This window comes from Aythya ferina, assembly GCF_964211825.1.
Source record: "Aythya ferina genome assembly, chromosome: 13".
Classification (NCBI taxonomy): Eukaryota; Metazoa; Chordata; class Aves; order Anseriformes; family Anatidae; genus Aythya; species Aythya ferina.
In genome coordinates this window covers 2,213,581-2,340,382 of record NC_140311.1, presented here as the reverse complement: position 1 = coordinate 2,340,382, position 126,802 = coordinate 2,213,581, and the positions used below count along the sequence as shown (strand labels likewise).

At 43.0% G+C, this 126,802-nt stretch overlaps 1 protein-coding gene and 2 long non-coding RNA genes across 4 annotated transcripts; 2 read left to right on the top strand and 1 right to left on the bottom strand.

The window, feature by feature from the left end:
- The first annotated feature begins 25,817 nt into the window (after window positions 1-25,817).
- On the top strand, window positions 25,818-32,392 carry LOC311443749. The gene is made up of 3 exons (XR_014697446.1): window positions 25,818-25,981; window positions 32,022-32,124; window positions 32,365-32,392. It is a non-coding gene; the product is annotated as an uncharacterized lncRNA (long non-coding RNA).
- A 7,507-nt stretch (window positions 32,393-39,899) lies between these two features.
- POU3F4 (POU class 3 homeobox 4) lies at window positions 39,900-41,227 on the bottom strand (the record flags this gene model as incomplete). Its single annotated transcript, XM_084535114.1, has 1 exon — window positions 39,900-41,227. The coding sequence occupies one exon, from the start codon at window positions 41,225-41,227 to the stop codon at window positions 40,040-40,042; it is 1,188 nt and encodes a 395-aa protein (XP_084391240.1). The 3' UTR covers window positions 39,900-40,039.
- A 21,863-nt stretch (window positions 41,228-63,090) lies between these two features.
- LOC311443968 lies at window positions 63,091-124,304 on the top strand. 2 transcript variants are annotated; one of them, XR_014697594.1, is made up of 7 exons: window positions 63,091-63,828; window positions 66,925-67,062; window positions 88,982-89,113; window positions 92,958-93,033; window positions 94,757-94,846; window positions 120,875-121,105; window positions 124,173-124,304. It is a non-coding gene; the product is annotated as an uncharacterized lncRNA (long non-coding RNA). The 2 variants fall into 2 exon arrangements; XR_014697595.1 differs by lacking the exons at window positions 88,982-89,113; window positions 92,958-93,033; window positions 94,757-94,846; window positions 120,875-121,105; window positions 124,173-124,304 and adding an exon at window positions 67,439-68,735.
- Window positions 124,305-126,802: the final 2,498 nt, after the last annotated feature.

The window sequence follows — 126,802 nt, the reverse complement described above, 5'->3', positions numbered from 1 at the left end:
AGTGTTGATACATCACTACTAGGTGGCAGCACACTTCGCTATGTAGCTAATCCCATCACAGGATGAGTATGAGATAAGTCAATGTAATTGCACTGAAGTGCAATACGTGGCTTTAAAATAAGGTATTTGGTAAGTAGTGCTGCAGTCTTGTTTTTCAGTTACCATATTGGTCCAAATACGGATAAAGGATTTTTCTAAAATTGCTTGAAGTAAATCCATCTCCCAGCTCCTGCACTTTTTAAAGGCTCCTTTAGGCCTTTCTGGGGGCAGGAGTCACCTGGCCCTTGGCATCGCCTGCTGGGGAAGGAGCCCTGAGATAACTGCTGAGCAGTCTGGCAAACGCAAAATGCTCCAGATTTTGTGATGCTTTCATTAGTAAGTCGATAACTGAAGTAGGAAGGGGGAAGCAGGAGCTAAATGAGGACCAAGTGCTTTGTGGCAGGGGGTTGTTGCCTTTCCCCAAGCAGCCAGAAGTCTGCCATAGGGTGGCCATGCCCGGGGGGCTGCCAAAGCTGCTACAGGGGCTGGTGGAGGGCTGAAGCCACTGGTGGTGCCTGGAGGGGTGGTGGAAGCCACAGGGGAGGCAGCAAGAAACAGGTTTGCAGAGGAGGGTGGCTTGCTGCGTTTGGTGTTGGTAGTGGCGAGATTGGACTAAAAACTTCCAAAAAACTACCAACAACCCCAAGCTCTCAAGTAGTGCATTCTTTGTATGGTTGAGACTGACTGCTGCTGGGAAAAGAGGCAAGGTAAGGATTAAAAAAACAAACAAACAAAAAAACCTCAGGTGCCAGTGAGGAGATTTAGGAACAAGACTAAATAGCATATGTTCTGTATTGCTGTGCTTTCTTGCAAATCTTGGCTGCAGAAGAGCTCAGTTTTGCCTGTGATTCATCTCTGAAGCTTTATGAGGTACCTTCCCACTTTCTTTTGTGTTTTAACAGAAAACGTTAAAAAATGTGTTTTGTGAGCATTTTTATGTTCACCTTAAAATAGGTGCGTGCTTTAGCTGAGCAACTTTCCTCAGGCAGCCACTGAATCAAGCTGCCATCGCTGACGGCACAGTGTGGTGCTGTGCTGGAGGTGACAGCAATGGGCAGCGTGGCCAGGGAGGGCCTAGGCTGGGTTCAGGGATCCCTGCCCTTGAACCACAGGTGAACCACCTTGATCCCAGCACCTAGAAACACAAGTGGGTGAAGAGGAGGACAGTAGTTTGCCTTCCCTCACGTGTAACTCACACGTAACATGCTTTTGCGATGTAAGCACCACACGGCGGTGCCCCAGGACCGAGGGGCTCCCAGTACCCGGAGCTGGGGCTGTGGCGGCCGGGAGATGGCGGCAGCCCCGCGCGGCATGGCCTGGGCTGGGGGCACGGAGCGGGGGGGGGGTGCGGCCCCACGAGGGTTTATTTTATATCAGAAGCTCCCACTTCTGATCCAGAGGAGCAAAAATATAAAAATCCACAAAATAGAGGTCAAATCGCTTCGTTTAGTGAACTGTTCAAAGCTTTTGGGTTCTGCTTTGGCAGAACTGGCTTAGAAGCGTACTTAGGTGCCTGTAACACAACTTTTTTGATTATTTTTCTATTTTGATATTTTGATTAGGGAATTTTTTTTTATAGTTTCCTATTTTGATTAGGGAACTTACTGCAATTTGAATATTCCGTGACTCTGCAGGATTCAGCATCGGGGTAGATTCTACTGTAGAAAAGTTCTTACTAAATCTTGCTGACAACAAGACAACACTTGAGGGATAAGACAACTCCTCAGGAATAAAAATTATTTAAGAGCTTTTTAAGAGTTGAGGAAGCGTGCTGGCTGGTTTGCTGAATGGGTTGAATGGGCTGGCACTGACCTGTGCCACTATGTCCTGGAAGGGCCAGCGTAGGGAGAAGCCGTAGTAATCCTCTGGGTGAGGTTTCTCGCAGGTTCACGTCATTTCTTATACCTGAATTTACATTTATTTGTAGCAGAGGCTGCCTCTGTGTGCCACTTGTGCCCCAGTAAAACAAGTGCTTTCCTCGCAGGTCGGTGAGGGGCACAGAACCGTCGCATAGCGTTAATAATCGGCCTCAGGTAACGAACTCCCCCTGCACCGAGCTGGGAACGCATCCTTCGGCTGTCTGCTTAATTTTCTGCGTCTCACGGAAAATGATCAAATTTGGAAACAGCTGAAAGAATTCATTTAAATGCATTGGGAATGGTTGTCAGTGATGGAACGTACTACCAGAACGGCAAATCTGAGGAAATTAGTAACATAACCGAAAGTTCCTAGCAAACTACTGAGAGAGGCAATGTAAACTTGGTTTCAAATTAATTACCACAAATAAACATTTGAAATGCTACAGGCCAAATTAATATTTCAGAATTCTTCGCTATTTATTACTGTGCTTAATTTTCTTACTTAAACATATTTTGGGCCTTGGGCTGTTAAGAATTTAATTTTTGAGGTAGTTTAATGAATTATAAAACATGCTTTAAACAGAAATGAGTAACTAATAAATGCCAAAAGTGATTAATTTTCTGAAACGTGGAAAGTCCTTTGTATTTAATTAAAAAAAAAAAAAAATATTGCCCTAAATTATTGGAAAGTGAAGAGAAAGAAAACAGAGTGGATCAATGGAAGTTTTGATTAGCTTACCGAAGGATGAGCGGCTCAGCTTTTGGGCCACGGCAATGAGTCCCAACCAGGTGGTGGGGCCTGGAAGGTGGTTCGCCTTACAGGGCTTTGCACATATTCGTAGCTTAATGGTAAGGGATTTTAAAGATATTTTGTTGCTACTAAGGGCTGTTGCTGCTGATCATACCATCACAAGAGTTGCCGCAGCTGCTTTTAGGAGAATGCTCACTTTTCACAACTGTTGCTTTAGAAACGCTTGTAAAATGCTCACTGGTTGAACGTGACCTTTGTTAGCAGCGAAATTTCAGTGTTAAATTACTTCCTAATTCTATTAGCTTGATACGTAACTAGCTTTTGAGTGTGTTTTATGGCTGCTGTTGGGAACTGTTCTATTATCTGTACAACTCTGATGTTGTACAAGCTGAGTGAAAAGCAAAGTCTACGGGAAGGCTGCTTTTGGAGTGGGTTTATGCAGGAAGGAGGCACTGCCAGTATTGGTGTCATTTAACTATAGGTATGAATTGATTTAGCTAGGTGATACCCAGACATTTTAGCCTTTGCATGTTAACAAGCAGTATGTCACTAATGTCTTGCACACAGCTTTAAAAAATAAAAATCAAAGCACTCTTAAATGGTGAACTGGCCAGGAAGAGCTGCTGTGTGCTTCGAGCTGTGGTGTCCTCGCAGGATCTGGGTGCTGAAGGGGGCAGGTTTCTCTTTACAGGAATTTGCGGACCCACCTGGCTCCAGGCTGTGAAAGAAAAGAGATATCAGTCTTTTCTAAGGATGTTAACACTTGGGTAGGTATGTGTCCATGATTTCATGGCATTTGTGGATCCCTGGGGGGTGTGTGATGTGCAACCCTCCCGCTTGGGTACCACCACGATGGATGAGGGCCACCCCAGGGCAACCCAGATTCTGCTTTTTTCCCTTCAACCTTACCAAGGGTGCAGATCTTGATGCTCGGATGCCTGTGGTGACAGCCGCTGCCTCAGCCCTGTTCGATGCAGCAGCCCCTGGGAAGGTCTTGTGGGGGCTGGCAGTGCCTGGGGGCGAGCGACTTTGGCTGAAGGCGGGGAAGGCCTTGACGGTGAAGCCTTTCTTCAGCGAGATGATCTCCAGGCAGGGAGGGGAGATGCTGGCCCTCACTGTCCCCGGGCTGTCCTCGGGGACTGCAGCAGGGGGCTGGCAGGTGACTGGAGGCCCCTTGGCTTCATTGCAGGGTGAGAGCAGCTGAGGGGAGCGGCTTGCACGCTGCTGAACATGCCCCCACTGTGGGCTTTGCTGCGTGGGGGGGGATGCCGGCTGGCCCCACTGCGGCGTTGTTTTTATTTCTAAAGAAAATGCAGGATTTGGCTCCGCAGGACTCCAAGCAGCTGCTGAGGCTGGTGCAGGCGAGGTCCTGGCTGCAGCCGCAGTGACGGGTGCCTTTTTTTGCTCGAAGATGAAGAGCAGCGGCTGCTGCCAACCAGCATTGGGCCGGGCTGCTGGTGGGCTCGATGGCCCCGGCTCCCGTGCGTTCACCACCAAGGGCTTGGGTTTGCAGCTGGAGCCTGTGGGCTGCCCCCGGGGCTGGGAGGGGGCGACTGTTGTGGCAGGGGCTGCTCGGCCAGCCGGGGGCCTTGTTGTGTGCTTCTGGTGCTGGAAGATGGAAATTTGGCACGTTACTGACTAGCCCCATGCTGCTCACGTTGCCCCTTGTCCCTCCTGTGGATGCAGGGACCTGCTCCAGTCCCTGCAGGCCCCGCACGTTGTCAGACGCGAGCCTCGAGCGTACTCACGTGTAAGTCTGATGGCTTCGATCTGGGCTTTGACCCTGGTCGGCACGGCTTGGAAAACTTCAGGGGAAAATTCATCCGTGGCTGTTGCATTGGCTTGGACATCTTGGTATCTGAAATTCAAACAGGAGAGAGGGGAGCATGGAGAGAAAAAGCTTTGCCTTGTACACGTGATGATCAGGCCTAGGCATTTTGGGGCGATGAAACGTTCCTTGCTGCTTTTAAAATCAATGAGATGAAATGGCGTTCTCACTGAATTTTTCTAATATGCTCTATCTAAATAAGTGGCAAGTCATACACTGCTAATGACAGTAATGCTTGTATGGTATTTTAAATAAAAGTAAACACTTAAACACGTCGTTGGATTAAAATTGCATTTTTGGTTAAATAAAGGTTGTCATGCTCTTCCACTCCAAGCCGTGTTTCATTTAACCTGTGATAGAAACACCCAGGGTATAGCCCCGACAGAGCGCAGTTGTGCTTTGAGGAGCATCACGCAACAGTTCTTTCCACCAGTCTGGAGAAAGATGCGGCATGGGGGAAGACCCCCACCTCCTGCAGGACCATGGACAGGTGAGTGGGTGCCCGCGTCCATCCTGCCTCACCTCGGGGTCACGCTGCTGCTGGGACGCTCCTCTGCCCTGCGTCGGGGCTGGCGTCACTGCTTTCTTTGCTATTTTCTTCTCTCAGCCCCAAACTCGTTGGGCATATCCTTTAGATGAGGCAGAAGAAAGCAATACAGAAGTAGGCACAACCTTGTTCTGAATCCCAGCCAGCTGGGTGCATGGCAGCTCTTAGGACCACAGTTTACCCAATCTAGACTTGACGTAACTAAATTTTTCCTGGGCTACTTCAAAGACAAATTATTTTGTATGCACATATTCTTCTGACCATTTAGTTTGTTTCACTTAAAAGTGAAAAGATTAGAATGGAGAGGTTTTCCTAGTTTAAGTTTCCTAGTTTACGTTTGAATGTGGGGCTTGTGGAATGCTTAAAATTATATGAACCTCATCTTGACGTGGGGATTTATGTGTATGGCTTCCTGCACGTTGAGATGAGAATACCTATCATTAATTTTTGTGGCTTGAAACCAAGCTTGATTTAGATGCTTTCTTCCCAAGGGAAGAGACATTTTATAAAATCACCACAGTGGTAATTGTTTTGAGTTCAGAGTGAACTAACTTAAACTTCACATGAATCAATTGTGTACTGTAAATGATTTATGCCCTAGTACATGCCTTCAAATGTCCTTACAAATTATATGGAGCTAAGAATAGGATGATTTGCTGCCAGTGACGCTTTGTGGTACATTCAGCAAAAGTGTTTGCTTGCAGATCTTGTTATAGGAATATCCTGATAATCAGTGGGGTCGATGAAACAAACTCCTTCCGAATGTTCCCTTTCTTGAGTGAGCAGAAATACACACGTGTACATATACAAACCCAGCATCTCTCCTACAAGGCATTACCTTGTTAAGGGGGCATTGGTTTTACATGGTACAGACGCTATTCCTTCTCAGCAGAAGAGAAAATACTTTGAGAACAATAAACGTAGATGCTCAACGAGGCTAGAGGTCTGACAAAGGTATCCTTGCTAACAGTTTTCCAAAGGTGTGAGCATCGGGGGGAGATAATTATTATTCGGGATGCAAAGATAAAAAGCTGCATGCAATTTAGTACTCGGATGACACTAGCAAAGGGAAATTTAATTTAGAAGATCAAACAAAATTTCTTAATGTCTTGGAAGATAAAGCTGAGAGGAGAAGAAAAAGGTATCATCAGGAAAGAAACACTAGAAAATGCAGTGCAAAAATATATTTCAGTATATCTAACTGTGAAGTCTTGCATTTCTTGGCAAATTTCTATAATCTGCTGTATTTTTTCCCATACTTTACCTGTTTTCTATAAATCCTAGTTTAAAAAGTCCTTTTATTCTCTGGGTTTTGAAATTTCCTAAATTCTTTTTACTTTGAAATTATTTTGCTTCGGAGCCTTTAGAATGCTTGAATCGATTTCTGTTTCTTTTCTTATTAATGAAACCATTCATCCAAGAAAACTTTGGAGAAGAGAGATCTAATTTACAGACCTACCCTAGTGAAAAGAAATAAGGTGAACAATCAGCTGGACCATCCAAGGGATTATTACTATTTCAACGTAAGCTGTTTAAGAAAATGTCTGTGGGGAAATATCTGGAAATGTAATAACTTAATCCTAAATATCATGAAAACAAAGCAAATAACAGTATATTGCAGAGACTGAGAACATGGGCAGAGACAGCTGCTGATCAGGGAGGTTTGTTTTAGGCAGCCAGGAAGTTTTTGTTGTGCTGCAGTCTGTCCACGAAGAAAAGGCTGTCCTGAAACTTGCCATGATGGCATGCGGTTCGCTGTCTTACAGGTGAAAAGCTCTTTCAAATGTAAAAATACCAAGGATCCTGCATGCCCCTCTTTGTTGGTACATTACCTGCCATTTTAGAAGTGTGAACATTGATATTGGGTTGTATTACGTTAAGTATGTCAATGAGCATAATCTGTTAAAGCTGATTTAAAGTTGTTGTTGTTTAAATATTTTTTTTTAATTATATTTTTTTTACCTTTAAGCAGCTGCTTTCCTCCTCCCTTTTCTTAGCTGTGCCAAAAATGACTTCTTTTTGTAGCCAGCCAGGGGAGTACAGGAGGTAATTTTGGGGACTGAAGTGGAGATGGATGGATGCAGCCACAGAGTGACAGCCACCGAGTCCAGTCATGTTCACTGAGTTTTTGCCAGCATATAGAGGTGGCAAAAGCCCAGCCAGACACTTCCTTTGTCAGAGCTTCACCACTGATCAACAGAAGAGCCCTGGCAGCAAGACTTGCTGTAGCATTGTGCGCTACCGATCGCACATCTCCGCTAACTTAATCCCAGCGTGGTTTCCACCACGCACAGCCAGAGGAATTCTGGCCTTGGTTTCACCTGTGCCTTGTGTTGGGTCAAAGCGATGCTGCAGCTCCCTGCAGCCTCCTCCGGCAGCCACGTGGAGACGTGGACAGCCCAGTCCTGCCAGGGAAGGAGCTGAGCCAGCCGGGGGCAATCGGTCATTCTTGTAGAGATGGCAGGAAAATGTGTGCTCTGCCCATTGCCAGGCCCTGCACAGCAATTATTCATGCTGGAGACCCAATGCTAGGAAACATGGGCTCAGTGAGGGGGAATGTCTAGTGCTGGTAGGACGAGATCATTGTGCTGCAGCTTGAATGAAAGGCTTATTTTTTTCATAACAAAGATAAGACAGGCCATGAAAGACACTTGTTTTCCACGAAGGAGGAAAGCGTTATCCCGCTTAAATGATTTAGACAGACTTTATTTTCTAGGAAAGCCATGAGTCTCTTCATGGATCGTTGTCTCCAGACTGAGCTGCTGCTCAGTGAGACCTTTCGTCTATGGAAAAGTGAGCGAGTGGCGAGAGCTGAGCTGTGACCTTCCACCACTGTAAGTCAGGAACCATAGAAATGTTTGTCAACGCTTTGAAAAGAAATGGTTGCATTTGAGATGCTTTCCTCAGAAAAAAAACTTAATGTGGAGCTACAGTGAGGCCAGATTGTAGGACAGATCTGCTGGTACGCATAGATCTCTTGGAAGTAAGTAGTGTTAGCTCAGTTTTGGGGATCATATAAGGAAAATATTCAAAGCACCATTTTAATTTTTAACTTGGGTGTTACCATACACTGAACCATGTGCTAACATCAGTGAGCAGTGGATGTTTCTGGCGCATGAGATTCCACCTAGACATTTGCAATACTTCATAATTACTGTTTTGCCCCAAACCTGTTTTTTCTCCCTTTTTTTTCCCTAAAGTGGAACTCCATCTCAAAGCCCTGTGTCACAACCTGCCCCCCCACTCCCCAAGTGCTTGCAGGTACTTACTGTCCTTGTGGGGGTCCCTCCTGCAGCACTGCCCGCACACAGGTGTCTGTGACATCCTTGCTGCAGGAGGTGACATCATAAGGAAGGCAGCACGGGGCTCCTGGGCATGTTGGGGGGAGTCAAACATATTTAGAGACAAAACTGCATTAAAATAAATTCTATAATGCAGTATTTCGCTAACAAGTGGAATATTTAATTTGGCAAGATTAACTTACAAAGTTTGTTTATTCGTTTGACATCAATACGGAGAACGTGAGAAGATAACCACTTTGCTTCATTGTGACTTAATGTCAGGCTTTCAATTTCTACCGATTAATTCATATTTGTGTTGCATTGAAAGAAATGAATGAAGGGGAGATGGGCTTTGGTGTGCTAGGCCTGGCGTGGTGCTGCGGTCCCACTGCTGCCAGGCATGCCAAGCAGCTCTGCTTGGGCATCCCCTGCGCTGGGACTGAGGCAATTTGTATGCGAGGCTGCAGCCAGGGAAAGCGTTGAACAGTTGCTCATGGGATGTCTGAGAAATGGCTTTTTAGGAAAATCAGTATGAAAATGCAGGAGACGTGCTGTCATATACAGAAGGTTCTTTTCTGTGCGAGATAATGTGATTTTTTTCAGAAATGACTGGGCCTGCTTAGAAATTGCCTTGTTGGGATTTGTAGGGTAGAATATCATTTTCTCGTGTTTCATTCACACATCCATGATGTTAATGTCTCCTAAATAATCACATCGATATTAGCAAGTTGGCAAATAATGACACAAAGCCCATGTGGTTACTCTCTACCTTTATGTAAGGCAGCATTCAGAGGAAAATGAGCTGTGCCATCTTCATGTTGTTTTAAAATAGGATGTGACGTGAGCAGAGTGGGGTTTTCGATCAAAGTCTTGTGCCTGACTTGTGGTCAGATCTGCTCGTCCATGGCACAGGCAGCTACACTTCCTCCAGTGTTGTCCACACAGGGAACACAACTAGAGGCTTCTGGTAGTCAAGCAGCTCGAATCCACGTGGGTAACATCGATCCCTCCCAACAAATATCAAGCTGGAGGGGATTACCTGCAGGTTATCTGCCCAGTGTTTGCTGTTGTATGCAAATTGTATGTACCATGTACAAAGCTGCATGTGGTTAACACTTCACATCACAGCACCAAAAAAAAATCATTCACAGAGTCGGGTTGTTTGTTTTATTCAGACACTGTTGGAATTAGGTGGTGTCTCCTCAGAATTTCCCAGTGGGTGGTGGTTCTGGGAGAAAGCAGCAATAAAACAAAACGTGCTAAAGTTACCGTCCTTCTCCTGGCTGTTGCTGCCAGTGAGCATATCACACGTGGTGAGTTGTGTTTGTTCACTTGTGAAGAGCAGCTCTGGGGTGGGTGCAGGAGGAAGGAGCGTCCGACCAACGCACTGACTGTTTTGGTGCAGACTCCCTCTTGTTGCGAGTTTTCAGGACTCCCGCTTTCGCACCCTGGTTTCCTTTTTCATTAGTTGTAATGATCTTCAATTTCAGAAAATAGAAGTCTATTAGGAATATAATAAGGTACTGAGACCTAGGCTGTCATGGGTTTAAAATTCAAGCGATTATTTTCCTTCTGTTATACAAAGAAAATTGCAAAGTATATCTAGGAATGCATGTGTATTATGGGACCGCAATGGCATCCAGGAGGCTCCCAGTACACTATTTTCATTTAAAGAGCATGGTGACTGCTGAGGTATGTGCCTCAAGACAATTTAATACATCTCTTTTCACCATTAGCCATCAGGTATTTGACAGTTGCAAAATGTTTACCACAACTGCAAAAGCACAGACTCTAAACAAGTCTGCGATGACGATGAGCCTAACGAGACTCATGGATCAAAACCTCCATTGCCTGCTGCTAGGGAGGGAATTTCTACAGCAGGGGGAGTTTGTGCTTCAGACACGGCAGCAGTGACCATCCTCGAACAGCGTGGAGCCTGTGCAGCAGGTAATGGGTCTGCGGGCAGGCACCGATGCTGTCCCCTTTCCCCAGAATGCCTCCTTTTCTACCTCCAGTGACCTTTAACGAGCAACTTTACAAGAATTTCCAGTACAATTTTGTCCACCTGTTTCTCTTGTTTCTCTCTCTCTCTCTTTTTTTTTTTTTTTTTAAACAATCAGAATTTTTGGTTGGTTAAGACATTGCTGTTTATGAAAATGTGTTTGTTGTTGTTGCAGGAAAAGAGGATAGCTTTCTCTATATATTTGCATTGAAATACATTATGTCAAAGTCTTAGTACTATGTTGCATACTTGAAACTACATCTTTGGTGTTTCTTAGGATATTGCAATTTTCCAGACTGTTTTCAATGCTAATTTGAGTGTTGTGAATGAGGATGACTTTTCTGAAGAAACTACTTTCTCCATGGCGGAGCTTGATTGGTATTTTTAAAACTTTCCGTACCTTTTACTTAAAATCCTTATGTTGATTTGCTTTCTGATGAAAGAACATCATGATCAGCTTTAGAGGAAAACAAAACAAGCAAATGAAATTATTGTTCTTTTGCATAGCACACCGGGTCTACATCAGCTGCTTACCTGTTTGTTAATGGAAAGGGGACAAAGTCTGCTTGATGGCTTATACGACATCTTCGGAGGTGGAGGTTTCGCAAAGAGAAGGCTGGTCTTGATCAGTGACTTTGGCGGCAACTCACCAAAAATTGAATCTAGATCTAGAAAAGAGTCACAGTTTGAGAAGAGGAAACATCTGTTTCTTTTACAGTTGCATCTTGACTGCCATTTTATAGCATACATCTCAATTTGAGAGACATATTATTGATGTTATTTATTAGAGAAATTTCAATGCAGCATTTAAAATGGATTTGAAAGCTCCAGAGAAATAGAGAAGAAACTTATCCAATAGCAGAGGCGCTGCTCTGAGGGCTGAGTCTGTCCTGAGATGGCCACTGGGCTAGCCCCCAGACACACGTGGCTGTGCTCTCACTCTTGGAAGTTCAGTTGCAAAATTGAAGCAAAAATGACTGCTCCAAGGATTAGAAACAAAGAGCAAAACAGAACTGATCAGTGGCCCTTTCTGTAGTGTATCTCTTCTGTCATCTCCTCTGACATTTTTTTTCACCATAGGTTTTCCCGATAATTCAGCTGAGAGAGGTGTTTGGTTGGGTGTGGTGGCTTCAGAGTGGGGAAGGGGAGAAAACTCATACAGGGAAATTTGGAACGGCGTCACCTTATTTACATTAATTTCTCTGCTTCCATGCTTCAAGTTGTATTTCCTAATTACATTATTTTCTGAACTATTAGAATGGTAATAAAAAGTAGGTTATTAACAAAGCTAAAGTGGAAAAACGCCAAGTTTATATAAAATTTCAGCATTGCTGCCAAAATAAATTCAGAAGGTTCTTATTTGTGTTGTCTTGAGTCAGTTTACCCCCAAGGTAACTGCAGCCCAGGGGGAGAAGATGCTGGGATTTGTATTGTATTGGGTAATTGTAAAATAAAATAAAATGGGGAAAGGAGGTGGCATTTTATACAGATGATTGTAGGAGGAAATGTGTATGCACAACATATTCTGTTTTACATGGTCCAAACCTATATTGTGTTCACAGAGCTTTGCAACAGTTATTCTGGTCTCTGAGAAAGTCAGGATTCTTCCTATTTCTAAGATTAATATTTTTTTTAAATCAAGACTATAGTATGTTAGAGATTTAATGTATTACATGATTTTTTTCCTGTGGTTCCCTGCTGTGTGCTTAGCCCTTCAGAAGAATCTCCCTCAGCTGTGGGAGGTGAATTGCTGCCTGTGTCTAAGCAGTCTGGTTCCTTCTTTGTGCTTCTATCTGCTTCTTCCTTTGCTGCTTTGTCCGGGTTCTCATTGTCTGGGTCCCATTCATAAACCTCCTCATAATATCTGAGGAAAAAAAAAAAAAAAAAAAAAGAAGTGGACTGTAACTTGGCTCTTGGGCTCAGAAGAGTTATGTTGTGGGGTTTTTTTGGCCTTTAAGGTCCCTTCCAACCCAAGCCATTCTAGGATTCTCTGATTCAGTTTGTTAACAGAACAGTAGGAAGGACCTAGCAGACAGGCACGCAGCCTCAGATGTACAAAAAGCTATCGAATGTCTTCCAAAACTCTCACACATCTCTTTTGGTAAGATAACAGCGTATTGTAAGTCTTTTTTGGACCTGACCAAAGCCCATTAGCATTGTCTTGGCCTTTCATGTCTCCATCTCCTCCCTTTACTGGGGAAATATAATAATACTGCTGTATGCAAATATAAATTGTTTATTTTCTATTGGAGTTAATTTACTGGAAGACTAGGCACAGCATGTGAACATACCTATTTTCTTTCATTCCTGTTAGAAAAATCAAGTTTTAATTTCCTAAATGAAAACTTTGATCTATAAGCACTCCTAGCAAATCGAGTGAGGAAGGTTTTGCCATTCTGTGACTTACTTTTCAGGGATCTCCATCATAAAGGTGCTGTTCTTTGGTCAACAAAATTCATTCCTGTGAGCAGACTTGCAACCAAGGGCTGTGCAACTGGCATGTGCAGCATTATTGCATCATTACATGATAAAGCATTGATTTAACGACATCACGTGTAACTTTTCTGGGTTTTAGGCAGCTGGGATAGCAGGAGAGCCAGGAAAGTGGAAGGCAGCCCTGTGGCAGCAGCCACATTGCTCTGCTGTGTGGTACCTGGAGTGTAGGCATTGCTTGTTCTTATTGCACCCTTGTCTCAGAGGTGCGAGAACTTCAGGTTGAATGAGGTATTTGTGTTAGAGGTGGTGTATTGTTTTATGCCCCAGATGGGGCAGAGGACTGAAAGGATGAAAATTTGGTAATTTGATGGCATCATTTTGAAGTGGTTTGAGTGTATGTAAGTCTAGTTAGCAAGACTGATACATCAGTGGTTATGACACTGTAATAGGTCTCTTGTTGCTGGGTGTTTTTTAAAGTTCTTAAAAAAATAAAATAAATAAAATAACAATTCTCTGATGGCAGCATTGTGACTCATTGAATGAAAGGACATGGGAGCAGCTAGATGCACCCGAAACCTCCCAGCTCCCTCCTGCCCCTTCCTCCCACCCCCAGCTTGCCACCCAAGTGTTCACAGCATCACCTTCAGACAGGCTAAGCCCAACTGATGCAGGTCAGACACAAAAAATACACATATCTATGTACTTACTGGCAGCCTTTCTTTTAATGTCAAACCTCCTAAATCAGGTGTTCATATCTGGCCTCTGATATAGCTACAAACATTTCTCTTTAGACGTAATTTATTGCAAGAGGTGATTATATTCAGAAAACACAAACGGTAAGGGAAGAAATATTTAAAGGATAATCCTTGAAACCTTGGACCCCGTCACTGCATCACGGAGCAGATTAGCTCATTTATTTTTATTGTACAGTGCAATGAGCAATATTCATGCTGAAAAGCAAACGAGATTTGGAGACTGACTCCTTCTGAGTAACTGTAAATTTTGTTAACAACACAGATTTAAATAATGGCTTTTCCTGTAGTTTTTATCCTGTTTGTGTCCCTCTTTGCTTGCCCAAATCTGTACATCATTCATTTGATCACTTGTTCAAAATTGATTAAAACTGATTGCTGTTGCTTTCCCACGTAGACTGAATTTTCTGGATCACCTCCTTCATTTTACTCCTTGGACAACTCATGCCCTGTCCTGCCTGGGTGGTGGGATGCTCTGGCTGCAACGTGTGGAGCACAAAGTATAGGCTGGGGAAGCAGCTATGAGGACTGCTGGGGCCAGGGACCTGAACAAGCGTGGGGGCTCCTCCAGAGCCGCCTGCCCTCTGGTTTGGCCACATGCATAGCCCTGCGGCAGCCTGGCACCCTCCCTTATCAACAGGTAGCACGCAGGTTATGAATGTGAAAATGGTCAGTGGTAATAGTTGCTGAGGCATTCATTGATATGTAGTTGTTGTTTTGGGGAGGAAGAGTGTTACTTTGTCCATGGGAAAGTCTCGTTAATACAAATAGGCATTTGTATTGGAGGTGGGAAGCCAGCGTGCAAATGCACGTGAGCCCATCAGCATCTCAACCTTTTGGACAGTATTTAGCTACTGAAGATATTAGAATTAATAACTAGTTTGTAGGAAAACTTTGGTAACATCTACTTAATTATTTATTTAAAGTTTTTGGTAATAACTACTTATTTATTTACTTACTGAAGTTCCTTTCTCAAAGGCTACACAAGACTGTGAAGTTCAGAGCTCATGGGAGCTAAAGGGTCTCCCTCCTTCAAAGCATTGCTTCTGCTTCAGGTTCACCCTCCATAAATCTACATTTCCAAAGGGAAACATTCAGATGTCTCCTTCTTTAGGTGGGTGTCTCCCTGCAACAAATATTGCACTTGACTGGGGAGACTCACGCTTTTGAACAGCTATTTGCTGCTTTTCTGGTTTCTTGTTTATGAGGAAAACATAAAAACACATTCTGCACTTAAAGCCATTCTGGTAACACTTTAAATTCTATGCTTAAGGATTCATTTAATTAAAGATTGACTATGGCATAAAGTGTAGGTTAATTAAATACCAATCAATTCGTGTATAAAATAAATATAAAAGGGCCTTGACTCAGAACATAAAATGAGTTTCCAAGAAGAGATACCCCTCTTCCATGCTGTGCAGCTGAAGAATGAGTTCCCACTCTATTTGCGTGTCAAAATACTAAAGTACCTGTGTAAAACCTCTGTTGGTGGAAATAAAGTTCTGATTTGATGTGTTCAGAAGAGATTCACAGAAACTTTTGCATTGACCACTGGGATTTCAATCAGGTCATCACCATTACTTCGTTATGGTATAATTGCACAAAACTCTAATTTAGGAAATAGTAACTCTGAAGTGCTGTAGTTAATTTTTTCCAAATATTTTTGACAAAGTCCCTAATCAAATCTTGTAGAATCAGTACTGTGAGGGACATTAAATGAAGCCACCTTCTACAAAACTAATGGAAAGAGATGGCTTCTCATGAAACAAGTAGTTAAACTGCTGGAGGCTTTATCGTAGGCTGTTGCGTATGCTGAAATTTAGGAGGGCTCCAGGGAAGAGAGGAGTTTTGGAGGTCTGGAAGAGGAGCCCTATGTGGGAGAAGCCCTGTGTGGTTGTCCCAGCCCTGTGTTCCTCCCCAGGCTCCTGAGGATGTTCCAGGGCTCGGTGGGACCTCGGTCTGACCTTCTGCAGCTGGTCTTGCAGGGTACGGCTGGCTCTGTTTCACTGGTGGTGGCAGTGAATGTCTGGATGTTAATGCTAACATTTCAGAAAGATGCCTGAAGTTCCTGCTTGTGAAGGTTACACAGTGAATCAGGGCAGAGTTTCTGTTCTGACTGGATCTACTTCTTCAGAGGACTTCATAAGAATGATTTTAGGGGCTCGTTGCTCTCTGTGATACTTCAGCAGTGTTTACATGGTGAAAAATAAAGTTAGCCTACTTCAGAGTAGTGCTATAAAAGTTTAAAGTTCTTCAGAACTCTTTTTGTTGGACGTTCTTATGTTTAGGCTAATAAAAAAGGAGTCTAAACACACCGGTTTATTCAGGAGAAAAATTATTAACATAATTTTGAAATGTTTTTAAGTACGTGGTTCTATTAAAAACACCGTTGTTCTCTTATTTCCCATAAACGCCCTTATATCAAAGCTTTCCCCATTGAGAGGTGTCCATCTCCTCCTTTCAAAAGCTCTCTTACATTGCTGCAGCGCTGTCCCTCCCAGGAGCTTGAGGCACCTGGTCCGTGTCACAGGACTTACTAGAAGTATTTTTCCAGTTTTGCAGAAGGAGAAACGGGAGCCAAAGCCAATCTCAACTCTTGTATTTGCTCCCTCCTCCTCCTCTTTCATTCTGTCTTTATGCCCTGGCTCCGAGCTGGCTGAGGACGGGAGCGAGGTGCCTTGTGAGCCCTGGGTCGGAGCCAGCCAAGTGAAAAGCCCGCGGAGGTGAAGTTCTCCAAGCCCAAAGACCCTGTTGCTTCCCGCTGGTATCGTGCCTGCCACGTGCATACAAGGTATGAGTTGCAGAACTCAAGTTGCAAGTTAATTGTTCTTGCTGCTGAAAGGCCTAGGTTAGTTGCTGTCATTACACTAATTTTTATACTGTCTGAGTGACCTTCATATCATATTAACGATTTTATATTATGTTAGCAAATTGCTCAGTGAGAGCTGCTAGTCTGATTGCATTCTGAAGGTCATTAATATGATATGAAAATCTTATTGTATTCTCTGCTTTCATATTTTATTAGTGATATGGAAAGCAATAAGGCGGCTGATTTTTGCTGGGAGGTTCCCCGGGGAAACGGGCTCTACAGCAGTGGTGTCCCACATTGGCTCCTAATCCAATCTCAACGGGAAGTTCAATTTCCTCATCATTAATTATTTAGCTGTATTTAACTGCTGTAAATTCTCAGATTAATTTTTTTTAACTGTTGGGTTTGATGACCTCTAAAGACATTGGCATTAAGCAGTGCAATATGAAATATAGTTGCTTAATGCAAATAAAAGCTAACTCTTCCACGAGGATTTGTGTGAAGGCATAATAACGGCAAATTTAATTTTTCCGCTATAACAGCGAAGGCTTATTGTATTACCACCTTTGGTGCAGTTCAGTATCACAAAATGAAGGATGAAGGCAATCGTGGCTGTGCCATTCCCTGAAGGTGAACCAGGCCAGGACTGGGGTGGGTGCAGGATGCTGGAGCCGTCCCGTGGGTGCGCTGCTGACCACCAGGCAGATTTTTCCTTCCATGAACTTCCCAGTGCATTCGACTGCCAATCGACTGTGCTGGTACAGGGGAGAGTTAACATAAGTCAGGGCTCAGTTTGGGTTCCTAAAAAATTTTATTTCTCAACTAATGGAGGGCAATAAAGTTCTAATGAGTGTGCAGCGATAGGTTAAAATGTTATCAGTCACCTAAAGCAGCCAAATGTGAAGGCAATAACCTTTGGGCAATTTTTGTCTATTTAAATCCGATGGAGCTTTAATCCTGAAGAAAGTTAGAAACAATGAAGACTTAATAGAAAAGAAAGGTCATCACTTGCGAAGACAAATGATTTTCTGAGTTAACAACGCACTATATTAAAATGACTTCAGCCGAAAGGATGACTTTGTTATTAAGCAGCAACAGTTATGTGCTTTATGCCTTAACAGCCTCGTGGCCCCTTAACTCACCCTTAAAATGACACATAACAGTGATTTATCGGATGTTACCAACAGCGATATTGAGTTAAAGGTAGCACTTGCCCTCCTGCGCAGACACCTTCCCCTCCTGGACGCGCTGCTGTTCGTGTCGCTGTTCTCATCCCTGGGAGACTCAGCAGCAGCGTTTGGCAGAGAACAGGGAAGGATTCATAAAGTTTCCTTACCGAGAAAAAGGCACCATAGAACCAATTTATTTTATTTTTTTTTCTACCTAGCCCATTTTAATGATTGGTTTCACGCTTTGCCCTGCCACGATATGAGGCCACTTTGTGTTCCTTGGCTTCAGTGATGCAATGGCTGCAGCACAGGTGAGATGTAACCTCAGGTCCTGGGGATGCACTTCCAAAACTAATTTATATTTGGTTTGATTGGTAGGAAGTGCATGCAGGAGAGTTAGGGTGGAGGTTCCTGCAGCCTGGGGGAAATCCCATTGGGTTTCTCCAGGGCTCTGCACAGCTTGGGGGCACAGCAAAAAATAAAAATAAAAAAAAAATGCATTATAAGCTCACTGGATTTCTGTGCTGAGGGATGTGGCCTGAATTTATAGCAAGTGGTACTGTGCAGTGACAACTGGCCTGCCTGGAGTACTGAAAGGTAAAACCTAAACCAAACCTTGGGGCTCGATGAAAGTTTGAACAAGCAGTGAGTCATAAAGCTCTAAACCCAACCTAAATATCGTTACATACAGCTGATGCAGAGCTTGTGCATCGTGCACACGTCCACAGAGACCAGATTTAACAAGCATTATTAACGTGATTATTATTTTATTGCTGCAGTGGTGGCGGCCGTGCTGCAGGTGGCGATGCTGCACCGGGGCTGTGCAACCCTGGGTAACATCAAGGCTGGTGTGGGACACGAGCAAAGTTCTCCAGCCTCTCTTGGACATGAGCAAGTCCTCCGGCCTCTGTGCAGGAGAGAGGACCACATCTGGCATGACACTGGTTAACACTGTCTGAGACAACGGCCTGAAAGCACCGAAGGTAAGGCCCTGTGGACTAAGCTATATTTCATCACAACCAGAGCCCTTTAACCAGCAAACTTGTTCTGGGAAAGTTTCCAATTCAGACAATCTCTTGCGTTGTGGGGTGTGGGATCTCTCATGCTAGGAGCATCAAAGGAGTCTCAGGAGATGTTTGAAAAGAGGACAGGAGCCTGGGAGGGAGACTTCAAAATGCTGGCGAGTGTACAAATAAAATACACTTCGGTCTTAAATTAATGTAAAATATTATGAAACTGTCTCTCAGAGATTATTCCCAATGTGGAGTTTAAATACAAACATGCAAACAAAAGGAAAAAAGCTGGCCGGTGTCCACAAAGAACAAGTGGCCTGGTTCCTAACCTCTGAATGACGACAATTCTCCAAAAAATCACCTCTTTGGGAAGATTCCACTTCACAGGTTTTTATCTGTTTTGTCAGTTAAAGAAAAAAAAAAAAAAAAAAAAAAGCACTGCTTTGAAGCATCACAGGTATCTGAGAAAAACAAGAACTTGTCCTTTGACCTAGAACATGCAAGAGGGGCTTTGTTTAAAAAGTTTGTTTTTCCTTCCAGAAATTGGACAAGTGTATGTTGCCAAGAATGGTCAGCTGGAGATAAATCATGCCTGAAAGATGCTCAAAAACCTGTTTTGGAGGACCTTGGGTGTGCTTGGCTCATTCTGCAGAAGGTGAGCATCTCCAGGAGGGCTTTCCTCTTGCTGGCACAAATCAGCGTGCCTGGCTCTGATGCTGGAGGTGATGCTTCCCCTGGTATGGCTGTGCCAGCTCTGCCCAGGCTACCTCTGCTCTCTGGATCCACTCTGCTTTCTTGGCAGTTGCTGCTTCACACTCATTGTGAGTAGCAAAACTGAACCCTAAAAGCAGTTTCTCCCCGGCCAGGTCGGAGTGCAAAGTTGGGGCTGTGTCTGTCAGGGAGCAAATAAAAAAGGTAAAGCAAAAGGACAAAAAAAAAAAAAAAGACAGACCTGAGCAGAAAAGACATTAAGAGAAAAGATAATAATAATAATGACAAAATGTAATTAATTGGCTGCTAATGAATTTTATAAGCACCATAAAATTGCCATAGCAGCCTAATTGCCTTGCCAGCAGCCAATGAGGACACAAAGTGCTGTAATCCCCTTTATTTCGGCGTGGGAGGCAGCGATGAAGGGAGGTGTGCTGGGGTGCCAGGGGCTGCGCGGGCAGCTGCTGCCGACCCAGCTGCAGGTGGCACAGAGGTGGCCCGCAGCTGCCTGTCCGGCTGCCCCCAGTTGATTTCCAGTGCGCTATAATTCTGGAAGAAATGTGGAGAAGTTGTGGTTTTACTGCAGCTGCTTTCACACTTTCCTTCGAACCCTCCAACCTCGTATTGCCTTCCTGAAATAATTTCTTAACATAACGGCAGCACAGATTTTTTTGCACTTGCCTACTCTTCATAATAACCACACACTTAGAGTCCTCAGTGACTCGGGATGCAGAGATAACAGTTCCCAAAGCTGCAGGAGCATCTGTTCCTCTCTGCTGCTTGAATTCCTTCGGAAGAGCACCAAACAGGGAGGTGCTCGGTGACGGCGGGGTTCAGGTGGAGCTGCCCGCTGTGGGCTCTGCGTGGCCAAGCCCTGTGCTGCTCTTCGGGCGGCGCCACAGTCTCGCCTGAAGCAGTTCTTGAAGGAGCTGGTGCTTTTAATGTTTTATCATTATCATCCAGCGAGGAAACTAAGCAGCAGGACTGCTAGTATAAGACTGGAAGGTATCCACCAGCTGTGCTCAGCAGTGAAAATTTTATCAGTGATTTTCTTTTTCTTTTCTTTCCTTTTTTTTTTTTTTTCCTTTCTCCTTTTTTTTTTTTTTTTTTAGTGTTGTATCTCTGGCAAAACACTTCTGAAGCCCTTTGTTAAGGGAGACAGGACATTTAGGAACACTCCAAATGTTTAAAGGCATCAACAAACAGTGACCCATCACTGCCCTGTGCAGCTGCAGCCCGTAATCACCTTCCTCATGGATGGAAACCCTTTGCTCCAGCCACCTACAATGTGTTTCTTACTTTGTGATTGCTTATGTGCACAGAACAATAGGGAAAAGTGGTTTTACTGACTGTAGGGGAAGGTGGACTGTTTCTCCTGTGCTGTTTTTGGCAGTGCTACCACACTTGCCATCGGTTCTGTAACAAGCCATTTGGAATTGTCCCTGCAAAGCCCTCTCATTGAGGGATGGGAAAAAGGCTTCCGCTGTGTGCTGGCTCTCTTTTCAGGAGTTAGTCCTTTCTTTCATAAAAATGGTAATCGAGTGAGATGACATCATCATTTGCCATAATCTTATCGCTAGACAACATTTCACCTCATCCCATAATTTCTGAAGACAAAAACAAATTGCCGTCAATATGGGTTCTGTATGGTACAGCAAAAATTCTTCAGCTATTATTGCACAGAGTTTTGCTGCTGACTTTTCTGTCTTTAAATATTCATATTTCTTCCATTCATAACAAAATGTTCTTTCAGCATGCATCTTTGTCAGGAAGATGATGAGGACCAACTAAAAGCATCTAAACATAACCAAAAAAGGGGAAAAATACACCAAGTGAGCAAACATAACGCTCTTCCTGCTTCATTAGAATTTAATGAAGAAATACTCAGAGCCCAACAGGGCAATCCTAATTCATTATGTCTTTTGAATTCTCATTAAGCATATGTACGGTGACTTCTAGAACACGGCTCGCTTTAAGCTCTGTTGTCCGTTGCGCTTAAATGCTGATAATAGGAGAAAGCCATGCAGGTTTTATTTCTGTAATTAATTGTCACTGTTTGGTTCCTGGCTAGTTTCCAGCGCTGCTCCGGTGGTGGCTGAATCAGAATCTGTGCCCGGGACAGGTTAGGGCTGCTCTGGCGATGCTCTGAGAAGAGGATGGGCCCCATCGCGCATCCCCACGCCTGCACAAGGCTGTCCTCTCCCCAGCCCAAGGAATCACCTCGGATCCGGAGGGCTCTGCTGCTTCATTATGTGGGGAAAAGCTCATTGTTTATGTAAATGGTGTAAATTAAAGGAATGGTTTGGGCCCAGTATCTGGATGCTTACAGGAGTCTGGTGCTGTCCAGGAGGCATAATGCTTTGCGCAGCTTTCCACCACTCTCGGGTGAACACTTCTAAAGGAGGCATGTGCCATAAAACATGATATTACTAAATGTTTCTGACTTATTATTTAGCTTCAGGCAACGTTTAAAAGCTGCTTAATCACTCGCAGCTATATTTTAGTTGTATTATTGTAAGTGGCAAAGGCGATACTCATTCCTATATTTCTTTGCAATTATTAACATTCTCATTTTTTACCTTTATTAGTCAAAGTGGTTAGTAGCTCTGAAACAAGGAATCTTGAGGGGTGTCACAGTCGAGAAGGGCTGGTTCTGTTACAGCTGCTCTCCAGAGATCTTTTTTCCCCTGCTCCTTGCATTCTGGCTCTGTCAGCATGTGAGGAACCTGTTACAAACCTTTTGCCTGTAGGCTGCTGTGCAGTGGATGCCAGCCCCAGCCACATCCCCAATGCTGCTGTGATGGTGACCTCACGTCGCAGGGACACAAATGCTTCTGGCTTGACCTTCCCAAGCACACGTGCCAGCCAACCCCTGCTTCACTTAGCACAGGTGAGATAGCACTTGATAACATCCTAATGTCTTGGTGAAACTCTGCCCAGAGGGTTTCCCGGTTTGGGAGAGGGCGGGTGGCGGGGCTGGGGTGGAGGTGCAGGAGTGGGGATGCCGTGGCTTATCATAGAAAAGCCTTTTGGATATCTGAAGAGATCTCTCTTCAGGTTCCTCACAAATTTTCTCAGCAGATTTCTTCCTGATAATCTCACGTATCCTAATTCCCTTAGGAAGATGATGGCAGCCCCCAGAAGCTCTGACTGTATCCTTTACAAGCGAACTTGAAGTCAGCTAATATTTTCGCAGTGGTGATAGCCGTCGAAACAAAGCGCTCTTTGGTGCATGTAAAGTAATCTGCGTATCCAATCTGAAATCTGTGTGAGTAATTAGAAAGTTGATCCCAAGCCGAAGTTAATGGGTGTCTCTCGATCAGCCTCAGCGGCTCTCCCCCCACTCCCCACCACGACGGCACCGCAGGGGAGAGCCCCCCGGGGTGGCGGAGCCGTGTGCCCACGTGGTGCCCGGCACTGCCCGGGTGTCACCCTCAGCTTAATGCACTTTCCTGCTCCAAACCGCATCTGCGTTCCCAAGACATGCGTATTTTCTCGGGTTTTTATTGCTTCATATTGGATTTTATTTTCCTTATAGAGGTGAAAATAAATGTAGTAAATCTCTCTATAAAAGCAGAGCGTATTTGTTGGTGTCTTTTAACCTATTGGCTGCTCTAGAAATGCCCTTAGCACACATTCTTGCTCCCCGATGCCTCTGCACAGTGAAGCATTAGAAATTACTCATTATTTGTGTCATTCCAGTGACAAATCTCCACTATAATCAGTTTTTATCCTTTTAAAACAAAATAACTTTTATTAATTCCCTGAATTAATAATCGAAGGCTTGACTTTCAAGGGGGGGAGGTGTTTGTTGTGATTAATAGCATGCATTCACTGTGCTTCACCTAACTTTGCTAAATCTTAGCAATGGTGTGGGGTCAGTTTCACTGTTATTAATAGTAATGATAATTATATCTCTTGGAAGCTGTCAGAAAAGTATCTTTTGTACAAGTCAGAGCAGTGTAAACAGACTGTACAGGCAGGCACTACCCTTTCCATCAATAGGTAAACAATCTTTGTTAAGCTCATCTTGATAGTCTTATTTTGTTGCCACATTTTAATTACTCATCCTGTCTGTTTATATTCCGTTGCGTTTTGCTGAAGATACAAGCTTTAAAAATCATTGGTATTTAGGAAAATCCAAAGCTGGGGTGATGCATGCTCAGGTGCTAATTTATTTACATCAATTAATTTCAGGCCCCTGATGTAAACCAATTAGTATTCAACACTTAATGGAGTCATTATCTGTCAGATTAGCTTTTAGAAATGCTTGTCACTGCTACAGGACCAGGCAGCAGAACTTTGCTAATAAAACTAGCAGAATTAATGGAGTGAACAGCATAGATAATGACTTAATGTGGAACATACAGTATAGAAAAGAGACTGAACAACTGTCTTCAAGAAATGAAGATATCATTGAGCTAGCTACTTTATTCCAAAAATGAGCTTAGGCAGTGCTCTTCAGAAACATCAAAGGTGTCTGGCTAAGCTTTTGCAAAGTTATGTTTCTTAATAAATAATTTTCAACCTTCGTGCCCTCACAAACGAACAACCTGCCTCTGGAGCTCGATGTGGCATGCAGATAAGTGCTTCAGATGGCACCACCCCCCGGTAACTGGAAGCTGTTACGCCCAAAGCACGGAGTCCCTGGCAGGGACAACATCCACGTTACTGAGCGGCTTCCGTGGTGTCACCTCGCAGCAGCGCGGGTGCTGCCTCTCTGGGCGAGACCTGCTTTGTGCAACGCACTTATCGCCCAGCCTCAGGGCTGTGGGACACTGCAGAATAAATGATATTTGAGAAAGCCATCCACAAGATTATATTCTATAGGGAAGCAAGACTGACATCGGACCCACAGTAATCTGGTGAGATCTGCAAGGAGCAATAAACCTCCAAAAAGCTTTGCTACGGCTATGTAGGTTTTCAGAAGCTTTCCTCACGGGCGGAAGATGACTGTATTTGTGTGTCGTCTCGTTCTCCTAAGCTGTTACCTCTTTTGTGTTTCACCGAGGAAACCTTTGCAAATCCTTTCTTTGTGTTTTTTAGCCAGCCTGGTTATTCCCACACGTCAGTGACAGAACAAAACGTGCTCCGTGTCAGACGTTGTCCTCACTTGGGGGACAATCACACAACTGGATTCCAATACAAGCTTTTTGGAGAAGAATGCAAGTGCTGTTGAAAATCATACATAGGGTATTTGCGTAGTGATTCCCATGACTTATGCTTTACCAGGAGCCATGGCACATACTGGTACGTGAGCTGGTGATAAGGGTGACCTCGCTGGCTGAGGAGACAGTTCTACACCTTCGCTCTCAAGTGTCCTGCTTTCGGGGATACAGACTGGTGTGGGGACCCTGTGGCCAGTTTCTTGTCTTTGGGAGGCAAATCTTCTATAACTGAGCTCCATCGTTTCACTTCCAAGGAGGCTTATGACTGGTAAGAATTTCTAAAATGATTTTATTTAATTAGTCTCTTGTTTAACAATGAAATTCAGGGAATGTGAAAGGCAGTGCATGTGAAGGCATTGCAAGACATTTTCTGAAGCTAACACATAATTATGTATGTGCCATGTAACATGTGGAACTCCTTGCCCCAAGAGGTCAGCAGGGTTTAGGCTGTGGGAGAAGTCAAAGAAAGACTGGGCATAGATTTAAGTCATGAATATGTTCTAAACTGCATGGGAAATTCCTCCAGAGTAGAGATATTTATGGCTGCATTTGAAGAAAAGTCACTATAGCTGACTGTGTAAGCTGAGGTGACAACGTATGTATTCCCCAGTGCCTTTGCTTTCAGATGTTTCCTTGTCACAGTACCAAAATTTGAATTCCACCATACAATAAGAAGGAATAAAGATATTACTGTGTTATTTACTTTTCTTAGTATAGCTTATAGTCTCTTGCCAGTTTTCTTCCTGTGCTGCTCACTTGAGCCTGAATGATCTCTTGTTCTTGTCAAGCAACCAGATTAGTTTTTACAGTTTTAGGTTATGCACCATTTAGGTAACACTATGGGATAGCTGTCTTCGACCTCAGAGATGATGCCATGTCAGATATTTTTAAGTCTCCCTCCTTGAAGAAACTGCACCTTATATATGTAGCCTATCACTGTATGGATGTTGTAGGTGAGCGCTGATGGCCATATGTAAGTAATTAACTGCTGACTATCTTTTTGTCTGCATTGGCCCTCCTGGTTCTCAATCCTGATTTTACACACACACACACAGGGACTCAGTTCATGGGGCAAAATCAACATGTACGTTTGGTTTTCCTCATGGCACATGGTTGGTGAGGTATAGGTGACCGTGCAGCTCCCCCTCCAGAAGAATTGCCTTGCTTCAGCTCTGCTGCTCAAGAAATTTGCTCTCCTGCAGCCCCTAACGTTTCCCTCTAGGAGTGTCCTTGGGAGAAGGGAGAGGGTTTTTTTTTTTTTTTTTTTTCCCCCTCCATCTTTTGGTGATGTTAAACTTTCCCTAATTTTCAATATTTAAGAACAAACAAAACAACAACAAAAGCACTTGGTGAAAGATGGATATAAGGTAGCCTTTCCCTATCTATCACATCCATCCCCCACAAAGCCGTGAACAGTTGCTATACGAGCACCCACGTGACAGAGGTTTCAGAAATATCAGTGACAGAGAATATTTGCAGATTTATTTTTTCAGTAATTGCAGCAGAAAATCCTTGGCTGTGTGACTTTCTCGTTCAGCTGCTTATCTACATGATCCCTGGAGTGGGAGAACTTGGACCACAAGGAGCGAGGCGTGTTGGCAGCCAGCCTCCAGGAGGTACCAATGGCAAAAGGGGGAAGTCCTGGGCATTTTGGTAAAGAGGGCAGGAGTTTTGAGGGTGGAGGGCTGAAAGCCAGAGAATCTGTATTGCTTTTGTGAGCAAGATAGAGGCATGAGAAACAATCTGATTTCATGGATTTCTAGCTCAGCTGAACTCCATTTTAATATCTGTAAAGAAATTCAAACCCAGATTAACCTCAATGAGACTCAGATTTCATTGTGAACATTTTTTACAGCTGTTCAGAGTTTTCTGGTGTTCCAAAGAACAATTAATTCTGGTATTAATAATTTGTTTCTTCAAAAGTATATCCATATGGCTATCAAGACAGTTTATATTTCCATAATTGAAATCATATATGACTGCTGCAGGATCCTTGAAAGGGTTTTGGAGATTTTGTTTTGTGTATTTTGTTTCCCTACTACATTACTTAGCCTTTATTTGTCAGTCTAAGTAGTTGCTGGTCATACTTTGTAGCTGGTGATACGACCCTGCTGCTGTGCTTTGTGAACGCACAATACGAGATGTCGCGATTCAGATCCTGCTTTGTGGTCCTACCTACTGGAGATGCCCCCTTTGAAAGGAGAGGAAATTGCTTTTGGATAACATCGCTATCCCGTCACAGCTGGTATTGGCTGGTGCAGATACGTGTTTACATTTTGCTTTGAAAATGTAAACACTAATTAAGCATTAATGTTAATGGGTCCTGGTTCTGGCAGGCTGGAGGCAGGGCGCTGCTTCTGGCACTGCCCTGGCTGCAGTCCATGTCACCCCACTCGCTATCTGTGTTTCCTGGCACAAAATAAGGATAATTATTTATCCCTTTCCAAAGAGGGAGGGAAAAGGACACCGGGGAGGGTCATGTAAGGACAAAATATTGTGTTGCTGTGAATAAAACTGAAACACCAGCCCCATGAAAGAGGTGGGAGCGGTCTGTTGTCCCCAGGTTCCCGAGCAGAGGGGCCAGGATGCGAGCCCTGAGCCCCTGGAGCGAGGCAGCGCTCAGAGAGAAAAAATCCTTTGCCTTTCCTGCTCTCGCTTCCTCCACCCAAACTCAGCTTTCCTGTGCAGTTACTGTGAAAAACTCTATAGAAGGCCATAGTGTGAGTATAAGAGGCATTGAGCAGTTTTTGGCATTGTGGAAGCAAACCAGCATCCAGTCCTGCTGCGGCGTAGCCAGTCCAGATTTCAGTTTTAATTTTCTCTATAAAAGACTTTGTTTTCTATGCGCCTAATGTGTTCCCTTTCCATGTAGCACCGCGGAGTGAAATGGTCACCGTGGTGCCGCCGCTGTTGTCTGGTCCTGGCATGGTTTTAGCCATGGCCGATTCAGGTCTGTGCTGGCAGATTTTACATTTTCCTTTGGATGGCTTCGGCACGCCTGCGAGAAGCGAACAGCAGCTATTCTAATTAGGCGAGCGTAATTTCTCACAAACGGGTCCTTTCCCTTTGTGAGCCCATAGATCTGCAAAAAAAGCATAAAAGAGCACTGATTGTCTCCTCCTTTCAGCCCTTCCACTGATGAGGAGTGTTGCTACACCTAATAAATTAAAGGACACAAAGTTAATGAATTTTTCATTCGAACTCACAGCTAGGTATGGATTAGCGAGGCTGACGTTACTGAAGAGCTCAGAATTAGGAAGGGTCTTACAGGGACGTTTTCCTCCTTACTGAAATCTTTTCATTCACCTTTTCAAGCATTATCTTGCTCTGTAGAAAGAGTTCTTTTCACAACATATAGCCTGTGGGGTCTGCTTTCTGTCCGCAGCATAAATGTGATCATTCATTTTGTTTGTCTAATGGATAAAAATAAAGGGCAACGTGAATGACATTCAGACAGCCCCTCTACTGAAAGAGAAGGGATTCAGATGATCTGGAGCAGTGCTCTGGAACAGACCTTCATTAAGCATAAATGGTCCCAGTTCCTGTAAGTTCCAGTTTACACCATTTACACCAGCAGAATATCTACTTTCCTCCCCCTTGAGGAGCGATGTGAGCTGCAGAAGGCTTGGGCTTAGATATAAAACTACAATCAATTAATTAAAAAATAATAATAATGTCCAAGGACCTATGCTATTTAGAATTATTTTCCTCAATTTCAAAGGATGGTGGCAGCTTTCCATGTGCAAACTGAGTTCTGTCTGAAGCTTCTGCTTCCCAACGTGGCTTCAGTGCGAACCAGCACATGCTGCTTCCCTACGAACAGCTGCATTCCGAACCATTTTGCATCCCTATTTTTGGGGTACAAATTATGTCCTTTGGTTTTAATACTTGCTCGCCTTTTGATGCTCTGTAATAGTTTCTTTAAAAGGGTGAATCAAAACAAAACAAAAGCATGGGATACACTATCTGATCTGACGAAATAACTAGCTTTAGTGGCGAGGGAGAAAGTTCCCTCTAGCAGACATGATGCCAAGGGGAATGCATTTCCTGCAGGCTGTTGGAGAAACACAGAAATTGCAGTACATGGGACAGAGGAGACTGATAAAGCCAAGGTTTGCTGTGTGCTTATCCTCTCAAAGGGCTGGGGAACTCGTGTTTCAGGCAGGAATTCGCTTTTACTCTCTGGCTTGTAATGCCCCTCGTGGCGTTACACAAATAAGAGCCTGAGGGCTTAAAAGATGCAATCCCCAACCCTCACTCTGCTTCCCATGGTCCCAGAGCAGAACTCCAGTAATTTGTACTAGAAACCTTCAAGTCCCCAAATTTGGGTGCAGAAATTAAATTAGGAAAGGATTAAAAAAAAAAAAAAAAAAGAAAAAGAAAAAATAAAGAAATCTAATTGTAAATTATGTATCAGAGATTAAGATTTCTGTGCTTGTAGATGTGGTTACCTTTTCATTTTAGATTTTTTTTTTCCTGATGTGAGAAGAAAGTTATTGCGATCTGTTGATAGGCATCAGCACATCAGCATGGGCTGGGAGTGATATTCCAGTGTGTGCTTCTCTTGTTAAAATATTTTCCAAGTGCTGCTGGTTTCCTCTTTTCCAAAGATGACTGCTCTTGCTGAGCATCCCTGTGGGTTTTTTTCTGATTTTTTTTTTTTTTAAATGAATATAACTTTGTGGATCAGACAGAATTTCAGTGTATACGTTTGTGTTATGGCACTCACTAATCTGCCTAGGCTGATTTGCAACTCAAATACTAAGAAAATATAATTATGAATGTACTTCTTAATGGAACCAAAACAGATTTCAGAGGATATATTCACAGACAGCCAACAGTTTTGCATCGTAAATGTGCTGTGTTTCTTCTTATTTTCTCTATTCATTATTACACTTGCAAACAATTCATTATTGATAATTAATATTAATTTCATACACTTAATTGACAGTATTACCAGGGGGTGAGTAGATCAGCTTCCCAGTATTAAATAATTTTTACCAATTTGTACTGCTCAGCTTGCTGCTTTGCTGATTTCCCAGTTGCTTCATCTCTTCTGCATCTACAGGCAGACACAGGGGGAATCAGAGCAGTTCAAAATCAATAGATCAGCAGCGAGAGCAAGAGAAATATGCGCGTTTGCTGTGTGACCATGCGTCTCCGACGGAAGAGCTCTGAGACTCGGAATATTTGATCACACATCCACGTGATCCATCTTGCCACTGGAACACCAGATGTTTGCACAATATATTGCTCAGATGCATTGCATAGATGTTAAGCACCGTTAAGAAAGTACAATTTTTGTCTAATCATAAGCTTGTCTGCTCAGTTCGGCAGCTCTTCGTTTTAGGACCCCGCTGTATTCTCTTTATTGCTTTGATTCATGCCAGTATATTTGCAGATTTGCTATGGGAACGCGTTACGTTAATGCTTTCAGCCTCGAAAAGGATGGCAAAAATTAATGGTCAGCCTGCATTTCTCTGTGGAAGGAGCTCAGAGACCCTAAAACATGTTTTCAGAAAAAAATATTTGTTCTATACAACTGAGCCCAAATACTCTCCTTTGAGCATAGGAAGGAGTGGTAATTTTGCTTGTTTTCAACAAACCATTTGGACAAACTCCGACTTTGGGATTTTATTTTCCCTTTTAAAATTCTCACTGCCCTCCCGCAACATCCCCTGCCCCAATTAAAGGTTTTCCTCACTTTTATTTCTTGTGGGGAGGCTGCCCTCTGGGAAACCTCCCACCTCGAGGGCTGTGGTGCTCCTGTTTTCCTCCCTCTCGGTCCCCTCTTCCTCCTCGCTGGGTTTGGCAGAGCCCAAGGCATTTCTGCTGCCCCAAAGGGCAATCGGGGCTTGTCATCACGGGGCTGGGCTGCCACCCACGGAGCCGCTGCACCGGGGAACCTGGCCTTAATTGGAAATTTCACGACATTTCAACACAGTAGGCAAACGCCGGGTGCGGGCCAAGAAATAACGTTGAATTCCTGCGACCGGGTTTACACGGCTGTGAAGTCTTGGGGGACTGACTTTCTCAGGACGTCTGGTTTTCATAAAGCACTCGTGACGTAAGGCTTGCGATGGCCCGTTTCGGCACGCGCCTTTCCTCGCACAGCCGCCTCATTCCATGCCCTCTGCTCCTGCATCTCGATACCTCAGTCCTTGCTGGGGCTGGCAGAGGGCTTAGCTTTAAATCAGGCATTTCTGTGTAAGTAATGCTAACCCTGCTGTTGTGCCGACACTATTTTTTTAATCCCCTGCCGTATAGAATACTTTATGCGCATAGTTTTTTAATACTCTATTATAAAACAAATAAAAAAGCGTTAGTGCTCCAGCAGAACGTAGAACAAATAGCAATGGCCTCATTATATTTGATGTCTTGTTTCTACTCCTTTCGTGTACTTGTAATAACTGCTACTTAAATGACCTGTTGTTTTCATTACCAATTATGAGATCAAAAGTGATTTTAAAATGGAAAAATAGTTCAATTTTCCTGAGCAATCTCTTTGAGGTAATACTAGGACATAATCCATTTACTGATTTTGCATGTTTTATTTTCATGGCTGCTTTTGAACAGAAACTACTTCAGGGAAGTTCATGCTTTGAGGAGCTCAGGAGAGCACGAGATATTTTTTTCAGTATTTTGCTTCCTGGATGATATCTTCATCATTTACAACTGGCAAAAAAAGACATTGTTTTTATTCTTTTCCCAGGAGAGTTTATGTGCAAATACAGCAATACACGGTGACAGAAGTTTTATAAGGTGTGGGATGAGACCTTAAGAGGTTGCTCGGATCGCCAGGTCCTTAGGCAGCATGACCCTACCATTCTGCGTGCTTCATCTTTAGGGAGGAGGTGTCGGGGTTGGATCCCGTTCAGTGAAACACTGTTTTTCAAGGTTTTACCATTTCTTAATGCACTCAAACTTTTCTTGTAAGTTCATTGACCACAATATACCTGTCCTTAAAGAATTCAGCAGGATCACCACTGTGAAAGCTGAACATTAGCGAGAGATTTACTAAGCATGATGCCCAGCAAGTAAAAAGTTGAATTCTAGAGGAAAGGACGCTTGCATTTGTATGATTTTTGTCTATGTATGGTTTCGATACACGGAGAGCTGGTATAAACTAGCATGATTGGGTTCATATTGGTGGTTGCCTTAAACAATACCACTACTTGGAGTTTTTCAAGACCCACAGCTTGGTGGGTAAACCCCTTCCCCTTCATCCTATATGTGGGTTCAGGGCACCACTGGGGTGGTTGTTATTTGTTCTGTAACACATCCAAATGTTGGTAAGCCTATTTGACTGAGGATTAGCAGTAGGTGTTCTTCATTTGTTTTCTCAGTCACCAGGCACACTGTGCAGTTTCTGAAGGGTTAGTTAAGCAGAATACTGCTTTCCCTTTTGGGGACCATCCTAAAAATGTCTTTGTGTAACTTATTGGCCAACTGTCTTTTCATTTGACAACCCCCTGTTGGTCTCTTTTGCCCTTTACTCTGCTGCTCTTCTACGCGTCCACAGTCCCCCACGGCTCGCTCTGCAGTTTGGTGTGGTTCCTTTCCTCCCAGCTTTGGTTATTTCAGACTTGAATTTGTTCACTGCTAGCTCACTCCCATTCTGACTGCACTTTTTCCACGTTTCCATCACCTTTCCAGGAACCGTCCATCACTGGGAAGTCTGCAGTCACCAAGGAGCACCAATCCAGCACTCTTGGTGCAACCAAGGACCCGGGACCTTATCACACAGAGTGAAATTAAGGTGTGATATATTTAGAACAGATACAAAGAAAAGAAAAAACAAACAAACAAACAAACAAACAAAAAACAACCACACATGTAGTGTGTAATTGGCTTGTAAACCCTGCTGTTGTGTAGAAGCAAAATGGATGTCCTGCAGTGGTCTGAGCAGGCTGTGGGGACAGGAGCGGTGTCCCTCCTCTGTGTCAGGAGTCTCCAAAAAGGTTGGGTTTTATTTTTATTTTTTTCTTCCACATTTTAGCTTAAAAACTCTGAGAGCAGAAGGAAACTTGAAGTCTCTGATTGGGTTTCTGCTGGAGCATGTGCATGTGGAGATGTAGATGTAGATGCCGGGTGAGATGGGTCACTGGGATGTTGTGCAGGACCATTTGTCGGTGGTGGCGTCGTCTGTGTCACGTTGGTGGCATCATCTGTGTCACGTTGGTGGTGTCATCTCTTCCTTTCTGGCTGCTTCAAAGGAGAGAATTAACACCGTGCTGTTGTTGTGGTCTCGTTACAAATTTTGCCTTGAGAATGGCTTCATGCTTTGCCATTTTCTGTTCTCGTTACAGTGTTTGTTATGAGAATGAGATATCATAATTTTAATGCCCAGTATAGCCTGTGAAAGACTATAAACATTTAATAGACTCATAAACATAGACTTTAACCTTTTCAATATTCGGCGGTCTGATTGGCCCCTGCTGCACTGCATCCCCACAGGTTACTGCTGCGAGCACGAGGGATGGCCACGGCGAGTGAATCAAGCAGCAGAAACCCCGGAAAGGTCAGAGCGGCGCAGTTTACTATTATCTTCCTTAGGATATATGAGGCGTTACAACCCTGATACCGCGTTTCTGGGGCTTGGGCTGGGGCAAGAGGGAGAAATGGCCTGCCGTAAATCTGTTCCGAGGACAATCGGCGTAGCATGGCTGGAGGCGAGCACCTCCTGAACCCATCTCCCGACTGGCCGGGCTGGTGCCTGCCCTCCTCGCCCCGCTTCCCCGCTGGTCCCACGGCAAGATTGTGACTTCAGACATGGTGTTACTGGAAACAATCTGACATTTGTGGGCGGCACAGTGAGCAGCTACGACATAGCAGGCAACACAGCCTTTAGTTTTTAGTCTGCCTTTAGGATGACTGCAACAGGCGCTCTCTTTTGCAGAGTTGGGCTTAAATTGCTTTCCGTGCACTTGCATGTTTCTGTGAGAAACCATTTGCAGTCACATGAGCGTGCATATTCACTTCTCACCAGATCCCGTTACAGACAGATTTACTTAGGCTGTTCTATAGCCTTACCATCGTATGGACGCTATGTAGTAGTATAACTTATGCCACTACTTTTTCAATTAAAAAGTTACCATGGCTGTATAATTTGGGGTACGTAGTGTTCTCTCTCTGCTGTGGCTATGAGAAAGTTTGGATGCCTGAGCAGGGCAGGGTTTGGGAGCTGGGTTCGTATTTGCGAGGTGCCGTGTTGGTCCTGTGTCCTTGTTGGGTTGCTGCAGGAGTACCCGCGGAGCTGGTGAAAAGCAGATCTGTACAGCAGGATTCACCCCTGCAAAATCTGCATTCGGACTGAACTCCCACTGCTGGGTTGTTTCCTTCCTGAGATGCCATATCAAAGGTAATAAAGTTTTAAATCAATAGAGTCTAAACATATGCAGAGCTATAATCTTCCTGTAGGTTTAGTAATCCCCCATGACATTTACAGGACAGTTTCTGCAAGCTGGAAATTCTAGCACTGAATTAGCATTTCTTAGCTCTGAAAGACCGGCTGTGTTCGTACAATGTGTGCGAAGCCAGGAGCAGCAAAGTATAACAAACTAACGTTTCAACGGCATTTGTAATTCTGTGATAGCAGCTCCATTTTCGGGAGCCAGAAAAAAAGCTAGTGGCTAACTTTCCCCACCTGCAAGTGTGTTTTTTGTCGGGATTTTGACTTTACTCCTTCCCCCCCCCCAGCCCAGCATGGAGCCTTGCAGAAGCCCCGTGCCACGAAAGCCCCAGGTTTGCCACAGCAATTGCACAGAATTTGTGCTGCGGAGCCTGACTCCCAGCACCTGCTGGGAGGCTTTCAATCTGGTTTAACTAGATCACAAGTTCCTAACTGTAGATATATGTAACAGAGGCTAATCCCATAATCTGGACAGAGCTACAAACCCTGAATGGGGAGGCCTGCCCCACGGCTCGTGTTACCTCCGCGTGCACTCCAGCTGACACGGCAGGAAGAGTTCAGGCATTGCCATCCGCCCCACTGCACTTTATGGTTAATCAGATCCGCAGGCTGATTTGTATTTATTTATTTATTCGTCTTCCCAAAGCCAGCAGATGAATATGCAAAACAAAACTTCATGCCTCGGCCAAGAAGGAAAAGAGCTTCAGCACAAAAATGGCGCTTCTACGCTGGGTAAATATTATTTGTACTCGAGGTGCAGAGTCAAGGACTGGCATCGTTTAAAAAGAAAAATCCATGGGCGAAAGAATGGAGTCACGTTTTTGGTCCTTTAATAGTAACCAACAGTGGCGAGAGAGGCTGCTGCCTGCCTTCGAACAATCACTGCTAGAAATATTCATGTTTTTAAAAATCCTTTTGCAGAAGCAGACTTCTCAGTGCCGTTTCAATGCTGCTCCGTGCCGCCACTTTCTGGCATCAAATTGATCAGGGAGAGCGCGAGGCTGCGGAGCCAGAACCCAGCAATCGATAATACAGTCAAATGTGAACTGGCAGATATGATATTTACCATTAGCTTTTTAACTTCTTGTTGGCAGGCTCTTATCAGTGACGCTGTCTTCCCCCCATGCTCTCCCAGGATTTAGCGCCAGGTTACCGCTGTAACTGAGGACCTGGTCCTACCCACGGCCAGCAGCCGGCAACATCACCTGCAGGTCACAGCTACAAGCACGTCTAAATCAAGGTACCATTCACATCACCACCATGTAAGAGGGTAGCTTGCCCTGCTTTCCAAAATCTTCAAAACTCACCCCAAAACCCATTTGAATCCGCTGTTGGAATAGAAGTCTTGCTTTCTTTTCATCATATTAAACCAAAAGTTATTTACTTTGGCCCTCTCCGTATCTTACAGTGTTAACAAAAGTAGATGCTTATTGCTTTAATAATGGTTCCGATTTGGAAATTATTTACCATTTATACTTTGTACATTGTAATTGCTTTTGATTCTTCAGAATATATATAATGGAAACCAGCTGAAAGACTATGGTTTAAAAATGGGCTCTTGCACATTTGAAGTAAATTTTATCCTGCAATCAGTCATAAAGATCTTAACTGCAGCTATCACATATCCTAAATATGTAATTGCTGTGGAGCCTTTCTGGTCTATTGGTTACAGGACAGGTTTAGGAAAAGGGGAAAGCAAGTGCAAACGTGGGCCTGACCTCTGCTTTCAGGGGTACTTGGCTGGATCGCTCACCTGCCTAGGATCTTGTTTTCTAGGACGGGGTCTTGGAGTTGGGTTGCTGCCCGGCTGCTGGGGAAGGATTTGGGTTTGAACTGTGCCTCCATCTGGGTGCGGGGCTGCCCTAAAAACCAGCCGTGTTTTGGCATGCCCGTACAGGACCCAGTGTGGCCAGCTGTTGTGGTCTGCTCTGCCTGAAGCTATAAAATTACTGCTTAAAAACAAAGAAGGAAAAACTCCAACTACTTTCTTTTGAAGGATTTTGAAAGCCTCTTGGTCAAGTGCAGTCTAGGTATGGATTTACTGGTCCCTAAGCTGCATGCATGGTGTTAAAGACTGCTATGAGGTGAGCTTGCTTTTAGTAGTTTTGCCTTCAGGTGAACACCCTTGTATCATCCTGGTCTTCTCTAAAGGGGAGGAGAGCTTGAGAATTTTTGAAAATTAAATACGAAGGAAGCCTCTGGTTCTCTTCTGTTGGAGTAACTTAAAAGGCAAAGGAGATTCAGCCTCAAAATTTGTTAAAGATGCTTAACACCCTCCACCGAAATCACAAGAGCCGTGCAATTCATTGCTACCAGAGAAATGCATTCCTCCAGCCCTTTCTTCGTGCAGGAGCGTGTGAGGTGTCTCAGTACGGAATCAGGATCTCCATTAGTGTGGATGGCTGCAGGCACGTGCCATAAATCCTGGCCGTGCCAGGGCTGTGCCAGGGGCACGCCACGACCAAGGGCCTGGAGGGGAGCTGGCCGAGGAGCTGCTGTAAGCCCAGGGCTTCCCAGCCAGAGCTGGGCTCCAGCGGTGGTGGGCAGCTTCCCAAAGCCTGGATGGGCTCGTTCTGGATTTGCTCTATCATAACTAAGACCTAATTTGGAACCCGTCCTTCTCATGATTATTCCCCTGGGCTTCCTTCCGCCCCCTCTCGCTTTATTTATTTATTTTGAATAATTTCCTGAATTCAGAAGAATTCCTGGTCCTTGAGAGCGAAGCCAAGGCTTCTTCCGCTCCCGGTGCCTTGGGTGCTGTGCCTTGGGTGCTGTGCCTTGGGTGCTGTGCCTTGGGTGCTGTGCCTTGGGTGCTGTGCGGGGGGCAGCACCCCCAGGCCTCCCGCGCACATGGCGTGCGGTGGGCAGCGAAGACAACAGTGATCTGTACTTAACATTAGGTGGCACAAAAGAGTTTCCTTTTGCTCGCAGGAATACTGAAGTGCGGGGGAATAATGAAGGGAGAATTTCCTTTTCTTCGTTTCAATGCCGTTCTCCTTCCCGATTTTTCTGGCTTTCGAGTGGTCTTTGGAGCACTTCTTCTGCTGATAAACTTTATTTCTTCGTTCCTCGCGTCTCTTTTGTCTCTTGATGCAATTTGTTGAAAAATATCACCAAAAAAAAAAAAAAACCCGAGCTTGCTGTAGTTGTATTTACAGACCGACCAAACGGCTCTGAAATCGGCTAATTTCAGAGAAATGCTGGCTGTCCGAGCCCACGCTGGCTGTAAGGGCTTTACCTCTGAGGACCCTGGATGCCCAGAGCCGTGTAGGCGCTGCGGCCGTGTTTTAGGGGAGATTTTCCTCCTCTCCGTGGCGCTTGCAGCCGGTGGCGCTGAGCTGGCGGTGCGGCACCCGCTGCTCGGGGCTCGTTTGTTTTGTTTCTGGAGCCGGCTGAGGAACGGGGTGCTGGGGGGCTGCTATTTCCTTCTCCTCCCGTTTTAACCCTTTTTGCCCTAGCTGCAGCTTGGCGTCCCAGGCAGGGACGAGCAGCAGCAGCATCCCCTCGCGGAGCGGAGCGCAGCACGGCCAAAAGGTGCCCTCCGGCAGCACCGGGGCCGGCTTGGAGCAGCCACAACCTCCGGGGGCTGCCCGCGGCCCCACCGCCCCCCGAGCCCCCCCAGCGGTGCCGGCTGCGGCGCTCGCCCGGCCCCGCTGCTCGGGGCCGAACCCCAAAGCGCGGCCCCATTGTTCGGGGCCCCGCTGCCCCTCCTCGGGGGGAGCTGTGCCGGGGGCGGCCCCCCCGGGCATTGTGCGCCCTGCCCCGGCCGGGCCGTGCCGCTCATTGTTCCTCCGGGCCGCCCGGGGGGGGCCGGGGGCGCAGCAGCCGCGGCCCCGCCGTAACCCGCCCCCGGCGGCGGGGGGGCGAGGAACAAAAGGCAAAAGTCCCCCCCCGAGCCCCGCCGAGGGATGGCGAGGAGCGGGGGGGGGGGGTCCCCAGGGGGGTCCCCCGGCCCCGGCAGGTGCGGGGAGGGGCAGGGGGATCCGGGGGGGTGGGGGGAGGGCGAGGCCGGAGCGACCCCCGCCGCCCCCCGGCGCTCAAACAAGGCGGCACGAAGCTGTCTGATCGGCTTTTGTAAAAATGTTTATTTAAACCTTTTTTTTTTTTTTTTCTTTCTTTTTTCTTTTTTTTTTCCTTAATTTTTTGTTTTACAACAATAAAATATTGCGTCGATATAAACCCCTTGACTGAAACTGGTCGACCACCAAACGTTACAGCGACTCCGTGATTTTTTTTAGTGTTCCGTGATTTTTTTCCGACACCCACTTATTATTTTTTTTTCTTTCTGAAACGTTTTTTTTCTTTTTTTTTTTTTTTTAAACATAATGCGGAATTTATTGAAAATAAATAATTGTTGGCAACTGCAATAGGCAATTTTGGATAAAATAGTTGAAAAAAGCAACCTTTAATGAAAATAGCGTTTATTATACATCAGTTACTAAATGAATAAACTAAATGATCTTTCTTTAAATTAATAACTTCCAAAAAACGTTTAATATACAAAACTGTACAGTTATAAAGTTGGCAGAAATAGGCAGGTCCTCAGTGTCGAGTTGTTTTTTTTTTTTCTTTCTTTCATTTTTTCCTTTTTTTTCTTTTTTTTTTTTTTTTTTTATAGCGCTTACTGAAAAATACTTGAAAAATATAAATGTCGAAAGGAAAAATCTGACAGCCGGGGAAGGGGAATGGGGGCTATGTGAGGGAGGGGGGCCCGGCCCGGCCCGGCAGCCCCCGGCCGGGCGAGGCGCGCAGGCCCCGCGCAGCGCAGCGCAGCCCCGCGGAGCCGCTGCGCGGGGCCCGGCCCGGCCGTGCCCGTGGCGCGGAGCGCTGCGCACCCGGGATAGGGGGGAGGAAGGACGGGGGGGGGGACGGGGGACGGGTACAGCTCCGCGCTTCCCTGTGCCGAAAAAAAAAACGGGTTAGGTCGTTAGCGTCGACTTTTGCTTTGTTCGTTCGTTTTTCTCCCTGTTCTCTCTTTCTAGGTATATTTCTGAAAGCTCTCCAGCAAATCCAGCAGCTCCCTGTGACGCGGAAACAAGCTCAGCGTGAACCGAATGCGGGCGGTTTCTGTCCCCCTCCCTCCCTCCCTCCCTCCTCCCCCCCGAAATCGATGAGACACCTCATTCCTCTCCACTACCGAAACAAAATACAGAGAAACTGATTTCCGAAGCCGAAGCGCAGAATTACGAAGGTGTTTTACTACAGACCTCTCAGCCTGGCGCCGCTCAAAAAAGCCCAGCTCATCTTCGGAGAGAAAAGGACCGGCCAATGCCGCGATTTTGTTTGTGCTGCTTTAATTTCGGCTCCCTCGGAAATTACCGTTAGCATCGTTTTGTTTGGTTTAATTTTGTTTTGTTTTGTTTTGTTTTGTTCCCTGGGAGAAAAGGGGGGGGGGGGGGGGGGGGAGGGAGGCGGGATGGCGACCCGCCCGTCTGGTGGTGCTCGGAGGTCCTCGGGAAGGCAGGGAAGGAAGAGCTGCACCCAACGAGCCCCGTCTCGGGGCTCCGAGGGGCTCCGCGGGCGCGGAGGCGATGTCCTTACCCCCGGGGCGCCGAGGGGAGCCCCCGGCTGCCGGGGGGGGGCCCGGGCACGGGCACGGGGGGGGAGGAAGGGCCGCGGCCGCCCTGCCCCGTCCCGTCCCCGCCCGGTGACATTGGCAGCGCGCGGGGAAGGGAGGAAGGTTGGGCTGCTCGATCCGATAGAAATTAGGTCACAAATATTGTGTACAGTTTGTAGTAAAACACCTCAGACATTTAAAAACGCTATAGAAGTCTTTAAAAATGCAAAACTAGTCTATTGTAAAACAGATTCACCTGAAATACAGCTGATATAACCAAGGCGCTGGAAGGTTATTCATAGGCACACATCTGTCTTTCCTTTTTTCGTCGTCGGGTTTTCGCTTTTTTTTTTTTTTTTTTTTCCTCCGGTTTTCGCGTTCTTTTCCTTTCCGTTTGCAGTTCGTTGTTTTTTTTTTTGTTTGTTTGTTTGTTTGTTTTTAATTATTATTTATTTATTTTTCCCCCTTCGTCCCGTGTTCCCCTTCGTCCCGGCGGGGACCGAGAGCGAGCCTTGTCCGCGGGTCCCCGCCGCGGCTCCGGCCCGCGGGGGGCGAGGAGGGGAGGGACGGAGCGAGGAGGGCAGGAGGGGTGGGGGGAAGGCAGGGGGAGCAGGAGGGGGGCCGCAGGGCAGCGGGGGCCGCTGCCGGCTCCCCCCGGCGTGCACAGGTCCGAGCCCGCGGGGCCGCCGCCCGGCTAAGCCCCGGTCAGAGGTCGTGGCAGGCCGTGTCCGTTTTGACGCCGTGCGAGTAGACGTCGTGCTGCTGCTGCTGCTGCTGCTGCTGCTCGCCCGGCGGCGTCATGCGCTTCTCCTTCTGCCGCCGGTTGCAGAACCAGACCCGCACCACCTCCTTCTCCAGCTGCAGGCTGTCGGCCAGCGAGGAGATCTCCTGGGCGGCCGGCTTGGGGCACTTGAGGAAGTGCGTCTCCAGCACGCCCTTGACACTCACCTCGATGGAGGTGCGCTTCTTCCTCTTCCTGCCCTGCGCCGCGATCTTGTCGATGCTGGTGGGGCTGCCGGTGGAGGAGTCGGCCTCCTCCAGCCACTTGTTCAGCAGCGGCTTCAGCTTGCACATGTTCTTGAAGCTGAGCTGCAGGGCCTCGAAGCGGCAGATGGTGGTCTGCGAGAAGACGTTGCCGTACAGCGTCCCCAGCGCCAGCCCCACGTCGGCCTGGGTGAAGCCCAGCTTGATGCGGCGCTGCTTGAACTGCTTGGCGAACTGCTCCAGCTCGTCCGACGTCGGCGTCTCCTCGTCCGAGTGGTCCTGGCAGTGGTGCCCGCCCAGCTCGCCGTGCTCGCCGCCGTCGCGCAGCCCCGGGTGCAAGCCCTGCGCGGCGGCGGCTGCGGCGGCGGCGGCGGCGGCGGCCGCAGCGGCGGCGGCGGCGGCGGCGGCGGGCGGCGGGGTGAGGCCGCCGTGCTCCAGCATGCCGCCCACCGCGAAGCCGGCCTGCGGGTAGGCGCCCAGGGGCTGCGCGGCGGGGGCCAGCGCGGCGCTGTGCGCGGGGCTGGCCCCCCAGGCGCCGGGGTGCGTGGCGTGGGGCGAGTGGTGCGCGACGTGGGGCGAGCGGTGGTGCGCCACGGCGCCCAGCTGCAGGTCCTCGCGGCCCGGCTTCACGTCGGGCTGCTCCAGGGGGCCGCCGGCCAGCGCGGCGGCGGGCCAGGCCCCGGCGTCTCCCAGGCCCGTCACCCAGTGGTGCCCCAGCGGGTGCCCCCCGCCGCCGCCGCCGCCGCCGCCGCCGCCGCCGCCGCCGCCGGGGACGCCCTGCAGGTACTCGCCCTGCAGCAGCTTCTGCGGGCCGCGGAACGCGCCGCCCTGCTGCATGCCCGCGCCGTCGGCGGGGCCGAGCGCGCCGGCGCCCAGCAGGCTGTAGGGGTTGGAGGCGGCTGTGGCCATGGCCGCCGCGCAGCCCCACGAGTTATACTGAGCCGCCGCCGCCGCCGCAGCCTTTGACATCCACCGGCACGGCGGCCCGGGCAGCGGCCGCGCCGCGACTGGCGGCCGCGCCGCCCAATGGGGGCGCGCCGCCGCCGGGCCCGCGCGGCGCGGGCCAATGGGTGCGCTGAAGGGGCGGGGCGAGGCGCCGAAGGGCGGGGCGAAGGGGGAGCCGCGCGGGCCGCGGCCAGGAAGTGAATCACTCCGCCGTGCTGCGGGGGGCGGCCGCGGCGCGGCCCCGCCGCTTAACTCCTTCCGCGCTGCGCCCCGCGGGCGGGCTGGAAGGGGGGGGGGGGTGGAAGGGGGGAGCCGGGCGGGGGGGGGTGGGCGCGGGGCACGGCTTAAATGCGGAGCCATTAGCGCCCGGCAGCGCGGCGCACAGGTTAAGCGGCGGCAGCACGGCGGGACCACCCCGGAGAAGCCCGGCCCCGTGCCCCCCGTACCCCCCCACACCCCCCTCCCAACCCCTCCGGTGCCCGCCCCGTGCCCGCTCCGTGCCCGCCCCGCGCTGCCCCCGGGCCTCCCCGCGCCCCCCTCCCCGGCCCGTGCGCTCCCGGGGAGCGCAAACAACGAAAAAAGCCCCAAATCGCCCCAAAAGGCGCTGCCCCAGCGCTGCGGCCGGGAAACTCCGCGCCCCCTGCCCAACCCCGGGGCCGCCGGGGGGCACCGAGCCCCGCTGCACCCCCCCCACCCCCCGGCCCCGCACCTCGGGCCGGCTCCGAAGTTAGCGGCTGCCCTCTCCCTGCATAATTGCGGAGGTAGCCTGGCTGCGTAATTGTGTTTGCACTTGCAGAGGGCTGCATCGGAGTTCCCTTATTGGTTTGAAATTCCATTAAATATATTGCAAGAGCTCCTAGGTTAAGCTTGATTTAAATTTGCATACATTTTCATATATTTAGCAGAAATAAAAGAAGGCTTGCAGCTAGCCGAAAGTCATTAAGGCATTAGTTTCTCTGGGAAGACAGATCTGAAGAAAAAAAAAAAAAAAAAAAAAAAAAAAGTCAAGAAAATAGCTAGACCCAAGGTGAGCGCTCCTCCGTTTCCTCCGCAGCCGGGCACCGCCGCTCCCGGCCCCGCAGCGGGCAGCGAGCCCCGGGGCTCGGGCACGCCGCGGCCGGGGCAGCTCCGGGGCCGGGGGGGGGGGCTCCGGGGCCGGGGGTGGGCTCCGGGACTCGGGGGAGGGGGTCCGGGGTCGGGGGGGGTTCTCCGCCGCCGCTCCCGAGCCGCCCGCTGCCGGCCGCGTCCCCTCGGCGGGCCCGGGGCGGCTCGGAGAAAAGTTTGCAGGTAGCCGGGAGGCGCTCGGCGAGCTGCGGGAGGGGTCAGCCGGGAGGTCAGGGGTGACAAATGGCCCTGCGAGAGGGGCTCCGAGCCCAGCCCGGCCGAGCCCGGCCCGCCGGAGGCGCTGGGCACACCGGGGAGGGCACCCACGGAGCTGTATGGGCGCTCCGCGGCTTTCTGTTCGCTTCTTCTATTTTTTTATTTTTTTTTTCCATCCCTCCCCCCCCCCCCCGCCCTCTCTCCGCCCGCACGAGCTTCGCAAAATAAATATCACCGGAGCCCGCGGAAAAAAAAAAAAAAAAAAAAAAAAGGAAAGAAAGGAAAGGAAAGAAAAAAAATCCAGGCTGTATAAAAACGTAACTAAATTATTTAAAATTAATTTGCACTTGAACTTGCGAAACAATTTTTCAAATCCCGTTGCCCGTGGAAAGAGCTGCGCAGAGCCGCCGCTCGGTCCCGGCGGTGCCTGGCAGGGCACGGAGCCGCAGGGCTCGCTGTACCGGGGCAAGGCAGCGCTCCGCTCCCGGCCGAGGGGCTCGCACCTCGCCCGTGGGCGAGCCCGCCGTATTTTAAAGTGTTTTTATCTGCATATAGTTAAATCTTCTTGCTGTTCTAACTAATCTGCTGGAGAGGGTTTCTTTAGCTCTTTCCTGTCAGTCTAACTTCCCAAGTGTAACAGATGCCGCTCTCAAGCGGTCCTTTCTGCTGCTTTTCTTTATTCAGCCTCGCATATTTCTCCCCATGATCTGGGTTTCCATAGAGAGAGGAATAAAAGGGGGACCATGGCCACAAATCCCCTGCCCCATGCAGAATAAAAGAGCCTTATTCAATAGACGACCCCGTCTGGACATGGGAGAAAAATAAGTACATGCAAAGCTACTGTTGCAAGAATTTGTAACTTATTTTTCATAGACTGAAACCCATTAAAGTAAAAAAAGTTTCGGGGTCCGGACCGTGCTCCGCAGCCCTTTGGCTCCGGGTGCCTTCGCGCTCGGGGGACCCACGTTTCCCCGGCGGGCGCCTTGCCTTCCTACCTACTTTTTCTGCTAAATCTTTGGCACGAAAAAAGATCACACAATAGCTGAAGGCAGCCTACCGTCTTGGGGCAGCTAGAAGTCGCTATAGAGAAAACCCGGCTTTGAAGTGGAGGAGCTGTAATTGTGTCGAGTCCCCTCGCCCGGCGGAGGCACCGCGAGCGGCTCGGGGCAGCCGGGGGCCGGGCGCAGCCTCCCCCCTTTCCCTCTTCCCCTTTTTTCCCCTTCCTTCTCCCTTTTTTTTTTTTTCCCCGTCCCCTTTTTCCCCGTGGTGGGCACCGGGCTGGCGGCGGCGGCACCTCCGAGCGCAGCCCGCGGGGCGGCGGCAGCGCCGGCCCCGGCTGCGGAGGGGGAAGGAAGGCGGGGAGGGGGGGGTCCCCGGTGCCCCCCGCACCCAGCCCCGTTACGAGCCCCGGCCCGGGGGTGCCTGGTCCCAGCCGGCTCCGTAGGTGCCTGTCTCGGGGTAGGGAGCTCGGGGGGAGCGAGCCGAGAAGCGCCGGGAACGGTTTCATCGGGGCTGGGGGTATTATATTTTGGAGAGTTTTCTCATTGTTCGTCTGCGGGAGGGAAAAAAAAAAAAAAAAAAAAAGAAAAAAAAAAACTGGCCAGAAAGGGGTTCGTTTTGATTGTGTTTAATACGGCATGAAGCTCGGAGCGGTAAGCTGTGCCTCGGTGTCATGACCTCTATATTGAAAACTTCACCTTCAACACAAGTTCACTTCGGAGACAGGACGAGTTAGATTGCGCTTGGTGGGAACAAGTGCAAATTTAAAAACAGAGTCAATCATAACGGGGGTGGGGGCTGGGAAAGGGCAATTTAACCGTTTCTGGAGCCAGGAGTTAAGGTTTGCATTGTGTACGCCGAGGCGCTGATACTAACGCTGAAACCCAGCCCCGCATCGCTCAGCAAGCAGAGCTGGGAAACAGGCTCCTGGATCTCCGGAGATGCTTTGTGAAAGCCTAGCCTGCGTGGGGGAAGGTTAGGAGGAAAAGAGGAATTTACAGAGTATTAGCAGAAATTAGCCAATGCCGACACAAGCTCAATTAGTTCTTTTTTTTTTTTTTTTTTTTTGGGTCTCTGTTGGCTGTTCTCGAACGTGAGTAAATGCCGTGCAGGGAGAGGGAGAGCCCCAGCACACTGCCATCTCAGAGCCGCAGCCAGGAGATGGACTGACAGATTGCAAATTAAAAGAGTCCCAATGTCAGAACGACCGCAGCCCCCGGCGCGCAGAGCCCGGTAGCGCTAAGCCCGGCACGGAGCGAGCGGGGCTGCGGCGGGGCCGGTCCTGCGCCGGAGCTGGGCTAGGCAGGGACAATAAAGCCAGGCACGGGCAGAGAAAATCGCAAGGTAAATTGCATTCGTGTTCTAACTGCTGCGGTTTCCAAATCGTTGTGTGCACCTCCTCGCTGCTCTGCTCGATTCGCCATTTATGAGTATTATATTATTTTTTTTTTTTTTCCACGCTGTTAATGTCTGAAAAATGTACTTGCTGGGGAGAAAAAGATGTCGTTCGTTTGTGCGCTACCACGTCACGGGCAGGTCACTGCTCTCTCTGTAGCTCGGCGGATGCGTGGCAGGTACCGGAGCGAACATTTGGTTGGTTTGCTGCCGAGAGCAAAAAATATTCCGGGAAGTCTCTCCAAAGCGCACTTAAAAAAAAAAAAAAAAAAAAAAAAAAAAAAAAAGATGATTATTATTTAACCGTGGGACAGGTCCGTCTTGCCGTGCCTTAAATCCAGGCGGTGAAACGTCGGGGGTGGCTGCAGAGCAGGGCGCGGAGCGGCTCGGCGGCTCTCGGGGCACCTCAGGGGTGCTGGGTCCGCGCAGCACCCTGGGGCGCCCCCCTGTGCGCTGGGACCTTCCCCGCGGAGCCGCCCCACGCGCGGGGCTCGGGAATAATCCAAACACAGGTCCCGAGCGTGCGGGATCCTGCTCAGACACATCTAAAGGAAGGGGACTGGGTTTGAAACCGCGCCGAATGGCGTGCTGCTTAACCTCTGGTGGCTAACGAGACACCGAAGACAAATCGCTCTGTTCCTAGGCTGACAAATACCTGCCTTGCTGTTTGTTAGTTTGCTGAATAATTTCAACGTGCCTATGATTTTTTTTTTTTTTTTTAAAACTGTACGGTTTTTTCCAGCTTTATCAGTCAGCGTGCGAATTGCTCGGTGATGCCCGTGATCCTGCAGAGGGACCTGCAGGTCCCTTGCACTCCGAGGTGCCTCGTCCTTCCTAGGGTCACGTTCAGAAAGACGCCCGTGGTGCCGCTAATTCTTTGTTTTCCCGCAGATGAAATGGTTTTGGGTTGGCGGAAACTTTGCTCCCTGCTTCACTCGCGCTGTTACAAATCGAAGCCGTTACAAAAGCCGAACTTTCAGGCCAGGCTGGGCTGCTGAGGGATGCTTCTTCCTTCGGGAACAGCTCTCGGGGGACGAGAAAGCGCTGAGGGACACGAGGCAGCTCAGCCTCTGCTCGGACACCGGCACGGGGCCGGGGCAGGTGAATGCCTGGCGCACCCCGGTGCCGGCCGGCTGCGGGAGGCGCAACTTGCGCCCGGCTGCGCGCAGGGCACACAAAGGCTCTGCCCGGTCCCCCCCGGCCCTGCGGGCCCTGCCGCCGCCCCCTGCCGCCCCCCGGCCCCCAGGGGTCGAGCCCCGTCCCCAGGCTGTGCCCTGCCTCGGCCCCGCGGAGGGGGGGGGGGCGGCTTCCCCCAGCCGCCCTCCTCTCCCCGCTTCGCCTGGCATCTCCTGGCACCTCTTTTTATTATTTATTTATTTATTTATTTATTTATTTATTTATTTATTTATTTATTTATTCTTCCAGGAGCAGCCTGCTTAAAGGCGCTGGAGGCTTCGCCGCCCCCTTCCCCCGTTTCCGCCCCTCGCCTTCCCGCGGGCAGGGGGCGCGGGGGGGGGGGGGTGGCAGCGGGGCTGTGCGGGCCCTAAACCCGTGTCCCAGTGCCCGGGACGGGCCGAGACACGCGTGGGAGAACAGCCATCAGACGGGAGCCGCAGCCCCCCCGGCTCTGCCTGCCCGGCAGGAATAAACACAAATAAATCAAAGCGGCGGGGCCCGGCCTCCCCGGGGCGGGCGGAGGCTGCCCGGTGACCTCCGCTACCCGCAACGGGGCAGAGGGGCCGGGGATGCTCTCCCCGCAAACTTTTTCTGAAATCGTTAAGATTTTGGTTTCTCTGCGCTGCGGGCGGCTGAGGGCATCCCCTGGGGACGGGGCGGGAGGGCGGAGGGGAGCGGCGCCGCGCCGAGCCCCTCGGATTTGGGGTTATTTCGCCTTTCAGCATGGAGATGCTGCGGGGAGGTCTGAGCCATCCCGCTCACGCTGGGGGTGCGGAAACCACGGGGAGCAACCGGCTCTAGGCCCTTCGTGCAGCCCTGGAAACGCGGCCTCGCCGGGGAGGCTGCACCGGGAGGAGGCAGAGCCACCGGGGGAGGCTGCACCGGGAGCCTCCGGGGGCGGGGGTCCGGCCCCTGATCCCGCAGCTCCGCGGCTGTTTGCTGCCGGCCTCCCCGAGTGGCACCTTCACGTGCTCGGCTTCTTCTGCCAAGTGCCTAGAAATTACTAGTAGTGGCTAAGTAAATTGCAAGTAAACCTAGTGAATTAGGATGATTCTCTATCGGTTTAATTTATGTTTTATAGTTAGTTTAGCCTTCTGATTTGATTGCCTTAGTAATGTGAATTGCCTACAGCTGCTGATGATACAGCTTTAATTCTGTTTTAAAGGTCATGTAAACATGTGCCTGTAGCATAAGGAATGCAAATTCAATTCCCTTTTAATGCTTCCTCGCATTCACTTCACAGCCTTCACCTCGAAAATTAACAGGATTTAATATAAAACTCTTTTAATGTTATGATTTCATTAAAAGCCCCCTCCCGCCTGCCCCGCCGCCTCCCACCGGGGCGGGGGGTCCCTGGGTCCTCCTGGGGCAAGGTGGGAGCGCCTCTGCGCCCCCGGGCCGAGCCGTGCCAAGCCGTGCCGAGCCGTGCCGAGCCGTGCCGAGCCGCCAGCTCTGCCCGGAGCTTGGTTGAGCTGCAGGTGGGCACGGCGACACCGCGACCCGGTGCCACGAAGGAGCGGGGCCGCCGTGCAGGTGTGTGCGCGGGGCCAGCCCGAGGTGCGGCCGCTCCTCCGGGTTCATCGCTAAGCACAGCCAGCACCGGGATCACGACGGATCGCCTCGTCCTCCTGTACTTCAGGGGAATAAAAAAAAAAAAAAAAAAAAGGCAGTATTTCCCCCAAATCCCTCCTCCCCGTTTCTTTTCGAAAGGTTTTAAGTGAAGTTGCTGGGAAGTTTGCTCGGGGAAGCCTTTGAAACGACCGGCCCCAAGGAGCGGGGGCAGCCGCTCGGAAACGGGAGCTCCCCGGCCCCGCACGGCTGCCCCGGCCCGCACCGAGCCCGGAGCCCTCGGGGGGGACCGGCCGGGGCCCCTCGGGCCGTCTCGGTGCCCGAGGAGCCGGGGGCAGGCGGGGGGGCTCTGCCTGGGGCCGCTCCCCCTCCGCAGAGGGTGTCCCGGGTTCCCCCCGGACCCCCCCGGTGGCAGCGAGGGGTCCCCGCGGCCCGGGGCCCCTCTCCGTTCGGGGAGCGAGCGATTTCTGCGAAATCTGAATACTTGGAGGAACAGCTCATTGGTGATTCTGTTAATGTTGCACACCTCATTAAATAGCCCCAAACAGAAGGAGGTTTAAATGACTTTATTGAATTAAAAATAGCATAGAAAATCACCTACGGTCCTTTCATCAAATAATTAATGTAAACTATATACATATAGCGAGAGGTTCCTTTTAACAAATCTGTTCGTAAAATGCGCAGGGGTTTACTTAATGGCTGAAATAACTCAGAGCAGCACAACTCGCCCGAAACAGTGAGCCGCACTCGCGCACTTCCTAATATGTTCTTGTGTGTTTCCCTGAGTGTTTTTCTTCCTTATCTTTTTTATATCTGAAGTTCTATTCCCCTCCTCTACTCCATGTATTTGATCATTTTTTCAAGTCCCTTGGCTGAACCAATCTCTTTTCATGCAGAGGATAAAAAGAGAAAAACTTCAAAGTAGGTTCAGGTAATTAACAGCTGAGGGGAATATAATCTAAACCATAGGCCCTGCTTTGCACCCAGGTCTGCTTTCAGAGCCAGCCGGCAAGGGAGTGCCTATTCCCTATAGCATCCAAATCTGCTTCCTCTGAACAGCTTTGCCAGGCCTCCAGTTATCACATCTGCATTTCAAACACCATGTCTCTGGCATTAATTATTAATTAGCCTACAGTCACCCCAGAGGATTTAAGTTCCAGCCTGCACATACTTATTCATTGACCTCTATCTTAGTTTTTGTTGGAAAAAACCCACTAGAATGCTTAATAATTTCCTTTCTCTCAGACCCTCTGTTCTAGTTTCATGGAGGGGAAACAGTATATTTTCAGAGATGGAAAATCACAGGGTTGTCTAGAAATTTGTTTAGAGCAAAACGCTATGTCAAGAGTTTGAACAAACCATTTCAAAAGATTTAGCAGGAATTTGGTGTAAGTATTTTTACCTTTGACAAATGAATTTATGGATTTCCCAGAACTGAGAGGCGGTGGATACAAATACGATGCGCTTTAGCTCTGTGCAGGGTATTGCTCGGTGTGCACTTTAAAAATACAAACTGGATTTAATTACTGGGTAGCACACTTATATGATCAAACTAATGCAAACGTTTATTTGAAAGCTCTGGGGTTACACTGCTGTTGACACTAGTAAGAATGAAAAAATGCCGTTGCAAGGCACATTAGTACTTGGGCATTAAATATGCACTCCATCCTCAGGAATATGCAGCCGAAGAAGTATGTTTTATAACTATTTTGCATCGTTCCCAAGGTAGTTTGGAGGATCCTCTTTAGCCAGCAGAATAACTGCGTGTCATGCTACTGCTTTCCTGAGCACTGTACTTCTTGACATTAAGCTTCCAGAGTTAAACATTTGGAGTAATCAGGTAGGAACCAGGTTATGTGTTTTTCTCTTCTTCGCAATGCTACCTGAAATTTAAAGTGATTGTTAGAGTTTCACTGGGCTGCATACTGGATATTGCCTTTTGTTAACGTATTTTAATATTACAGTGTCCCAAACCTCTGAGTGAGCCCTATTTTATGGAATTATCCATGGATAAACTTCCTTAAATATTACCAGGATTTCTCATTTTTATATGTGGAACTGTCTCAAATAATTACTGAAACATAAAATATTCCTACACTTTGTTTCCTAAAGAAGTGTTTGCTCTGTAAATCACAAGGTCAGACTGGTTAACTTATATGCCAGCCTAGAATTGATTTTTGAAAGCATTTAATCTACGCCTAAGACTCTTTTGAGTTTCTGTTTAGTGAATGCTATGGAAAAGAGGCTTGATGTACAACCATGCATGGGTGAACTGCTGGACTATCTCAGTAAACACAAATGCATTTTCCAAAATTGCAGCTAAAGCAGCCCTTTAGGTAAAATCACAAGCCTCAGGTGCCTGTGCTTCAGGAAATGATCACCTGAAAATAATTGTGGGGACTAATGCTGAAGGCTTCCATGAGGTCTCTCTCTCCCTGCCTTCCCTGAGAATTTTGCAGATTGGGCTGCTATTGGTCTTTTATTGTTTTCAGATTTTATGAGCAGATCTGGGTAGTGTTCAGCATTGTATAGTAAATCCTTTTGCCTCTGCTTCAGGTATTTGGACTTGTTCTTACCTGGAATTTTCCTAGCAAAAGTACTTCTATTTCAGAATGAAGAGAGGAGTAGGCAGTACTTCAAAGTCCCTTTCAAAAAAGATTATTCTTGTTTATAAAATAACAGAATTCATCCTGATGCTGAACAGAGAAGTAGAACTATTTTAATAACATGTCCAGGACCTTTAAATCACTTCTGCAGTGATACTAATACTAGTAATAACAGTGATAATAGAAAAAAAAAAAAAAATCCAAAAACTAGTGTGAAACCAGGGCTGGAATCTGTTCTTTGTAAATGTCAGAATGCTCATGAAATTAAAACTTAGCTGTTAATGTAGCTCTGCACCCGATGAATATTGAAGAGGGATAAGGACTCCATTTCTTCCACAGCAGAGTAGAGTGAGATGTTGTTTTGGAAAACAAATCACATGGCAGCTTCATTTGCAGCGATGTACATAGTGTGTTTTAGAGGATGTCTGACTCCTGGGCATCAGGGAGATTTCACAGCTTTTGAGTAGGGGCTGCTCCTGGGCTGTGAGCTCGCTGCTCCGAGGCCTCTGGTGCTGCCTGTGGCCGTGGCGCACAACCCCGCGCCGTGATGTGATGGCAGAGCGTCTGCTGCAGCTTTGCACTGCCCGCGGCCCCTGTCCTTGTGCAGGGGCTTCCTTTCCCCCTGGCAGCTGGAGCCGGGCATCTCACGGGCCGGTGCTTTAAGACACCCCCAGTAGCGAGGGTGGACTGGCTCTGGCTTACCCAGGGCTTGCTTTATGTGGTTAAAATCGCAGTGATTATCTATGGCAACACAGGGGAGTCTTCCTGTAGTTGAGAGCTTTTTCCAGCTCGTGCAAACTTAAATACGGCAAAATAAATACATTTTCTCCTCCTGTCTGCCTCCTTTCCGGACTAAGATTGCAGGTTGAAGCAGGATCTTGAGATATTGGCTCCATATCCCAAGGCTGGAAAACTATTCCCAGTACCATTATGTAACTTTTTTTGGTGGTTATTGTGCCTGGCGTTGGGAAGGCACGAAAGTACATGTCCGGTGGGTTTGACATGTTATGAAATATATGGGCCGTTCGTGTTACGAGGCATGAATTTCCATAAGAAGCTTATTTTATGGTTTATTTTATATGTATTTGCATTTATATTTTTCCATTAAAGCTTAAATATTTTACTTCCTTGGTAAGACCTATTTCTTGGCAAGCCTTGGAAGTGCTTTAACCTCTTCTTTCTATTATATTCTGCACTTTTAAAAAAAAAAAAGGAAAAAAATAAATACATGCGATAGTTTTCCAATAGTGACTAGCATCCACAAGGACTGAGCTGTAACTGGGTTTTGTGTTTCGAATGTTTCATGTGAGCATGTTTTGAATTCAGATTTGTCTGTTGGAGATCACTTTGTATCTGGAGAAATCACATGGGTAATTCTGATTTTGAATTACTTGAACAGTGATTATCATAAAACGTTGCTGATTTCTTGTGTGTCTGAAGTCCATGGACATCTATTGGTAGAGCCTCAGTTGCTGGGTTGAAGGAGTGTTACCCACTGGTGCACTTACCTGTAGGTGGGAAGCACTCGCATGCACAGGAGGGTAGGAGAAGCTGGAGATCGCTGCAGATGTCCTTGTGTCAGCAGAAATGGCTTCGGATTAGATTAGGCGTATGTGGGGCCAGACCTTCAGTTGACATAAATTGGTGCAGTAGTGTTGGTATTCAGGAAGTTAGACCGAGTTACATGGACTGGAGATTTGCTTAGCCCGAGCAAAAGATTGCATGAGTGATATCAGAATTAGTTTGCATAATGTCTGCAATGATCTTAGCCCGGATGAAGTACTTTGCCTTCCTTATAGCGTAGTGTGCTAATGATGCAACCTGAACTCCAACGCGCAGTGTACCCAACACAGATTATCGCTAAGAAGTCAACGAATGCCTCTGACACAGGAGATTTCACAGGTACTCCAACTGTGGCAGCAGTGAATGTTGACTTCTGTGTGGTGACCATTTCCCAGGGTATTTCTGCAAGCGCTGCAGAAACGTGTGTGCTCTGAGAGCAGCAGTCCACCCTCAACTTGCCTTTGCCCTGAGTAAGACCGTATCGGGACCGTGCTCTTAAACTTTGCTTTTAGCCATCTCGGTCTGCAAAAACAAACGAAGGTCCCTAGGCCCCTCGCTGACCACACTCTGGTGCTTCATTACACGGCATAAAAACTGACGCACTTTAATTTCTAAAGAAGCAGTGAAGTGCTCTCAGGATCTGCCTGGCAGTGCTCCAACGCGCAGCCACCCTGCCTGCAAGGAGAATAACCTGCATATGGGCTCGTACGCCGGTGACTGCCAGGCAGCGCGTCTGTGCAGACGCACAGATCATGCCTCTTGACCCGCCAGCTCCACCCTGAAACTCCCATTCATCATGCCTGTTGCGAAGGGCTTTTAAGAGCAGTGTTGTGGCAATCATGTGCAGCCTTTCCTCTGCCTGGAAGCTCTTTTTTTTTGGCAGTGCCTGGATGTAAAGTTTTAAAAGACTTTATAGAGCTTCCATTTCCATTTCCATTTTTTTCCCCCTCTATGTGTAAATAACTGGAGCTTTTTTTTTTTTTTTTTTTTTTTTTTGCCTTACCCTTGCTGTGGATTTGAGTCTGTACCCGAATGAGTTAATGGGGCTGGGCTGACACCTAAGGTAAATCGTCACAGTTTGGGTGACTTTCCATCAGCTGGGAATCTAATCCACTGGTTGCAGATAATGTGCTTGTTGCAATTAAACACTTCAGTGCCACATATGAACAGGATATTTAAAAATTGTTTGTACGCATAAAGCAGTGCATGAAACCCGAAGAACATGAATTTTTACCTATTATCATTATTATTACGACGTTTTTAATCATAAAATGATGTGTATGTGTGTGCTGTGTAGCTACTACTACCAAATCACATGTAACACTCAATGGTAATTGTGTTCATAATTATGGAGTTAATTGAATTTCTGTAATAGTAAAAACTGGCATATAAAAAGTCTCTCAAGATTAAATGTTTTAGTTAGGTAAGAATATACTCAATTGGAGTATTTAATATAAAGAAAGTAGCCCCATATGCAAGTGAGCCTGAGCTTAATAAAATTATCTCTGAAAACAAATCTTCTCCATAAAGGCTGTTCCAAACAAAACGTGGCATCACACACACACACAAACACACACAAATATGCTTTCTCATACTGCTCCTATTTTTGCCTCTGAAGGAAAAGCAGCATACACTGAGGTATTTGCAAACTGGAGAGATACATTAAAGGAGCCTTCTGGTGCAGCTTCATCATCCGCATCTGTCAATCTTATAGGATATGAGAAGTGCACTGGAAATGCACTGTTCTGTGTGGCAAAATTAGCACTGATGTTAACAGCTTAATTTCCTAACAGCACCATATTAGAAAGACAAATTTTGCTTATAGCATTTGACCTTAAAGGAGTGGTATCTTTCTTTTTCCTTTTTTTTTTTTTTTTTTTCTTTTTTTCCTTTTTTTTTTTTTTTTTTTGGTAATCCATTAGGTGTTTTAGTACCACTTAAGGCTAACTTCATGGCTGATTTACAACTCACTGATTTCACAGGGGAGTCACAAGATGTAATACAATACAGAATATTGCCCTGTGTGCCTAGTATCTTTGTTCCATAGGTTATCTGCTGATTCATTTTTTAAGAGAAAAGAATAAGGTTAAGAATTCCAAATTTGTAAGATATTAAAACATGGGCAGTCAGCCTTCTGAAAATGAGAAAAGGATCAATAAAAATGTACTGGAGTTCTCTTCTCTTCTCTTCTCTTCTCTTCTCTTCTCTTCTCTTCTCTTCTCTTCTCTTCTCTTCTCTTCTCTTCTCTTCTCTTCTCTTCTCTTCTCTTCTCTTCTCTTCTCTTCTCTCTTGTCTCTTCTCTTCAGAAAAAGCATGAAGGCAGATACTGCTTTATTTGTTACAGCTCTAAATTTAGCTCTTGTTTAGTATCACTAAGAATATATATATATATTATATATATATATATGTATTCTTCTCTAGGTAGGAAAGTCTCTTTTTAAGTATACTTATTAAAAGAACGGTGGCAGCTGAACATTTTTAACAATGAAGTAATATACATTTTGAAAAAAGAGCCTCAAATGTCAGCTAACACAGTAATGACCTGGCCCTGTAGCAAATCTTGCTTTAATACCTCTTTTCCAAAAGATCACGTATTGAGTTTCATTATTTTCTGCTCAGATTCATGGGAGACTGTTTCATACTATAGCCTGCTTTTGTTTATGAAGAGATAGGCTTGAGTGTGTAAAATGCAAAATATTGATAATTAGACCTCAGTTCCCTCATCTTTAGCAATGCATAGTTTCCATTCACGATTTGTTTTGTTTTTTTAAAAAAAGTTGGTTGTTCATGCTTGATTGCTACTCTATATTTTCGATATTACTATTGTTAGTTTATGTAATAAAAAATGTAAAGTGCTCCTGAACTAGCACGAAGTGTCGTGGCTTTATTTTTGTTATTTCTCACTTCCTCACAATCCCTGCTCCCCTCCCCCAGCCGCTCCACTACAAAGCTTGTTGTACAGGGACTCCATTAATCCTACATTTCCTAGATGGTATCTGAGGCACAGTGGGTTTCCACAGAAATTAATTTGTCCTGACAACAGGCCTAAAGATTGGAGTCCAGGGATCACTTGGCAAATTCCCTTTAAACTGAGCACAATAATAAACAGAAAGCTGATAACGACAGTTCTAAAAGACCACACAGAGGAAGGACCCCGAGTAGACTTGCTCTGTGTATATCTGCGAATACCTCTGATAACTAGCAGACAGAAGCTTTATGCTTGATAGGAAAATGAGCAGACTGATTTATGCACGTTTTAATATTACAGCACCTCGACAGAACTAACTTCATCTAGCAACATACAACCTAAACTGCTTTCTGCAACAAGAAGAGAAGTTCGATGTCGATCTGGCCAGCTGGTTTATACTACTCTTATTTAATATTTGCATTAATGGCCCTGCGATCGTTTTTCACGTCTTTCGTATTTTAACATAGCTCTAATTTTCTCGGTACATCTTGCTTGTGTAAACATTTTAAAAAGTTAAATAGCGGGTAACAGTATTTTAAGGACTGAATCTGGAAAGTTAGCCATCTGCTCTAAATATACTTTTTTGTAACCTTTGAGATTATGTTTATTTTTGTTTTCAATCATCTTCCGTGTAGTAATTCCTTATTAAGAAGAGCGAAGAGCATTTTAGACAGCCTTATTGCCCGTTTGCTTGTTTTTATTTATCTTTGCCTTGGGTGCATATTTAGATGTTGTTGTTTTCCCAAAGCTAAGGTATGGAAAATAGCCGTGTTGGAATTATATACTAATGCAGTAAGTGAATAAACAAGCATTCATTCAACATTTTAGAGCTTGTCAAGTGCATTTCAACCCTTGATTTTTGTCAATATGGAATTTAGAGCTTTGAAGATAATTAGAATTTGTGGTGTGTCAGTAAACTGCTGCCAGTTACATTTCTGAAAAAAGCCATCATAATATTAAGAGTTAGGATTGGTAGAGTGATGTTAAGTAATATATATGCTGCTTAACTCTTCATCACTTCAGAGTAGGGTATGTAAAAATATAAATAATGGATAAAAGAGGAGGACAACTTAAAAGGAGGTACAGAAAACATATTTTAGTTATTGAAAGATACCTCAAAAGTAAAGTCTGTGTTTGTTTTCAATGCCCCAAATGCATTGGGAAACAGGATACAGACAGAAATATGGAGCTTTGTCAAAAGAAGACAACTAGTATTCCTGACAGGTATGGTCATACATCTGAATAGCGTGAGTCACGTTTGATTACTTTTAATAGCTCTGATGTTTCTTTTAAGATAGAAATTTGGTAAGGGAATTCTACAGGATATATCCAAACTCATCAACAAGCATAAAAACAATGCACGGTCCGCAAACTTTTCCGAGTAAAGAAATGTGCACGTGCTGGAGATAAGCAGAAATATGAAAGCTGCAAATCTGCAGCACCCAGGGAAGGCAGAGGGGAGGCGGGTGCGGGTGCGGGTGCGGGTGCTGGCGGGCGCGGGGCACGTCGTGCTCACTCCTGCATCGCTATGCGAGGCCGGGTGGCAGGCTGCCAGCGGCTGGGTAGTTAAGGGCTTGGAATGCTGGCTGCCCTTGGCATTTGTGATACAGAGAGTTTATATAAAAAAAGTTCTGTCTTACATGCTTTTCCGGCACAGCTAATGGGCCCAATTCTGCTTCTATTATCGGTAATGACAAAACTACCATTGACTTCAGTAAGGGCAGCATCAGACTCACTATTTAAGAGCTTAACTAGCTGAGAGGTGGGGTTCTATTATACTGCTGGAGTGTGATGTATATACCACGCCTCCCTGCTGAAAAATAAAATCTTTTGCTCTCATTATTGGCTTTAAATTAGTTTGTACACTATGAATTAATCAATTACAGCCAACATACTTTGGAAATTAAATTCAGGATGAGTAGTGTAATTTATATTTGTCACACTTAAAGAACTCCATTGTATGGGAATGTGGATGATTTGAAAACAACTAGTTTTAATGCTCTCTAGCTCCTCTTCCTAGGTTCTGGTGCAAGAGCAAATCGACTTGCTGTGCCTTTTAGTTTTGTAAAAGAACAAACCCAAACACTCCCCTCCACTTTTCCCATCACAACCATTCTATGGATTTCAGTGTATGAGCTATTAGTTTTTTTTGAATTTGGATCAAATTAGGCATTTTTCGCCCAGCAACTAGTACTCTCGTGTGCCTTATACATTTGATTTGAAGGACTGTGTGTTATTTGATGTTCTTATGAGATAAACAATAAACTTTTGAATATGTTTTTTCCATTTGAATACAAGCCTAGGGATGCTTCACCCTGCATCCTAAAGCCTGATTTCCCCTGGGACTCATTATCATGCAGCTCACATGTTCAGTCACCTACACTGTTGAACTTACTATCAAATAACCTTCGAAACGTTACTAGTTATTACGTGTCAGAGGGCAGATTTATGATAAACTAACTTTGAAACAAAATAATGAATTCTCAGCGTTCTGTTTTCCAGCAGCATTTCTGGTAATTTTGTTCAATTTAAATTTTAAAACAGTAAGTTGCCTTTTTCTCTTATTCTATCGTATAAAACAGCTCCCTCCCCTCGTGAAATTTCTCCCTCCTTAAATATGGTTTATGATGATTTGAGCACTGACTATAAAGAATAAAAATGAGAACATTTGTCTGTGAGCTACCAAACTGCCCACTGGAGTTCATTTGCGATTAAACTTTCATAGCTTCCTAACTTGGTGAAAGTTAAATTAACTTAACCCTTAGCGTAGTCTACCAGTGTCAAAAATACAGCTGTCTAATAGATGTTGGCAAACACAAATCTTTTCTCCTTGTGCTTTGCAGTGCCAGTATTTTAAGGTTTCCAGTGAGGTTCTTGCATAACAGTGACAAAAATCAATAGTGTCATCTTCCCAGAAAACACAAATGTTTTACAGTGGACTAGAAAGGCAATCCAAAAAGGTTTCCCGAATGCTGTGCTGTGTTTCAGCCCTTAAAGGCCATGCTCAAGGATATAAATAATTGGCAAATTTTCAAGAAAGCTGAACATGGCTTCAGTAGCCACTCCTTTAAATGGTAGCCGGCATGATTGTGACTTTTAATGAGATTGTCTCACAGGGATGAAATTCGGGTAGATAAATGCTGTATAATCATTCTGGAGGTGATCAGAATAGCAAACGTCCACAGATGAAATGTAACAGTACACCATGTCAAAAATTAAGTCTGGCTAATTTGGATAAAAATCAGTGTAGTTCCTCTTGGTATCAGTGGATTTTTTTTTTCCTGCTCTATTTTAGACAAGTATTGAGCAGATTAATGTCATCTCCTACTGGGCAAAGCGTGGGCTTTGAGATATTGCTCATCTATGATATTGCATGGAAAGCGCCTGACCTGGGGTAGCCCTGTGAAGCTTGGGGATAGAGCCACCACCTTCAGTACACTCTCTCATCTCTTTTGCTCCTCTTGCCGTGATTATGGTTCTCCAAGGGCATTACGGGCAAAAGTTCCACATCAGTCTGTCTATTAATATTTATGCAGCAATTCAGGAGGTAATGCATTGTTAAAATACAAGTTGGAAATCCACCAAATTTAATCACTTTTAGTACTGGAAATTATCTATTTCTACATCAGATGGAGGGGAAGGGGGCAGCTATCATTACAACAGTTTTTTTACCAACTTCTTTGCCAGTTCTGAGAAGGCTTGAATTAAAAGGGGCAATGAATGCTGTTGAATAGCTGAAGTTTTTTTTAAAGGAATATAAGATGTATACATGCAATTTAATGTGAGGCACACCAAAATATTTAAAGCAGATGCATACTATATAGGTAGGTCCTCTGATCACTCATGTTGATTTAGTTTATCTCTATCTTCATGCATAAGGACTGCTTGTGTACACACAGGCCAGTAGGATTTGCCCTTTCCTACCATGCAATTCCTCCTGCCTAAGTGCAGAAAGAATATTTTTTATCACTGGTATCGTTTCATTTTTGTAGCTGTCTGTGTGCATCAGGTTAGTAATACAAACTCTGTCAAAGACCAGTCTCTCCCTTCCACACACTACAAAATCTACAATTATTATTTAGAGTTAACCTCGTAAGAAAGTGTTCATTATTTGAACTGTTCAATCCCAAAAAGAATTGTTAACTATTGTTATCTAAGGACCTCCTGCAGTCTCCCCTTAGTCAAATAAGGCTCCTTTTGTTTTCAATAGGAGTTTTTTTTCTGAGAACTAGCTCTGAGCTTTCATGCAAGCAAAATAAATCCAGTGAAAGTAAAACATTAATTAAAATGTATAAAAAATAAAAAAGAGAATGTTCAAGAAGACTGGTACTCAAATAAAACACTTTTTTCAGGTCACTTGGCTTTCTGATGTCATTTCTGGCAGATTCGTTAGCCTGGCTCCATCACGTTATGTTCTGAACCATAACGTGATGGGAGATGATCAAAGTGAGAATGCTAAAGGCTCAGGACATTTAAAAAATGTTCTATTCTGGAAATTGTTCTAAAACTATAAACAGATTACATTAAAAATCTGTGGTACTGAACATGGTTGCTCATCATCTTTTTTTAGAAGGAGATACTGAAAAGTTTGGGTAAACAGCATTGAAGTTTTTATGATGGCAAGCTGAACATTTCTCCAGAATTTTAGGCAATGCAAGCCTCTCTGAAATGTAATATAACCCATTTCTGCTTTTAGGCATGTAGTTTTAATCTTTATACTTGAAAGTAGTAAGCATATGGGTCAGATCACCCACTCCTGCTAATGGACACAGTTCCATGGACTTCAGTGTCCAATTATGCCAGCTAAAGATCTCACCATTGCTGGGTTTTATTTCCTTATTTTTCTTGTCTTCCTGATCTTTGACCCCTTATCAAAGGAATGCCATCTGTAATATGATAATAATATGAAATTCTCTGCTCACTTTATAACAGCACATGTCCCAAAGAATTGTAATGATCCTCACCTTTATACAAAACGCAGCTTATGAGGGATTTCAGTGCTGTCATTGTCTTTGGCTGGCAGAGGGGCGACACAGGTAGCTCGCTCTGCCATTGTGGAGGAATATTCAGCGTTTTTGCATTTCCCTGAAACAATTGCTCTGTGGGATGAGTGAGCAAATAAACTCATTGGCAAGTCAACAGACTGACAGGAGGTCATTTTTCCTAATTTTAGATGCATTTTAGTGCTCAGGAAAGTGAGAAATAGTAGTGCTGATTTCTGAGTTTTTAAGGTTACACACTCTGGTGCTCTCAATCAGTGCTAGGATGTGGGTGAAGGTGGAGGCAGAAGCACATAGACAGTGCGACACCGTAGGTACATGATGGAGCTACAAGAGAGTGTAAAAAGGATTTAGATCTATAAGCAGGGTTTGACTATCGATTTTGATTTATGGGCTGAATATAAGTGTGTATTTTAAGGAGCCATTAGAGTTTGTGATTTGAAATATGCAGAGTGCAGGCTTCCCCTCAGTGCGGTGCAGGAAATCATGCTTCTTTATATTAAGTTTGCAGCAAGAAAACCCTTAGTTTCAGACTCTGTACACCACTTAAGCAATGGAGTGGCCAGGAACAGCATGATCCATCACTTCCACTGCTATGCTTTCCGGGAGAAGAGGAGGGAATGCTTACACTGTGCTTCAGTGTACAGCTTGCATTCCAGGTGTGGTTTTTGGTAAGTCAGTGCTGCTCAAAGAACTGTTGCTGTTGATAGGGGCCACACAAATGCTTGAGAAGGGCTGGGGCTTTTGGGGTACCCGCGTGGTGCAATAAAGAAACACTTGGTGAGTCTGAGAAGCGGCGGTCAGCTGGATAGTGGTTAGAAACGTGGCTGTACTAAGTGGTGTGAGAGGCATCCTGGGGCAATCGCTTGAACAGTGCAGCAGGAGCTTTTGGCACCTCCCAACCTCCCCTGTCCCCCATCCTTCCACCCCGCTGCAGGCGTGCAGCTCCTCTTCTTGGGTGGCAACAGCAGTTGCAGCTGGTGACCCTCATTTGGTGCCCTCTGGCTCTGCCTTTGCTACAGCTCTTATCATTTGGACAAATGCTGCTCTTGTTTACAATAATGTAAATTTGGAGCAACCCCTCTGCCATTTCTCCAGCATAAATATTGCCCTCTGTGTGATTCCTGTCTCCTCCTTCACACAGATGGGGCCTGGGAGGCAAGGGAGGAAGCCTTCTCTTTCTGAGTACCCATGCATTGATCTTTTGGCTGCAGGCCCCAGGTGACTGAGCAGGCCATACATTCGATCTATGTAGATATGGGAGCTGCTGTTTGTCTTTCCTCTTTTTTTTTTTTTTTTTTTTTTCCCTCTCTTGACTAAAAGCACTTCCCTTCCCAGCTCTAAAAATGACTTTCTGTGGGAACCAAGGATGCAGCCCACAGTTTCTTTACTGCACCTCATTACTGCTACTCCAGTCATGAGAAAAGGCTGTCTCGCCATGACAAACTGCGAGCTGGCTCTGTGATTTGTGCAAGCTCAAATTTTGCACTAATTCACTTATATATACTAGATGGAAAACACAGCCTCGGGGCTGCTATAAACTATGCTGCTGGAGCCGTGGAGGAGCGCTCTGCCAGCTGGGGAGTCGCTGGAGCGTGCCTTGCACGGGGCCGCGGGAAGGAGGGAAATGGAGTTTATGCACTTGTCAAAAAAGCTGCAGCAGGGAGAGATCCAGCACGGCACAGCACAGCTAACAGCCCTGCAGCCGGGGCACCTGTGCCCGAGTTAACGCGGTGACACACCGGTTGCATCGCTGGCAGCAGTGAACAGCCATCCTGGCAGCTGCCCCGGCTCTGTCCACGTGTCGGCTGCCCAAAATCAGCAACTGCTTTGGACTCTTTGTTGAAAAAAGTTGTCTCTTTTCCCCTTTGCTCCCCTGCAGCCTCGATCCGCCCTTGTGTTTTGTTTGGTGCTGCAGTGCAGTTCTGCAGCTTTAGTTTTCCATACAGCCTGCTGGAAGATAATTTAAGAACATTTTCTTTTAAGAACAGTAAGAGTGCCACATTAGCTGACTCCCAAAACGATTGCTTGTCTGGTTACAGATAGCTGTTGACCTGTTCCTTTAATGTTACAAGCCTGCATCTCACTGCTCTCTCAAGCCAACCTACTTCCTTCTTTTTAATGAAATTGTCCCTTTAGCCTTTTTCCCGGGCTGGCTTTTCAACAATAACATTAGAAACAGCCTGCTCAGTTCTTTCCTCTGCTAATGCCTTGCCCAGAGCTAACTTGCAGCTTCACTCTGTCAGCTGTAAGATATAGGTATACTGTTGTCTTAATTACTCATATTTCTCCTGCTGCTCATAATTCTGCTTGTTCCACCAAAGAGCTCTTCAGAGAGCTTTACTGCTTCCTTTTTCCTTTCTTTGGGGGTTTAAAGGTTGTCAGATATATAAACGCTCCTTGTTGCAGAGCTTTGGTGGTGACAGTGTCCTTTGTAGAAGAGATTTAGGGGGATGGGAGAACTAAATATGAATGCTTTTACACTAAGTCTCTGTGGAAGGAGAGAACACACGTAGCATTACCTTGCATAACAGAGCATCAGGAGTGTGTATGGCAAATCCCATCTCTAATGAATAGCCAGGCAGCTATTCCTTCTGCAGCTTCAAGTGCTGATGCTGCCTGTCAGGAGCAGGGGTTTCTTTGCTCTCACTGTCCACCGCTGACTATTCATGAATTGATCTGGCCTACTGCTATTCCTCTAAAAATACCATTGAAGAGGAACTGGAAACTTAAAACCCACTGTCGCTGTGCTACAGCAAAACCCTAGTTCTTTGTGGTTTCAGCTCTCCCTTTTATGATTATAGGCTACTGCTTCTGTTACTGATATTAATTAAATAATCTGTCTGCTACTGCATGTAGAGTCACCTAGAGCAGACTGACAACATGACATTTTTTTTTATTATTATTATTATTTTTGGTAAACGTTTGAACTAGCTTTGTTGCAGAAGCTAGCTCTGTAATGGGTGACACCTTTGGCCAAAAACCTTCTCTCCTGGTTGTTTGAAGCCCTCTTTCAGTCTTAGTGGCCATCCGCTCTATATGGGGAGCTAGCTTGCTGGCAGAATATATCATAGCATTCAGCTGGTTGTCTTAGTTCAGTTTAGTTCAGCTGGCTGACAGGTTCAGGAAGCAGTACTGTGAATTTATGTTAATTGAATAAATTAAGAGCCTGTCAAATGGCTGTGGCTGAGCCTGCTTCTACCACTGAGCTTGTTGAGCTGGCGGTATGATCTGAGGTGGGGCTGAGCTGGATGAACCTTCTGCAAGTGTGACTCAAACCCTCCACTCCAGATTTCAGTTTGCTAATTTTGTTGTGGTTGCTTTGGAATAATTACCTGGAGAAAATGCTGTACACATACACAAGAAACAGAGCAGTGAGAGACAGCAGCATCAGAGAATTACAACTCTTCGAGGTTTAAACTGACCTAATAGAAGTAATAGGCCTACCAACAACAGGCTGCAGTAAGTCAGGACCAAACTCATCAAGTAGCACAGATGTGACTAAAGAGTCTGTTAGAAGAAACGAATGGAAATAGATAAGAGAACTCGGTGAGAGGCATTAGAACTAAGAAGTGATTCTGTTCTGCATGGAGGAATAGCACGGAGAAAATAGCTCTTCAAGTTAGTGCACTGCTCTAGAGGAGCTAACGGGGAGTGGAGTGGCTGCCTCAGACAAGTCAAGTTTCAGGCAAGGTCACACACGTTAGGACATGTGGGAAATAGATGGGAAATAGAAGCAAATGATAGCTCATTTCACACCCTTGTGTATGGGAAGCTCACAGTCAAGGAAGGCCATACGAGCAACACATGGCACAGCTCCTGCTTCAAAAGAGGGTGAGAGAACTGGTGAAGTTGGCACTACAGAAAATCCCAGTTCCCTGATGTTTGCCACAGAATTTGGTGCAGAGCAAACAGCCACGTGGTCTGCGATGCTCAGCAGTGGGCATCTGCACTGCTCCCATCTGCAAGGTGAGTTCTGCCTGGGTGAGAAGAAGAAAACACTCTGGGAAGCTGGCAAGGACCAGGGGTGGTCAGTTCAGCCTAGTTTTATTGCAGTGGCCAGTGGCACAGCTGGAGGCTGCCAACTGCAGTTGACAAGTAGTTATTTGGCTCTGTTTGCTCAAGGTTTCCTCTGGGAGCCCCAGCACTGTCTCCTGAAAGCAGCTCTGAGGGTGTGGGGGTATTTATGTGGTCATGCAGCTGCTTTGGCACCTAGTCCCTTCTGGTCAGTCTTCTGCAGTGATCCTGGATAAATTACTTGACCTTGTGCCTCAGTTCTCCAAATGTAAGGATGTTTCCTGATTAACTTCTGGTTGTTAAGAGAAATAGGTCTTATGACTGTGTGGTACTTGGATGCCATGGCAATGTAATTAGCTGCACAGCAATTTTGCTAAAAATGTCTTTGGTGGAGGAGAGGCCAGGGTGGGGGACTTGTTCAGGGGATGGATGCTAAAGGGGAGCAAGTTTCCAGAGTTGTGGCTTCCCCACAGCTTGACTGCATAAGACAGGTCGTTGAAGGCAGATGTGGCTGACCCAGAGATTCAGAGCATGTTTACTACATGTGTTCATGTGAGATACAATGCAGTACAAACCATTTGAAGTGTTAATACATTATATAACAGCTTTCCACCCCCAGCAAGCCTTTTGAAATTTTTATGTGTTATCTTGGGCTAAAAATCTTTTTGAGCTGATGTATACCTTCGAGTGAACTTCGAGAAAGTATTACTGCTGTCATTAAATTCCCTTTTTCTCCTTCTTTCTCTTCAAACTTATATATGCGTTCAGGAACTTCTGGACTGCTTAATCCAAAGGAGAGAGGCATGAGTTTGTGCATGGAAATCTGAAAGGCTCAGAGCAGGAAAGCTGTGCTGATGATTCGTTTATCTGTTACTCTGCCAAACCCCCCGACTTTGGCTGCCTGGGTCTTTTTGCCTTTTTATGTCTGTTAGGTCTTTTTTACTCCCTACCCTCAGAATGACCTCTGTAGCTATGGTTCCCAAATGTTACCCATATTAAATATGAGTATGTGTATCAGCATCCACAAGACACACACTTCCAAGCTGTTCAAGCCCTTGCATCGTAGCAGCAGCCTGGTTAGGGAGCAGTCTAAAAACCTCAAAGCCTGAAGCTTCTGGAGTTAACAGCTCTAGTTAGCTGAAAGTTATTGTGACTACATCCTTGCTACTCCACCGAGGAACAAATTTGTTCCTGTCATTTATGGTTAACCCTACTGTAAATCTACACAAGAAATGATAGGCTATTTTCGTTGGTTGAATGACGACTAACCATAGTAATAAAAAGTAAGCTTTCATAGTGATATTTAGAACACATTTTTAAAATTTAGTGAGATAATGCAATGATGTAATGAAGGGTGAGCTTGGATTGGGTGGGATTTTAGTGGATTTTTTAATTCAGATGTTGTTCTCTTGTATTTGGATTTTCTTGCATGTTAGGACAAGGCACAGTCAGACATATTTTCCATCCTGATGAATGAAACAGAGCTCAAGGAGTTTAGCTGAGATTGGCTTCCCCTGCAAGAAAGATTGCTCTTTGTTGCCTGGATCATAATTTTAAGGCATGAAAACTATTCATCAGGAAAGCAGCATTTTAACTCCTTCCATCTTGCAGTCTGATCTTCGCTGAGTTAAAAATCCTCATCCAGAGAAGCTGATCAGAGTTTGCTATGGGCTGTAATAAGTCTATAGGGTCACCTTGATTACTGTACATCAATGCGGTTCTAGCAGTATGTTCTTGATAAGCCAACCCATTGCCGTGATTTAATCCAAATCTGTTTAATCATATATAATCCACATAATTCAAACATACTCACCAAGGATCCGGTTTTATGGCTGTACCGGGGGGAGGGAAATCTTGTGTTGTCACAAGTCATGCTGACATCAGTGGGGTTTCTTATTGATGTAGGACTTAGTGCTGGCACATGCAGTTACAGCAAAATTGGGGTTTTAGCATATTTGCAATTTGATGTATTTTTAGGAGGCCATTGCTTTGAGTTAAGTGAGTAAATGAACTCTGGGCCATGTCCAACAAAATCTCTGACTGAGAATTGTGCCCAGCGGTCATTTCAAGGAAATATGTACAGTGGTCTGAAATTATTTGTTGTGCAATTAAAAAGTCATAAGCCTTTTGTTTGTATTTCTGGATTAGAAATTTCATTTTATACTTTGTCTGTCAAAAAGAGCCTGTGTGTTTTACAGGGCATTCTTTACGGTTTTATGAAATTTCAACAAAACATAGATGCTTTTCAGCATAAGTAATGTAGAGACGTTATTGCAACGGTACTGGTGACAATCCTTGTGTTCAACACACCCACATCAGATCTCAGTACATTTATGTAGCCATTTGCTAACATGATGCACATGCACCCTAATGCCTCATAGCCTGGAATCTGAAAAAAGTGCTCAAACTCCTGAGTAACAGTAAACATCTGAGTAATCCTGTTGAAGTCAGCCCATGCATCCGTTAACAGTGCAAACTAATCCTTAGAAAAAAAATATGAAAAGGGCAAAAAGATGACACTGTTCTTTCCAAGCCAATGAAACCCCACGCGTGCTTAACCTTAGATACTGGATTGAGTAATCGGTGCATGGTTTGAGAGACTGAACCCGTACTTGCAACCATGGTTTGTGAAAACATACTATATGGTGAACTTTGTGCAGCTTGCCTACTGTATCACTTCTGATATATTTGTGATGATGCTTTTTTCTTTGTGACCATTTTGAAATTTTCTACGGATTTGTTTTGATTGCAAATAGGCATACACATTAGCTAAAGCCAGATAATTTCTTCTGGCCAGCTTTGCCAGTAAATCACTGAGCTATGTAATTGGGTTTGTATAAAATTATGCATTGTGAACTTGGGAATAAGTAAAACAGAAACAAAAAGTTGATTTTTAAATTGTATCATCTTTGTGCAAAATTTGTGTTTTGACCCTGTTCTTCTGCTCCCTAACATGGTCATTTTGATTGTTCTTTCAAAGTTAAATGAAAAGCAAACTACAGAGTAAGTTCAAGTAAAACTGGTAATAATTTCTGGTTTGGCTTGTAGGTGGAGCTGAATACAATGCCTGCATTTGTGGCTAACTACAAGCAATATGTTATGAAGATGATGGTATTCAGACACACACCCAAACAATTTGATTCAGACAAATTGGATACAAGACTTTGACCAGCATAAGAAGAACAGGTGAGAACCCTTGAGAGAGGAGCTGAAATAACTGTTCTGGTGGTCAGGAAAAATATTTCTCCTGAAACACAATAGATCTTCTATTAGAAAGTCAAAATACTAATTACAATCTGCCTAAAGACTTATTATAAATGAAGTGGAGATAGAAACATGTTTATATTATGGGGAGGCTTATTTGCAGATAAGCAGGAAACCAGTCACACATCTTCACAAACATAATTTTAGCTGTTTTAATTAGCAGGTTTGCTTTGATTTAATTTAATTCAGCGATTCCTTCTATCTTTACTGACACATGTGCAAATAAAATGCTCCTACCTGACTTTTGACATCCAGTTTCCTTTTTCATTTCTGTTTTTGTTGTTGTTGATTTCGGCAGTGTTTACAGTGAAATGATGGGGTCAACACTTCCTAACAGCGTAGCCAACAGATGTAGCATGGAGATGACAACTGTACATTTTAGCGATCTTTTGTTACCTCAGCACTGACTGATGGCTGAGGAGCTTGAAGCCAGGATGTCAAAGGCCATCAGAAGTCCTAGTAGCCTCTAGATCCCATTTCTATTAGGGGCTGGGATGACAAAAATATGCCTTTTTGTGTAGCTCTGTGTAAGGAAGCATTTTTGCAAGAGAATGAGACCCTAAGAAGAAGCCCCATGTGTGCCTTTAGCAACTTATTATAGCTTGTGCACAAACTTCGGGTTGAAAAGCAAGATTTAAGAGCTGTCAGAATTCATATGTTTAATGTTTGGAGATTTGGTGGTTTTATCTAACAATGAAAGCAGTTCTTGACAGAATAAGAATGTGTAGTCTGGCATAAAAATACGACATTATCATGATGACAAAAAAAAATCTGTGTTGACTTTGCTGAGCTCTTGGTTGGTCCGAGTGCGCAGAAACTGCTTTTATTTCTTTGTCAGAAAAACAACTGCTAATATACCAGGTGTTGTTCTCCCTTCTCTCTTAACCCCTCCCTTTTTCAGAGGCTCACAGCTGTATGATAGGTAATTAAAACAATCACTGAAATGTTTTGAAGCTGTTGTAGCCTTTAGTTGACTTTTAAAATTCGTATTTGAAGAAGAATAGTAAAATTAATTTGTATCTGGCTCAGGAAAGTGCTCTTTACTTGAGCAATGGACTTTACAACATTGCCAACAAAAAGAATGAAATTAATATTACACTTGCCTTTATCTAGGGTTATTCTGTTAACTGTTTTATACTGGAAATTAATTTCAATATCATACAGGCAAATCCTGAATGCGGCAGTTCTAGCATACAGACTGATAGCTTCCTCTTCATAATCATGGTAAAAATAATAATTCAAAAGAAGTAAACTTGCCAGGACAATTAAATGATTCTGCCTCTAGATAAAGGAAAGAGGAAGTTTGTAAGAATGGACTGTAAAATACAGAAGATTAAAAAGTGTCATTTAAAAAAAAAGAAAAAAAAGTATTATGTGGTTATTTTTGAAAGAACAGTAATTTTACAGGTTCATCTTTCTACTGAGAAAAATTACCAGAGACTGTGAGATACAGATAATTTTGGATAGGTGTATTTTTGATGCTGAAACTCTCAGTGTTTTTTTTCTTTTTTGTCTGTTGGTGTATTTTTTTTTTATCTGTGTGTTTCAGTACTCTGCTTCAGCAGTTGGCTTTATAAAACTTGCAATTCATCCATTATGCTTGGTCTGTTGGATAGGATTTTATTCTTAAAATAAACTTCCTTGTTATATATTCTTTTTGATCCTTAAAAAAAAAAACAACCCTTCATCTTTACAAAAGAATGTGTTACGTCAGTGTAAAGTGGATCATGGAAACTAAATAGCACAAGTGAACAACAAGCCCAAAGGCCCAATGAGCAATGTGTATGAAATATAAGAACATGACCAAGAAAAACTGTATAACCTAAGAATTAAACAGGAAAATATTTTTGGAAACGTGTTTTATTCTCTCAAACCTTGTGAGGTTCCAGATATTCACATGTTTATTGATAAAAATGCATGCATTTGCAGGAAAAAATGTGCCTCAGAAATAATAAAAATATTGCAGATGATGCAAGGAGAGTTTTAAACTTCCCCTGGCTAAGTACTGAGTTTGTAGGTCCAGGCAGAAACGTCCCTCAGAGGTCAGGTGCAGGCTCACTTTCCTTTTCTTGTTCTCAGGAGTATACCTGCCTTACCACACTTCTCTTGGACTGCCTCACAAAATTCCTCTTCTTCCTTTTTGCCCTCCTCCCTTCCACTTTGCTTTGTCCCTCTTTGGAAATTTAAACTTACCCAGCATGAGCATGAGCGGTGACAACTGCCACATACAGAAAATACAAGTTAGGGAGTTTTCAGTCTGAATAGAATTGGTTCTGCCATAGAAATTACTAGTTTAAAGAAAAACACGTAGGATGATAGATTTTGCATATTCCTCATTGGTTTGTGGGGAATCCTTGCCTGGTGCATATATAAATATGTACACAGAACAAGTGCTTTTATATAAGTATATCTAAAAATCTGGAAGATACCAGCTAACAGTGGAAACCAAAAATGTCAGTACTGGCAAATCTCCATACTTACACTACCCATTAATTAAAAACAAACAAACAAACAACAAAAAAACAACAACACACAACAAAACAAAGCCCACCTATAGCTGTTTGTACAAATATTTCCTATTCATTAAAGATGGTATAATCTCTTCTTCTTCTTTACTCCTTTGTGAATTCTTCTAACCACACACAGGTACTGCAAAGAAATTTACAAATGAGAATAAAAATAAGACTCAAACACTAATCTGCATCTTTGCTTCAGCACAACTCAATTTGACAGTATATTTTTGCCAGGTGGAACAAAGAGCAATAAATTAGTTTTGAACATTTATGATCTTGCATTATAAAGACTGCAACAGACTGTGTTCAAAATCAATTGTCAGAGTGATGGGGGATTAATAACTCTGGTACTGTAACCTTTTACATATCTGTAGACCGGGTAAGGGCACATTTCAAGATCAGCTGCCATATTTCATTATTGCAACTTATATTTGAAAGACCTTTTTGATGCTTAAAAAAAGAAACAGATTAGTTTTTAGTAGAGCTGGATGAATAACTCATAATTAATAATTCATTCAGTGAATTTTGCCTTTTATTCTTTGGGAAGAATAAAAAAACAGTTGTCAAAATTTTTCATGAGTTCTATTGACTAGCTGGTTTTCTAATCAAAACTGAAAATCAGAATTCAAAGTGTGTTACTTGTTTGTGATTGCTAAGTCATGTAGTATTGGTTTAATTCCCCAGTTAATTGAGGACAAATACTAGAATAATTTCATGATTAAATGTTTGAGGATAGTGTACTTAAAAATCACTTGCTGCATGCATGCAAGTTGAAAACCAGTTTTTGCAAGTATCACTGAAAGTAAAAATCCAAATGCATGAAAATCATTGAAAGGAAATGCAAATGAAGCAGGAATATGGCCAAACTAAATTAATTACAGGACACAAATGAGTTTCTGTAGACTTGTACAGTATTTTCTAGCTCTAGTTTTTCCTTGTTAGCTCAAGCATGTGTTTTAAGAGAAGACCACTAAATATTGAGAATAAATATGGGAGCAAGGTATATGAGAGTTGAGGTAATAGGTTCTGTTCATTAGCAGCTTTATTGAATTTCTCTAGCTCTTCAGCTGTGTTATTGTATTTTATGATAGTGAAACATTTTATAACAGCAAAACCACTTGAACAGTTGTCATCATTTGGCTTTCTCTACCTCTCAGCTGGCAAGTCTGAATCGCACCAATGCAAGCTCTACTGGGTTAAGAGGCATGTACGGATTTCTTTTTTTTTTTTTTTTTTCTTTTCATATATGCACTTTATTTTGGTTCCTTCCTAAATAGAGGAAAAGCAGTTAAATATTTCCCTACAAAATACACATATGCAATCTCCAGGGCCGTGCATACCATCTAACTGTCATTTCCTTTGATTAACCTTCACCTGACCTCACTCCCTAAGGCAGTTTCAAATCCTTTTGTTCCTCCATTTAAGTATTGCACTCTATCAGGTGAGTACATCTGTCATTAAGGAGCTGGCCATTTTACTAGAACTCAGCAGAGATATTGTGCTGGAAAACTATGTGCAGAATCTGTCACAGATTAGACAACCTGGTCTGATGCACAGAGCTGGTGCCACTAGCTCTATGTATCCTTTCCAACTGACAAGAAAGTAGACCTGGTGTAAATGTAGTTCAAGATTGATGAATTTTAAGAGTCTAGTTCAATTATTTTATGAATATTATTGAATTTTAAGATCAGAAGAGGATCATGACTGGGATAAACTGGACTCTCCTGTTGCAATTCCATGTTTTCAGGAAGTGCCAGTTTGTGGGGATAAAATTACTAACAGGAGAGGGGCAGAGTTAACGAAGCACCTCCTTTATAATAGTAGAGTTTGGCAGTTGCCTAGATAGTCAGTTTTAGCATTTTGAAACACACCACATTTGTTTGATCTCATTTTTTCCTTTCCAGATAGCAAGAAAACGAAAATTTAAAGTCTAGAAGAAAGAATATTTCAAAGCAATCTGTGCCTATAAACTTCAATCAATCCAACCTGAACTTTTTGTGTGGCTGTTTGCAAGAAATATTGACACTTTGTGTTTGGTACAATTCTTATTTTTTTTTTAATCCTGGAAATTTGTTTAGGGTGAATAATGTGAAACAAGTAGGACTCCAGTCTGATCACACATTTGGCTGACAGCAATGAAGAGCAAAGCCTACACTGATTCCTTCTTTTATATTGGAGAATGCTTTTTGGAATGATAGTAAAAGCCGTGTTTGATGAGGTATCTCTGCATCTTAAAAAAAGCTGTCCAGGGGATCCTGGTTGTTCCTCGCAGCTAAAGCTGTGCATTCTGCTTCTAGGCTTAATTTGATTGGTGAATTTTTTTTATCTTTTCCTGATAGACTAAAGGTGTGCTATCAGAATATTTCAGCATTGTATCAATTCCTATGGATGATGATCAACTCATCCCTTACCTTATTCTCTGAAGAACTGAATAGGTCAGGATTCCTTGTTATTTCATCGTCAGCATATTTTATAGATGTTATATTATTTCTGCAGATGTTCTTTGCCTTTTCCAGTTTGTCCTTTTTTAACATACAGTTTAAGGTTTGGAGAACACAGTCTAATTATGCAAACATTTCATGATTTCTACTCAAATCTTGAAGGATCCAATCCTTCTGCAAAGGATTTATAATCTATTTTTCAGCTTTTATTCATGCTGGCATTTTTTTCCCATTCCAGTGGGCAAATTGCTTACATTTTGTACCTCATGTGGAAGCTGACACCATTACAGCTGCAGAGTGGTGTTTGTAAGAGCTGCCAGCATGCCAGCATCGGTGAGTCTGTACCAGCCAGCAGCATCGAGATCCCTTGCAAACTGGTGTGGTCCGATCACTTTATGACATTTTAACTAATACCTAGAAAAAGTCATTATATAAAGCCACGGGGACTGTAAAATCTCAGTTCTGGAGTAATGTGACCTGGTTCTGTCCCTTTCAAGGTTTTGCAAATGATTCTCCAGAGCAAATATTTTCTATGAAATCCTCTCCAAAAACAATCTGCTCTCTGTGCATGTGCTTTAGTGACAGAGAGATACTCACCTGGTGTACTGAAGAATTTAAATGGAAGAACAAAAAGAAACTGAAATTGCCTAAGGGATTGAGGTCAGGTGAAGGTTAATCAAAGGAAATGACAGTAAAATGGCATTCATGGCTCTTGGTACATTTTTAATCATTCCTCTCTCTTTCTCTCTCACTCTCATGAAAGACACACAGGATGGACAACTTTTTACTGTTGTATTTAGCTAGGGGAGACTTTTATTTTTGTCTTGATTATTTTAAAATGAACTTTCTTTTGGATTTCGCCTGTGGATTTAGCTCCTGAAAACTTGTATCACAGTGTCTTAAAATTGTGTGTGGGAAATAGAGAATGTGTGTGGGGGAAGGAGAATGTTCAGAAAAGCGAGTAATTTCCCCCAGAATCTCTTTCATTTTATCATCTCTTGCTAATGTAATGTATTTTGAGGGATTTCTAGAAGCCATGAGTGTAGGGAATAAATACTTACTAAAGCCAAATATTCATTCTTACACAAGTGTCAGGCTAAATGAAGTCCATAAAAGCAACTATTGGAAACAAGAATACTTTCTTTCAGACTGCTAATCTACAAGTAATTATTCTGTTTTTGAGTGTAGATGTTATGTATATTTTTTTTAAAAGTTATTAGAATAACCTTCACAATTACAGTGAGACTTTGAAATCATGCCTGTTTGTGGGCTGTCCGTTATATTCTGATTTTGTGTATGTGAAAAGGCCCCATTTAGAAACCCTTGTTTTTGGAGTTTGGCGTTGTCATTTTGTGCTAGTCACCTTAGATAACTTTGGCATAACTGCAACAGGAACAGGAGCAACTTTATGTAACTTATAACTGCCTGAGGCAGCCTTTAAAAAATGTGAGCAATGCATTTTTTCCAAGTATGTTTATATAGCTCCCTTCCCCCTGTAATGTAGAGAATCCTAAAGGGTATATATAAAACCCAAACAGCTCTCAACTGTGGTAACTTGGCTGAAGCAAATGTGTTCTCCCAGCTCTTTAGATCTTATGCTACGAAGCATCACGCGTTGGGTACCTTCAGTGATGTGGCTGGGAGCCGAGGTCATGCGAGACCTCAACATGTTAAACCTCCTGAGGGGAATGGGGGACTTAAAGTAAACATATTGCTGGAAACCCATCACCGCTGCAAGTTGCAGTGAAAAAAAAGCGATGTTTTATACGTATGTTTTCTCCACATCTCGGGAAAAAAAAATAATCTGGAACTCATTTCTTTGTGTGTCACTGTGCTGTTTACTGCCGTGATTGCTACTGGTAATGTGGCACTTTTCTGCCTGATCCCACATGCTGCCACATGGGTGCCATATGGGATTTTTGCCATGGAGCTGATGAAGGAGGGAAAGCCCTGCTCCACAATACAAACAATGCTGAGAAAAGAGCATCAGACAATTATTTAAAAATAAGGACTTGGTCAAAAATGGGAAAAACGTATCTGAATTGTAATTGAATTCAATTTACCTCTTAATTTAGAGCTGCAAAACCCAAGTCTCTACAGATATGCGAGGGAAGAAAAAGAAATTTATCTGTAAAGGCTGAGCTGTGCCATGGCTCTGATGGCGACACCATCAACAAGCGATTGCTTTTGCAGACACAGATAGATGGGTAACTTGAGCATTTCCATGTTTACAGGACTTGACTGTGATTTTATGATGCTGTAACAATATCAATGTTGTTTATAGACTGGATTTTTCAAAGGTACTCAGCGTCAGCTTGAGCAGCAGACTATCTCACCTGTAACTTGCCTGTCTTGTAAAAATTCCATATTAGTGGTAGAATTATAAATAATTCTTGGTGAGTCTTTGGCAAAAAAGGAATATCTGTTTAAGGAAAAGAAAAGTAAAACACGAGAAAGACCGTTTTAAATCAAAACTGAATACCTGAGTTGAAGACAGAATTAACTACTGACAAGTAGAAAACTAGTAGAAAATTGGACAGAGAAAATAGGATATTTTTCATGAACAATATGACCTCAGATTTTTTTCTTTTTTCTGAAGTAAATACAAATGAATCATACCAAATCATGTATATATTCTTAAAGCATATAATAAAAATATTCAAACTATTATATGCCTGCACACCCAAACTATTCAAATAGAGGAAGCAGTATATGGGTCTGAGTATTTTTATTCCAGCCATTCAGACTGGCTCCTGGAATTAGTAACTTTCTTCAAAGGTTTATTTTTAAAAGTTGCTAAACTTGTTCAGTGTATCATTTTCCCAAAAAGCAGAATTTACTGGAAAAAGTACGAAGCATAACGGTCAATGGAGAACTGAGGCTGAAATGAAATCTCCCAGATGTGTTGTCTGCACATATTTGATTGCTGTGTGTTTTTCCTGCCTGGACTGGCACTTGGGTAATGAGGCTGGGGGTGTGTTCAGCCCCGTACCCCCCATCTGAGCCCCCCAGGACTGCAGGGACCTATCACTGCCCTTCTTGTGCATCTGTGTGTCTGTCTGTCCTGCAGCAGGGCTTGTGGTGAGGACAAAGCCTCTCATAGGAATGATCCTGGATTAATGTTTTGGGGTTTTGTCCATTTTTCAAAATGGCTGTGGGATTAAATATGAGCGTTTGCAGTTTCCCCTGTGGGCAGAAAGTGGTGCTTTGTGTTCAGCCTTTGCTGAAACTGCAGTAAAGGCAGTCAAGTGGCCGAAGATCAGAGGGGAAGCTCTGCTTGGTGTCTTGTACTTTTGCAGGCTGGTTTTTGCATCCTGTACCAGATTAACAGCACACCTGCCCTGAGAGGGGAATTTCAGAGTGAGGAAGCTCATATGAGCATCAAAGCAATATGATAAAAAAAATGATGGATAAGCAGCAAAATCAGATGCTTTTGCATTTCCTTTCACTTTCTGTTTTTGGAACTGGACAGAAATGTTCTGTGAAACTGTTCTCAAGTGATGTGATGGTGGCTCCTGTTGGAATATATCAGTTGTCTCAGCTCAGTCCCCCAAGACTTCTGATAAAAATAACTGTTTTTGTACTTTAGCTTCATCAAGCCCACATGCTGACTGGTATTTGCTGTATATGAGGGATCATTGTAGGTCAGAGATGTACCGAGCACAGTGTCTCACGTACTTCTGTGTCAGTGTCCTGCTGATAAACAGGGGCTTTGTGTCTGGTGCTCTTGGGTTTCCACCTTCATTTTATACTGCTCTACCAAGATGCAGTGATGCTGTGGAGGAAATTCTTGCTACCTAATTTTAAACATCCAGTGCAGGTTGTTTCTGGCTGTAGCAGAGCACAGCCTCTGCTTGCTGTGAGTCCAGAGGCAATCCTTCCATTGCAGTGAGCTGATTGCTCACCTGGGGGCACGCAGGGTGCAGGCCTGTGGTGTCTCCGCCACGGCTGCTCCCTGCCAGGGCTCGCAGCAGGGTCTGGGTCCCTCATATGTGCAGAATCAGTCCCTTCATCCCTTGTAAGGGCTTCTCTGATAAAACCTTGGTATAATCAACGCTCGCAGAAAGGTTTTGAAAAAGAAACCAAAGTCTGCGAAAATATTTCGCAGTGGGCGGAACTGGGCGAAGGTTCACATGGTCTGAGAGGGTGTCAGTGCTTTCTGCAACAAAAGGTTTCACCATGTGCCAAGTCAGCTGGGAACAAACTGTGAGATTGCCTTGTGCCCCCTGGGGCATTGCTGGTCAGGTGGAGCCTTCTGCAGCCATTTTGCACTGCAAGTCCTTGCAGAAGCAGGAGGTGGCCAACTCTTTTGTCATGTTAAGTGAGGTAGACACCCATTCTGGATTTCTTTCTTCCATCACACGCAGTTAATTTAATGCTAAATTCATGCCTAAATGGGGGCTAACTTCTTTTAGGGGATTTTCATCTGAAGATGAATTTAGAGCAGTTACTCCCTTGCATTCTCTGCTGCAGAAGGATGGGCACTGTCTGAAAGAGCAGCTTAAAAATAGTGATGTTTCTTCAGGGGGTTAGTTCAGCAATATGAACCACAGCAATTGTTGGCTGGAAGGAGATACCTTTACATTTAGAGATGTTGACCGGATGAGAATCATCAGAAATTCAGGAGAGCAGTAGCTGCCTGGGCAGCCTTGAGAGGCTTTGGACAATTTGCTGTGGCCACCCGTGGTTATTAGTTTAGAAAACATGTCACTATTTTACCTTGGCATCTGTTCAAAGTACTAATTCTGTGGATCAGTGTCTTTCAGATGAAGAAAGTAAAATCCTTTTTTGCCCCTGGTGCCTGAGTAAATTGATATCAAATACTCTAATGAAAAGACAACTGTTGTCAGCAGAGGCAAGCAGCAAGAAAATCTGGGACAGTCGGTAACTTCATAATGTATTCTTCATCCTTAGGGACTTCCAGTGCACTGAGGATTAATTTTTTATTACATCCACATGTGGGGCTTTTCTTAAATACACTTCCACTAACAACTTAATACTTTTTTTTCAATTAAACTATCATAAAATGCTACAACTTTTTGTCTTTCAGTCATTTAGAAGACACTTTCAATGTTGTGAGCATTGTTACTGCCTCATACTTTTTGTTAAATGAAGCATCTTTTTGCTGTCCAACTGAAGCTGCGTTTTTGATCAGGGAGGATACTCTGCACCCTATTGTGGATACAAGCAAAAAAACAACCCACGAAACACAACAACAACAAAAAACCTTCTGGAACTGCACTTCTGCAGTGATTTGTTTGTGAATTCTCATTTCCGTGATAGCTGGCTTAGTCTTCTGCAAGTAGACTTTGTTATAGAGACTTTGCCAGAAACGCATCTTTTCCTTATTTTAGTTCCCTTGGTTCAGATTAATTTCACATGCAGTAACTCTATGAACACATTCAAGGAAAAAAAAAAAAAGGATCATTTTCACCTGCTGGAGTGTTCACCTGCTTGACTACAACAGGAGATTGAACAAGACAGAGCAAGCAACAATCTTATGCCACACATAAAGATGAATTGTGCAGACTATAACAGGTTAAAGCCCATGTTTTATAAATAAGTTGGTTTTGGATTTAGGTAACAATGGGTTACAGCCTATTGTAGGAAAGTGGTCAGTAGCTCAAATAGCTTGTAGCTCTCCATTCAGAAATGTAGGAGGTCGGAGAATAAAAAATAGATAGCATAAGGATGTCTGAGAATTGCCTCTGCACTGAAGAGAGCCTGAAGTGTTTGTGAGACTATCGTCACCTTCGGTAAGATGGATCAGTGTTGCCAGTCACACAATATCACTTCTGGTAGAACAAGGCTTTAGAGGGCTTCTTAGCCTGGGGAATTACTGAACCATTTTGATTTTGTTGGCACCAACAAGGAAGAAACGCATTGATTTTACAAGACAGCTCACAAAGATCCTCACAGAGTTCTTTGATTTTGGAAATATCAAACTAGCTGCCTATCCTGAAAAATAATAATTGATTTAGAAAATGATTTTAAAGCAAAATATTTTGAAGTCCCAAACAAGCTGAATTGAAAATTAGAGACGATGTCTGTAGAAGGGGCTTGGGCAGATAGTGAGTTGCACATACTCCTTGTGAAGGCACAGGGCAGGCTGAAATCAGCATCTGAATTCCTCAGTCAGACTAAGGACAGGTCAATTGAACTGCTGGTATCCACTGGCAAGTAAGGCTGCCCAGCTGCTTTCCCACACATTTTCTCTCTGTCTTCTTCATTGAGAGAATCAGGTAAAATCCTTTCTGAGGCAATGTTTATATGAAACAAAATCATCGTGTGTCAGTGTACAGAACATAAACTAATCTGAGTTAATCTTCTCTGTTTTCTTCTGCACCTCCATTTTATAAAATAGAATTGGAAGAAAATTATGGTCACAAAACCTGATTTTTGCTTCAATTCTGGTCTTCATACAGAACTACCTGACAATTAATATTTGTGTATACCTTTTGAAATATCTGACCTTTGGGGAGTTGACAGAGCTATAATATTAGTCTTTGTATGCTAGCCTGGCTTTTAAACTCCCTGCCTAGTGGATGTAAGTTCAGTGGATACAGATCTGAAACTTGATTTCCTCAGTATAGCTGCATTAGCATTCAGCTGTGGGTATGTAAGATAATAGTATTAAAAGCAACCTTCCATCCTGTTGTCATGGATGCAGCACAGCCCAATCCTCGTAGCAGTATACCACCAGTCTTTGTACAATCTCATTTTTATCTACAAATTTTAATTTAATTATACCAGAAATTCTTTAACTGTATATAATATATGGTTTTATTTTCTATTTCCAGCATTAAAATGTAAGAATTGAGCAGCTCATGTTCTTTGTCCAGTGCTCATTTTTTTGCATTCCAAGTATCTGTCAGTATTAGTTATGAGACTGTGTGAAATAAGTAGCCATGAAAGATGCCTGCTTTTATGACAGAATGAGTGGTTTCATGAATTTTAAAGGAGCACATTTGTATTTTCTGTTCTTGAACTACACGGGCTACTCACAAATATGACAGAAGATAATTGTTTGAGGAATTATGATGCCTTTCAAGATTTTGCAGGATATTACTATTTTCATAATCTTTCATTTATCAGGTTATATGACTTGATTTATTTATGTGTGTAATTTGGAAATTAAAGTACTCCCATTCTGTCAGCATAGGTACATGTTTTCTTCATATAGCTCATACTCCTGTTAGCAAAAATAATGAATGTGCTAATTTTTTTGTCAGTTACTAAAGAAACGCGTCAGAATTGGAGGATAGTCAGGTATTATTCTGGACCACGTGAGACAATGTGGAACTGTACGTACTGCTCCCTCAATGCCTTAGGATCGCGGCAGCGCGTATTTCAATATATAACACTAACAGTGTCGCCAGGCAGTGCATGTACTGCAGTTTGTTAAGATTTAAATGAATGCATTGTTAGTACTGACTTCAGCAGGGATTTTGTGTGAGTGAGTAAAGGCTTCAAGCCTTTAATTGACTAAGAAAATCTTTTTAGTTGTGATTACAGGGACAGATACTCAGCTGGTGAGAACTGATGGTGCTCCATTGAATCAATTTTCATACCCCGTCTGAAGTCAATGGAGCAGTGCTCATTTATAACCCGGTACCTGGCCCATTATTATAAAAAGACGTTTCAAGCCTGGTATTTGAGTGGCACGGTAACCTTTTATTGCAGAGCTGCTTGACTTGTTTTAAAAATTTCATCAAAATCAGTGGTAAAATCCTTGGGCTAATAAATTCAGTGTCATAAGCTATTTTCATTTTGTTAGGAGCTTGAGTGTGGAAACCTATGACTGTGTCCTGTTTACTTGAAAGCATGGTGGTGGATCTGCTGTACTTTTGTATTTAGCATGCAGTTGTCTTTTTAAAAACTAAAATGAAGCATCTCTTTACCTACCCTTCTCTGTTTCAGTCACAAAATATTTGCATGTTTTCTCTTGGCAATATTACCACACCTTCCATCCCGTGCTAACTGTATAGTAGGATTTTATGGTAAAAATTTCTGAACATCTTTATGTATTATGCATGTTCATAACGTCTGAATTTTGTTGCTGAAAATCTCCTCTCAAAATTCTGTGCATGCCCATAATTAAACTGCTCTGAAGGTGCAGTCAGGAAAACCAGGCACCAGCATTATGGAGTGAAAATTAAAGAGGCAAAACATCAGAGTGTCTACTGTATGTGCCTGCTGTTAGACACTCAAGCATGGAGAACAGGATACACCTCTATGGATGGATAGCTTTCCTTATTAAAAAAACACAGTAGGACGCACAGTAGGGGAACACACTAAAACAAGGCTTTGTAGTAATTTCCTTGAAAGAAATTTCCCAAGATAGCAACTTGAAAAGCTTTTAATCTTATGACTAGCTATATAGTGAGTTTTACTGTAGGTGGTATAAAAAAGAGCATTAGATTACAGCCGATCTGGTAGGGTTGGTCCAAAGCTCGTTCCCTTCAAGTCCTCCTTCTCCCTTGCCCTCAAGAAAAGGCTTAGACTTTCCTTGTACCAAAATGAGTTTTGAACAGATTGGTGTGGGTTATACCATATTAAATAACTTTAAATAAGTCTCTCAAGTTTGAGATTAGTTAGTTTCTATTTTCAAGTTAGAAAATGGAGAACCCACCCTTACCATCTGAAATACATGACCAAACTGCTGCAGCTGAAGTGATCCATGAGATTAAAGTTTCTCCTATGTACCTAAATTTGAAACCACTGTAGGGCTTTTCCTACTGTCACTTGTATGTTTGAGCTGATGTCTGTGTCTCTGCTGATTTTGGGTCTCTGAACAGTGTCCATTTGGAGGAACATAAAAAGTACTTCTCATAAACTCATGAGGAGAGGGCTCTCGTGACTGTGCAGCAGTAGCTCCATCCACGCACAGCAGTGTGCTAGCAGCATGCTCATTGGACTTTCCCCATCTGTGTTATTTATTCAACATGACTATTAAACTTCAAAGAAGAAAAATCTGGAGGAATTCCCATGCAAATATGCTGGAAGGCTGTTACATGTGTTACGGCCTCAGCATGCCGGCCCGGGTTACCTGGTATTCCTCAAACCAGCAGGCTTGTGGGCTCTGTGTTGTGCTGGGTGCCTCTTAACACGTCAAGGGCCCTTCTCTGAGGGCCTGCAGCTTTCTCAGGCTCATCCTTCTGCATTTTGGTGTCATGGCTATGAAGTGCTAACCCCAAAAGCTCAGTATGGGAGGCTGTAGGCACAGCACAGGTGTTGGAGCCAGCGGGAGCTGAGGGGCTCAGCACCTACGTGCATGTGAGCATCAGTGGAGAAGACCTAACATCTTGTGTGTATCTTGTGTCTGCCACTGAGAGCTGAGAACAAGGAACAAACATGTCTGATAATGTGTTTCACATTGAAATAATTAAAGAGAATTGTTGCTGGAGGGAAATGTGCCTTTAAAAATTAACCCTGACATCTCACTGACAATTTGGCTTATTACAGAGATTCTTTTTTTTTTTTTTTTTTTTTTTTTTTAGTTTTACTAAACTTGATATGCATTTTTCAGCCCCTTAGAAAATGTAGAGCCTTTGAAAACTTCCTTGTATGAGTAGTCTATACTTATGTGAACAGTCCCATCCATTTTTCACTGGGCTACTCACAGGACTGATGTTTAAAGGATCAGGTCTGTAGTAAATGACACATTCTGCTATGCCCTGGAGCCTGCGCTAGTTATTATTGTTTGAATCTATCTCTTGATTGCATATATTGCAGTCTTCTATCACACAGGGTGCCAGTTTTGAATGTTGCTCTTCAAATAGCCATCAAGCAGCTTGCTTTTTTATTTCTTCTTATAGTGAAACAAGTCAGTGGAAATTGAAAGCCCTAATTTCCATAAAGCACTAAAAGTTTAAAAACATTATTCTTGTTGTATCTGGAGTGCTTGAAAACAAATAAAAGGCATATGGAAGTGCTATTATTTATTTTAAAAATTCTAGATATGTCTAAGGATTATATTCACATTTTTGTGATTCATGGGAAGTAAAAACCAGAATCATGTATTGGTGTTTAGGAAGTTTGTGTTGATTATATCATGGCTATAACAGTTATTTAAATTCAAAAATTGTGCCTTTTTTTTTTTTCTTTTTATTGGGGTGAACTCCAGTGTTTTCAGTTTGCCATCTGATCAAAATTTGTTTATCCAGGTTTGGGAAATTTTGAGTTTCTCTGTTTGTTTGATCATTTTCTAACTAATGTTAAGCTGCATTTAAATAGTATAAAAAAGCATGTGAGGTGGCAGGATTGGAGGCCTGATGTTCAGGCTGCTTTCATCTGCTTGATGTTGCTTGAACTGCCTCAAATTGTGAGTGTGTGTGTGTGTGTGTGTGTGTGTGTGTATGTGTTTAAAAGGGCTCTCTTCCTTCGGTGTGCCTGCCAGTCAATGTGAGGAATTCAAGTACATTATTCCAGCCGCGGTGGCTTGGAATTGTTCAATTCTCCATCCTGAGGAATGGCTGAGGTGCTGCTAATACATTTTTCAGTTTCAATTCTGCAACTAACAAAATAGACATGCAAATTCTCCTTGATATGGTGAAAAAAATCTTTTTTTTTTTTTTTTTTTTTTTTGGCTTTTGAATACCATAACGCCTGACTTCCCATTAGGAAAAGACAGTAAAATACACAGGAGCTAGAAAATACTTTAAATTTGTATTCTGTACATTGATTGGCATGCCCTCATTTGGTATAATGCTGGTTTACAGCAGCTGAGAATTTGATTCCTGGAGCTGGCACCTAATTCCTTCCTTAGTCAAGGGGAAGAGATTCAACCCCTTATCTTCTGTCCCACTGAACTTGTAATAATTTGGTGATCTTGGGTGCAATCCTTTGGGATGCTGAGTACTCCCATGGGTGCTTAAATCAGGGTAGCAGATGGCTTGTGATACTTCTTAGAACTGGGCACTTCATTAGCTAAAATTTAAAACATAAAATACTTTAAAAACACTTATCAAAAACATTTTTCTTGGCTTGGGAAGGATTTTTACCCTTTTTATAAAAACAGCAACTAAAGAAGTATCTGTTAGTTGCTGTGACATTTGCTATAAACCTAGCTGTACACAACATTTCTGTTATGTTCTTTCTGGCTATTAAAGGCTCATTAAAAAAATTAAAGTCTCCACAACTTACAATATTTTCCATTGAAATAGCGTGTTAACACATTTCTTTAATCAGTGTGTAACTGTCAAGGGAAAGAACAATTCATCTAGTATATGCATACATTAGAAAAAAATTATCAGATTTAATTTTATTTGTTTTATATTCAGGTCTTTTTTGAAGGAATTCCTGCAGGGAAATGGTTAATCTATTTTTAACTAAAGCTTACTTTTGTAATCTATCCAGTGCTTAGAGTTCTGTCATTGATCTATGATTTATGTGATTTAAACCACCTCTTGGCTGTAACATTGGTTTCTATCCAAGATGCTGAGCTGAATACTAATTACAAGATCAAATTTATGCTGTTGGGCTAAGCAGCTGAAGGAGCTTTCCATGCAGGACTCCCTTAAACCATGCCACCATTGAGCATTAGTGAAATATTTGGTGGGGGGGAAGGGAAAAATACTGGAAAAGAGAAAAAATATTGCAGGAAAACTGAAGTGTCCTCTGAAAGCTTTATTTTTAGTTCTGTTGAATGACTGTACAGAGCTATATGCAGATATTCAGTGTGTGTAAGTCTGTGAATATGCACATGGTTAGGTATTTCCAACAGAATCTGACTAATTCACCCTAATGAGTGGGAAACCCATTGAGAAAAGCCAAATGGCATGAGTAAGCAAACAAATAAATAAGATTGGAGATATTTTATTTCAAAACATACTTTATGCCTTTATTTTGACAAGTATCATGTTGTCAGAATGATTTATGATATTTCATAGCGTATCAGTAAATGCACTGTAGTATGTTTTCTTACAGTAAGAAGGTCTCGGTAACAATAGCTTTGCTTCACTTCTTCTTACAACATCTTTGCTGAGAAAAAAGCCAAGAACATCAATTTTATAGAAAATACAGGTCTTAGGTTTTCCTTCTGTAAGAAGGAGTAACACTGTTCCGTTTGCCTGCATCACCTTGGCAGAGGAGGTCACAATGGCAGCGATATTCTGGAGTATAGGCAGTCAAAACATGTTCAAACAGCTCTGAATCCAAAATGCAGTTTGAATAAAAATGAATTTTTCTATAGGAATTTTGTTGATCGTTCAGTTTTGAGACAAAATATGTTCCAGTGACTCATTTGACTTTCATCTGTGTTGGTATAATGTTGATATGTTTCATTTTAATGATGCTGAAATGTTTTAATCTGCTCAGGCTTCCGTTTTGTATTTGTGGTGCTGTTCTCACTTTTACTGTATGCTTTGGTTTATGTTTTGTTACATTTGGATCACTTTACAAGTCACAGACTACAACAACTGCATATTATTAAAATGTAACTTTTTCATAAAATGTCCTCATAACTTCAATTTTACAGGAATCTTTTAAGATTTCATTTCCCTTCTGCACAAAGGGATTTGTCAAAATAAAGGAATTTCTCACAGAACAGAAATCGCCAGATCTTGACTTTTTTTTTTTTTTTTTTTTTTTTTTTTTTAACGTCTGAGTGGTGAATTGCTGTGCCCTCGGGGCTCTGGAGATGCAGTCTTGGCCAACAGACTAATATATAGGTTGCAGGTGATGTAGGGAGAACGATTAGGATACACTTTTGTTTTCCTTGTGACATCTGTGTTGCCCAGGGTGAGGGTTGTTTCAAGATCCCCTTTCTCCCCTCCATGAGGCTGCAGCGGCCCCCCCTGCTGCTGAGCCAGGATTTTTATATCTATGCTATGGTGTTTTAAAGAAATTCACAGTCTGCCTACATATGAAATGATTGTCTTGAACCTTGTTCAACTGGATGTGTGCGCTCGCATGCCTCCACTCTTGCAAAGGTTACAGCATTGTGCCTGGAGTCAGCAGGCCATCGTGCTTGGTCTGTAGGAGGCCCTTTAGTGTGGAATTAGTTCTCTTTTATCCTCATTCTTGCTCACTTTAAAAACAAAAACCAAAACAAATAAAAAAAACAGAAACAGAAATAAAACAAACAGAAAACCTTGAAAAAGTTTCTTCCAAGGGCATTTGTAGACTAACGCTCTCTTGTTGCCTATCTGTTGCTTACTGTCTCCTTCATTTCTTGTTTCTCTCAGTGTGGAGAAGCTCTTATTCCAGTTAGACTTCTTGGCTTTTAAAAATTACATTTGCTCATATTCTGCTTGATGTCATACTAGCTTTTCTCTGTGCATTGTTATAAATATTTTTCAATATGAATAATACACATTGCATAAGTTTGGTCAAAGGTGAATATATGGTGTATGTCATGGAAGTGAGATGTGCTTGGAAACAGTTTTATTAAGAGGAGCCACAGTTTATGATTACATTTATGTATATTGCTCTCCTGTGATGCAGTCCTTACCCACCCCATCTGTAGGTGCTCTAGGTTACATATCTGAACGCTGCCAGCAGTGGAGACGGATTGCTTTACAGCCTTACAGCTGCAAAATGGAGGCTATTAAAAAGTCAGGATGAGCCCAGGCACCTCAAAGAAGCTGCACGTTGTGGCTGTAATTGTGATCGGGTCATTCTGCAAGCTCACCGTAGCCGCAGTATGTGACACACATTCCCTTACTGCTTATGCAGGGAAATAATTTGCACTATCAGTGGTGGTGTTGATCTCGAGTGAGAGTAGGTAAAACAACACAAGTGAAGATGGGTCTTCAGTTAATTGCTGTGATGGTCTGAAGGACTTCAAAGGAATTGTTTTACTGAAAGCCTCATTAAATGGGTTGGATATTTTACTACACCGGGCACCATCACAGCAGTTCTTTATGGCTGGCTCCTGCACAGTCTCTGCCGTCCCACCAAGCATGCAGGTTCCCACCTGTGTCCCAGTCCCACAATGTGTCCTGACAGTCACAGCCACCAACAGTGAATCCACACAGTGAGTCTGAGTCCTTGGGTGTCTGTCACGAACATCTCTGTGGCCCTGGGGTGCCGTGGGTCAGTGGGTGCTCCAAATGGACGTGTTTGAACAGGAGAGCTGCCACCAGGACGTGGCAGGGATGGCCAGGGCTGCCCTGCAGGACATCACCCACTGTGGCATCCCCCCTATTGGTGTGTGCATAGGGACAGGGAGACAAGCTGGGGAACAGCCTGTATATTTGTTTGTAGATTGAGCATTGCAAGTCTGACATTTGGGAGTTGTGATGGAGAGGGAGAAGGAGGTCTGGGAGAGCAACACGGTGTTTCATGTCATGTTTCCCTTCTCCAGGGCTCAACTGTGCCTTACTCCACTTCTACAGAGCAGAAAGTCAGTGAAGTGGAAAGAGGTGCCGTATGTTATCTAATAAAATAGCATTCTAGAGGTAACAGACAATATTTTGAATATACGTGTAGTAAATGTTTTTTCTCCTTTCTCTTATTTGCAGTAGAACTGTTAATTTAATGATCACTGCTTTGACAATAAGGTGGGGGGATTTCCACTGAAGGTACAAAAGTTAGTATGATGTAGATTTAACATATATATGTGCTTGCATATATTTAAAATGTGATTCCTGTATGCCATTAAAGCTGATTCTTTGTATACCTTCATGTATACAAACACAGAAATTGTACACAACATAATTTATGGAAGGAGAGGGCATTTTGGAAAGCTGTTGTGGATAGTGGTTGATTAGTGCTGCCTGTCTTCATGATGTGAAAATGTCGTAATACATCCTCAGGAGAGCCCTGCTATCACCTTGTAACATCACTTTTCCTAGGTTGAGAAGAGGAATATGTCTGCAGCCATTTGGGGGATTCTCATGTGGTTTTCTAGCTATGCTGCATGCATGCACACATGCTGGGGTGTGCTACTGACTGATGTCAGAAAGTCTTTGACTGATGTCAACTGTCCCATAGCTCCATCCTTCCTCTAAAAATTTTGCCTGTTCCTCTCACAAACCTCATGTACATTAGCTCTAATGTGTCCTTTGAGACCTTACCTTCCTGCCTGTTTCCACAGAATCTCAGTTTGTCTGCACAAAGCTATCAAATCCATGGTGACAGTTACTTAAAGCTTGGTTGAGGTGCCACATTACTCTGAAATTTTCTCTGCCTGGGTTCAGATCCTACAGACCCTACAGATCAGGCTTGGATAGTCTGCTGGTGAGTGAATTCGATCTAATGCAGCACTTTCTGTAACCGCCAATTCTGCTGTCTCTTACTAAAATTTTGTGCTTTATAGGAAAGGGAGCAAAATCCCACACTGCATGGTGATAACAATATGCTGGTCACTGGTTTTCTCTCCTTCTCTCTTGTGACAAGAGAAGTTCAGATTTTCATAATATTTCTCTATCCTTGATTAAGAAGGGCTGCTTACTAATCCCACAGATGTAAAATTGTTTGAAGAGTAAAAGGATTGAAGTCAACCCAAGCTACTGAACATCCAAAAAGAGAAAGACCTACCATACGAATCAATTGCTTGCCCTTGGGAACGCAGTTATCAACAACAACAACAAAAAGATGTTTCTCCTTGAGTTTAAACACTAATCCTAGCGAATAGAAACAACAGAGAAATATAAGTTACAGACAGCAATGCAGGACATGGGATGCCCTTTTTATGGAAGAACCAGCATCAGCAGGCCTAATGCACTGCCTGGTTTTCAGGTAAAATGTATTCAAGTTAGGATATAATATATAAATAAGCACAGAATGCTGTAATTTTTGCATTTTCTATTAATTTCTGCAAAATTAATAGAACCTAGGGCGAGTTATTTGATAAAACTGAGCAGACAAAGTGTGTGTAACTATCCGCAGAGTTGCTGACATGATGAATGATGATGGATCTAAACTCATCTGAAGTTCTTTAGGAATAATAGCAGCATAAAGTAATTTCTATAGGGTGCTTAAATGTGCTCAAAACAGAACAGTATACTAAAGGTTGTGCATTATGCTAAGAGTGACAAGTATTTATGATTGGAAGGTCTCTGTGTTGGTTTTATCACTTTTTGTGTAACCTTTCTTGGTTCTTTAATCTTTTGACTTAAAGACCCATCCAGAGATAAAAAAAAAAAAAAAAAAAAAAAAAAAAAAGGCTAGTTCATGTAATTGTATTGCAGAGATAGTAAATACCCTCTTACCTCAAGAAAATCAGGGGCCTGATACTACACAGGTGTTTTTCTTCTGGAGTAATGAATGCCCTCATTCAAGAACAGCTGGTGAGAGATGTGCCTGGTGCTAGTGTAAGAGTGGCCCAGCAAGGCAGCTGGGTGTGTGTGCTGCTGCTCTGTGCCTTCCCATCAATGAGAAAAAAAATCCTAGCATCCAATGCCTGTTGCATCTAGCGAGTTTTATGTTAATACATTTGCAGATGTAGTTGAAGAAATTAAAATAAAAAAAGCATTTTTTAATTCACAGTCACACTTGTGGTTAAAAGTGGCGGCTGAAGAAAAATATGGCTGTAACTATATGGAGTTGTCAGAGCACTGGAAATCTACAAAACTATAAGGGGACTGAGGTGGAATTTTAAAGGAGGTGCCCGTTCTGATAAACTTCTTGCCTTCCAGCTGTCTTTGTGTCTCTGGGATATTGTAGGTCCTGCTCAAAAGCAGGCAAATGGAAAATCGTGGTCAGTCTGTTTTGCCAATGCAGGCTGTTTCTATTTATGGCCTTGTTAGAACATATCTGTGATTTTCATTATTATTATTATTATTTTTAAATGTGTGACAAATACAGTCTATGTTTCTCTTGAGTATGATGAAAGAGGAGAAACTTTCATATGATACATAGATCAGTTTGCAAGACCTTAATGTTCTTGGCTTTCCCTAACCCTTTCTAGCCTACTGCAGCAATCTGTTCTTTGAATTCTAGGTCATGCCAGTCCTCCTAGGTCTACAAGAGCCTTTGAGACAGAGCTAATTTTTTCAGTACTGACTATAGAAGCTTGTGATTGTAGAGCTGAATGTCCCTTTTTCAACTCTGCTACCAGTGACCCACTGCATAGTAAGTGTCTTGCATTATAAAGTGGTTATTCACAACAGGGTTTGACCAATGCTATCTGGAGGGTGGGAGATGCTTTCCTGGCAATGGGATGTGAACATCATGGGGCAGATCTTCAGCCAGTATACATCCTGCTTGGTCCTGCAGCTCAATGGACTTCTGTTAATTCATGTGGAAAATGTACGGCCCCAGCAAGATCACAAAGTTCAGTGTTCTTGACTGAGAGCAATGCTTTACAGTCAAAGTCGAAAACTCTTTCTACAATTCCCCTGAATTTTGACTGTTCCGTATATCCTTTACATTGTTATATACCAAAAGCTATGACATTGTCCACGAAAGCTTTGAGGGAAATTTTGTGTGATCTTTCTTTCTCTTTTATTAGCTTATTGCATTTCCATATGAGTAGGAATACTGAGCCCTGAAAGCACACCTGGACCCTCTGCTCATGCCCTGTATTCATTTTGTACAGAGATTAAAGTCCACTGATTCTGGCATGCCCATTATTACCGTAGCAACCACTCAGGACTTTATTTGCTTATTCTTGAAGAGCCTCAATCTTTTATTTTTAATGTAGTCACACTGAAATCTTGAGGAAACTCTCCTGGTTGATGGATTGCACTCTAACAGGCACGTTTGTAGGACAGACTGAAGTGCCTGTGCTGTGGGCAAATTTCTCTTGCATTTTAGTGGCGAAGAACTGAAAGTTGGAATTTCCTTGTGCTTGAACAAATCCCATGAGACGGGATTTGCAGTACTCCTTTAGGTCAGTGCAGTGCAGCCAAGCACCCTCCAGGCAGTGCAGCCTTCCTCTGCTCCCTGTGAATGCAAGCAAGGTATTTGGAAAGATGAATTGTATGCTGTCGTGTGCCTCTGAAGGCAACGATAAATTGGGTAAACATGTATGAAGCTTTTATATCGCACCAAAGTGCCTGTTTTCAGCCAGCGATTCAGCCCTTTGTCTTTCCATCAAATACATCAGCTGAGGGTCTCCCCTCTTCTGTAATCTTCACTCATGATTCCACCAGCACTGGCAGTGATGCTGCTGATAGCATCGGTGATGGCAGACCTGGAGCAGGCTCCCATGAGGTCCCTGACTTCTGTCTCAACATGACTTTCCCTTTGATCCAGTCATCGGTACCCAAGCACAGACGTGTCTCAAAGCTTTGCCATTTTTGATTGGTTCCATTATTAGTATATGCAGCTGTACACCTTCCTTATTTAAAATTTATTTTACTTGTTGCATGGATGCCTATAAATACATCTCATAGACCTTCCCCTCTTTCCAGGCACACTTATTTTTATTGCTGTGGAACATCGTTAGGGGATTTTGTCAACTTGAACTAGAATCAATGAAAAAGAAAAGAAGCAGCTTCAGGTAACAAGGTAGCCCTTGAGTGCCCTAGTCAAGTTTTGTGTTTATGCACGGATTTTCTCATTAGATTTTTTTTTTTTTTTACATGATTTTCCTCACCTTGTTACATTATGCACATCCATGTGAAAAACAAAATGGAGTGGTCAGGAAGAAATGTGAAAGCCGGTGGCACACCAAATGCTGCCACATGCAGAAAGCAAGCAAGGGTACAGAGGTTCAGTGTTTCCCTGCTCCTCCATTCCCATTTCTTTTGTTCATAATAATTTATTACTTAAAGTAATACCAGATACAGAAAAGAGCAGAAAAACTTGGCTTTAGGAAGTTGGCTTCTCAGTGTGAGTGAACTTTGCCATTATAAAGCTCTGTCACCGTTCACGCAAAGACTAACTTACAAATGGTATCTACGCAGAGTTAAATGTCAAATATGTGTTGTGAGCATGTCACAGTCGTGAGCAGCGTGCATTATAAATAGTTATAAGTCTATTGATTTGTGGGTGGATGATTAGAAGAAACTTGTTTCTCTATTGGACTCTGGAAAACACATCTGAAAAAAGGCTTCTGTTTTCCTAGTGATCAACAACATACGTCTGAGCTGGAAAATCTGGCGGGGTTTTTCCTAGAAAAATGGTGGTGATATTATTGAAAATTAGTTATGTACATATACAGAGTTCTTGCTTCCACTGGAGAGTGTCGCGTTTTGTTGCATTTCTTGTCGTCTTGTGGAAAACCAAGTGGAGGCCAATTCCCTTCAACCAAGCAGTGGGGCAGCATTTGTACATGGAGTTGGGCTGCCCTAATCTCACCCACAGGTCCCTGCTCTGGGTTGGATCAAGAACCTAAAAATTGGGATCTATTTTCAGCAGCATGCCCATCAAATATAAAGCTCTATACTTATCTGAGAGCCATTTATGTCTTTAGTGACATAAATGAGCTAACAACTGCCACATAGAGCCAGCAACTACAGCTGTAGGCACATAACTACTCCTTTCCTAAACATTACTCTGGAGCATGCATTATGCATAGTGATGTTCTCTAGGTCTTCCTCCTTTACACAAGCAAGAAGCCTCAGCTCCAAGTCAATGTGAACCTTGCTGTCTCTCCTGGCTTACCTTGTATTACATATTTTCTCTTGTTGGTGCTATTTTGACCTTCTCCAGCAGAAGGTGTGATAGCCCTTTTTCAATGGAGTGCTGTGGGTTTAAGGTCTCCTTATTCAACAGATGAGCATCCTGCTCAAGATGCTGCCTTTTCTGTTGGCCTAAATTAAGGATTACGTTGCTCTGTTGCAGTCACTTCTCTCTGTCAGTGAATACTGCTCCTTGAAAGCAGCAGGCTATACTGTATATTCAAGCTTCGTAGATTCCATTAACATTTTGTTAATGAAATAGTGCTTTGTCAAAGAGTCTTGAAAACTTAAAAGGGTATTTAAGCTTCTTCCATGAGTCAATACCATATAATGTCAACATTGCCACGAAGGGATAATTCAGAGATGTCACACAAAGCATGTGTTATGCCATTTGCAGCGTAGGAAAACAGCTCAGCATTTATGTTGTTTAATCCATCTTCAAAAATCTTTTGTTCTGAAAAAGTTGAAGATCAATCTTGTCGGTATTTACTGACACAAAGCTGATGTAAGTCGCTGTGCTCCTATTGACTTCATCTGAGTTGCAGTGATTTACCCCAGACTCAAATTAAGACCAAATTAGGCACACAAAGAACTTAATATCAAACTTCCGAGGAATATAGAGTTAAAAATGGAAATATGGCTAAAAGTAGAGTGAAGCAAATAGTTTGAAATGATCTGGGAAGGCACAGAAACAATTTGTTGATACTTGGAGAAAAGCAACATTATATAAGACTTGGCACTTTCGAAATAATGTACTTTTCTGGTTAGAAGTAAATATGAAATGGGGAAATAGAAAGAGTTCAGGCCTGAGCTCTGACAATGAGGTAGGGCATGTGGACATTGGAGCTAATTTCCAAAATGTGTTTGCTGCAGTATCCTGGGTTTGCATCACTGTCTCACTGAGTCTGACTGAGGTGCTCATGAAATCCCTCCTTCCCTTTCTCCTTCTTTCCCTCCTTCATTATTGGAGTAATTCTGTAATCGTACCCACTGTGCAAGGAAGGAGTTTCATCCCACTGAGCATTGCAGTAATGCTGTTTGTTTTACCCTTGTACTTTTTATTCCTTTTCCAGTAAAGCTCTATATAATGTAGTTGAATGTAATGAAAGGTAGCCTCAGCTTTCTTTGAAGAAAACAGACTGCCTTACTTCATATTTAGCTGAATATGAAGCACTTTCCCATGATTATTCCTTAGCTGTGTTAAATCTTTTTCTGTTTCAGACTTCCCAGATATATGGGGTCACTTCTGCAACACGCAGGATGATGTAAAGTTCTTTAAAAATAATTCATGTATCTCGGTGGCAAAGGTTTGTGTTTCATTCTCATTCAGGATTTTTCTTTCAACCCAGGCATTGTACAGACAGGCAGCAATGCAGACTTGCTGGAGGAGCTCAGCAGGAGGAGAGCCTGCTCTGCACCAGCAACGTGAGTGAGAGGGGGCAATATCCTTGTGCTGTATTACTGCTGGCAGGTCAGGTATGCCGAGGTAGCTTGCAGGATCTTTCTGAGTAAGGGATACTTTCTGGCTTGATTGCACACAGCAGGAAGAAAAATAGTATGAGGCTCCTCATGTGTACTTTTACGCTGTTTCACAGCCTGGGAAACATATGGAGCATAAAACAATTGCTCTTTCTGTGAAGAGCTATGGAGGCCTTGCAGCCTCATTGCTCCAGGTGAGGTCACTGCAAGAACAACAAAAATGAGAATAAAATATGGGAAAAAAAAACTCACAATGAAAATAGAGGCTTTAAAACATTCTGAAAGCACGTTGTGCATATAGTGTGTGTGCTGGCAGCCTTAAAGTATGAAGGGGTCTCAGTATGCTTAGTTTGTCTCAAGGTCTGCCTCACGACAGCCATACATGATGACAGTGCATGCAATATGTACATAATCTTACATTTACATCAAGTTCTTGGAATTATCTCCCAGATCCCAGTATACTTTATCGGATACATTAAAAAGTAATGCACTTGCAGTGCTAAGTAGGAACGAAAATTTAAAAAACCTCAAGTGTTACCCAAGAAATGGAATCAGACATAAAGTTTACGATCCATTTTGGCCTGCTGTTATAGACAGAACTTGGAGTAAGCCACTGAATCTGGAATACTGCAGTCAGCACTGCAGTAAAATGAAGCATGTGGAAATGGAGGCAATGCTTACGATGAGTTAGAAAAAAAATAAATAAAATAACCCACAAAATATATACTTTGAATAAAAATAATAAATTATACGGGGAGTGATGCAACTGTACATGCTGTCCCAAAGGCTTTACAGATTTTAATAAGACAACTGCAATATAAATACGAGGAGTCTAAGAAAGGCGGGTGGAGGCTGCAGTGGAGGATGCTGTATATTTTAATCTAGTATTTAAAAAAAAAAAAAAAAAAAAAAAGAAAAGTTCTTGAAGACCTTAGATACTGAAGAACTGTTACAGATGGTGGAAACAGAGATGGAGTATGAATCTGCAGTAGTAAACATTTGAAGGGATGGGGAGGTGGCTAGTGCCAGATGGATGATGGCAGTGGGAGTTGGGATAGAGCCCTCTAACTTGGGACAGTGTGGGATTAAATCCCATAGATGCAACTGCCATCTCTCAGTACCAAATATGAGTCTTGCAGATGCAGAGCTACTTACATCTTACCAAAAATCTGGCGTTACAAAGATTTAATCTAAATTGTTTTAAAAAAGAAGTCAAGTGTTTGGTGCAAAGCCTCCATAGATATTCTACAGGACTACTGTAGTTCTGCTTCACTTAAAAATCCACTTCTGATTTCCTTAGCATCATCAGTGACATTAAACATCTGTTGATCTGTTTGAGCACGAACCCTGCATCTCTCCTTGTCTCAGTTCTCCATGTGTAAAATGAGAACTGTACTCCTATACTTTTCTACGTTTCCTGTGTAGATGGTGAGCTCTGAGAAAAGCAGCTCTGTATTACTCTGTGGTTAGGCAGCACCCATCCTTGCAGAGCTCTTATTTTATCCAGGGATTTCTAGGTCTGACCACACAAAACAGGTAATTGCTGTCATTTATGAAATGAGTGGAATATTTCCTCTACATGGCATTAGATTGGGTAGCTAAAAGAAACCAGTATTTGTTACCACTCTCATATGTTATACAAGAGCTTATTCTCATTTCCTTGTTTCAGGTGGTCTCAACAGAGGTCTGTGTTGGTCCAGCTCATTGGAAACTTTCATGCTTAAATCAGAAGGATGCTATAGTTGGAGCTAATCTGCGAGTAAGTTTTCTGGAGGCCTTTATGTCTCCTGTGGTTTTCGTTATTTTTTCTTTTTTTTTTTTTTTTTTTTTTTTTTTTTCTGAAGGAGGCATTGCTCCGTGTGTGTCTGTGTGAGGGAAAGAGAGAAAGAGCATTGCCTAGAGGGTTTCAGTTATCACACTGTCTAAATATCCCTTATTTTTAGTAGGAGTCTTCTGAATATGAGATCCCACTACAGGTAGGTGAAGTGACCTCGTTGGTTTTGAATCTGCTCTTCCCTGGCAGATGCGAGGCTGCAGCTTTGAACAAGAACCCCCTCCTGCTCCATGCAAAGCTCTTTGAATTGCCCCTGATATGCTTCTAAGGCTCCCTGGTTGTGCACGAGGCACTTTGAAGATGAATGCCCCAGCATAAGGAAAACATGAAACAAAACGTACTCCCTTATGTCAGAGTGTGCTGCAGATTTCTCAGAGATCTTCAGTACAATGGCTGCTCTTTGGTGGGTGAGAGGGAACAGGCTGGTTCACCAGCTCGTCAAAGCAACAGAGCAAAATTGCACAGGGCTATCCATTGGGTGGTAGATCAGGCACAAGAAATGCATTTGAAGGTCTCCACAATATTCAAGTCTGGCAAATCTTAATTCAAGTCGACTTCATTGGATCTTACTTAATGAAGACAATTTATTTTTGTTACATTTTCTTCCCCCTGAAATTTGCTACGTTTTTTTTAGTGACCCAACAACAAATCCTGCCTCCATAGGTACAAGATGGGAAGATATTGGGCAAGTATTTGAGAAGTTGGAGATGGATCCTTTCCTTCTCCCTCCCCTTGTGCTTACCTCTGATATATATATACCACCTCGGCAGGGACCTGTGGCTACTAAGTGTGGGAGACTTTGAAGGCAGGATGAGGTGGCTGAAGAGCAGCTGCATGACTCTTCTGCCTGGTGTGTGCCACAGAACCTTCTGTGCTTAAATCAGGCAAAGGGCATTTCAGCTGTATGGCTTCACTCAATATAATATTGAGGGGAAATACTTTTCTGTGTCTCCATGGAAGTGACGGAGCAGAGCTCCTTAGGTTGCTTGTTGCCATCAGAATTGTCTCATACCTCTGCGATGTGACTTAGAGCCCTGGGAGTTGAGGGATCAATGGGTGCCTGGGAGAGTGGCACCCTACCCTAAAGGGTAGGGAATTTTATCTTGTCCATCTGGCCTAAGTGAGTGGTGATGTATGGTCCAAAAGTTTACTGTCAGATGAATGAACGCATTTTCTTAATGGGTTAATGGGCTTAAAATGTAAAAAAAAAAAAAAAAAATGAACTGATGTCCCAGCAGAGATTAGGTGCAGAAACAGAAGGGAAGAGGAAAAAGTAAAGGAAAAGGAAATTCAAAAATAGAGACTGGTAAATAGAATTTGGTGACATTCTTTTCATCTCTTTTTGGATGACTACAGTGCAGACATTCAAACTCCCTGTAAATGGAGAAAAGTAGAACCCTCTGGGCCACAATTCTTCTCTGTATGTGATAGATCCCCTTCCTTCCAATCAATTAATTGCATCCTAAAAACATCTATTTCTCACCATTGACTTTAAAGGGATTTTAGATGACTAGCTCAGATATAGCTGTCTACCGAATAAGTGATTAAAGTTAGGTTAGATGAGCTGGCAAACTAAGTGGATTTTTTTCTCTTTTCGTGCAAACCCTAAATCAAAGGAATCTCATCAGAGAATTATAAAATACATCCTTCAGAGGGGTAGTCATCTACTTCCATATTCTGGCATCTGAAAGGAGGAGGGAGACTCCCATCAATTTAGAGAGAGGTAAAGATTTCATCTTTCTGTCTCTCTCAAAATCATGGCCATTTTGGGAAATTCAGACATTTATGAGATTTGCTTAGCCAAATATGGATTATTCTGTTTGTCTTTATGATACTGTAGCAAAAGCAGAGTAGTCACTTTTTTTTTTTTCCCTTAGACTGCAGATGCAGTCCGTGTACATTATAAACTGAAGTTTGCAGTGGCCCTCTCCCTGTGACTACAAAATACTCATAAACTGCAGGTGCTTATTGACGGGAAACCTCCCAAAGAAGCATTTATCAATTCACCAAGAAAGAAATTATCACAAAAAAAATTCATACGAGTTTTACCTGTATTATGTTTGAATTTTAAAAACAGGTAAGATTGTAAGTGATTTAAGTGTGACCTACAAGCTTCTGACAATTGGTGAATATTTCCTTTGGGTTTCAAAAGTTGACAAATCTGATACATATTGTACTTTTTTTTTGAGTCAATATTAAATTCCAGGATTGGAGAAAGCAAAGCAAGGGATGACTTAGTTTAGTTTTAAGTCAGGATGGGACTCACTGTGACACAGTGCATGTATTTGTTTCCTCTAATTTAAATGTTAATTTCTTGACATAATGGCCAAAATATCAAATTATTATTTAAACCTACAAATAAAGCGAGTGTCCCTTTTCCTATCTGTAAGTAATGCTCTTCTGCCAAATGATAGGCATGACTGTATTTTTTCCTAATCAAATCTGCATATCTTTTTCTCTGATAGTCCACTGCTGAATATTGATGGTTGTAATAATTGGCTCTTTATTGCTATATTGTGATTTCTCTGGGATGTTTCAAATTTCTGCAGTAAATCCTCTTCAGTTTTACTTCTTTTATGGTTTGGTACTCACAAAAGTTGCGAATTCTGGTGGAACTGTAAGGCTGTGAGCGTGAGTCAGTATTTTGATTTGTTGTGTAAGTCATGTATCGGTATCTAGTATCTCTCCATTTCTCTTTTCTAATAGAAATACCTCAGTTGTTACTGGCTATATTTAGCAAGCAAGCTCAATCTTTCTCCTCTGTCTGTTATTTTATATCTGTCCCTAGCTTCAAGGGTTGGTGGCACTCTATGGTGGCTAAATGCAAGAAAATCTAATAATGCCTTTCTAATATACCCATTTATCTGGTATCATATTTTATTTTAACTCTTAATGCAACTGTATAATCATTGCTCCATTGCTGTAATTGGATTTGGAAGTATATTTGTGCAATTAAATTACATCTATAGCATTTCTATAAGCTTATTCAGAGTAATTAGTAATCTTAGAGTTTTTATTGGAATCATACTTTATATCCACTGTGCTCATTTTTCTCTTCAAATTCTCCAACACATTTGCATCAATTTTGCTTTTTGCTCTGGAATTTCTGGCATAAATAATCATTAAGATTTCTTTTTCTTCACTGCGAATGTGAACAGAGTCTAATCCAGCTTGCATTGAGGTCAATGGTAATCTTTTCATTTGCTTTAGTGGGAACTGGATCAAGCTAATAGGTTGCAAACTGCATTCAAGGCAAACCCACGTCTTGTTGAAATCATTGAGTAACAAAGGACTGTATATTGATGGAAGATATAAAATAGCTGATTGCTTACAGATTTTCTTGCCAGAATATTTATAGATTCTCTTATTCACCTTTATTACTGTTTAGCTCATAAGTTATAGTATCCCACCAATTTTCAAAATACTGATTTTAACTCAATGTTTTTGACAAATAAATAAACCCTTTCAGCTAAAGATTTTTGCCAAGAGACTAGAACTTTGCTTTCCAGGCACCAAGTTATCTACCTATTCATTTCATTTAGAAGAGCTTTGAAGTTGGGCATTATTTCAGTTAAAAAATAATATTTTTTTCTTCAGTTTAATTGAAAAACAAGTATTTTATATTTTTTTTAGCATGTCACATTAGAGCTGTATTGGTCCATTAGTATAATTGATCCTCTTGCTGCTGAATAAGAAAACCTGGAAGCACTTCCATCTAAAAAGACTATTCTGCCAAATTACTCTCCCAAATAGTCACAAATTTATGTTGTGCACATTTTCCAACAGTTTTATTTTGCAACTGCGGAGTGCTAATTACATGTTCCAAATCATGTAGATAGATAGATAGGTAGATATAGATATAAGTATGTATTTTTAAACTATTGCAGCTTGCTTGCTAAGGAAGTTTTATTTATTTATTTTTCCTGCACAGCTCCCACTCTGTTGATTAGGGGTTTGTTGCTTTGTGCTGTCTCTCTCTCCTTCAGGCAATTAATGATTGCAGACTACTCTCTAACCTACAGATTTGGGGAAGGTTATTGAGAAGGTGATATGCAACAATTGTAATTGTTTTTGGAGTTTAGAAATGTCCTTAGTCTTTGCGGGCCAGGTGTCCAGGTGTCCTGGAGCTTGGAGTTGAAGTGGTGCTGGCATCCAGGAGTGAAGACATTTTCCTGTGCTATTTATTCAAAAATCATGTCAGACTCTAAGGTTGGAAAGAACATTGTGACAGATGGTAAACTGCTGTTTAATTCTTAATAAATTGTAAAAGTGAATGGTGCCTATCCCATCCCAGGTAGAAGTTGACCTTTGTAGACTTGAGGATTATCCCGTTGGACCTCCAAGGAGACCATGCTCAGCTGGTGGAAAGGTGGCTGGTAACTCTGGGCATGATTTTAGAGCTTCAGGAGCCTTTGCTTGCTGGAGTGTGTTTAGTTTCAAATGACAGGATAACGTATTTGTATGTCCGTCCTTTTGATTGCAAATGGGTTGGTGAGACACTGTAGTGGAGATTTTGTAGCAGTCTTTCAGTATGTAGAAGAGTTGTTTATGAGCCTTAAAAGGAAAAAAAAAAAAAAAAAAGACCTTTAAGTTCAGCCATTTCATTAATAATAATTAGAATGAAGCAGTGTGAACACCCATGCAGCTGAAATACAAATCCTTAATATAGAAATTATTTGCATATTGTATGTGTGCCTCCCCACTAACACTAATGGGAGCTGTGTTCCCAGATCAAGGGGATGCTCCTCAACAGAGGTCGGGTTTTGCCAGTAGATGCATGTGAGCAATTTGTACTGAAATTTTGTCAAAAAATGACTAGTGCTTTGCCACTTTAAAACCATGGAAACATCACAATGTTCTTTTAGAAATGACTCCATAAATTAATTGCAAATTATTTATTAATGAAACAAATATTCAGCTGTCACTGGTACTAAACTACACGATATGCTTAATGATTATTTTTTAAGAAAACACTTTTGTGTTTGTTTGATCTGTGTAGTGCTAACAGTAATAGAAAAAGAGGGTAGAATTTGGTGTTGGAGTGGAAACTTGAAAGTGGCAGAAAGAAGAACGGGAGGAGAAACATCAGCCAATAACTGCAAAATAGGTGAAAACACAAGGAAATTACAGTTCCTTAAAAATTACATTGGAAAACCCTCTTACTCTAGGCAGCCATGGTTAAGTCATGAGTAGAGAGTAAAATATGGTGACACAGGCCAGGAAAGCTGGCAGTGAAAGTTTTCACAGTGATGTTAATTCAGCCACATACCACGTCTGTAAAACGCGCGTGAAAGAACTGCCCTCACGTGGGATGGGTAAATGTTTGCAGACTACAAGGAAACTCTCAAATGAATGCAAAATGTTATCTGTATTTTTAAAAATCATAATAAAAATCAACCTTGGCAATTAGGGAACGCGTGTGGATTTGGTCTAGGACAAACCCACCAGAGCACTGCGCTGTGGTGTGCAGCTGTTCCCAGTGCAGCACTGGGTTAAATCCCACTGGAAATGGCTGAGCAGCAGTGAGCCTAACGGGGTTTTTTTCTCCCCTTTGCTCTCAGTGGCAAGGGGTGGATATAAATAGATAACAAAGCCTTTACTCTCTTTGCCGCGCTACTGATGCTGTTTACAAGACCAGGAATGTGGGCCAGTGTATGAGCAAGGCAGGTACGTCCGCGTTCTAAATAAATCTCAGGTGTCCTTGTGCTGTTGCTGCTAAATTATTTACTGCTCAGCAAGCGTGTGCCTGTGTGAGATATTTAAAAGAGGGTATTTGAGGTGAAACCCCATCAGTTTACCCAGAGCTGACACTGGAATATTCATTATCACATTAAATCTAACCACAACGAAAATGAAGGCTTCCGTTGATTATGTGCTTGCATAAAAGATTTCTTTGGTGGCAAGCCTCTGTGGCAGAGATCTGAATACAAAATCTAGTAAATGGAAACTATTTTCTTTATGGTAAATTTTCCTTCTTGGAAGTTATGAGACTTGGCAGATTTAAACCCATGTTTTAAACCCATGGTGTATTATACGATTTTTAACTGGCCACAAGCAATACGAGCACACATTATGTGTGCTCAGCCCCAGCCAGGAGCATGGTTCAGGATTTCCTATACAGAGAAAAAAAATCCTGATTTGCTAACCAGAGAATGGTATGTAGTTATCTCAGTTTAACATTAGCTTTGGGGGTTGGATGGTGGCCTCCTCTTCTGGAGTGCTGAGGCAAACAGAGTTATCTGCACACACCTGCCTTTTCTTGTCCCCCTTCATCCTGACTTCATGCTGGAGCAGAGTGAGCAGCAGAGCTTGGAGATGTGTTTGAGGAACCCTTTGGTGTTGTAATTGTGGAAGAGTTCAGTAAAAGGCAAGGGACTGGCCCCAAAAGAGATGAAAGCTATTCCCTCTCTCTCTTCATCCATCCTCTTTCCCTTCCTGCCTCCTCTCTCTCAGGGATCCTGTTGAATATAAAGATTGAATTAAACCTTCTTCCCTGGGGAACAGAGAAAATAATAGAAATGATTAAAAAACACTTTGAAACACCACCTATTGAGCAGATTGTCCCGTAGGGAAACAGGAGGGCTGCCTGTTCGAGCCCACCTAGCTCTGTAAAATAAAAAGGAAGGCAGGCTTTGATGGAGGTAAGCGTTTACAGAAATAGGAGAATAAACACCTGTTCTGTTAATGCTGAGTGATGATCACTCAGTAATTTATTGAAATATGCAACTGATTACATCAGCACAAATAATACAACCTCACCAAAAAAAAAAAAAAGAATAAAAAAATAAAAAAAACAAGTTCCTTCATTCCATAATACTTCCAACAGACTTACAGACTTTCTACTCAGGCAAATGGCATGGAAGCAACATCATGATCTGAAGCCAGGCTCAATGAGTCATAAATGGCAATTGATAAAGCTTGATTTGAAGTGTGGTTACAATGAAACCATCATCTTCCAGAATAACATCAGCTTGCTTTCTAAGAAGGCTGAAGATATTTTATGGCACATTCTTCTCTTTATGCCTCCTGTTTTCATCTTTAGTTGTAAATGTACTTAGTGTGCAAGAATAAAATACAAATGTACGGTAAATACAAAAGTTCCAACCACCTTCAGCTTTCACTGATGCTTGTAGAGAGCACAGAACAGAAACAAAACGATCTGCAACTATAACTGAGTCCAAAAAAAAACACAACCCACCACCCAACAATCTATGTTTAATCAACATTTAAAGGAGATATTACATGTGCCACAGCTCCCCTTTTATATTGCATTTAACGTCCCCTTACCTGCCCTTTAGTTTTCATGGTTTTCCTTATCTTATCCTTATTCCTTATTGTCATTGAATCATTATTTCAACAGGATTTGCTTCCTCACTGCCCAAACAGTTATGCACTGTATTCTGTGCTTACAAACCAAAAAGAATATAAATATACTTTTGATGCAAACCCAATCTAATTCATCATGTAGCTGTGAGTTAGTCCATGGATCATTGATCAGAACGGGTCTGTTAGTGGAGAAAGTTAATTTGTTAATGGGAATGTCTCCAGTCTGGTGGTGTGTAAGCTGGCTTTGGTGCAGCGAGCCAAAGGGGCCAGGTACTGCCAGAGTGCAGGTAAGGGAAGGTGCACAGGGGACAAGCAGGGGTCGGGACAGAATGATGCCTGGGACAGACACTAAAAGGGCAAGTTTGGAGGGACTGGTTGGCTGGAGGAAGACTAAAGAGGTTCTGTTTGAGACAGATGTGACTGCAAAAGGGAAGGCATGGAGAAAGACTGGGAAGAAAGTAGAAGTGGATGGAAGAAGTTAAGGCTGTTTCTCAGGCTGACAGCTTGAGGAGGAAAGGGATGATTTGGGTATGTGGTGAAGAAAGAAACACGGAATGTGGGGTAAGAGGCTGGGAGAGGAAGTGTGGAGCCAATGTCTGAAGATGAGAAGCCACCACCAGGTTGGTCATGGGACCAACAGAGATAAAGAGGTTAGAAAAGGCTAGTGGAAGTGGGATTTAGCAAGAAAATGGAAAAAGAATCATTTGAGCTTTATGGAAAACATTACTATTATCACTTATTATCAATTTACTTAAGTATGGTTTGTTTTTTATCTTATAAACAGCTTCTATCAGAAAGAATAGAAGGCAAGTTTTAAATGTAGGCTTTTACTTCTGCTCTGTTTATTAGAGAAGAGGCTTGTTTTACAAATATCTTGTAAGTAAACATAGTGAAAACATTCAGTGTGATAAAGATAGATGATTAAGATGATTAACCATTGAAATGTGGTTCCACACTGAGCATGTAATTGGCAATTAATGCATTACTTTATTTTCCACTTGAAAGTATATGATTTTAGGTCTTGGTCTTACAATGCTTGGCACATAGGCAGAGGCATAAGAAGTCAGCCAGGCTCCCCAAGGGTGGTGGACTCTTCCTGTTTGCGACACATGTTCAGATCGTGGCTTAAATAGTATAGCTGTTCCCTTGATCAGGTACTACCTCATTTACTGTATGTGCAGACTACCTTCCCAGTGGCACCTTGACTGTAGATCAGGGACTGCAGCATCACCCTTGAAAATAACAATAATAACAGAAACACTACTAATAGTTAGTAAAAATGGCACTGTATTTTTTATGGTTAATTTTAAAAGACGGAGTTCATTTTTGGCCCAAAGCAGTAGATGCAAGCATCGAAGCAGGAAAAAAAAAACTTTTAACAGAGTAGAAATTTCAGCTGTGAGATGTAAAAGGAAGTTGAGTTGAACACTGAGGAAATTTCAAAAAGATAAAAACGATTTCAGTTTGGTAGTTCTTCACTGGTTTTGCAGTTTGGCAGCTGTCAACATCTCAAAATATCATCTCACCCAAACTGTTGAAAGAAAGAAACCCTTTGATTTTTCCCTTGAGACTCTGAAGCTGAAAATGGACTCTTTGTAGTCTCAGCCTCATTTCAGACAGTTTTTTTTTTTTTTTTTTTTTAAACATTCTTGCTGGCAGGAACAACTAATTCATAAATAGAGTCTCTGTTAATTAAATAAGTTTTATCGTTTAAACTTGCCTTGTAAAATGAAAAAGAGAAAGTAAATCTTTAGCATATTTTCTTCTTTATTACAAATCTTAAGAGACTAAGCATCACATTTCTTGCATCATTAATAATGCAAATTAGTTTTTGTTTGGGTCTCACATAAGTTTATAGTTAGAAGTAAATATTTAATGTAAAGATCAGAGAAATCTAATCATATATAGCATAAATTTTACTTTCTAGTTATTGAAAGTTAATGTAAGATCGGAGGCACTGTGGTTTCTGTTTATTTAACCTCTCTTGCTCTTGCTTTTCTTTCAGTAGAACTCTTTGTAACTTGTCATTAAACACTGTTATATTCCTCCAGTATCTGTTTTTACTATCTTTACAGTAGCCACAGTGTTCAGCATTTAATACCATTTTAAAGTAAAGGTTAAACATATATAGCATACTTAGGGCTATAAGGATTATAGTTTTGGTCCTGATTATTGGCAGGAAAACCAGGTGATTATTTACCATAATACCTAAAAATGTGTTGACTTTGCAGCAGTTTTTCCCTGGTTTGCTTAATGAAGCAATAGTCAGATAGCCAAATAAGATTAAACAACACTCCAGGCCCCTATTTTTTGTATAGTAATGCCTCATGAGCATGAGAATAAAATGATTTGATTTGTTTACTTGTTAACACAGGGATAGTTAGTGGCTAGTGTATATACCCCATAGGAGGTTTTTCTGCCTTGTGTTTTACACATTATTCCCAGAAATATTCTCCATATGAAATGTCTGTAGGTGTGATACTTTACAGCATTGCAGGACACCCATATTGGCAATACCAAAGTATGTGGTAGCAATGACACGGCACACTTAAATGAGAGCTGATAAGTCTCTTTTTTAAGCTAATAATCAATATAAGCTGTACACTCTCTATACAAATGCAAGATCTTCCCTGCACCCACACGTGCGTCTCCATATAAATTACGGATATTTTGCAAAGACATCTGTGCTTTCTGTTGTGATTTTGTGTGTGTGTGTGTGTGTGTGGTGGATAACAAAAAATAATAAGTATCCTGTTATTTTGTGCATGAAATCTGATAGCGAATAAGACACCAGAGAGAATTCTTTGCTGATAAAAATTTAAATAGATCCATTTATCAATGTGACAGAGATTTGACCTGAAAGTTAAAGTGTTTGAAAGTTAAGTGGGGTTGTATAAAGGAAGTTGAGGCTGTGCTACAGATAGACTCTAGTTTTTGTAAGTTATTAAATCAAAATAAAAGATATTGACAAAACAATAAATTGCCCATATCATCCCATCTAATAGCTTCTGGGAGCACTAAATACATTCTCCACACTAAAGATGTGTGAAGCCTTTTCCGTTCTCATACTTTTGTTCTTCTACTTGAAAACACTCGTGCCATGGTTGGCTTTGTAACAGAGCCACAGAATTGCGTGGGTGAGTACTTTGCCAGGCAACTTGCTTGGAGCAAGCATCTTGGGGAGCAGGAGCAGTGGCACTGCTCTTGTGTCAGTGTTACTGCTGAACTTTGCAGATGTGGTCCTAATTATGCTCCCGGGGAAGAAAAAATAAAACGAGGGCACTGCTATCCACTACACGAAGGGAGATCGTGCTGCAGTGCTCTCTGCTCTCCTTGGGAGTCCTCGGTGATGTTTCCACACTGCAGCCCCCTGGGATTTGTGGAGTAGCGGTGTCAGGGAGCAGCTGCTCTTCGGGGCGCGCTCCCTGTGCGCGGGGCCGTTTTTGGGATCGAGGAGCCATGTGGCAGTTAATGCCGCCTGCAGAACGACGCCAGGCGAACCCTTTGCAGCGGCTGTCGCCTTGCTCGGCAGGGCTGGGGGGGCAGCTCTTCCTCCCAGCTTCATTAGCTGGAACCCGCTTCATCCTCTGGCTGCTCAGCCTCCACAGGGTTATGGGGGCATACCCCCCACCTACGGCTTCCCCACCGAGGAGAGAATGAGCCTGGCTCTCTTTGGCTTGAAAACGACACAGATTTGAGACTATTTCCCCTCCTGCCGATTTTTCCATGGAGAGGAGCGGAGAAGACATTACTATTTATAGTGCACAGTGCGTGTACACAGCATGGCATCCACTGGCTTTTCAAGTGAGCATCCTACCCGTTCAGAGGGGGGGGTTCTCCCTGCGATGTCCGCAGCAGGCCTCAGCCGCTCCCATGGGAGCTGCCCTGGTGGCAGGAGTACAGGCACTTTTGGAAATTGCCCACCTCCCCTATAGGTTTCTTTTACTTCTGTTTACCTTAAAATACTTGCCTCTCTGTCCAAAGTCACAGCAAGTTGTGCTCCCAGCATGAATTAAGGGAGAGTTTTAAGGGCAGGGAGAGGGATTGCCCTAATGCGCTGAAGGTACCAAGGGGTTGCAGTGCATCTGCATCATCTGATTTGGGGACGGGGCGCTCATCTGTGCTCACAGCCTGGACAACCACGGAAGTACCTAGATTTGCACTCCATGAGGTTTTTACTCCTAGGTGCTATGGCACTCATGGTGCCTGAGCATGTTCAGTCCCATCTATGCATCCTGCTTCTAAACAGAAAGATTGTTGCTTTGCTATTTGTTGCCTAAAACTTCCAGAGTAGTAGGGATTTTATGCAGTAATGCACTGGAATATGTTCCTACAGCCTGAGGAGCCCTTTGTGCAGAATGAGTCCCACTCAATGACCATGCCTCTGTCCTACAAAGCATCCAGGTACAGGGGTAGAACAGCCAAGGAGTGGAGCAAAACAAAGAAGAGTGCATTGATTTAAATAAGGCTTTTTAGGGAGACTTTCAGGGGATGAGGGCCAGCAGCAGGACTTGGGTTTTCCGACTACCCACTCAGTGCCCGGCTGCTGGGTGACGTGGTGTCTCCTTCTGTTTGTTTATGGCTTCAGAAAATCAGAGCGTCTTCATCCAAGCTCCATTCTTGATATGAAAAAGATAGCTGACAATGGCAATAAAAATAACAGTAAGCGGTTGGAAAGGCCTAGCTCAAATCATGCTCTGTCAACAGCTTTGCAATCTGTATAAATATGAGTGGAAAGACAAACAACTCTGATTTCTCTTTAAGAATGTGAGTATCCATTGTCGTAGATTTAAATTAGGATGTTTTACTTGTACTGTATGTAAATTCATTCTTGGCAAATAACCCATGTCCACTAATGTATGTGTATTTTGGGTCTGTATAGTTTTGGTCTCTGTGAAATACAATGAAATTTGATAGCACACAGAAATACTTGCATGGAATGTCACATTTTTTGTGTGTGCTTCTCACATATCCATAAAAGAGTTTACACATTTCTAATTACTCATTCAAAAAGAGACTTTACAGCACTTTTAAAAGAGAGCCAATTTTTTCCCCACTGTGTTCTGTTTTTACAGCTTGTGGAAAGCTTATTTAACGAAAGTTTAAGTAATCAACGAAAGTCATTTCTGAGAAAAGACTGACAGATATGAAGCCTCTTTTCACACTTCATAAGAGGTGGAGATAGTAGCCATAAAATTTACAACTGAATAGTACTTTGTTTAGTTTAAGTTATAGAATTATTAGTTTTTCAGGCATGTGATAGATTCTGGTCAGGTTAAGTATTATAAATGATTAGATATGCTTTGTATAGCTGAGGTGTGTGTGCAATACAAATGACAACCTACCCCTCCAAACCCAGCGCCCTGTACGCTCCTCCAGGGCTGATGTTGTGCTCAAAATATGTGTTTGGAGCTGACTTAGGTTCGTGGTGTATTAATAAAATGCTAGCAATATGTTCCCTTCATAGTGACTCACCTCTGGCTATGAATGTATGAATTCCCAGGCCATGGAAATGAAAAGCCAGGGCATGTCGGGTGAGAAATGAGGCACCGGGGAGTTTAGCTCCATCATCATGTCTGTCCCAGCTCCTGCAGAGCAGGGAGACTCAGGTTTTACTGAGGTCGACCGCTAATTTTACCAGATCTTGCTCAGCAAGAGGAGAGCTCTTCCTGCATCTCAGTTTTTGGGATGGAAGCCCCAGGGTGAGCTTTAGCTCATTTCTGATCTTTCCTACTGCTCAAGGAAGGACCAAAATTGAGCAGAAGCCTTGCTATAGAGTGACTGAGGGGAAGTGATTTCTTTTTGCAGGTCATGACCATTTATATGTAAAAAGAGCTGAATACTGAGAAAGACCTTAGCTGTATTATGAGACTGAACAGGTCTTGAGAAATCCCCGTTTCAGCTCATAGAAATTTGCATACCTTTTAGAGATAGTAAGAGACATGAATCTTTTTAAATATTATGAGATGCCCAGATGTTATGGCAATGGGTAACACATCCAAATACTTACTGTGACATCTAAATAAGCAAACAAAAGCAATTACTAAAGGCGTTTAAATGTTAGTCTCTCTGTATCATCCTTTCATCCCAGAGTTTTTGTAGTGCTTTAGATGTAACTGCTTACCCAGGAGCAAACAGCAGAGAGGTTTTCATAGTTCTTTAAAACAACAAATTGCACGAGCCGGAGTCTAGTCCCATTGCAATCACTTTGAGGTTTGCCGTTGGTTTCAACAGGATGAGAGCAGGACATGCATTTGCCAAATCAGGGACACATCGTTCATCCTCACTGTGGCAGCTGGAGTGTAACATTAACACAGTGAAGTGGCTCACCACAAAACTTGCATCAATATGCAGTTTAAGTGTAGCGTAATGTTTGTATTTGGTTTATTCACTTTTATGAGAGCCTAATACGGCCAGCCTCATAGAGCTCAATCTTGCACCAGTTTAAAGGGATGTCTGTGTAGCATTTACTGGTTGTTCATAAATGGTGGTGGCACTTTGTTACTGTCCACAAGTTGTTTTTTGAGGTAAAGGTTTCAGTCATTAAGATGTGCAAAATTATCTCGGGCATAGTTTTAGTCCTGGAGGAATGATGGGAAGAGGTGCCTTGGTACGTTTGGCATTTGTGGAAAATGGTGTGTGTACAGCGTGCCATTAGAAAGCTGATACACACGATACCATTAGCTGCTGTATTAACAAGCACTTTAACTAAATATACAGAAAATTCTCCTGTGTATTTATGCAATGCAGGAAAAGTACTTATCATTACCAGTTTGCAAATTCCCAGTGTTTACCTCTGATGTCTATCTCATCTCAATTTAAGGTTTTCTGGGCTTTGAACACTTAGATTTCAGGTACAGATCTCAATTACAGTAGAAGTGCCTCGATTTGTCAAACCCTACAGGTTTTCAGCTCCGGTTGAAATATCAACAATTCCTAAATCCTATTCAGTTCACTCTGAAAACTGTATTCTGGGGGCGTTCAGCGATCCTGCATTCAAATGGTTAATTTGCACTACGTTCTGTTAAAGAAAAGGAAAACTGTCACCCTGTCATTTCAGAGTCTGACACTAAGCTTGTCAAAAGAGACAGCTGTTAAACTGAATTACTGTTGACATGCAGAGAAACGGCCCTTGCCAGATGTAAAGGACATCTGCGGCAATGAAGTGGTACAGGGTGGCTTTTAAAATGTGGTCATACTGGTATTTGAATAGAGCGTCTATGGCATTAAAACGTGGCCTTGACTCAGACAGTTTAAGGCAGCGAACCAGAGCCAATGAGAAGCACAAAGAAGTGCTGATCTGTTGCTATATCCATAACTTATGCATGAATACGAAAACACTGCGGTGTCAAAGCTATTAAGCTCTTATCTTGTATCCAGGAGGATGTGGGTTTAAAACACAGTAGGAAATATTTTGTATTTCTGGGTCCTTGAATGTACGGATAGGTGAGGTGTAAATTCATAAGGTGGATTATGCAGGGAATGAATAGAAATAAGTCTTCTTGTCTTCAGCTAACAACTGCTCAGACAAGAATTGCAAAGGGCATTAAGCTTGTGAAGTGAGTGCTGGATGTGCCTTGCCAGCACTCCTGATAAGGCTGCCTGCACGCAGAGCACATGGGTGGGTGTTGGGGAGGTTGTTCTTTGGAGGGGGCAGCAAATAAAAATGGAAATAGCTACATGGAGAGGCTGGTAAAATTTTGGCCATATATCTTAACATGATTTACATAAAAAAGTCAGGATACAAAATTCATTTTGTAAAAAATAAAAAATAATATATAAAAAAAGTAGGGATTATGAATATTTTATGATTTAGCGATTGAACCGACAGTAGGGAATTCTGCACATGATATAAGTGTGTGAGTCTTTGATTTGCATGTTTTTAGGGTAGAAATAAAGCTGTTTTGGAAAAAAAATGTATCAGTTAAGCAATTTTGCTAAATGTATGAAAAATGAAATGTTATGAGATGAAGCATGTATTCATTACGAAATGAAATTGATGTTTGAAGCTAAAAAAAATTGAGGCCAAACATCATTTTGAATATGTTAGCAGATCATATCTTGATGATTTATTTGTATGTTTAGTGGTGGCAGAAACCAAAGAGTTTGCCATCTGTAGGGAAGAAGGCAAATGATGATATTTCTAAATCACACAGGCTACACTGCTCCTTTCTGCAGGAAATCAACAACAATTTGTTTGAGACAGCAAAAATGCTGCAAAGGGCAGGTATGAGAGGTGTTTTCTCTCTTTGTAATAGGAAAAATTTGCTTCCAAAGGACCTGGGTTTCTCCATGCAGGAAGGCTGGTGTTGACTGCATTGAGCTTGTTCCCCAGTGCTTCATCAAAGAGCTTCAGATGAGCTGGGTGATGATCTGTCTCTGAGCTGGAGCCCTGCATTGCTCCATACACCATACATCTCTCCCTTTACCATACAGAGCATTTAGCATCATGGTAGCGTGTGCTTTAGTGCTGTGACTCACTCTACACAACACGGAGGACCAAGGGGCAGTGCCGCTGCCAAATCTGACCAAATGGCGTCTTGCACATGCTATAGGTGGTGCGCCCAGCAGTCCTTACTGCTATGGTTAGCTGGAGCACAACTGTTTTACAAGTACAAATATCTAGGGTCTAACACAGTCCTTGAAAATGTGTTTCTCAACAACTGCCAGAGGTCTTCTACATATGAGGGAGGCGGTAAGTAGAGTTGGCATTCAACCACCATGGCACTGTGCAGAACACAGAGGGGCTGTTGGCTTTCTGTGGTCTCCAGGAGCCAGGGTCTCCTGCTTTGTCCCAGTCTCTGCTCGCAACCTTAACTTAAAAGTTTTGAATGTATTCTAGCTTCCAGAAGACAATAAGGCAGGTGGCTACCTAGCAGGGCTGCCACCATTTAATGGATGTGCTGTGGTGACCACTGGAAGCCATGACGAGCTCCCAGGCTGTAAAGGACAGGGTGAGACAGAGCTAAGAGGGAATTACTTTCCATGCATTTTCTGCCTTCCCTGTGAGGTGCTGTGTGTGCTGTTGTCTGTGCTAAACCAGCAACAGTAGTGCTGAAGTGCTCTGCAAAGGCAACGCCATTGCAAAACCGTTCCTGTGGTTATGCTGGGGTGGGGCTTTGGGTGGTTGCTGTCACCCTGACAGTCGCAGAGGAGTTGTCTGAACAAAATCTCAAATATACCTTCATCAGAGGGCTGGTGTATGCTGCAGTAAGAAAGGCTGAAATCTCAATATTCACTCTTAACCATTTAGGTAGAGCCGCAGCTCAGTTTTGTAGGTTTTAGCCAGTGCAGACTTGTCTATTTACACAAGTTTAGTTATGCTGTAATTATTAACTTTTTACAAACAAGCAGGAGGTGGACCACTTAAATAGACAGCAACAATTGTGTTAATAGATGGTAGGTTTGTCTGTGATAGCTCTTGTAATACCATCATTAGTTTATTTAAGCTTACCATGAAAAATCTTTTTCTCCTATTCTGAGCTCTTTCATACAGCTTCCGATTTTGATTGACACTAACATAAAATAACTAACCTATAAATTATAACGTATGATTTAAATGAGGTATAAATGCATTATTTGTAAATCACTGCAAGGATCATCAGTGTGCAACATGCATGTTTTTAAGAAAATAAAAAATATATTACCAAGATGATAGTAAGGCAGCTCTTCCTGTGAAGCTCTCACCACATACTCATGTTAAGTGTAATAATCCAACAAACTAAGAAGAGAACCTAATGCCATCAGCCATGTGAACTTCATCATGTAATCAGTCCCAGGTCAAAAATTAGCACTTATGCATTCATCACAGAAATGCACCTCTCGGTCTTTGCTAGTTGTCAAACAAGCAAATTTCTGTCACTGAAGTCACCCCAGAATTCAGGTTTGTAAATATGTTTGTACTCACCTGTTTGCTGATGTTGGAAGGACATCTTTCTTTCTCATTTTATTCAAGCCAAGAAATGAAACTTCCTGAGTGTTGTGTGTTCACTGAAAGATGCTTTCCTCCGACTGTGTGTTGGTACAGTGAGCAGGGCTGAATTACTCCAGCTGAAGATCTACCCCAAGCTTTAGATTCCCAGTTAAGTATCACAGACAGCACTGGAACTAGGTCATTGACAAACAGAAAATAATACACAATGGCTTGTTATAATCCATCCATTTGTTCGGGAAACCAGACATCTCCAGGGAGTGAAAGGACTCCACATTATTTTTTAAGTACCGTATTTCAAATTAGTGTTTCTAGTTCAACTTTTGCGTAGCCTGGTAACTGTTCATTACTGTGAGCAGGATTTCACACAGTACTTATGCTGTCCAAGATCATCAGTACCACGGGCTCCAAGTTTGGTCTGAAAGGCCATTACATAGTATTAGTGCTTGGTGAGTACCATCAATGTGCTTTGGATCTGTCTGTACCGTTCCCGGAGTGGAAGATGTGGCTCTTGCCCTTAGGGGTTTGCAGTGTGAAATGACTCAATAGTACATTTCAGGCTAGATCTGAGTGCATATTATGAATGACTAATTTATTTCTTGAATTTAGGATTTGCCCCTGCTAAGATGCATTGTGAGTTCTATGAATATTTTGCTGTAAAACAGGTAGTCCTCTTTTTCTCTGTGGTATGAATTTACCAGCCAAAGTGGTTGTTACTGTTCCTTGTTTGAAAGTTCGTGGCATGTTTCTGGCAAACACCTGGAATACAGTTTCCAAGGCTGTGGACAGCAAAGGGCATGTCTTACAGAAATAAAATGAGACTGATGGGACAGCATGATGAGAACCCTTCTCAATGTTGAAAGCCATCAAAAGAGCTAAGACATGCATGTGTGCTGTAGCTCCATGCATGATGAAAATATTTACCTGGGTTTTGTGCAGTTCAACAATGCAGAGAGTTTGAGATCATCATAAACTATAACCCCACTATGTCCCAAACATTTTCAGTGGTGCAAAGTCTTTTGTGATCTAAGCTAATTCGCAATGGGACTAGTCTTGAGATAAGGTCATGAAGAATTATTTTGTTTCTTTAATGCAGTTTTCTCCCATGTGCAATTCTTGAAGGCCAGCTTCAGACTGACTTGGTAAACTGTGTTCTGCATAAATATACTGATAAATACCCACTGTGACTTAAGGCAAAGTAGAACCAGAGATATGCCAAGAAGGTTGGCTTCTGGTCCATCTTTGTTTGCTCTGAGCATATTTGTTATTTCAATGTTATTTTTTCCTTATCACTTAATCTTTTTGTAAGCACTGTGAAAAGCCAGGTAGTATATTTAGCTCTAGACCATGTCCATGAAAGTTTTTAAAGATTAATTTCACAGGTACAACCAGCTTCTCCAAACATCAGCCTTTTCTCTGTTTAACCATAAATGTAGGTATCTAGTTCTTCCTGCTTTGTTCTCTTTTTAGAAATATCATTTATTACACTGAGATGAGTGACCATGGCTAAGTTTCCTTTAAATTGAATGGAAAAGCCACTTGTAAATACGTTTTCTCATGTAAAGCTATCATCTCCTTGTAGGTAACCACATTTCTAGCAGAGGAACAGAGTTTTGGCTATTTTTGCTTTTTTTCTGTAATGATTTTTCATATTTTATAAAAGCTGTAGGTATAGGTAAAGATGAGCATGGGTATTGGTAGTGCTCACTGAGAAGCTGATTTTCAGAAATGGGAATCCCACGGGGCTGACTTTCAGCCAGGTGACCAACACACTTTGCATTTTATTTATTTATCTGGCTACTTAGCCCTTCTTACAGTTTCTCTTCTATGAATTAATTTACCCTATAAAGCATCTCCTGCAATAATCAATGACTCATTACACTGAAAATGAACGGGAAAGATTAATTAAATGAAAAGTATGTAAGAGGAATGTTCACCTGTTTTATTTCAAGTGACCCAGATATTTAGTGCTTTCTTTATGCTGAGTTCTCGTAAGTTACAGCAGAGGTTTTTACCTTGAGCCACAGGGAGTTCAGCTGGCTTAGAGTGTAGTGATATTTCCTAGACACACTGAATCCAGTTCATTTATCATCAATATCCACAGGAAATAATAATCTGTTTATACATCACATTTCTCTGAGCTCTGCAAGGTTCTTGTTATGAATTCTTTCCAGCTGCTTTTCTCATTCCCACAGAAGAATTGCATGTGAAGGGTTACTGCTTACCCATCAGTTACTGTAACAATTATTGACTGATAACCACTGGTAATTCCAACTCTGTGACAATCTTTGATAAGGATTTTCTATAGTTATTATGCTCTAAAATGTTGCCTCATCTGTAAAGGTCTTGAACTTCAGGTTGGGTAGCTGACACAGCTGCCTTTTCTGGATCCTTGAATAGAAGGAGGTTAATAATATGGACCATGGAGCTTCTACAGTTATAGAAATACCGTGTAAAACTGGGAATCCATTCAAAGCTCCTGCTTTCCATCACACAGGAGCAATTTCATCTGGTTGCCTTTTGGTAAGTGATGCCTGCCAATCAGCAGCAGCTCAGGAGACAAGTGACTGAGGGAAAAAATGTCTGTCACCTCAGGGCTTCTTCTGTTCTATCCAATGATTTCTGGAGAAAGAAAGACATAAACAAAAGAAATTAGAACAAGGTTAAAATAAACAAATAAATAAGCTCATGTGCTTTACTTTCTTTGCAGTCCTGGTTTTGCAGTACACTGGCTCTCAGTTTGTGTTTGGTTTTCTCTCTGCACACCCAGTCTCTGCTCATCCCAATTTATTTCCTTTTATCTGTTGCAGATTTATGTTTTGGTTAAGATCAGTGTGTAACTGCAGTCAGTCAGACTCGCACTGTAGCAAGGCAGATTTGTCGCTCCCATTCCAGTTTAGCATGCGATCAAGTGAAAGTCGGGGAGATTTCCCATCCTGGGAAGGTTCAGACCAGGCTTGCAATCCTCCAGGAGCTGAGGACGGTCCCGAGATGTGCTGACAGTGAAACTGGTGCTGCTGTAAAGTGAAGGGAATAGCAACGCCCCCACATCCTGACAAACACACCAGGTGTAATTACTTTGCTTTTACAATAATATGGGAAAAGAAGGGGACTAGGAAGGAGAGGGATGAATTCTCTGTTCAGTTTTAAAACAGTAGGATTTTAAGTCATTTTAGTGCAACATGTTAATTATTATGTCCAAAGAGCTGGTAAAGTACAATAATATAGAGGATAACTTCTTCAAATCGTAGGTGACTTACAGAAATCTGGATGAACATATGACACTGCCTCTGCTTCTAGTTGTCAGCTAATAAATTGCGTTAAAAATGGTGCAGACACATGAAAGATTTTTGCAATATTTTGTTCTCAATTGTAAGCATTTGTAATTGCTTATGCTGCCCTGTAGGGCAGGGAAGGCAGTATTGTAAGGGTATGCTAGAAAAAGATTTCAGTCTCAAATGGATGAAACCTGAGATATGAATGCGTGTCTCAACCCTTAACTGTGGGTTTTCAGGGAGAAAAACTAAATGGTATTAGTACTGGATTGAATCTATTTGTTCTGTGAATCAAAAGATTTTTTTTTTCCTTGCTCTTGTGTAATTTTATTGCAGTAAAATTGTAGAAAGCTTTTGCCTTAATGTTTTTGCCCATTTTTTTCAGTGCTTCAAGGGACTGATATAGGTTACATAGCTGTCTTTCAGTCTTGTTTCTTCCTCACCAACTTTTGCAATTCAACGGGACTGATGGGTTATAGCACTTTGGAAATCAGGCACTAGCTTCTGATATCTACAATTCATAAAAGTTTGAATTGCATATATTTTGCCCTCAACTTACACTATATATCTTTAAGACAATTGAAAAAAAAAAAAATCATTTAAAATTGTCTCTTTATTTGGAGATAGTTTAATATCAAAAGAGACTAGATTCCTAAAACTTCCTAGAACTAAAAATGTTTGATATGGGGTTGTATCAGATAAACTTTGTTCCCCAAACTGCTGCTGAATAATGTTAGAGAGAAACAAAGGTGAGGAGATGACCCCATCTAGAAACTCTGAAGTCACTGGAGACTCCTGCTTTAGTTTGGCATAAGGGGAGATAATCCAGTGTAGTGGAGGATTCTGCCACTAACTGCTACATAGTCTGCATGTATATTCTGCAATGTACACTGTTGTACATTGAAGTTAGAAGTGATCACTGGAGATTTTTAAGGCAGACGGAAAAAGTTCCAGGCAAAAAGAGAGGGGCCAAAGCTGGTGAATAAACTGGTTTCACATGACAAGACCATCAAATCGCCAAGAAGAACTGATGTTTAAGGTGAAGTGTTGTTGCATCCAGAGTCAGCCAGTTCCAGATGATTTCAGAAGTAATTATAAAGTTGAATCTGGGAATAACCTTAGAGGCAACAGCAAAGCCACCAAAGAAAGGCAGCAGAGGAATTTGACAATGAACTCCAGAAAGAAAATGCAGAGCCACAAAGAGGGGGGACGCTTGGGCACCTGTTGTGACAGCTGTGACTAAGCATACGATGACCAGATCAGAGTGAATAATGAGAGAATCTGCTCATTTAAGAGTGTATATACAAACGCAGCAGGGACATGAAACTGTTTTGCTTTGTTTTACTGATAATGTGTTATTGGAGTCATGTCTCTGACTGTGTCCTAGAGTGGGTTCAAAACAATTACTTATATAACACAGGATATATTTAAGTCAGGGAGGTGTGGTAAGGGAGAAATGAATGTATCTCAATTTCTGGTTTAGAATCAAAATGAAATTATGTTTTTCTGAATAGATTTATTGATTTCCATTTATCCAACACAGGGATATCCACCTCAGGGTCTGGATTGACCTTGCACAATTTAAACTGTAACGTAATTGATGAGTCAGATTAAACCCCATATACATCTCTTGCCAGCTCCTGGTTCATACCCTAACCTGAATTTAAAAAATAACTCCCTTAAAAATAATCAGTCAGTTCCATCTGCAAAAGTTCAATTCCGTTTCCAGCCTGTGTGTGGCTCCAGCCTGAGAGAAATTCTTGGCTGATCCATGGCACTGGACTCCCCTCTTATAATTCTCTGCCTTAGAAGCAGGTAGGCATGTTCTGGATTAGTTTGGGGATTAAAGAACATGATTTTTAAGTGACAAATGAATGCCTCTGGCAAAATTACACCCATATGTGAAAGAAAATTGCCTTTGCTGCTCATTTATAGAGCAGAGTGATATGCAGGACAACATAAGGGAAAACAAACTGAAAAATAAAACCCAACAGAGCAGTTCTTTGGGCACCAAGAAATAGCACGGTCTAATGCAGCTGCCCACATTGCAAAGCCAACTGACAAATAATGGCATTCTGTGCAAGAACAATCGCTGCTACTTTGATTTAAAATGAAAACCAGATTGAGAAACTTTGACTAAGAGGACAGGATGTGTGGAATGTAAATACCTGGTGGGTGCAGCCAACCAGCACGAAATGTATTTCCAGGGAAGTGGTCACTGCGCCGAGCCTGTCTGAATTTAAGAAGAGATTGGACTGTGAACTTAGGCACATGGTCTGAACTTTTGGGTAGACCTGTGCGGTGTCAAGAGTTGGACTTGATGATCCTTAAGGGTCCCTTCCAACTCAGGATATTCTATGATTCTATGATTCTATTTGGAGGGAGCTGGAGCTCAGTCCCTACAGGAGTGTCCTGTACTTACAGATCATCATGTACAAGGAATAAATTACAGTAGTGTTTGTCAACTAATTTGGTGGAGGTATGAATTCTTTATCTATTAATCACTGTAGGGAAGCATGAAGCACCTATAAACTATTCATCTCACTTTAGCGTCTTGTTTAAATTTAATTAGAGTTGGTCTGATTTGATTGGAAAAAATAGAGGTACCTTTGAAAGTAAAGGTGTCAAATGGAGAATCTTAGATTGCACTTACTGCTGCAAAACGGTAAGGCAATGAGTCAAGTAGTTCAGATATTTTTTTCCAAAATGAACAGCCATAAAAACCCTTCCAGGGTGACACACCTCATGCACAAGTAAAGGAAAAGATGCTCAAGGTGCCAGCTCCTTGCTGATGTGAATGGTGTTTGCAACAGTGTGAACCGGTTCATTTCTCTTGTGCCTGCAGACCTTTTCCCCTCTCTCAACAGGTTTTTGTTTTTTTTTTTCCATTCCTTTATTGTTATATATATGCATGTATATACATACACAACAGTGATATTTTATAGGAAAACTTAATTTCTTCACGTTTTATCCTAACTTTTTTTTACTGCTATCAATGTTAAAAATGTCATTAACTACAGTAGAATCAGACCAATGCTATTTTTAAAAAAAGTCTCTCACACAGCTGTTTACATTTTCTTTGCATAATTTCCACAGGGATTATGGATAAGGATACCTGTACATGGTTATGGTATTTTTAATACTGCACAGGCAGTATGCGATGCATATAGTTGCAACTGCAATTGTAGAAAGCTCCAGTGGGTCACTTGCATTTCATTCCTCTTCAGTGTGACTTTAAATAGGTTACATTTGGTTGTTATTTTTAATAAGATAATTCTTTGAAATGCCTTTTTTTTTTTTAATGAAAAGTTATTGCTCAGCCTTAGAGTCCTTCATAAGCCTTAGAGTACTACATGCAAGACTTGAAAACTGCAGGTTCGCTAAAAAGCATGCACTAAATATGATATACATTGATGCATGCTTATTATGGATAAATACTGTTCTCTGGGTAGTGCCTAGAAATTTTAATTAATTTCAGATACGCCCTATTTTTGCCACGTATGCAGATTTCAAATCTGTGCATTCGCTGATTTTGACACAGTGCGATGATGTATCCTAGCTTTCAGATGTCTGGCTCTTGGAGTTGTGAAATGATAAAACAAACAAAAACAACAGTTTCAGCCTTGTCAATCTAGTTCTCAGTGGACAGATGCCCTGGCGCTAGAAAAGCATCATCCCATGCAATACCTTTTGGCAGCATTTGAAAAAAAGCCCGAGATCTTCTAGATGTAAAAGTAAAGCTGGCTTCTTGTCTCTAAAGGAGTCGTGTTTATGGCCATGCTGAAGCTCCTGGGTAGGGCTGCAAGAGAGATGTGCATAACCTCTGCGTGTTCTGTGCCTGATTTGTGCACAAGTAAGTGATTTCTGGTCTCCCAGATAATCAATCTGATCTGCTTCTGGAGCATGTTGCCTCTGGACAGTGATGGATTAATGGGTGAGGGTCCAGGCTTGTGCATTGAGGTTTCGGGAATGAGCTGGGTCGATTGTTACAGTTTGTGGATTGCATCATTAATTAATGGAATGGTATCATTAATTACAGATTTAAATGTTTTATTGGATACTTATCCAGCAGGAGTTGCCTAAACCCACGAGGAAGATGGGAGGCTTTGGGCTTACCGTGGCCCACCAGCAGGGCCAGCTGTGTCCCACCAACGTGTGTCCATGGCTCTGTACGCTTGAAGGCCACTCCTGGAGGCCCCAGCCCAGCTGGCCCAGCTGTGTGAGACAGTTCCTGCCACAAGGCACAGCACCATACTGAAAGTCTTGCCATATTGGTTTCAAAACACACAGAACCCATGGAATTTGTAGTACAGAAATACTGGCTACTACTGAGAAAGGAGGCGGTGAATTGCTTTGGTACAGATGAGGTTTTCTTTTGGCTAATGATTTGTTTTTAATGTCGCACACAGTATTGTGAGAACTTGCATCATTTGGGCATTTTTAATGAATTCGTATTGCTTGCATATTAGTAGGAATATTTCCACTGCAGCAAACACCATAAACAGTTTCCACACTGGGGTATGTTATACTGCCACCAGAATTGGTTCTTCTGATGGTTCATTTCTTTTATGCTGAGAATTCAGGACCAATTCAGCTTGGTTTTATGCATCATTAGAGATTTACAATTACTTTGCTATAGTTTCTTTCTGGAAGCCTATCTCTCATGGTTAATGCTATGGGAGCCCTGTTGTGTAGAGGCTGGTATTAGCCACCTTATAGCAATAAAGCGTTTGAAAAGGATTTAGAATTATGAGTGGCTAAATTCTCCATGCAGTGACTGCAATACTGTTATCCCTTGCTGAGCTTGGGTTGAAACATTTTTTTCTTCTGCTCAAATTAGAAAAAAAATGCTGTTTCTTCAAGAGGTTTTGAATCATTTACATGTAATTTTTTTGTTGAACTACTGCAGTCAGAAAAGAGAAATTGTGAGAAATTCCATTTGGATTTCATGATGCTTAAAATACATTTACATTGCATTAGTACATAATGAAAAGAAGGCCTCCTCATTTTTTATCTCACTTTTTAAAAGTGTAATCAGTATTTGAGACTTTCTTTTGTGGTTTAGATTTTACGTGTGTAACCAAACTCAATAAATTTCACAGGGTTTGCCTTTGGACAATAAGTAGTGGATTTGTATGTGTTATAATCCACCAAATTCATGTTTTAGATAAATGCAGTCTTGCACTGAAACAAACATGATATGCAGTGAATAATATGGGCCCGATCTAAAGCCCATTAAAATCAATGAAAAGATTTCAAATTAACTTTTATAGCCTTTAGATCAGGCTCTAAATGGGCAAATTACAGTTATGGAGTTTCCCATTTACATACCTGTGTGATGCATTTAATATATTTTATGGAATTGAAATTACTTGGTACTCTTTTTCATGCTTTTTTTTTTTTTTTTTTTTTTTTTTTTAGGATAAGAATTTGCCAAGGGCATCAACAGCAGTTTTCCCAGGCTTCAGAACAAGGATTATGTAGTCAATCCACAAATGACTCAAATCTTTGAAAAAACGGACATGGTTATCAGAGGGGCTTTGACAGCAGCAAGGGTGGGAGTGCTATCTGGCGTAGTGCATCAGAGGCTCTTATTCCATCTCATTAACGCACTCAGGACATCAGCACCGGCCACTGGTCCAGGGGAATCAGGTACAACTTTTAACAGAAAATGCACAAGGTCTCCCCCCAGCACTGTTTTAAATAGATCAAATCAGATGTGTCTTGTATAAGATTAGAAGACAGACAACGGCACTGTAGCAGACAGGGGAGAGATTCAAGTGTTGCAGGGAATTTTCAAACCCATTGTTAGAACCTGGTGATCTTTCTTCTTGCACGGCGTTTCTTGAATCCCACTGAGAAGGCACCAAGCTGATCTCTACATCTGCAATCTCTGCGGCCTCTAAGTGTGAAAAAGGAGTGCCTCTACCTGCTCCTTCTGAGCACCCTTATAATTAAAAACCCTTTTGGAGCAACACTAGAAATAAGCCATCACGGTATCTGATTAAACCTCTTAGGAATCTGTCACTGATCACCTTCTCTGGTCTTGATGGAATACTTTTATGCATTATAAATACACTTCCTGTGTGGATGCTCCATAAATCACATTTAGCACTTGTATATGATGTATAAGCATATTCTATAGAATACACACAAATACAGATGCCAAACTCCCACAGAGTTCATCACTGGAAAATGTTTGAAGGATCTGATCCTTAATATTTAATGAGGAAGATGCTATTTCCTTCCTCAGCTTTTATCTCTGGTTTGGCATAGTCATTAAATTTCTTGTTTCCTTGCAAGATTATATAATTTATGACCTAATTTTAGACTTTTGTGTAACTGTTCTAAAATACTCATGGAGTATCCGGATTTCTTTGTATGGAGTGTTTTGGGATTAGGCAACGGATAGAACATGACTGCTCAGCCATGAGCTGCCGTCAGTACGGAGTTACAAGCATTAAAGGAGAACAGCACAGCATTATTCAGATAGCATTACAGGGTTGTATTGTGTTTTTATTTTTCCCTGTAAAAATATGATTTAGCAGCATTTCCAAATCCTACTGTATGCAGTGGTTGCCAGGAATCCCCAGGTAATGCAGTAATTGCCCAACAACTGCTATTACTTAAAATATTTTCATGTAGCAGCTTCTGACTTTCAGGCTGTTCTGGGACAAATCCATGCAGCCTTAAACGCAGGGAGGGTTGCAGGACGCTGGGGTAGCAGGTGAAAAGTGATAGGTAGGGCTTTAAAGTGGCTTTCAGCCTCCTCGCCCTCTGAGCAGCCAATTTTTTTTAGCCATGGGGGGAGGCTGGGGCTGATGGGGTCCCCAGCTGCTGCACAGCAGAGGGAAGGTCTCAGGCTGGCCCCAGGGCTCGAGGCAGCATTACTTCCAAACCAGCACCTCCCAGCTTAAGAGCAAGCTTTTGGCTTTATCCTCGGCTTTGGGCTAAGAACCAAGAAAGCCTCTGCTCTGCGGTGTCAGGCTGGCTGGGGTGATGCTCTGCAGCACAAGGTGTTGCCAGATAACTCCTGTATGAATTATGCTAAAGCTGCAGCCACAGGGTTTTTGCGTGCCTGTGTGTCTTCTGCATGTCCTGAGTAATTCAGCGGTGTCATAAATAGTGCCATGAGTTTCAGGTGTTCGTCAATTTAAACCATATTGTTTGGACCGGCCTTTCATCAAATTTAATACACCGGTTATCACATTAATGCACTTTGAGAGCACTTTATTTGGATGTTTAAGCAGGAAGTGGCTGGCTGCTGACTATGAGGTTAGCGGCGTGCTCCCAGCCTGCAGCACAGTGAGGAGGCTTTGCCAAGGTTCACCTCGTCTCCTGCCCCAGCCCAAGGTGCCAGGCAGTGCTGGGCACCCTCAGAGCGGGCAGCTCTGCTCACCCCTCTAACATCACAGCCCCATGCATTGTGCAGGGCGAGATGGGTGAAAGAAAAATAGTCCAGATGAAGAGGAGACATTATTTCTTGGAATAAGAAAGATTGGAGAGTGGATCTGTCTGGCTTTAATGGAGCAGTTCCAGGAAAGCAGCAGCGACCAAAGTGTTTTCAGTATCACATAATTCAAGAGTAAAATCATAGTTCCAATTACCATTTCAGCCATTTCTGGCCTTGGGAAACCTATGCTAATATTTATTATTATATGATTGACCTATGATTTCTTCATCATTTACATTAGCAACTATGATATTCATAGTAACATCCTTTAAATCATATAAGCAGATGTCAACAGTGCATGATGAAGTCACATCCTGCAGATTTTTTATTTACTTAGTCTCTTTTTTTTTTCCTGATAAAATAACATTGTGAGATGCATAATCTCACCTCCATGAGGCCTCTAGGGGCATATATGATCACAGAATGCATTTTCTATAATCTCACAAAATGAGTCAATTCTAGTTGAGGTACAAACAGTTGTACAAAGTCAGTATTTCACTTCCATCACTGTCTGACATCATCTTCTACACAGCGCAAGAAAATATTTACTTAGCTCTTTGACATGAGTTGCCACAAAGCCTTTGCAACAACCACAAAAAAAATAATTGAGAAAAGTGAAGAATTAAAATGGTAACTTGATTTAAAGAACTTCTTCAGCCTCTGTACTAGGTGCAGGATTTAGGTTTGTAATTTTGTCAGACACGTTCCTGTAATAGCCACACTGGCCATCCACACCTCCAGTCTCTGTTCTTTGGGGACCTGCCTACGCACAAATCAGAGAGTTGTGCAGACCATCCAAGTTTAGAAGCTGGTCCTCCTTTATTTATTATTATTATTATTATTACTATTATTGTTATGCACAAATGAGCACATTAGAATTAAGATACTGCACTTGTTTTCCAGGCAGCCTTCCTAGGCAAGCTGTTTCTGATGCTTTCAGTGGAAGGCGGTACAGAGCAAGCGTGGTTGCCTCCGGTGAGAGGCAGAGCCTGCTCCCAGGAGAGCTCATGGCTTTGATCCAAACACAGGATAAAAGGCTGTGCATCCTCAGCTGCATCGGGCGGCACAGTGCGGGGGGGTGCTGATGGCCAGCCACGGCTCCCCTGCATCTCCCCTCCTCTTTCTGCTAAATCCACATCTGCTTGGTCTACTGGCAATGCTTGGCAATAATCTCCCTGAAAACAGCTTCTTGTCCCACACAGGCATTACCAGCTGTAGTTCTCACTGGCTGTAAAATCACTTTGGGTTCTTTCTTGCCCCTCCCAGGCCGCGTTGGACTGGTGTTCACACAGCCCACAACACACAGCCGCACGCCCCGGCAGGACAGCTGGCTCTCTGCCGTGCAGGTGAGGTGCCAAAGGGATCTCGAGGCTTGTCGCTGCCTTCAGGTATCATTGACCTCATTGTATTTATTCATGAAGGGGCCACAGAAAATTGTTCAAGGTTCAGATTGTTCTGGCGACATGAAAGACCTTTAATTCTCCATCCATCTCCCATATCCACTCCTGTTTTTTCTGTCTGGATGCAGTTCCTCCTTTTGTTCAATGGCAGAGAGCACAGCCGTGTTTTTCAGCATCTCCTCTGGAAACATGCTTCATCTGCAGGGCTTGGAGAAGTGGGACCCCTCAGGCCTTTGATTGCCTTCCTCTTCATCCATCGCTTTTTTACTGAAGTTAAATTCTTCTGACCTTACATTGCCTTTAAAGGTTTACCTGGCTCCGCAGGTGCCAGATTTAGGATGTTTCAAATAGTTTTTGGGTCAGTGGAGGACAGATATCTAAGGTTAGTGTGCCTTATCCAGGCTGTCATGCACACAGACTCTTTTCTACTCTCTGGTGCTGAAGTGCTGAAAATGCCCTCTCATTTCTAGATGCACGGCAAGGGAGAAAGGTCAGAATAGGCTTGTATTGTGTTTCTGAAGATTGGCACTGTATAACAATTATTAAAAGTTTCTGTAATGATGCATGTTACAAACACAGAACCAAACACCTGCAGTGAACCTCCTCAGGCAAAATTCTCAATGACTTCAATGGTGTTTTTTCCCGAGAAGAGGCTGCCGGCTGTGCTCAGGGCATTAAACATATTCCTGACTTAAGAGGCACTTAAAATCTACTGGTAAGCGACTTATTAGCAATGTAAAAATGATTTTTAAGCTAGCAAAGTATTCTTCCTGGAAGAAATATACTTTTTGTAAGATTACTTTTGCTGACAGAAGTAGTTTGGCTAACTCCTTGTGATTATGGATGTTGTTGTAGCCCCTTATCATACCAAAGCAAATGGTGTCAAATGCTTTGAACCTTGTAAATAATTGTTTCCAAAGTGTTTTTTTTTTTTTTTTTTTTTTTTCTTTCTATATAAAATCTTTAGAGAAAAGCTGTCTTCTAATCCTTTCTCTTCCAAGGCTTTACAGCTCTGCTTCTTCCCACTCTTGCTATTCTTTTATTTTCCTTCTTTGGGCTTTAATATCTCTTAGATATTATAGAAGTCTCTTTTAAAGGTAAATGCAGAGCCTTGCTCATATTGCAAAAAGGCATTTCTAAAGCTTTAATAAACTGGAGAGGAAAAAAAAAAAAAAAAGACTTAATTTCAAACTGTCACAGCTGCTGGTGCTGGGACTGCCACCCGGAGCTGCAGCTGGGACCTGCACCCTGGGAGGGAGGAGGAGGAAGAGGATGTAGTCTGAGAGCCTGGCTAGTGCCTGGTCTGGAGGTCTTGGCCATCAGTTTTAGCAACAGATATTAGGCTAGAGAGGACATAAACCTCTCTCAGTACATTATTAAAGCAGCATCGGAAGCCCAGAGAAAACCCACACTTACTATTTGCATAAAAACAAGCAAGCTCATGAGTGTGGGAAAACTGAAATGCTGGAAAAACAAGACCTAATGATGCCCTGACTTCCTTGAAAGTTGGCTGCGATTATTTTTAATGTCTTCTATCTATCTACATGTCTACTTACTTTGGCAAAAGACACAACTGAGGAGAAATGGATGCCTCTATCCAGAGAAGTTCCCTTGCCCTGAAATAAGAGTGTGTGGGCATCTCGGAAGCAGCAAGGATGGCTTTCATTTGGGCATACCTGTGTGGTGCAGAGTAATAAAGAATAACAAATGACTGTTGTCTGCACAAACATTTCCACTGGAGCAGCCTCAGGCATGAATTTCCCAGCCACCAGCATCTCACAGCACCTCCCTGAACCACTCTCAAAGCAAACACATGAAAACCCCACCCAGCCTCACCAGCCCTTCGTCTCACCAAGGTCTGCCCACAGCTGGGGGACACCAGCTGGATGTCACCTCTTTGTGCCATGCTGCCTGTCCCCAGCTGTCCTCCCACGCAGGGGGAGAATATGGTTCCTGTTAAGCCCAGCTGTGAAACTTGTATTTTGAATCTCTGGGTAAGAACTGGATGGTCAGAGGCTCCTAGCAAGGCTGGGCTGCCCTCTGTCCCCCTTCTCCAAAGGCAGCGGTTTCAGGTTTTAGATGCCACCCTAAATGAACTGCGTTTTTTGGCAAAGAACTTCACATTTCCAGATCTTTCTTATTTTTAATGGGTATGATTTTTAAGAAGACACGTTACAGCAGAGCCCAAATGGGAACACTTACACCTTTAGCAACTTTCCCCCTGCCTTGCCAGCTTCTTTGCATCAGATGCCATCAAGGAGCGTGGAGGGCGCGGTGGCCAGGAGGAGCTGCCAGGCGGTGCTGGCACTGCTCCCTGCCACCCAGGGGATTTCTTCCCTGACAACTTTTGGCTCCCTCGGGTTAGTTTGTAGCTGCACGGAATGTGTAATGTTCCACGCTGGCGGAGAGGCTGACAGGGAAGTTAAATACAGGCTGCAAAGATAGATCATCTCCCACCATCACTTTGTTTTTTTGCTGCTCTAAAATCATTTTGCT